The sequence below is a fragment of the Crotalus tigris genome, unplaced genomic scaffold (assembly GCF_016545835.1).
Source record: "Crotalus tigris isolate CLP2741 ecotype Arizona unplaced genomic scaffold, ASM1654583v1 scf7180000019068.10715455, whole genome shotgun sequence".
NCBI classification, from domain to species: Eukaryota; Metazoa; Chordata; class Lepidosauria; order Squamata; family Viperidae; genus Crotalus; species Crotalus tigris.
Window position 1 is genome coordinate 218,833 of NW_024097358.1, and position 118,879 is coordinate 337,711.

At 41.8% G+C, this 118,879-nt stretch overlaps 3 protein-coding genes and 1 long non-coding RNA gene across 11 annotated transcripts; 3 read left to right on the forward strand and 1 right to left on the reverse strand.

Moving 5' to 3' along the window:
- The first annotated feature begins 373 nt into the window (after positions 1-373).
- On the forward strand, positions 374-21,272 carry SPG21 (SPG21 abhydrolase domain containing, maspardin). Of its 2 annotated transcripts, none has more exons than XM_039358833.1 (10): positions 374-530; positions 6,198-6,297; positions 8,379-8,471; positions 14,340-14,501; positions 15,751-15,831; positions 17,639-17,784; positions 18,265-18,373; positions 18,709-18,816; positions 19,055-19,195; positions 20,561-21,272. In XM_039358833.1, exons 3-10 carry the CDS (start codon positions 8,409-8,411, stop codon positions 20,684-20,686), a joined length of 936 nt encoding a protein of 311 aa, XP_039214767.1. In that variant the 5' UTR covers positions 374-530; positions 6,198-6,297; positions 8,379-8,408; the 3' UTR covers positions 20,687-21,272. The 2 variants fall into 2 exon arrangements, with proteins under 2 accessions (XP_039214767.1, XP_039214768.1); XM_039358834.1 differs by having other exon boundaries at positions 487-633.
- Positions 21,273-21,543: 271 nt separating this feature from the next.
- Positions 21,544-41,302, reverse strand: ANKDD1A (ankyrin repeat and death domain containing 1A). Of its 6 annotated transcripts, none has more exons than XM_039358828.1 (15): positions 38,510-41,302; positions 36,069-36,172; positions 35,552-35,650; positions 35,156-35,254; positions 33,485-33,589; positions 32,798-32,896; positions 32,386-32,484; positions 31,507-31,605; positions 31,138-31,236; positions 29,951-30,049; positions 28,607-28,705; positions 27,638-27,733; positions 27,317-27,518; positions 23,703-23,834; positions 21,544-23,155 (listed from the first exon to the last, which is right to left on the reverse strand). In XM_039358828.1, exons 2-15 carry the CDS (start codon positions 36,114-36,116, stop codon positions 23,091-23,093), a joined length of 1,440 nt encoding a protein of 479 aa, XP_039214762.1. In that variant the 5' UTR covers positions 36,117-36,172; positions 38,510-41,302; the 3' UTR covers positions 21,544-23,090. The 6 variants fall into 6 exon arrangements, with proteins under 6 accessions (XP_039214762.1, XP_039214761.1, XP_039214766.1 ...); XM_039358827.1 differs by lacking the exon at positions 38,510-41,302 and adding an exon at positions 37,574-37,970; XM_039358832.1 differs by lacking the exon at positions 38,510-41,302 and adding an exon at positions 37,574-37,610 and having other exon boundaries at positions 35,552-35,646.
- On the forward strand, positions 32,399-38,517 carry LOC120315095. Its single transcript, XR_005558599.1, has 3 exons — positions 32,399-32,514; positions 33,503-33,666; positions 38,400-38,517. It is a non-coding gene; the product is annotated as an uncharacterized LOC120315095 (long non-coding RNA).
- A 5,933-nt stretch (positions 41,303-47,235) lies between the features above and the next one.
- On the forward strand, positions 47,236-87,282 carry SV2B (synaptic vesicle glycoprotein 2B). Of its 2 annotated transcripts, none has more exons than XM_039359174.1 (13): positions 47,236-47,710; positions 63,208-64,057; positions 70,602-70,782; positions 71,459-71,610; positions 72,925-73,058; positions 73,574-73,663; positions 74,973-75,083; positions 75,787-75,875; positions 76,925-77,089; positions 79,844-79,977; positions 82,010-82,210; positions 83,633-83,792; positions 84,291-87,282. In XM_039359174.1, the coding sequence occupies exons 2-13, from the start codon at positions 63,574-63,576 to the stop codon at positions 84,472-84,474; spliced, it is 2,085 nt and encodes a 694-aa protein (XP_039215108.1). In that variant the 5' UTR covers positions 47,236-47,710; positions 63,208-63,573; the 3' UTR covers positions 84,475-87,282. The 2 variants fall into 2 exon arrangements, with proteins under 2 accessions (XP_039215108.1, XP_039215107.1); XM_039359173.1 differs by lacking the exon at positions 47,236-47,710 and adding an exon at positions 47,946-48,325 and having other exon boundaries at positions 84,291-84,474.
- Positions 87,283-118,879: the final 31,597 nt, after the last annotated feature.

Consider the following 118,879-nt stretch of genomic DNA (forward strand, 5'->3'; position numbering starts at 1 on the left):
ATGCTTCCTGGGGATTCTGGGAGTTGTAGTTCAACATCGATTGAGGGGCCTATTTCAATGTTTGAGAGCTATAAACCTCTGGATGGGATACCGAACTTAACAGACAATAGATAATACAAGCAGGATTGTGCAAAACGAATAAGAAATGTAAGACCTCCTCGTAGGAAGGAGGCAACAGACAAATCTATCCCTAGGCGGTGGGAAATATCGTACTTCCGCGTTAAAGGGACAGATACGCGCCTGCGCACATCTCCGCTCCGTCACGTGCTCTCGCGTACCTTTCCCTTCTTCCGCCTCGATGGTCCCCGAGCTCGCTCAGCTCATCCGCTTCCACTTGGAAGGCCGTCCCCTTTTCGGCGTGACGTCAGAGATCGGCGTGGCGCCGGGCTCCCCGCCCACTGGGGAGGCGGGGCTGTTTAGCGTCGGGCTGCTTTAGGGCTCGCCGAGCGGAGGGAGGAAGGTACCATTTTGATGGCTGGAGGGGGGCTACCGTAGTCCTCCCTGGCGTCCGCAGGGCTGACGCACGCCCGGTGAGCACGGGGCTTTGCATGTTCCTTTCCCGCATTGAGGAAAGGCTTCGGCGCTGCTCGTAGCGGACCGTGGCCGGACCCTAAAAGATACATGGGGCTCGGGGTAAAAGAAAGGGCTGAGGGTGGGGTGGGATGTCCTATTGTCCCCCCAGGCTTCCTGTGTGAAGTGGGGCAGTTAAACGAGTGGGCGCGGGGTGGGGTGGGGGGCACCTGACCCGGGGAAGAAGGAATGTTGGGAATGGGGTTGAGAACTTCCCGCAGCCTCGTTAGGAAGACATGCTGAGCCACCTGCTCCCAGCCTGGTCTACCTTGCAGGACTGTTGTAAAGATCACAGGAATTGCTCTAACAAGGGGAAAGTGGACGTCTCCTCGGTCAGCTAAAATCTCTGCCAGGGCTGCTGGCGTGAAAGTTGGGCAATTGTGTAATTGGAGGGGAGACCCTGGATGGGAGGAGAGGGGAGTGGAAGGGGGTCTGCCCTCAAAGGAGGAAAGGGCTGGAAGGCGAGGAGGGAGCAGGAAGATGAGTGTCTAACTTTGTTTACTTACGTCCCCTTTTTCAGCATTTTATTTCTGCTTTTGTTTCCTTCCCACATCAACCCAACACAATCCACTTTAACAGAAAAGCTAATTTGCCAAGCAAAATGGGGCTTCAGTCTCAATTAAGGCTGTATTGATCTGGTGAATATTTCATGTAGGCCATGATTACTGAGCAGGCCTGCTGCAAAGAGCACCCCGGATTCAGGATAAAGGAATGCCATTTCCGTTGGATGTTGCGAAAGCCTTCCTCACACCAGAGCTGTTGGGAGGGTGGAAACTCAAGAGAAGGGCTGTTGTTGTTTTGTATTTTATGGTTCTCGTGTTGTTGTTTTACTGGGAGTTGGGTGGTGTTACAAATTGAATAACCTCCATAAACAAATAATAAAGAGTATCCCTTTTCTGCAGGTGTTCAGGCAGAGATTGCAAAGAGCTCAGTTAAAGAATTTTTTGCTTGGAGTCCTGCATAGAGCAGAGTTTGGGTTTAGGGGCCATAAAGGTTTATTTCCAAGTCCATCATTCCAAGTGATAAATACAGTTTACTGTTTTTTAAGAGCTGTTAGTTTCATTACGGTTTGTTTAAAGTCTTCTCTTATATATATATACTACTAGGATTTCTTTTGGGGAGGGTGTGTAAAATAGAATGATAGAGAAGAATAATAGCACATCTTCAACAATCACAATTGAGCCCAAAATTTCCATTGCTTAGTGAAACTTTTGTTAAGTGTGTTTTGCTGCATTTTATGACTTTTCTTGCCACCGTTGTTAAGTGAATCACTGCAGTTGTTAATTTAGTAACACGGTTGTTAAGCGAATCTGGCTTCCCCATGGACTTTGCTTGTCTGGAGGTCGCAAAAGGGGGTCACAGGACCCCTAAGGATATTGCAGCCGTCATAAATATGAGTCAGTTGCCAAGTGCCTGAATTTTGATCGCGTGATCATGGGAATGTTGCAGTGGTCATAAGTGTCAAAAACAGTCATAAATCACTAATTTTCAGTGCCATTGTAACTTTAAATGGTTACTTTGACTTACAAACTGTTGTAAGTCAAAGACCAACTGTACAATATCACAGGACCACATCTGTTTCTTCACCACGCCTGGGACTTAATCTCAACTCTTTTTTTCGTCGCTTCTTCTGTCATTAATCCTAGTTCTAAGACTTTAGATATGTCAGTTGTTTTGGAGCAGAGGACTGTGTCCACAAGACCTTATGGTGTAATAACTGGGTTTTGGGTTTCAGCCTGCTGGATATGTAGTACAAGATAGTTTGAATGGTATAATGCATGTTTTGGTACAATGCATGTTTAAACTCATTTCTGGTTATCCTGAAAATGTCTGTAGGAATCGGGTTGTGTTGACCAATTAAATAAATCTTGGGCAGTTGTGAATAAAAGATCAAATCTTGCTTTAAAATGGAGATTGAATCAGGAAAATGATTCCTGCGAAGTCTCTTTGTTTCCATGTGCTTGTATTTCAGAAAAGGGAAAGTTGTAAGAGAATCTTCCAGTTATCACTGGAGGCCTAAGGCACTTTCTAGCCAGAGGTCCTAATTTTCCCTTTCAAATGGTATGCCAACAATTATACTTCTTGGATAGGGTAAATACATTGTAGTAGCCTCACACTGAGATTATTCTCATGTGCTTCATGTGGGTCTCAAATTTTGTCTGGCGTGGAATAAGACTGTTAAGGTATTGTGTATCTGCTGCACTTTCGCTCAGGTAACTACTGGGCCATATTCAAAGTTTTGCTTATGATGGACCTTTGGCTACACAATTAAAACTTTGCTTCTTTTTTATGTGGGATGCATTCATAGAGCTGAAGAAGCTTCTTGGATGAGAAGCGAAATGTCTTCAAAGAAAAGCAAAAAAGCATTGTGGAAAAGGATCTTTGGGATGCATTCATAGCTTCCATCTTGACTTTTCTGATCTTTGATGGGGTCAGGATAAATTAAGATCAACCATCTTCATGCAGGCTATTGGTGAGGGGCTTCTTGGGTGTGTCAAGAGCCACATAGGGATAACTGTGGTTGCTGCCTAGATAACTTTCTCTATGCTGTATTGAATACCACTAATCCTCTTTTTGCAAATATTCATATAACATCCTAATACACCTGCTGAATTTTTCTCTTCTATCCAGGCCTTCCCTGTCTACGCAAACAAATAGTTCTGCTTTGCTTTCTTTGTTCTATCCCTGTCATCTATTGAATGAGTTATTTTACAACACTGTTTGTTGATGGTTGCATTTTAATTTTTATTGTAAACTGCTTTAAGGGACAGTCTTGTGGAAAGGAGTTTATGAAATAAGCAATGTGGCGTGCTTCTAAGTAGAGATTTTCTAAGTAAACACATGAATTGCTGTACATCATTTTGTGTATTTCATTCCTCTCTGCTTTTGCTGTTTACTATCTCTCTGCTTTGTGTGTGCGTGTGTACCTTCACTCAGCATAGCACATTGTGCATCTTTTAAGGAGTTTAGTCCATCAGTGCAAAAGCTACAATGCCTATGTTAGTGGTCTACGACATTCTTTGTGGATTGAAAATATTTGAAATGTGTCTCGACTACCGAATACTTTTTAATATAGAATATGTAGGTAAATGAATTCAAACTGTCTTTTAAATTTGTAGCAGTTTTAGGGTTTTAAGCAAACTGTAGCAAGAGAGGGAATGGAGGGAACTCATTGCTGCAAACTGGAGATAGTCCTTTAATTCATAAATGTTATGCTTATCTAATTTACTGCCAGATGGGACAGCTGACTACACTTTTCCATGCTTGGATAATCATGGAAGTTTTATGGCCAAAGCTTGAAGATCAAAGGAAAAGCCCAATCATTAACTGTACTGAATATTTCAAGTAGATTTCCTTACGGTATTCTCAGTTCTAATTTAATACACTGCTTTTCAGTGCTATCTGAAGATTCTTTAATGGTTCAATAAGATTACAAGCTTGTTTTCCCAAATGGTCTAGCATGTACATCTTGTACTAACTCATGAATTATTGAAAAAGCCACCATGTTTGGATTCACACAATACTAGTAAACAATAAAAATAATTTGCAAATCCCAGTGGTTAGGTTTGCCTATCAGTTGTTAAGGAAACTAGCAGCAGTTGCAGTCAGGACAAAAGGCAATGATGCCTTATTTTAAATTCTGGAATTGTTAGAAGGCTAACATTGGCAGGCTTTTTCTAGTTCTTGGTGCACCTTTCTGCACCCAGCATTGTGATACAAGCTTTTAATACTTTTTTGAACATAAGTAAGCTCAAAGTCAGTAAGACAGTTCAAAGGGAGAAGATCATAGAAATGATAGAGGAACCTTTGATAAATCATTGATCTCTTTCAAAGTGTATAGAATTAGCTTTGTGTGTTGCTACAACAATACGGTACTGTATTATCTGCTTTTTTACTGACAAGGTTGCTTGATCTCTAGCAGAAGCATGGCTAAATGTGGGAATGGCTTCAATGTGTGGAGTGACTTCATATCTTGAAAACAAATCTAGCTAAGAATTCAGTTCAAACTAGAATCAATTTCTATAGTACAAGATTTGTTACTCCATCCAAAATGTGCATTTCTTATGCACTCTTATGAGTGTATATTTTAATTTTTCAGTCTGTCAGAAATTTTCACTAATATGGATTAGTTTTATTAACGACTATAATTTTACCCGTGATTTGTACTATGTTAGTCATAGTTCTCAATATTCATTCTTATGTTACAGCAGTGATTTTCAAACTTGACCACTTTAAGGTGTGTGGATTTCAACTTCCAGAAGTCTGGGTGGCGAATTCTGGGAGTTGAAGTCCACACATCTTAAAGGGGCCAAGTTTGAAAAACACTGATTTAGAGATTAATAATGACTTTTTGGACTGTTAACCAATAGGATACATTCATTTACTTAAAGCTATATTATACTAGAAAATGATAATCCCCAGATCTAAATCCCCTTGTTCATTCATCTGCATTTTACTTTTTTTAAAAACTTTTTCTTTACCCTTCTTGTCTTCTTTTTATAAATTTTCTTTTCATGGTCAGTAAAAATACAAAAGGAAACAGGAAACAGGAAGAACAAAGGGAACCGTCTTCAGTGCTCAGAAGGTTGAGCTATAAGCAGCAGTCCAGAACAAGGTCACATGCCTTCTGTTTGATATAAAAATACTTTTGTTGTAGATAGGAAGAATTGTAAACAGATATATTTCTGATCAGGTAACCGTCAATTTTAGTTGAGTTCCATCTGGGAAATTTAATTTCTGCAGTGGTAGGAAAAAGATTCACCTGGGCAGACATTGGGGTAACGGTGGAAGAACAGGAACGGAAATTCAACACTTGAGGAACGAGAAGGAAGAAAATATAGATAGCCCTTGACTTACAACAGTTTTATTTAGAGATCATATGAAGCTGCAATGGCACTGAAAAAGCAATTTATGACCATTTTCCCCACTTACAACCGTTGTAGCATCCCCACGTGGACACGTGATCAACATTCAGACGCTTGGTAACTGATTCATAGTTATGACGGTTTCAGCATCCCGGAGTCACGTGATCTCCTTTCGCGATCTTCCGACAAGAAAAGTCCATGGGGAAGCCAGTTCCACTTAAACAACCGTGTTACTAACTTAAGAACTGCAGCGATCCATTTAACAACTGTAGCAGTTGCGGCAGAAATGTTGGGCTCAGTTGTGGTCTGTAAATAGGTTCTTTCCTCAAACTTGGGATGGGTGCAAATAAAATGAGGGGAAATGAAAGGAAGCCTTTTTCCTTAAAAGCTACAGTAGCGAGAATATTATAGAAGGGGACAAAATGTAACAGGGAAAACATAGAGGAATATATATATATATATATATATATATATATATATATATATATATATATATACACACCCACAACTCGGTGAAAATGCCCACAACTCAAGTGAAAATTGCAGGAAAACTACATCGTGGTTTAGGGTGTGATGCAAACATGGTCACTGCCGTTTCTCGTATCCACCAATGTCTCAGCATGCAAGATACGCCTCCGGATTCATAAATCTGTGAATTCATGACATACTGCTGGAGAAAACAAATAGTTAAGCTTGTTCTTGACCACAATTATGCTGCAGATAACCGTGGTTTGTTGGAATTTGTTTTACTGTCTTTTGCAGATTGGTGACTGTTTCCGCTGTCTAAGGCATTTCCTTCCATCTCTGACTTTCAGATTTTACCCTGCACGTCTGTCTCAGTTATAATTCAGAGACATTCAAGGTTGGTTGATTTCGTCCTGGCAGAATTAAGGTCCCCCTTAAGCTCTTGTGTTTAAATAGCTTGTGCAAATCCTTTATGCGAATGAGCAGAATGTACAAAAATGTGTTTTAATTCACATTCTCTAGCTGATTAACGGAACTTGGGAGTGAGTCGCAATGAAATACACCTTCCTTTCAAGCTACTTAAGGAGTGGGGGAAGGGCAAGGAAGAATTGGGGGGGGGAGTCTAAAAGCCATGAAAAATACCCAAGCTGTAAAAATGTTTAAAAAGAAAATAAAAATAAATCTGCGTTGGATCAGATGGATTTGTTCAAGCTATTCTTTCCCTCTGTGGAGGTTGAGAGCCAGCTAACATTTGCAGGGCCTAGAGAGCAAGCCCCGGAGACATCTAAGGTGTAAGTCAGCTTGACTGAATTTTTTTTCATTGCAGGCTCCTAAGCTTCAGCAGTGCAGCGTTTGATCTCTAAATCAAACATAGAACTACGGAGCAATTTCCTGACAAGGAGAACAATTAATCAATGGAACAGTTTCCCCCCGCAGAGTTGTGGGTACTCTTATCATTGGAAGTTTTTCAGAAGTAGACTAGATAACCACTTGACCAGGATGGAACCCCCTTGAGCATTCAAAAAGCAAATCAATCCATCAGTATTGAGATGGAAGGGATCTTGGAGGTTTTCTAGTCCAACCCATTGTTCAAATACGAAACCTTATACAATTGCATGGTTGTCCAGTCTCTTCTTAAAAGCCTCCAGTGATGGAGCACCCATAACTTCTGCAAGGAAGCCATTCCACTGGTTAATTGTTCTCACTCTCAGGAAGTTTCTCCTTAATTCCAGGTTGCTTCTCTCCTTGATTAGTTTCCATCTATTGTTTCTTGTCTTCTGGTGCTTTGGAAAATAAGTTGACCCCCTCTTCTTTGTGGCAGCCCCTCCAAATACTGGAATAAGACCTCTGGGGTCCTTTCCAGTCTATGATTCTATATTCTATGATCATTTCTGAATATATAATCATAGACTAATAGGGCTGGAAGGTACCTTGGAGTCTTCTAGTCCAACCCCTTGCTCAAGGCAGGAGACCTTATGTCATCCTGGGCAAAAGGTTATCCAGTCCATTCTTGAAAGTCTCCTGAAAGTGGGTGCTGCATACTCCATGCCTCACGCAGCTGTAACCTTGGGGAAATCCATAAGAGGTGCAACTCCTGTTAACGCTGTAGCTCATCTGAAATGTTGATTGTTTTTCTTAAAGTTTGCATCCTGCCATCCTGCTTGCAGCTGTGTGAGTCAGAGTTGGCATGTAATCATGGGCTTCAGCATTTCAGTTTCTGTTAGGCATGCCTGCCTCATTTTTATTTTACAACTAGAAGGAAAAAAAAATAGGTGGTCTTTTAACTTCCGCTATGGAAGGAGAGTTGTGTTAGTCTATGGAACCGTTTCCCAGACTTGATCACTTTGAACTCCCAGGATTCAATTCCCAGAATTCCGTAGCCAGAAGGGTTGGGGAAAAAAAATCAGGAACGTGGTCACACCTTTCTCGACTAACAAATTTGGTCAAAAGACAAGAGTTTTCGTCGTGAAAGTTTACGCCCTTTAATAAAATTTGTTAGCCGGTAAAAGTTGCTCCCAAACTCTTTTGATTTTTAATTCTATGTTCTTGGGTTAAAGCAGCAGCTCCCAAACTTTTCTATATCCCGCACCCCCAGAATGCTTCCGATATATTCTCGCACCCCTTGCAAAAGTTCAAAATAACGGCAACAAATTATGCATATGCGCTATAATTTTGAAAACCCAAGTTTTTGCACCCCTCTGGAATATCGTCTTGTACCCCCAGGGGGTATGAGCACCCCTGATTGGGAACCCCTGGGTTAAAGAATAGATCAGAATGCTTTCCACTTTAAACTTCCCTATTTAGTCTCTGCCTGTATCTCTTCTAAACTTTTCTCACTGCTTTTAAAGGAAAACATTTTGGGAAGCAAGGATAATAGAATTAGGATTAAAAAGATTTATCCTGGAGGAGTCTTTTGCTTCTCTCTATCTTCTCCAATGCTGACTTTTTCATCTGAAATGTTTTCTCTGTGTATTTCAGGTTTCCCTTACCTTGGAATTTGTCACCGTCATGGGAGAGATTAAAATCTCTCCAGACTATAGCTGGTTCAGAAGTACTGTTCCCCTCAAAAAGGTGGGTGCAGATTATTTTCCCTCTCTGCTGCAATTTAGTTCAGGAGCATTGTTTTATACATTGCAAGCACTGTAAACGTAGATGAGATACGCTTACAGTGTCAGAATTATGATTATATTTCAGACAGACAAGAATGGTTATTTGTGTTGATCTTCTGCAATCTGCTGTGAGGCTTGAGGGATGCATTTCTCTTCCAGCCTTATTTTTTGTTGAGTGCCTTCTAGAAATTCACAACCGCTAACCATCTCTTAATGGCTGGCTTTGGAGAGAAACGTGCCACTTAGAGGTTTTGTGTAACATTTTAAGTATTTTTTTTTCCTAGGTAAAACTAAAAAGTAATGATAGAAACTTCAGAGCCTTCTGCAATCTACTATCAGCACATGGATAAATATTTGTCGTGTTTTAGAGCTCACACTTCAGAGAAGCGTGCTTGAACATGTCCCATGTAAAGGACCACACAGGAAAGAGGAACAAACTGCATAGCAGTTGTTGCTATTCAGGGTTTCACAAAAAGCCTTTGTTCCCTTATAATATCCCTAACTTCCTCCTGATTCAGTTGTTCTTCAACCTGAATCGCAACAGTGCAATTAACTGAAAGATCAGAGCCATTTAAAAGCATGTAGCCAACTGCTTCATAGTTTTTTATTTAAAAAAAAGCGGGTCAAATAGTTCATTCTAGTGAATAGGATGTCTCTCTCTCTAGCCAGATTACTGCCCTACAGTGACTCAGCTGGGGTTTCATTGTGTTGACTTTGAAATTGTGCTTGGCTGGAACAGAAGGGGACTGGAGGCTTTTGATGGAAAAGAAAGAAAAAGGATGTTTCTTATTTTAGTGTTGTCTATGAGGGATGATATGCCAAAGGGTGGGTAGATGCCATGGCAGAAAAAGCCATCTTCTTATGACCTGCCAGATGGCACTTTCTCATGGATGGGGCCCAGAGCATACCTCCTGCTGATGTATTGTACAGTGGTACCTTGGTATTCAGCTGCTTTGAAACTTATCAGATTCGATCCTCAACGCATTGCGGTCATTTGTTTGGTACTCAACACGCAAACTAGAACATGTTGCTGTTGACTGCCATTGTTGTTGTTAGTTGCGAAGTCGTGTCCGACCCATCCCTACCCCATGGACAAGGTTCCTCCAGGCCTTCCTGTCCTCTACCATCTTCTGGAGTCCATTTAAGCTCACGCCTACTGCTTCAGTGACTCCATCCAGCCACCTCATTCTCTGTTGTCCCCTTCTATTGCCCTCAATCTTTCCCAGCATCAGGCTCTTCTCCAGTGAGTCCTTCCTTCTCATTAGGTGGCCAAAGTCCTTGAGTTTCAACTTCAGGATCTGGCCTTCTAAAGAGCAGTCGGGGTTGATCTCCTCTAGGACTGACTGGTTGGATCGCCTTGCAGTCCAGGGGACTCGCAGGAGTCTTCTCCAGCACCATAGTTCAAAGGCCTCAACTGGGAAAACCATGGCCTTGACTATACGTACTTTTGTTGGCAGGGTGATGTCTCTGCTTTTTTAGTATGCTGTCTAGATTTGCCATAGCTTTCCTCCCCAGGAGCAATATGACTCACTAAATTATCTTTATGAGAAAAATTGGGTACCCATCATATTTGGTACTTGTCGCACTTCTTGGAACCTATTAAGTATGAGTACCGAGGTACCACTGCATTTCAAAATGAGATCCGCTCTTTTGTTGAGAGTGGTGCTTTCTAGGCCCACCGATAAGCACAAATTCTTTTCCAGCTTGAAACCACAGGCACTTGCCACGTGGGCCTGATCAGCTTTTCCTGGGAGAGAAAGTTTAAGTCTGAACTGGGCAGCCGTTTCTCCCACCATGTGATTTTTCACATGCTCTATCCAGTGCTGTTCTCCATCCCCAAGGATCTGTGAAGCAGTCTGTTTTCTGAATGTCACCCAAGGCATCCGAAGACGAAGGAAAAGCAGGAAGAGAATCTTCTCATTGTTTCTGGGCCACCTTTTTGTCGGGATTTATAACAGATATTTAGTCTGTTGTTATGTTGTGTAAGTGGCAAGGATTATCTTTACAACTCTCAGAAGATTGTAATAACCGTCCTGAGCTTGATATCCTTGAGATATGTGCAGCTCTCAAAATGCTCAGCAAAGGCACAGGTTGGCTGGGAATTCCAGGAACGGGAATTCTAGCATATCTACACATGCTAAACTCCTGGATACTAGGAGTATTAAGGATGCTAGTTGCCATTGGGTTTTGGGGGTTTTTTTTGGTTTTTTTTTTTAAACTCCCGTGAAGATATTTGGGGTCAGGGTGTCTGTAAAAACTGCTTAATTTTTCCAGCAACTGTTGCAGCATCTCATTGATGTATATTTATGGAAATGTCTCCACACAACCAAAACATGTTTATTATTATTATTAAGAGTTGTTTTATTTGTTCAAAAGAAAGGTGTCCCTGATTTTAAGATAATCCCCATGTAAAAGGAAGATTACAGAGGAAAATCTCATTAGTCTGTATGGCCAGGTTCAAAGAAAATATGAAGGAATCTTTTTCATTAAAAAAAAAAAAAGTACTTTCAGGTAAAAAATAGCCCCTTGTACCTTGGCGTAATCTTGTTTGCGTTTTTTGGGGAAGAAATCGTTATCTTCAATAAATATAAATACATTTTTAAAAGAAACAACAGCTAACAGCTAATACTTTGATGTAATAATAAAAACATTGATGACAATGAGACTTCAGCATATTGCACCAAAGAGATCTTAAGTTTTCTGTGCTCATTCAGCCTGAAGTCTGAACATCTGCAATTTTTTGTTCGCTTGTTTCCAGAATCTTTGACACTTATTTGTATATCCTGTCTGAGAAATAGTCGCAGTTCTCTTTATATTTCTCAGCTGATGGTATTTCGGAAAACAGATCTAAAGTAAAGGGCAAATGTGGGCCACATGATTTTCATATGATCTGTCTCTAGTTGGACCCTCCTTTGTTTGTTCTCAGCTAACACCTGTAATTTTAGAGATGAGCAAACTGGGATCTGGAATTTAGCAGTAAGCTAACTATGGAGCAAGGTCTGATTTAGTTCAGCCGGTTCAACAAATACTTGTCTTTGCATGACAAAAACACGTTTGGTTTGTTATTTGCTACCACATCTTTCTTGGTAGCTGCTGCTATATTATTTTATCCTTGCCTCACTTTTGTAAAGAACTTCACTTTGTTCCAGAGAAAAGCAACAAAGATGATTAAGGGCCTGGAGGCTAAAACATATGAAGAACGGTTGAAGGAATTGGGCATTCGTGTCTAGTTTAATGAAAAGAAGGGCCAGGGAAGACATGATAGCAGTATCCCAAGGTTTGAGGAGCTGCCACAAAGAAGGGGGGGGGTCAACCTATTTTCCTGAAGGCAGGACAAGAAGCAGTGGATGGTAACTGAACAAAGAGAGAAGCAACCTAGAACTTAGGAGAAATTTCCTGACAGTGAGAATTAACCAGTGGAACGGCTTGCCTTCAGAAGTTGTGGGTTCTCCATCACTGGAGGCTTTTAAGAAGAGACTGGGCAGCCACTTATCTTAAATGGGTATAGGTTCTCCTGCTTGAACAGGGGGTTGGACTAGAAGACCTCCAAGGTTCCTTCCAACTCTGTTATTCTGCTATTCTGTATGGTTTGAAGTTAGCCCGAATAAATTATATCGATCATTTTGAAAGTCCTCTTGAAGCTTTTCATTTCCCCTTTTTGTTTAAATAGCCCTAGCTAAATTTTATACACCCCCTTTTTTATTTACTTACAGGTAGTCCTCGATTTGCAACAGTTCGCTTAGTGACCATACAAAGTTACAACAGCACTGAAAAAATCATTTATGACCGTTTTTCACACTTAACGACAGCATCCCCATGGTCACATGTTCAAAACTCGGATGCTTGGCATCTGACTCATATTTATGACCCGGATTCCTTGATTACCTTAATTGATTTTTTGTTTTGTTTTAATCTTCAGAAACATCACCGGACTAAAAATACCAAAATATGAAAAATGTAAAATGGGCTGCAATATTGCTCCAGCTCAGTTGCCAATAGGTGTTTTTGAATTTTTATGAGTGAGACGTGTTTGTAGAATTGCTCTCGTGTGGCTACTGAGGACCGAAAATTTAACTTTCTGCTTGTTTTTCTTCTGAAATGGTTTGAGGTTGAGAATAAGCGTGCACTGGGCTTGTGACTTCCTCGTTGGATGAAAGGGAAGTCAGCCGTTTTTAATCCGCCCTGAAGAGAAACCTGCTTGGGCCTTTAGACTTATGATTTTCCAGTGACAACAGCAATTGGGCAGCTGAAAAAAAAAAAGTGGATTACTATTTGAAGCCTGCTTGTTTCTTAATATCTTCTCTTTCAAAGTGGAACGCTTTTGATATTCATGTGATGATCACCCATCTCAAACAGTAGGCGGAAACGTAGCTCCAATTGGTCACGTAAGGGTTTTTTTGTTGTTGTTGTTGTCGAATTGTACAGCCGTTTTAGAAAAACAGAATACTTGGGTTTGAAAAACCGATGCAGGATAAAGGAAACTTGATAAGTCACTGTGGCCGGATGCCATGAGGTAAACAGATCCTTAAAACACTATTGCAAACCCATGTGAAAAGCACACCGCAAGTCATAATAATTCAGTTTTTTTCCTGCCTTGCATGACAAAAGGTTATGAGGTAATGAGATTATGGTCTAGAATGGATTGCTCTTAGGATTGGCAAGTGTGTGCAACCTGAGTGGGGTGTCAGACACAAAAGCAGTTGATTTGTATTTCACCACTTCGCTGTTTTCCTCCAGGTTAGGCAGAAGTAACAAGTGTTTTTTTTTTGTCTCTATCCGGCCCCTTCCCCAAATAATTTAACTTTAAAACAGGAGGGTTTTAGATTCATCCAGAGGGTGATAACAGAAGCAAACAGGATTCTGTTTTGCCTAATTTCCTCTGGGAGCAAGTGAGAGGAATTCAATTAAGGTTCTTTTACCCCTTGCAAAATATAACATTGCCGATGGGAATTGAATGGAGCCTCTTTCGTTCCTGTCATATAGGAGTGCAGGTAGTCCCTAACTAACGACCATAATTGAGCTCAAAATTTCTGTTGTTAAGTGAGACAGTTGTTAAGTGAGTCTCCCCCCCACTTTACAGCCTTTCTTGCCACAGTTGTGAAATGAATCAGTGCAGTTGTTTAGTTACTAATATGGTTGTTAAGTGAATCTGGCTTCCCCATTGACTTTGCTTGTCAGACGGTCGCGAAAAGGGATCACATGACCCCGGGACACTGCAACCGTCGTAAGTCCATGCCAGTTGCCAAGCGTCTGAATTTTGATCCCATGACCATGGGGATGCTGCAACAGTCGTTAGTGTGGAAAATGGCCATAAGCCACATTTTCCAGTGCTGTTGTAACTTTGAGCGGTCGGTAAAAGAACTGTTGTAAGACGAGAAACACCTGATACTATTTTTCTCAGCCTTGGGCCTCCAGGTTTTATTCGACTGCCACTCCATATGCTTGGCCGTAGCAGCTGGGAAGGACAGCCCAGCCTCTTCCCAAGGCACTCAGCAAATGTTAGTGATCTTAGTTGCTCTTCTTTGCACCCTTTCCAAAGCCTCAACCTCTTTTTCGTAAGGTGGCGACCAAAACTGGATGCAGTCTTCCAGGTGTGGTCTTAAAAGTTCTCACGACAGACCTGAGTCTAGCCTCCCGTGAATTCCGCTAGCCCTTATCTAGTGCCAATTTGACTTGAGTATTTATTATAGATCAGATTCTTGTACACAGGCAGCACGAAACGAACTTTTTAGTGCTTCGAACGCTGCGCTGACAGCCTTCAGTTGTACCTGTCAAGAGTTGTGACCGCTGAGGAATCACCACTTTGTCTTCTCTGATGCCTCTTTTTCAGATCATCGTAGATGATGACGACAGTAAGATTTGGTCGCTGTACGACGCAGGACCCAGGAATATCCGGTGCCCCCTCATATTTCTCCCACCTGTCAGCGGGACCGCCGACGTCTTCTTTCAGCAGATTCTAGCCCTGTCTGGATGGGGTTACAGAGTCATTGCCGTGAGTGTCTTCATGCCATCCTGCTTTTGTTTCTTGAACTTGACTTCAAGACAGGGGTACAGTCAGTCCTCGACTTACAACAGTTCATTTAGTGACCTTCCAAGTTACAACGGTGCTGAAAAAAGGGACTGATGACCGTTTCCCACACTTAGAACCGTTGCAGCATCCCCGTAATCACGTGATCGAAATCCAGATGCTTGGCAATTGGTTCCTATTTATGACAGTTGCCATGTCCCTGGGGTCAAGTGACCCCTTTTTGCGACCTAAACTGACAAGCAAAATCCACGGGGGAAGCCAGATTTGTTTAAAAAAACATGCTACCAAATTAACAACGGTAGCAAATTCACTAAATTAACAGTTGTGGCAAGAAAGGGCGTGAAATGGGTTGAAACTCCCTTAACAAACGTTTCACTTAGCAACATAAATTTTGAGCTCAGCTGTGTTCATATAAGTCAAGGACTACCTATACACCAAATCAGCCAGACCGTAACTCCTCATTCTTGTAATCCAGCAGCCTCTGGTAACTGAATCAGTGGCTGCCATTTTGAATTTTTGTTGGCTTGCTCCAGTCAGAGTTGGTATCCTATGAGCCCATGTTCCAAGAGAGTACCAGTAAGGTTTTATTACGTTCCTGGTGCCTTCCTTATTGGCCAGGCCTGGGCATAGCCTGAACCCTGGAGCTGATCTGAGTTTGAAATGTTGATTCTGGGGCTGCCCCCTAGCCTCAATGAGTGACACCCCCTGTATATCTGTATCAATGAGTGAGGGCTTGCATTTTAAGTTACTCTCCTCGGTAGGACAGTTCTGCCACCTCAATAAATTTTATAATAGACATTGTCTAGACTCAGACTACAAAGCTTGAATTTATATTTAGACTTTGGAGGGCACCCAAACAATATCCAGTGTCTTTGTGAAATTGAAGTTTACAGCATTTCCTCACTTTTTTTAAATTTTATTTTGCAATTATCGGGAATTACCCATTTTAAGAATCTGAGATGGTTTAGGATAAGATAGATCAATAAAAAAAACTAAAACCAGAACCAGAACTGTCAACAGTCGGCTAACTTCTGTAAGTTGGCCAGCCGTGAATCACAGGCTCCAGCTGAGTGCTGTGGTTTTGTTCAAAATGGGATTTCCCCAGTTAAGATGCACATGTGCCTCTGCTCCCAAGTTTGTCAGCTGAAAATTGCAATTAAATCTCCTTTGCAATTAAATCTTTTCCTCTGTTTTTCTTTTTTTAACGTTTTAGTTACAGTATCCAGTTTATTGGGAGATCTTTGAATTCTGCGATGGATTCCGGAAGCTATTAGATCATCTACAACTGGATAAAGTTAGTGATTACAATAAAATGTTAGGTAAAAAGCCTAGAGTTTATTCATGTTCATTGGATCAACCGAGAGAGAATCTCCTTCATCCGTATCGAGGCATTGGTTTCCTTATTGGATTTCTAAGCTGCCCCTTTGCTAGGTGATATACAAAATCAAGCAGAGTATTAAGAACAATAGGATCCAAAGCCATAAAAATATTAGCAGTCGTGAAGAAAAGTCATTTGAAAAAAAGATGGAACTTCTTTGGAATACTTGTTCTGACTTTCTTGGAACAGACCTGAAACCAGAGTATTAACAGTATTAACCTTGTGAACTCTCAAGGTTCCTCCTTCCGTTATGTATTCAAGATGAACAGTGATTAATATTTATATGTTACTTATATGTAAGGGTGTAGGTCTATAGATAGGTTGTATATAGTATGTTTTAAATGTGTGTTATGTATGTGTACACTTTGAGAGCAAGCAACTAAACTTCATTTTTAATATGTGCCATTGTGCCCACAGTAAAAAATGACAATAAAGGTTATCTATCTGTCTGTCTGTCTGTCTATGTGTATATATGTATATACACACAGTATATATGTGTATCAAAAACAATACTAAAAATAAAAGAATGATTCCTGGGAATATTCAAGTCGAACAACAAACAGGCGTGAACGCCAGGAAATGTTAAAAACTGTAAAAGTTTTAATTGAGTAAAATACCAAGCTTTCATTGGCTACTGCCAACATCGTCAGGGTTCGTTTAGGTCAATGGGAGAACTTATTTATAGATGACAAAGCCATTTGCGCCCGACTCATGGATCTCGTCAAGTTGGATAGTGTAAGCCAGGGCAGGGCATTCAGTACGGAGCCCCATGGTAAGAGGGATAATAATGAGAATGACGGACATGAAAGAGGCGGAAGTGGTAAAAGGCCCGCTGTGATGGAGCACCCCAGGAAAGGGTGTGGGAGGATGAAACAACCCAGGGATTTGGAATGTGTGTCTGTTCGGAGCAAGATGGAGTATACTCCTAGTTTACGGACACAGGAGGAGGAGAGGGAAGTGAGTAGCAATATATGCGCAAGTAAGGAAAGCAAGGGCAAATTAGTTAATAACACGGGGATCATGACCAGAGCAGGACCCATGATGAGATCCATGAGTCGGGCACAAATGGCTTTGTCATCTATAAATAAGTTCTCCCATTGACCTAAACGAACCCTGACGATGTTGGCAGTAGCCAACGAAAGCTTGGTATTTTACTCAATTATAACTTTTATAGTTTTTAACTTTTCCTGGTGTTCACGCCTGTTTGTTGTTCGATATGTATATATGTGGGTTCTGTATCTGTATGGGTAGATACATACTTTCTTTTGAGAGCAGGTAACAGAATTTCATTTTTGATGTGTGCCATTGTGCCCACAATAAAAAATGACATTTTTACGGATGGAGGGAAACCAACATGAGATGGCAGAGATTATAGCATGAAAGTGAGAGATAAAATTGGAAAGTTCATTGTCTGAACCTTTAATCTGATTAATGAAGTTGCTGTAAATCAGGAATCTCCCATCTCGGCAACTTTCAAGACTTGTGGACGTCAACTCCCAGAATTCCCCAACAAGCCTGGCTGGCTGGGGAATTCTGGGAGTTGACGTTCACAAGTCTTTAAAGTTGCCACGGTGGGAGGCCCCTGCTCTAAATATTGTTTGCTTGCCTCTTGGTCCGCCAGGAGGTGGCAACTGATCCAATTTCCAAATGCTTGGAACGGTAAAACGCATTTGATAAAAAGAGAAATATCAAGGGTATTCTTCTTTTATCGTTTTAATATTAGGTTCACCTTTTTGGTGCTTCATTGGGAGGGTTCCTTGCTCAGAAATTTGCCGAGTACACCCACAAGTCTCCCCGGGTCCAGTCTTTGATTCTGTGCAACTCTTTCAGCGATACCTCAATTTTCAATCAGACATGGACAGCAAATAGGTGAGACGGCAGTAAATAAATCAGTGTTTGCTTCTTCTTTTTTTAACGAAACCCAGAGTTAGAGGATTGTCAAAACATCATGGCTGTGAGGTTTGGAACTAGGCCAAAGGAGGGCAAGGAGGCCTCTTGGCAGAAGTATGGACGATGGGTGGAAGCTCAAATCTGATGTTGCTGGAACAGTTCAGATGCGGTTCCTCTCCTTCCAAGGGGTTTTGAGTCCAATGGTGACGTTCAAATGTATTGAAATGGACAATTCTAGCCCAAACTCTACAAACCTTCTTTGTAGGATGCCTTTGTCTACAATTAATGAATAGGATAATTTAATAGGAACTGTTAGAAGATGGACAGGTCCGCCTTACTAACTTTGGGGAATCAGGCGAGGCTGAACGCAGAGCGATCTTTTTATGGTTAACGTGGCAGTGCAGGGCTCCTCCTGAGTTTGAAGTCCTAACCTACCTTTATATTCCTCTCTCTTTTCAGTTTTTGGTTGTTGCCTGCTTTCATGTTGAAGAAAATCGTCCTTGGGAATTTTGCTTCCGGTCCAGTAGATCCTGAAATGGCTGACGGAATTGATTTCATGGTGGACAGGGTAACGATCCACAAAGCTCAAAATAGCTGCTTGATGGTGTTCTGAAGTTGGTCCAGGAAATAACAAATACTGGGTGTTCTCAAGCTTCCTTCCTTTTTTTCTTTTTCTGTTCGGTTGTGTGTGTGTGGGGGGGTATATAGATGGTCCTCGACTTTCAACAGTTCATTTAGTGACTGTTTGAAGTTACAACGGGACTGACCTACAGACGTTTTTCATACTTGGACTAGAAGACCTCCAAGATCCCTTCCAAGTGTGGTATTCTGTATTCTATTTCTCGGTTGCCAGATTTCACATCCATATTGATGGCTTTTGTTTTTTTTCTTAATGTCTGACAGTTGGAAACTTTGGGCCAGAGTGAGCTGGCTTCAAGACTCACTCTCAATTGCCAGAATTCCTACGTTGAACCTCATAAGATCCGGGATGTTCCTGTCACCATCATGGACGTGAGCAATCTAGGGCATATTCCTAGCTGATAAGCATGAGATGAAACTGGTTTGACTGGGTATTGATTTGTGGGAAATCACCAATCCAGGAGGACCTGTCTATGGTGGTCGCACCAGCACCCTTTCCTCCAAGCATGGGACCTTCTGGAAGAAAGAGAGAACTTCTGGTTCAGTGAAAGATCCTGGGCTCAGTTATAGAGATGGCAAGACTCATGCTGATGCTGGTTTTGATTTTTAGGTCTTTGATCAGAGTGCCCTGTCTACAGAAGCCAAGGAGGAGATGTATAAGCTGTATCCCAATGCCAGGAGAGCTCATCTTAAAACAGGAGGCAATTTCCCCTATCTCTGCAGAAGTGCCGAAGTAAACCTTTATATCCAAGTAAGTCCTGCTCATTCATTCATCCATCCATCCACACATCCATCCATCCAGCAATCTCAGGATTCTTTTAGTGGAGTTTGTAAAAAAAAAGATTAGCGTACTTTCCCGCACATACGTAGAGAATGAAATGAAGGCTGCCAAAAATGGCTAGGAATGGTGAGACGGTTTTCCTTTATCATCCCATCTTTTTCCAACTGATAGTTCTTTTTTTACATTACTAAACTGTGTCCTTCAACTAAAGGAGATTCGTTTGGTTCATGGTCCTTTTTAAATTACTAAACTGGTTAGAAGTGGATTGTTAAACTGAGGCACAGCAATGAAAACTCAAACGTTAGCAAAATTAAATTCTCTCCCTCTCCCTGGCCCTAATCGGAGTTAACAGGACATCCTTCTTCTTCTGCAGTGGAGAATTCAGTTGGTCACCGAATGAGTATATTTAGAAGACGGTCAGATACGTGTGTTGTGGTGGGTTGGGTTATTTTTGTTTCGTTTTGTTTCGTTTTTTTATTCAGAGATCCTGTTCCGTCCTGTTTTGTCAGTCAGTTTGCAAATGTTACACGAAGACATCTGTATGAAAGTCGGCCTGCGTTTTGCATACCGCTTCTTCTAGTCTTTGTGCTTTGTTTGCACAAAATGTTGCCCTAACTTTTTTCAGAAAAGGGCCAAAATCAGTGAACCAAGTGGAGTTTCTGAATTATATGGCTTGGGTTAATTCCTACTCATTCCTACTTGTGTTTTAATTCCTACTCATCTCCTATGTATACAATTCTTCCCACTTTCTCATGTTAATTATGCTTTGGAATTCATACTAGAGTGTATTTCTGGATGCACATGAGAATCCATCACCAAACAAGTGTGATTCATTTTTGTCCATGTTTTATGGTTTAGAGGGGGGGGGGGAAAGGAATGAATAATAATTATAATAATAGTAAAGTTGGAAGGGACCTTGGAGGTCATCTAGTCCAACCCCCTGCTTAGGCAGGAAATCCTATACCATTTCAGACAAATGGCTGTCCAGTCTCTTCTTGAAAACTTCCAGTATTGGAGCATTCACTGCTTCTGGAGGCAGATTGTTCCACTGGTTAATTGTTCTAACTGTCAAGAAGTTTCTCCTTAGTTCTAAGTTGCTTCTCTCCTTGATCAGTTTCCATCCGTTGCTTCTTGTCCTGCCTTCAGGTGCTTTGGAGAATAGCTTGACTCCCTCTTCTTTGTGGCAACCCCTGAGATACTGGAAGACTGCTATCATGTCCCCCCTCGTTCTTCTCTTCGTTAAACTAGCCAGACCCAGTTCCAGCAGCTGTTCCTTATATGTTTTAGCCTCCAGTCCCCTAATCATCATTCTACTTCTCTCCATCTGCCCTATAGATACACTTGCTTCAATTCCATGGGACCAGATATGCTGCTATTGACCCCTCCATGATCAGTGCAGAAGAACTAGAAGTCCAGAAAGCCAATCTCCAATCTAGCAACGAACAAGAACAACCATCGTAATTGGCTGATTGGCCGTTCTTTCATCTGGAGGGTCAGGCCTCTTTCCTTGTTGGCAGATGTCCTGCCCAATCACATCTGGCCTTCTGTTGTCCTTCTCTTCTTCCCACTGAACTGGTTAGAACTGTGTCCTTAAAACTCAGCTGGGCAGATTTCATTCTATGAAACTAGGCTATGGACGCTCGCTCCCGTTTCTCTTTCACAAGCTAAGTTTGGATAATAAAAGTTAAGGACGCAACTTTGGAAGACTCATTAAAAAAACAAAACAAAAAAACAAATGCAACTGTCAGAGACAAACTTTTGGTACCAAAGCCTTCATTACTGTGCTCTTACCGAGAATAAATCTTTTTAATATATATATATAAACAAATCTATATCTCCATGCAGAGAGGGGTTACTATGAACAAATCACAGATGTCTGTAAGCTCATTTATAATTTGAATATTTAGTTTTAAACTCTGTTGGAAGTGTCAGTGTTGCTGTTACGTTTCTTTATATACTGTTACTGCTTAATGACTTGAAATCAGGGGTTTTTTTTTGTAAAATTAATTTGCTATCTTACTTTGTTTTGAATAAAATTTTAACTGGGTGCGGGAAGGACCCCGGTTATTCTGCTTTTGGGAATTTGCAAGGTAATAGCTTTGCTTCATCTTTAACGTTTGGAGTCTGGTACTGGAGCCCTCCAGTTAGATTAGAATTTTACAAATCCTCAGAATTTCCAGTTGTGCTGTTCATAATTCTGGGAGATTAAATTCACTGAAAGTTGGAGACGGTACTGACATCTGAAATGGTTCAAGTTTTCTACAAAGAGGTTGTTCCACATTTTCAGGAGCTACAAACAAATGAACTGCATAAGAGGGGAAGGGGAAACCATTTATTTGAAAACCAGATGTGTCGACGTTGCTTTAAAAATACAAAACTTCATGACAAATTTAAGAAAAGTATACCGTCGGTAGATAAAACACTGTTGTATCAGCACTGGTGAAGAACAAAAATATGTTTTGAACTTATAATTGTACAGCCAGAAGCGGGGGTGAATGCTGGTCCTGGAGTCCTCCCCAGGATTTTGGGATCAGGAAAGTCCCAAGCTTCTCCCTTGCAACTGGTATCATGCATCTCCTGGGCAGAAGCTACTTCAAAGTGTAGGGAATGACTTAAAACAACATCTTCTTGCCTTCCCTTTCGCCAAAGATGAGCAATCAATGCCCAAAGGGACTACGTGTGCAGCGCACCTTCAGGCACCAATCTCTGAGCTGTATCCTTACTGCCTTTTCTGGCAATCACAGCGTAGGCCAGCCGGTGTGTAAATCTCTTCTTCGAAGGGAATGACCCAGGGCTGAAACAGTCCAGGCTGAAGAGGCCCAGCCTGAGGCATAGAAGCCAGCCAGCCACTCTGGCTAGCTCCATGTGCATAGTTGAGATATATAAAATAAAAATAAAAAAATAACATGGATCAAAATAACAGTTTTGGCTGAAACAGTAGAATGGTTCCCCTTTGCATTCCCAAGCCAAGTCCCGGACACCTAGTATTAAATGTCGCATGGATTGAGCCAGCTGTTCCCCCCCCCCAGATGTGGACATCCAGATTTGGAGTAATGTTCAACACAAGGATGCAATGAACTAAAGCAGAAGTTGCCAGGTCTCCATAGCCTTGTGCTGTTGTAGTAGTATTAGTGCAACTGTAATTTTTGCCCTGTTTCCAGAAGACGTATCCCTTGATTGTTCACACAGCACCCTGAACCAGGTTAGAGAAAGCTAGCAGCTTTTAAGTGCGTTCCATTCTAATTGCGGCAAGTTTTAACCGCGGTTTAAGTTTTGCTTGATCGCTCATCTTGGGCAAGCTTATGGCTCAGTTAATACAGCAAAGGAGATAATAATACATTCTACTGTAGGTGGAATGTACTGTGTGAACTCAAGAGTTTTCAAGACAGATCCGTTAAGTCTAAGAGGATCATTCTGCTATAATCTGGGGCAAGAGCTGAATGTTGTAATACCTACAGTCACCAGAAATTTAGCCAAAGAAGAGCTTTCCAAGGCTGCTGGGGGAAGTGAAAAAAATTAAGGTAATTTAGGAGGAAAAGATGTGGGTTTCTAGAAAATTTTGGAAATCTTCCCATGCACATGAATGTAATCCCAATTAGCATATTCATCTTGGCATCCTAAGTCTGCACAAATCTTTGGGCTACGTCCATTTGTTGGGAGGGAGAGGCATAACATCCCCGCCTCTCAGTATTTTAGAACAAACCCCTGGAAAGCAAGACGGTTTACGTGGATCTGACCTGGATTGGAAAGGTTGCCATTCAGGATGGCGAGAAGAAGCCCTTGGAAATGGTGGCCCTTTGATGCAAACTCTGAAAGAAGTCTCTGGAGGAGTTACACGGAGCCAAGTTCTGCAGCACCTTGGTCTTCACATGGCTGAACACCTCCTTGGAGATGCAGGGGAATCTGCATTTGCTTGTTTCCTGATACTTTCTGTTGGAAAAGAAAGACACGTATGTGTCTAAGCTGGACTTTGGCCTGATCCAGCTGATCTTGGACTGAACAGCTCATTGGACTAAAGAGAATATAGGGTTTCCTGTCTAAGCTGGGGGTTGGACTAGAAGACCTCCAAGGTCCCTTTCAATTCTGTTATTCTATTCCATTCCATTCCATTCTACTGTATTCTACTCTATATACTTTACTTTACTCTACTCTGCTCTGCTCTACTCTACTCCTATTCTGTTCTGTTCTATTCTATAATTCTATTCTATTCTACTCTACTCCTATTCTATTCTATTCTATTCTATTCTATTCTATTCTATTCTATTCCATTCCATTCCACTCCACTCCACTCCATTCTACTCTATATACTTTACTCTTCTCTACTCTACTCCTATTCTGTTCTATAATTCTATTCTATTCTATTCTATTCTATTCTATTCTATTCTACTCTACTCCTATTCTATTCTATTCTATTCTATTCTATTCTATTCTATTCTATTCTATTCTATTCTATTCGAAGGCCAAGGAGTCACCATACCTGCTAGGTCGCTCCTCCCGATGCTAACCAGCCCTTCATACAATCCTTTAACTGGGTTTTCTCCTGCCATGATGGTCCCATGAAGCCAGACCAGCAACATCCGATGGCCGTGTTCTCGGTAGCTTTTGGTGCCTGGCCAAAAGGGAAGACACGGGTGAAGTGAGATATTCCAAGATTATGGATTACGGGTACCATAATGATATCACCATGTCATGACATCATCAACAAATAACAACCAATGTAATTTCCTGATGTGCAGTAGGCAGTTTACTTGGTGAACATGGTGCATGAAACATCACTTGCTTATGTATTGATACACATGGAGATGTGTAATTTCCTGTTGTGACAGATGTATTGTGACTGTGTTTTGGAATCACAGAATAGTTGTATGTCTTGCCAACTGTTTGAGAAAGATTCCCTAGCAGTTGAAAGTCCCATGACCTTTTTCTATTTCCCTGACCTAATATTATGTGACAATCCTATATTATTGTGATCTGTTGCACAGTTAGCCAGATATGCAGGCTGGATTTGACATTTTTATCCACCTATCAAGTCCTTCGTAAGGACTTAAGATAGGCAGATGTCACTGTTTGCAGGATGAAAGCTGTTCTGAGTAAAGCTGCCTTTTGCAATTGACTGACGATGATTTTGTCAATGCTGAGGGTGTTCAAGTTGGGTTGTTTTGGGGTTAAATCCAAGATGCCTATTACTATTGGCACTACCTTTATTTTTTATTATTATTATTTATTTCTATTATATTGCCACCATTATAACTGAAAAGGCAGCATAGCAGCCAGATAATGGGTAGTTATATTCCTAGAATAAGCTTAAGCAAGTTAGATAAAGTTCTGTTAAGATTCACATAGCCTGCAACGTTTGGTAATCTTGGCAAATCATCTGTGAGGATTTGTGTGGCCAAGAAGTTAAGTTGGCAGATACAAGTATGAAATCAAAGTACTTTTTTACACGCATGCCACACCATTTTGACTTTTTTGACCCTTCCCTGTTGATACCTCTGGCTTTCCCCCCCTCCCCGGTTTAAAATAAATCCAGTTCAGTCAGTAAATATAGCAATAGCACTTAGACTTACATACTGCTTCATAGTGCTTTACAGCCCTCTCTAAGCAGTTTATAGAGTCAGCCTCTTGCCCCCAACAATCTGGGTCCTCATTTTACCAACCTCAGAAGGATGGAAGGCTCAACCTTGAGCTGGTCAGGATTGAACTCCTGGCAGTGGGCAGAGTCAGTCTGCAATACTGCATTCTAACCATTGCGCCACCATGGCTCTTTGGTGTATATGGTGTGATATATCGTGTAAGTCTTGAATATGATAACCAAGTTAATAATGGTGCATAAATACAACTATGATATGTGTGGGTATGTTTATATATCTTACCCATACAACGTTTTTTTTCTATCTCAAGCTTCTTCCAGTTTAGAAAGTTGAGTCATAGACAACTAGGCTATGCATGGGACTCACTGATTCAGAATATTGTTTGCAGCTCCCAATAGTCAAGCCAAGTTCATTTATAAGTTCTTGTACTGCTGTAGAAAGCCAAGTTGGTATAGTAATTAAGCATCAGGCTAGAAACCAGGAAACCGTGAGTTTTGGTCCTGTCTCGGGCACCAAGTCAGCTGAATAACCTTGAGTAAGTTCTCCTCCTCAGAGCTAGGAATTACTTGAGAGGAAGTGGCAAACCACTTCTGAAAAAACTTGCCAAGAAAACTGCAGGGACTTGTCCGGACAATCTCTGAGAATTGGACATGATTGAACAGAAGAATAAAACTGTTGTAAGAATACATCTGATTTCAGAAGAATTTATTTTTCTGAATATGCCTCATTGTAAATGCGTTGAAAATGTCAACCAAAGGAGAGGGAAAGACAGATAGTTTGCATTTTGATTACGAGAAGTGGGTAAATAGGCACTTGGAGCATTTGTTAGCCCCTTTTAATAAAATGTAATAGTTTGAAAAGGCGCCACTAGAGACTAACATAGCTGTCCTCCTATAGTGTCTTTTAGTATGTCGCTGTTCAAGGCTTTTGCTGAATTTGAAACCTTTTTAATGTATTGTAACTGTTCTCAATTGCTGTCCATTTGGCGTTATTGTGTTTTTTTTTTTTTAACACTGAAAAGCAGTTGTTGGCTTTCATTGGAGATGATGAAGGGAAGACAGTAGTAATTCAGCTTCCCCAGAGAGTTGGGCTCACTCACTGATGCAGCTCTATTTCTCTCTAAAAGCTGCCTGGGGTTGCAAATAACCTGGGGGTGGAAGAACACAAATCCAATTCAAACATGCTTCATCCAGCGTTTTCAGCATGAATAGCTGGTCACAGCTGAGCCAGCTATCTCTAATATGGGCTGGATGGCTGCCAGGTTAGAGGACTACCGGCTAGCAAAGTCTTTGCTTCTTCTTTTTCTTGCAAACCGCTTCTTGTTTTGGTCTCCTCTCTGAAACAGACGTATCGTTCATATTTCATGAGACGTTTTCCTTCAGTGCTGGTCTCATCATCGAAACGCTGGTGTTGCATTTTTAAAACCAAGGGCTACAGCTATTTTAGCCTCTCTGAAAGACCTTAGAAAGAGTACAGAGAAGAGCAACAAAGATGATGGAGGCTAAACTACATGATGAACGATTGAAGGAACTGGGTATGTCTAGTCTAATGAAGAGAAGGACGAGGAGGGATATGATAGTTGCCTTCCAATATTTAAGGGGCTGTCACAAAGAAAAGGGAGTCAACTAATTCTCCAAAGCACCTGAAAGCAGAAGAAGAAGTAATGGGTGGAAGATCATTAAGAGAGAGAAGCAACCTAGAACTAAGGAGAAATCTCCTGACAGTGAGAACAATTAATCAGTGGAACGACTTGCCTTTAGAAGTTGTGGGTGCTCCAACATCAGAAATTTTCAAGAAGAAACTGGACAGCCATTTGTCTGGAATAGCATAGTATCTTCTGCTTCTGCAAGAGATTGGACTAGAAGACCTCCAAGGTCCCTCCCAACCCGATTATTCTATGTTCTAGGAAAGTTAGACCCTCTTCATAGTACAGAGAGTTCTCACAACCGTTTATTTGGTAACGGTTCAAAGTTATAACAGCACCGAAGAAAGTCATTCATGGCCAGTCCTTGCTCTTGTGATTGTTGCAGCGTCCCCATGGCTATGAGGTCAAAATTCGGGGCCATGGCAACCAACAAGGGTTGCAGCATCCAGGATCACGTGATCGCCATTTGTTCCCTTTCCAGATGGCTTCCAACAATTGAAATCAATGGGAGATGCTGGATTCGCTTAATAGCATGATTCACGTGACTGCAGTGATCCACTTAGCAAACAACATTTGTAATCAGGTATGACTCACTTAGTGAGTCATACCTGATCTTACAAATGTTGTTTGTAAGATCATACCTTGTCATACCTTGGTTAGCAGTGGAAATTCTGGTCCCAGATGTGATTGTAAGTTGAGGACTTCCTGTAGACTTGATCTTGGGCTAAGCACATGGCACCCTTCTCATATGTGCACCCTTCTCATATGTTCAGGAACCACCTAAATGGGGCTCTTGAATCACCTCGGGTCTCCCGTTCAGCAGCAGCTGGGAAGCGTCTCACCTGTGTCACCTACCTGTCCACTGGTGTTCAATTGCTCTGATGTGCGCCTCTGTGAATTTCCAATAATGTGCAAGTTTCTTCCACTCATTGGGCTTGAGGTATTTGGTTGCGAGCCGCCAGATCACCGAACGGATATGTTGTGTTTCCAGCCGGTGGTCTTGCTTGAAAGTTAAACGCTCCGTTATCCAGGAGTCCGAATCACTGTTGAGATTATCCTGGAAAAAGGTCACAGTCTGCCCAGTTAACTTCTTTCCCTTTGAGATCCTGTATTTCCTGAGCCCCCAACTTCCTTCACCTCGTTAGGTCACCTCAGAAGCTCACGAAGCTCACTTACTTTTTCCCATTTGTAAAACCTATCCGCTTTGATGATCATATCAGCCAAATTGACGTGGTTCCCACGGGCGGCAACATCCAGAGATGTTTTTCCTTGCTGCAGAAAAAAATAATAAATCCGCTGAGTTCAACAGGACAAAACTTTGTGCCTTTTTATAATTAATGGGCAGCAAATATTTAACTCCTGCCATATCCTGATTGCATTTACTCCACTGATCAATAGATACTCCTAGACAACGTCACCACCGGATGGATCTGTAGCTGACGAACAAACCGTACTCAACGAGTAGTCCTCAGTGGCACTACATCCACATGGAGAGAAGTAAGCAGTGGGGTACCACAAGGTCCATCTTAGGCCCAATACTCTTCAATGTCTTCATTAATGACTTGGATGAGGGAATAGAAGGGGAACTCATCAAATTTGCAGATGACACCAAACTGGCAGGAGTAGCCAGCACCCCAGAAGACAAACTCAGAATGCAAAAGGATCTTGACAAACTTGAACAATGGGCCCTATCCAACAAAATACTGACTAAAATATCTATAGGGGCAATATAGACTATATAGGCAATCCAACTTGTATTGATAAACCCATATAATTCCCTGCTGGAGAAGCAAATAACATCTGATGTATGGGCTCGGTCCCCCAATATCTCTCTATATTAAGCTTAGACAAAATCTAGAATGGTATCTAATGCCCTCCAGAACGGTGCTATTTTGACTGTCTTAAGTAAGAGCAGCAGGGAATGGGCCATCTGAACTTCCAGGAATATAATAAGGACAGGAAGTGCACTGAAAAACATGGTTTTATAGATCAAATGCAGAATGCATAAGGCAAAGTAGTTAACTTTGAAAATGTCCTCTGTGCATTCTCATGCTAAAAATCCTGTTGCCACAGCTGGCGCAGGTTTGCAAAGAGGAAACATTTCTGTGCATATGTTTACAGACAGCGGCAAGATGTCAGCGTTACCTTGTCGGTTAATTTTAAATTCACCCCAGCCATGAGGATCAACTCGGCAATATCTTGCCTTCCGTATTCTGCAGCAATATGAAGAGGACTCTGTTGCCTCTGGAAGCAAAACAGGAAAATCAGGAATCGGCACTGCAAAGAATTTGGGAGAAGCAGCCGTTCCTTAGCAATGAGATAAATAGTTTTTGGAAACTAGTAAAAAAAACTTCCTGGGGCCTCAAGGAGGCGTTCTTTTCCATCCTTGGCACCTCATGGGGACAAAAAGCTCCAGCAGGAGGGAGCTAACTGAATCAAAGGGATAGGATAAGAGATAATTATGATAAGATAATCATTATTGTTATTTTTCTGGTTACACAATAGCATATGTTAAAGTGAAATTCCGATGTCCACTTTCGAAAGAAAAGGGGGGGAAAAAAGCCACCCACCAAAGAATACCACCACCATCCAAATATAATAACAGCAGTAGCAGCCAAAAGTGTCAAGTTATACAAAATGACAGCAAAGCTTACACACGCATATATGCGCGCACACACACACACACACACACACACACACACACATATCAGTTTTAATTACAATCCATTTTGGATACATAGTGGAAAAAGCTTGTTACATGGCCCCCAATGCCACTTCCCAACCCTTGCTGAATCTCACCCCAGAAATAGTAATAAGCTCCTTTATAATTCCTTGGATTTGGGAGCAGCTGCCTGAACTCAAAGGGAATTTTTCCCTAGTAGACAAAAAGAGCTATAGGTATAAGTATCTGTCTATCTGCCTGCCTGCCTGCCTGCCTGCCTGCCTGCCTGCCTGCCTGCCTACCTACCTACCTATCTACCTACCTATCTACCTATTCATTCATGTATCCATTTGTATTTTGCATTTATGAACTGCCCATCTCCCTCAAAGAAAGGTATCTTATTTAGGGATTTAATTAATTAATTAATACCCCATCTTTATTATTTTTATAAATAACTCAAAGTACACAACCACCACAACTTTGTGAGATGAATTGGGCAAAGAAAGAGTGACTGGCTCAAAGTCACCCAGCCAGCTTTTATGCCCAAGGCGAGACTAGAACTCACCGCCTGCTGGTGATTGGCCCAAAGTCACCCAACGGGCTTTCATGGCTGAGGCAGGACTAGAACTCACCATCTCCTGGTTTCTACCTGATGCCTTAACTGCTAAACAAAGAATTCCAACACGTTAACTTAATTTTCAGTTTACAACCAATATATATAGCTCCAGGAATTTTGACCCAAACAATGCCATCTACCAAGACCCCAGAAGTGCCCGTTCTCTGTCATGGCACCTGTCTTCGGGAATTTGAAAAAAAAAATGTCTTACATTATCAAGGACATCAAGGTCACATTCGGCATCAATGAGAAGTTTGACAATGGCTGGGTGGTTCCTTAGCACCGCAATGTGCATAGCTGATGCATTTTGCTGTAGGGAAAAAAGCAATGTTCATACTTTGCTAGCGGCGCATTAAGGCACCAAGGAGGTTTTTGGCCATGTCTACATAGATGACTAATTCAGAGGGCTCAGCTTTAATCCCAAAGTGCCCCACGGATTAAAACAATGGTCTCTAGGTAGTTGTGTATCTGGTAGGATTAACGGTTTTCTCCTTAAAGTCTAAGAGAAGCCTTGGGAGGAAAACAAAACTCAAAGTTTCTCTAGAAACGCCATCTTGACTGCCGTTTGCAAGGGCTGGTTCTGGTTAGATCAAAAGCAAACAGTCTCTTCCCAAATTAGTTTATTAAACAACAACCCTTCCCTCTACACAAAAGGTGGGAGATCTTTTGTCAGTTGTGCCCTGCAGGTGGGGAAAACAGAAACAGGCACCAAACTTTGCTTTGACTATAAATAGAGCCTGCCGTTCATACTTGGCAGTTGAGGAGTTTCTTTCTTCATGAATAACCTTATTTATTTCAGAGCTGCATCCCGGAATCATTGCACACACAGCTTCTGATTCTAGTATCAGCTGCGAGAAGCTTGACACTACTTAGCTGTCAATGCTCTGGCTGCACCAGCGGATATTCCAGATAGAGGCAGAGTGGAATAGCAACAGCACTTAGACTTATATACTGCTTTATATAGTGCCCTCTCTCAGCGGTTTACAGAGTCAGCATATTGCTCCCAACAAGCTGGGTCCTCATTTTACCAACTTCAGAAGGATGGAAGGCTGAGTCGATCTTGAACCTTCAGAATCAAACTGCTGGCAGTTGGCAGAGTCAGCCTGCAGTACTGCATTCTAACCATTGCGCCACCATGGCTCCTATGTGACACTTGGAGGGAAACCCAACTGAACACAGGGGATGTACTTGATTCCTCTGTTTGGAGCAGGGGTGGGATTCAAATATGTGAACAACTGGTTCTCTGTGTGGATGCCGCTTCCAGAAATCCATTCTGGGCCTGGGCAACAAAATAATTAGCTATCTGTTCTACCAAACTGGTGCAAACCGGCTGAATCCCACCGCTGGTTTGGAGATAAGAAGATGTTCTGGTTGCAGTTGATGAAATCAGCCACTTACGTAGTTCAGAGCATCTGTCTGGATTCCTGCACCAAGGAGGTCTTTGGCCATGTCCACATAGCCGTTCAGTGCAGCATAATGAAGGCAGGTCATTTTTTTCTGGAAAAAAAAATTGGGGGACCCTTTCAGGCAATGCAAGCTCACAAAAACCTACTACAGGTAGTTCTTTACATACAACCATTTGTTTAGGGACCGTTCAAAGTTACAACGGCACTGAAAAAAGTGACTTATGATCGTTTCTCACACGGCCGTTGTAGCATCCCCGTGGTCCTAAGGGTCTAGAAATGATGCAAATAGATAGACAAGTGAACAAATAAATGTCCCTCTCATATATATCTGGAGCAAATCCTTCCATTCAACTAACCATACCTGCGTTTGGGCATTGACTTCACCGCCAGCTTCCAGAAGTAGATGGATGCAATCATTGTGTCCTCCCTCAGCAGCTAAATGTAAGGAAGTCATCCCTTCCTGAAAAAAGAGAGGAAAAGTAAGCCCTGGTTGTCCTTTTAATGCGTTGGAATTAGTTATCACAGAGTCGGGGAAAAACAACATGGTGGCATAACTGTGGCCATTGCACACAGAAAGGAGAACTGCACAGCAGCCCTCTGGGGAAGAAGATGGAGGAGGTGGATTGGTTTAAGAGAGAAGGAGCACGGGGCCAGTTCAGGATGATGCAATCTGGGAGGACAGTAGAAGAGAATCTCTACAGCTCAGGGTTGAGCTGAGGAGTCCTTGGTGCTCTCTGAGCATGGCTGTTTTCTTGTCGACATTTCATTATCCAACTAGGTAACATCATCAGTACAGGTTTGCGGAATGAAGGGGGAGGAGGAGGAGCAGCAGCAGCAGCTGTGGGTCCTTGGTGCTCTCTGAGCTTGGTTGTTTTCTTGCTGACATTTCATTACCCAACTAGGTAACATCATCAGTATTAGGAGGAATGAGGTTTGCGGAGCGAAGGGGGATGAGGAGGAGGAGCAGCTGTGGGAACCTTGGTGCTCTCTGAGCTTGGTTGTTTTCTTGCAGATGTTTCATTACCCAGCCACGTAACATCTTCAGTGCTTCAGAGACCACCAAGAATTCCACAAACAACTAAATCATGGCAAGGGATCAAAATAAGGATGACTGTGTCATGCACCCACATTACGTTATATAGCCTGTTTTGGCTACAACCAAAAAGAAAAAGATTAAACTTCCATGTTTCCTATGAAGGTTAAAAAAAACAACAACCATATTTTTCAGTTTTATACTCACTGCATTCTTGTCTTCCAGGTCCGCGCCAGCTTCTAGAAGTTTCTGCAATATGTCTGCATGTCCATTCATGGCCGCCAAATGAAAGGCTGTGTTCTTCTCCTGCAAACCAGTGTGACATTCCACATTAAGGTGAGAAGAGCTCTCCTGGGGATCCAGTGGGAGAACAGGTATAAATGTTCCACTTAGGTGGTGTTTCTCAACCTCTCCCACTTTACGTTGTGTGGACTTCAACTCCCAGAATCCCCCAGCAGTCTTGGGAGCTGAAGTCCACAAAGCTTAAAATGGGAGAGGTTGAGAAAATGCTCCATGGATTTTCTAGCCCCATGAATTCTGGCAGGCACCATACCACAAAATCATCTGCTCCAAGGTCCCTTCCAACTTTATTATTATTATTATTAATTCTTTTTCAAACCTGGTCTTGGATGCTGTGAGAAGAGCCGAGGCTCAGAAGGAATGCCACCACCTCCAGCTGACCCTTCTCTGCGGCCAAATGAAGGGCTGTCCTGCCCATCTTCCAGGAGAGAAAGAGAGAGAGAGAAAAAAGAGGGGAGGAGGAGGAAGAGAAAACCAGACTGTGACCATTGCTTCTACAGGGGGTCCTCGACCTTCAACCACAACAAAGCCCAACGTTTTTTGTGGCTAAGCCAGACATCTGTTAAAATGAGCTTTGCCCCCATTTTACAACTTTTCCTGCCGCCGTTGTTAAGTGAATCACTGCAGCTGTTAAATTAGTAACCCGATTGTGAAGTGAATCTGGCTTCCCCATTGACTTGGCTGGTCAGAAAATCGCAAGAGCTGATCACGGGACCCCGGGACACTGCACGACCGTCATAAATACGAGTCAGTTTTTCAAGCGTCTAAATTTTGACTCCCGGGGATGAGGTCTATACAACCGCTATTTTTATAACTAAAATCCTGGCTTGACAAAGAAAATGTCCGATTGGGCAAGAAATCTAGCAGGTGTCAAGGGAAGAATGTATGGGCACCTTAGAATTGACAGGCACCATGTTGGGCATCCAAGGACAATACGATGTCCTAATGGCATGCCTTCCCAGTTCACCTAACTGGGGGAAAGGGAGATTACAGACAGCCTGTTTACCTTATCTTTCTTATCCAGCTGCACGTCTTCCAGATCTTCCATGATGAACTTCATCACCCTGAGATGACCCCTTTGGGCAGCACAGTGTAGGAGATTGTGGCCATTCTGAAAAAAAATAAGGATGGTGGATTCAAGGTGTGGAGGAATAAGCCATCTGCGCCATCTTGCTCCTCAGATACCAGGTAATCCAGCTGTTCAAACATGGGACCTCTAAGCAGGAATGTCCTGGTCCAGGGGTTGGCAACCTTGGCTCTTTTATGACTCGTGGACTTCAACTCCCAGAATTCCTGAGCCAGCATGGAGGAAACTTTGGCCACTTCATGACTCGTGGACTTCGACTCCCAGAATTCCTGAGCCAGCCTGGCTCAGCTTTGAAACCTCTCCCTTTCCCCTCAGCATGGCTAGCACAGGAATTCTGGGAGTTGAAGTCCACCAGTCATCAAAGAGCCCAGGTGGCCTACCCCTGTCCTAGGAGAAGGTCATAAAAGTCAAAATGGAGGATATGATTGTAAGGATGAGGTCTCGCCCATTTGGCATTCTGGCAAAAAGGGGGCGGGGCTTCCATCATGCAATTGCAGCAGACATGTTAACTTCTTTTAAAAATCTCTCTCTCTCCCACCCCCACCTTGCCAATGCCGCTGCCTTTAGGATCAGTTGCATCCCTAACTTTATGGTCTTAAAATAAGGGGAAGGTCAGGAAACACTGGTGGAGATTGAGTTTTCAGAAATGGAGATCATGTATGAAGAAAGCAGCTGTCCATTGGTTGGACATTTAGCTTTTTCTCCCTTGTGTGAAGTTTCACTGCCTGTTGCCAAGCAAATGAAAACCTGAACATGAAAGAAGCGCCTTCTTTCTATGCTTCGCAACTGTCAGGTCTTATTTCATTCCTCCTCAGTTAGTAATTATTAGAACATGCGCAGGGTTGCCGATTCTGGTTTCATACAGTATTTGGGATGAAAACTATTCTAGACTTTCCTCTTAAACAAACACTGTCGACATGTCTGTCTTGAATGCCCCAGCCCCCAAATTTTCTTCCCTGAAATTACCTTTAGAGTAATTTCCTCATATTTCATCTGGGTGTTGTCTCAAAGCTACTTGAATCCATCTATTGTTTCTTTCATTCAAAATGCAGATCCGTCTAGACCCCACCCTAGTTGTGTTCAACTGAAAACTTGGCTCTTTTCCCAGATCTTGGGCTGAGTTTGTGTTTCATTGTCTTTAATGGCTGTTTTCCTTCTGGCATATTTTTTTGGGTATGATTGTTTTCATTTTATGCTACCCAAAGAGGTATGGAGGAGATGGGTGGTTTTTTTCTACACTTCTCAATAAATATACTGTGTGAGCAGCCAGTATTGCTTTAATAGACCTGGCTGAATATGTTGCATGGACAAAGCATGTTGTTTTCACATGCAGAAGACCCCATTATTTTTTAGCAGATCTGGATGGCATAGGAGCCTGTTCCCGATTTTATTGATGCCACTGTGACAGAAAGTGCATTATGACAACACTATACAAGCTTCATCCTCTCATAATTTCACTGCCATGTTGCATGGAAGTATGCAAAGAAGGGAATTTGCATCCCGATGTTGTGATTGCATCCTTCAGACATCCATGTTCTTGCATTCTCCTCTTCCTATGGAGCCCAGCTTTGCCAGAAAAATCTACCCTACCTTATTTACACAGTTGATTTTAGCACCAGCATTGACCAGGATCTGAAGGACACGTAAATGACCGAACCAAGCAGATAGAAGAAGTGCACTCATCCCAAACTGGAAAACAGGAAGATGAGAAAAGGAAAGTTAGAACTTAGAGTCATTGGATTGGAAGGGACCTCAAAGGTCTTTTAATCCAATCCTTTGCTCAAGGCAGGAGACCTTATATCAGGGGTCTTCAAACTTGGCAACTTTAAGACTTGTGGACTTCAACTCTTAGAATTCCTCAGCCAGGATATGAAGCGGACCTAGGCTAGTGTGTTATATAAATAACGTTTGGGAAGATGGCATGAGAACAAAGGCATGTTAGTCGTCACATCCAACGAAGTCAACAAAGCATGGAGAAAAGCTCACACTGTCTTCATCATTCACGGAGGCCTCGTGTTCCAGGAGAAGGCGGACGGCCTGTTCATGCCCTGCTCCTGCAGCCCAGTGGAGAGCAGTCCTGTCTATCTGGAAAGAAAGAGAAATTAAGCAGGGGAGAAAAAGAATTATGTTCCCTTTGTTTGTCTCTGCCAATGTTGTGCAGGTCTAAGGTCAACTGCACTCTTTTCTTCATTAGCTTAGTCTTTCTATCAGCAAGACACACTCCTAAGGAACAAGCAAAAAGAGACTGCCTGAGCCTGGATCACCACATGGTGTCTTTGCCAATGCCAAATGTGTATGGAGATTCTCAGTCTCTCAGTAGAGTTTGCTTCCTCCATTTATTCTTCCCATCTCTTTGTAATGCCAATTTGCCAAAGTGCATTCCACAAGTGACACAAAGCATCATGCTTCAGGGTTTAGATTTTGAGAAGCAGGGATATGGAGAGGTGCAAATCTTTGACAGATGGCCCCATTCTATACCTCCCACACCCAGTTCAATACCCACATTATTCTTAGCTTTGACATCAACCCCTCTCTTGATCAGCTTGACCATGTACGCCGTGTCGTTTCGTTTGGCTGCATCATGGAACGTCTTTTCTGAAATAAGCACTTGAGAGAAGAAAAGGGCACGTTAAAGATTGTAAAAATTATAAAACAAAAATTCTGGGCTGGTGTGTGTGTGTGTGTGTGTGTTGCATTCAGAACAGATGTCTAGTCTCTTCTTAAAAACCTCCAGTGATGGAGCACCCACAATTTCTGGGGGCAAGCTGTTCCACTGGTTAATTGTCCTCACTGTCAGGAAGTTTCTCCTTAATTCCAGGTTGTTTCACTCCTTGATCAGTTTCCATCTGTTGTTTCTTGTCCTGCCATCTGGTGCTTTGGAGAATAGTTTGACTCCTTCTTTGTGGCAGCCCCCAAGATATTGGAACGCTGCCGTCATGTCTCCTCTATTTCTTCTTTTCTTCAGACTAGCCAAACCCAAATCCCGCAGCCGTTCTTCATATATTTTGGTCTCCAGGCCTTGGATCATCTTAGTTGCTCTTCTCTGAACTTTTTCCAAAGTCTGAACATCTTTTTTGTAGCATGGTAACCAAAACGCAATAATGTAATTTCATAAATAAATAAAATCTGAAATATTCTTATAGCCAGCCATCCCAGTACAATCAGGATATAAACCTACTACAGCTCAACAGCAACCACACAACCTAGAATCACTCTTCTGGTGAGATTGACAGTCCTATCAATTGCTTATAACAATCAAATAACAAGTGAGAAACTATAAAAAAAAAAGGTGGAACTATATTTTAACTGATTAGATACTGTGTTAACTTGTCAGTTCAGCCCCTGTGATTTGAAAAAGGAAGATTTGGCTGGAAGTGTGCAAACCAAGAGAGGTGTGCCTTACAGAACAAAGGGACAAAGAATTCATTTCTGGCCCTAAACATTGCCAATGTGGTTCCACACACACCCTCACTCCCCGTTCATGATTTGCTATCGGTTGAAGTCAATGGCTTGATAAACGGAACCCAAATACTACAATTACTCACAATCCTAAAATCTTGGAGGATTTTGACCCTTCATTGAAGCTGGTTAGAACATTGCCCCTTCCCCAGTCTTCCCATTTCACCCCCCCTCCCCATCCAAAAGGCTATGATTGTTGCCTCCAGGAATTGCGGGGTTTCCTTGGACGGATCCCCAACCCTTTCCTGGAAGGGCAGCAGGCGGTGGTGGTGGAATCCAGCGGAAACCTGTCGCTGCTTCGGACCACCTGCCTTCCTCCGGCTCCACCAGACACCCCTTGGAAGGGACCCTTTTACCACCCTCCCACCCACCCACCCACTCCTTGCCCAGCCCTAAACGGCGCCCCGCCAGGCTCTCTCCTGGCTCCTGGCTCTCGGCCTTCCGACCTGCAAGCGCCGCGGGGCAGGGACCGTCTGCGGGGAAGGCACCGGAGCCGCGCGGCCCTCCTGCCCCTTCCCCACGCGCGCCCCTGCCTCGCCCGGTCCTTACGCGTGTCCTCCTCCGAAGCCAAGTCGTCCTCCATGCCGCCGGCAAGCTCACCGCCCGAGCATCCCCGTCGCTCCGGGGGACGCCCCTTCGAGGCGGACGCGGCCAGAGGCTTGGTCCGCCCGGGGGCTGCGGCTCCGGCCTCCTCCGTCCCTGCCGCCCCCGCCGGAGCCGGGCTAAAAATAGCCTGGTTAGCGTCGCCCAGAAAAGGGAGAGCGGGGGGGGGAGGGAGGCAGAACCCGCCTTGCTCCGAGGAAGAGGCTGCAGCCGCGCGCGCCCCGCGCGCTCCCGCGCCCGGGCGGCACCCGCGTAGCTCGAGTGGGCGTCTTGTGGCTGCGCCCGAGAGACCCGACGGGCTAGCAGAGAAGGGTCGGGAGGTGGAAAGGGAGGAGTCGGGGGTTGCTGGCTGGTTTTTTTCGCTGCAGCAATTTATTTCTCCGCCGATTCTTCCCACAAATTATATGTAGTGCGTGATATAATATTATTTTCTCCCTTCCTCTTCCGTTCCCTTTTCCTTCCCTTCCCTCTTCCCCTTCCTCTTCCCTTCCCTCTTTCCCCTTCCCCCTTCCCCCTCCCCCTTTCCATTTCCCCTTCCCTTCCCCTCCCTTCCCCTCTCTTCCCTTTCCCTTTCTCCTTTCCCCTTCCCTTTCTCTTTCCCCTTCCCTTTCCCTTTCCCCTTCCCTTTCCTCTTTCCTTTTGCCTTTCCTCTTTCCCCTTTCCCCTTCCCCTTCCCCCTTTCCATTTCCCCTTCCCCTCCCTTCCCTCTTCCCTTTCCCCTTCCCTTTCCCTTTCCTCTTTCCTTTTGCCTTTCCTCTTTCCCTTTCCCAAGAACCAGGTTAGGGACAGATCACCCAGGAGAAAATGTATCTATGCGGTCGCCAAGAGCAAGCGACAGATTAATGACATGGAATCATTCATCATCAGTGTAATTGAGCTTACACTGTTCTTGACTCTCTGACTGCTCCTGCTTGAGGACCCTCAACGGACAGCCCTTTCCAACTCAAGGAAAACTTCGCCGTTGCCCAAAGGTGCTTTTTTCAAGAGGCAACTGGACTTCACTTCGGCGTTGCCATTTCCCTCGCTTCCCGGATTCCCACCGAGCCCCCGTCCCAGCCGTGCGCTCTCCCGGGTCCTGAATCTCTCAGAGCCCAGATTTTTTTATTATTATTCCTCTCCGGTTTGAGTAACTCTTCCCTGGATAAGTTCCCAAGTTCTTCATTTGGCAGTTCGGCGTGTCTCCTTCCCGCCAGGGGGCGGGAAAGTCTGCAAAGAGGACGATTCGCACCTGGAAGGCTGGTGAGATGGGAGTGGACTCTTGCAAAGGCTTGGAAATGCTGGAGATGGCCAAACTTCCAAAAGTACTAAAATGCCCTAGTATTTCTTTGCAGCCTGCCGTTGTCTCATTTTTGAGTGGAGATGGATCATGCATTGTCTGTGTATCTGTAATACACAGACACACACACACACACACACACACACACACAGAGAGAGAGAGAGAGAGAGAGAGAGAGAGAGAGAGAGAGAGAGAGAGAGAACCTTAGAAGCAGTGGTGGGATTCAGCCAGTTTGCAGCAGTTCGGCAGAACCGGTAGCTCAGAACGGACTTCTGGAAGCGGCATCCACACAGAGAACCGGTTATTTGAATCCCATCACTGCTTAGAAAGTATGGCTAGGAGTAATTTAAAATGAGCATAGTAGAAAAAAGGAAAGGAGGAGAATATAAATACCTAATTTTATATTTTTGGTGAGTATTACATATGGTTAAATAATGACTAAGGCACCCTGTGTCAAACTTCGAAGCACGGTTTTGCTGGTGCGACAAATATTGCTTCTCAGCTTGCCAATGAACCTGGGAGGAGAGAGGTTTGGAATGCAGACTTCAAAGATTAAGAAGCCAGACTGTGAGACTCAAGGACATTACACCAGGTGTCTGGCCAGACCTAGAGATGCTTTCTCATAACAATATTTTTCTACTTGGTTGGGACAACGTCACCTGACCCAGAGGGAGGAGGGAAAATTCAATGCTTTTACTATATGGGTTTTGGGGTATCTGTTGAAGCTCTTCCTCTTGACCTCTTCTGAATAAATGCTGGATTAACACCCTTTCATTCAGCTTCCCCCCCTTCACATTTATTGCACATAGCTTTTGGTGTTATATCTCGTTATTAAATTTGATGGTGGGTTTTATGTGTTGTAAATGGCTTTGAGATGCCTTTGTATAGGAATAATATGATCATGGAAGGAAATATGTAACAACAGCAGCAACAGCTAGGAATGTGATCAGGAGGCTTTTGAGAGACAAACTGCTATGATTCCCTACCTCAACAGATGGTTGAAAATTGTGTCATTTGAGAATTGTACTTGCTGTGAGCTAGAATCAGAAACTTGTTCTCCAGCCCAGCCAGAATTCTTGAGTAGAAAAGGCTATCTCTAACCTTCCTATCTTCCTGTTTATTATCGACATCTTAAAAGCTACCCCTTAAAGAAACACATTCTCCGTTATGTCTCTCCTGTGATATTTTAATCTTTTGGAGTGTGTTTATAGTGCTATGAAAACATTTGCAAGTGCAGCGAAAAATGAATGTGCGTTTAAAGCCAGAAAGGTTGAAAACCACACCTAGTCAAGATATTTAAAGTTTTTAACTGGAACAGTGGGGGTCGTGTAAAGATTCACAACCCACAGTTGATGGGTTAAAGAGAGCTGGCCACCGCATGAGGGAATCTGAGCTGAGTGGAATTTCCTTGTTTCCCCCCTTTTTTCCCTCTGTGCTGTGTGTGCTTTTCTGTGATTTACCTGATGGTGTTCCTGCTGTATTGATTTACCTGACCATGTTCCTGTTTGTCTCTCTTATTTACTGTAAATACATTTATTTATATAAAACCACAAGTTCTTGTCAGCGTCCCTGCATAACTCCCTGCTAAAAGTCAAAAGGGAAGCCAGATTCACTTATAAACTGTGGCAAGAAAAGTCATAAAATGGGGCACTTAACAGAAATGTTCTGCTCAATTGTGGTCATAAGTCGAGAACTACCTATCCTTTCAGACTCGCAGGATTCTGTTAATGTAACCTTACGATAAAGACAGAGCAAGTGCCTCTTGTCAGGACTACCTCACAAGGCTGACATCCATCTTGCAAGTCTGAAAAGCACGATGGAAGATCTGTTATTTCGGATTTATCAGCAAAGATGAGAAATTTCTAGCTTGTTCTTATTGTTTGCCTCAGGATGTCCTTCCTGAAAAATCCTTTGGGTCTCCAGAAGGGAGAAGATGGGGCGATATGCACCCAGCATGAAAACTCAGCACTTGTTTTTAATATTTGGTGCACATTTGAGGGTTGCAAGGTGGATGGAGAGCAGATTCCAGGGGTGGGTTGAGCCAATTCTGCAGGATAGGCTTGGAATTTCACTTAAAAAAACAACAACAACAGTAGTCTGCATTACAGTATCCCATTTTGAAATGGGTAAAAAATTATGTCTTCAATTTTCAGCAGTCATTGCCAGCAGGGACTCTTAGAACCGTAGGGTGCCCACTAATAATAACTGATGTTTTATTTAATGCATGATTTACCGAATAAATCCCACTGGTGGTGTGTAGATATATTCTGTTCAAAAAGCTCTCTCAAAGAAGAGAGACAACAATGAAGAAACAGGGACTACACACACTGGTGAGGGGGCACCAGGGCCCAATTCTATCTTTGTGACTCAAATCTTGAACTGGAGGCTGATCCCCCAGCCCACCAGGGGGCCATCAATTTTGTGTGAAGAGTCAGAAAGCAGACAAGTGGAGAAAAACTGAAGGGACACCAGATCCAGGAAGGTCTACACAAGTGGGCTTTGATGCTGGAAATCAAGGTCAATCAGTGCCTGCAGCTGGAGATTTTTCTGAGCTGAAGTTTTTCTCCTGAATGCAGTCTGGAATTGGATGGATTCTGTGGGAAGCAAGCCCAGCCTGTGTGGTATGTGTTTCACTTTGCACTATAACCTAGCTGGGGTCTTCAAACTTGGCCCTTTTATGACTTGTGGACTTCCAGAACTCCTCAGCCAGGCAGTTGAAGTCCACAAGTCATAAAAGGGCCAGGTTTGAAGACCCCTGCTCTACAAATAAGCAGCATACAAATAATCTATAAATAAGGTCAGCTGACAATCCAATGATGGCATTTTGCATAGTGCAAAATCTAGAACAGTGGTTCTCAACCTTTCAAATGCCGTGACCCCAGAATACAGTTCCTCATGTTGTGATGACCCCCAAGTGGGTGTGGCCACCAATAAGAGGGAGTAGGACAGCTAGGGAAAAGGGAAAAAATGGTGGACAGTGTGGTTTGGTGACCCCCGTGAAATGGTCGTTTGACCCCAAATGGGGTCCCGACCCACAGGTTGAGAACCACTGATCTAGAACATTTAAAGAAATCTCTTGATCTCTCTCTCTCTCTCTCTCTCTCTCTCTCCCTCCCTCTCTCTCTCTCTCTCTCTCTCTCTCTCTCTCTCTCTCTCTCTCTCTCTCTCTCTCTTTCTTTCTTTCACAACAGGTGGGCTTTCTTAACAAAGCCAAAAACCAGTTGCTATTGGCAATGATCTTGCCTGGCAGGAATGGAGCGTCAATGCAGCAGGATCTTTCCTTCCTTGTTCCTTGCTTCTCTTCAGCCTTCTGCTTGCTAACTCACTCTGCCCTCTTTAGTATATCATCCACGTCTCTGCTGATGCAGCAGCAATCCATCCCGGAGGAGATTTCTGCAAGGAGTAAGTCTCTGAACTTGCCAGCAAGGCTGGGAAAGACTGTTGTAGGCTGGGCTGAAGCAATGGTTCCGATTTCCAAGAGAAACGCAATCTTTATGAACAGCAGTTTCTACTATAATCTCTTTAAGGATGACCTGAGAAGCAAGATGAGAAAGCAAGAGCTGTGTTTACGTAGCACGCCAAGCCATGGGTTTCTTTTGATGGTTTTTTTTTTTTTTTGAATAAATTGCAGTTGGTTGGGTTCACACAATACAAAGCTACCAACAAGGGAACTGGACTGCGCAGGTAGTCCTTGACTTAATGACCACAATTGGCCCCAAAATTTATGTTGCTCAGACATTTGTTAAGTGAGTTTTGCCCTATTGTAAAAACTTTCTGGCTGCAGTTGCTAAGCGAATCACTGCAGTTGTTAAGTTAGTAACATGGTTGTTAAGTGAATCTGGCTTTCCCATTGATGTTGTTGCCAAAAGGTCACAAAAGGGGATCACGTGACCCCAAGGACACTGCAACTGTCATAAATATGAGTCAGTTTCCAAGATGCTGAATTTTGATCACGTGACCATGGGGATGCGGCAATGGTTGTAAGTGTGACAAATGGTCAAAAGTCATTTTTTCCAGTGCCATTCTAACTTTGAACTGTTACTAAACAAACTGTTGTATGTCAAAGACTACTTGTAGCTTGGCATGTGATATGAACTCAGCCAATGGTGTCCACTGATGAGGAAAATGCACATATTTATGTGTGGTCAGCACCCAAATAGTATATATAATGAAAGCTGGCTGGGTGAGATCACTCAAAGTATTAGTACCACTTTATAAAACCCTAGTAAGACTGCACCTGGAATACTGCAGCCAATTTTGGTCACCATATCACAAAAAAGATGTTGACAGTTTGGAAAAAATTCAGAGAAGAGCAACTAAGATGATCAAAGGCCTGGAGACTAAAACATACGAAGAAGGGCTGCAGAACTTGGGTTTGGCTAGTCTAAAGAAAAGAAGAAATGGGGGAGACATGATAGCAGTGTTCCAGAATCTGAGGGGCTGTCATGAGACAGAGGGGGCCAGGTTGTTCACCAAAGCACCAAAGGGAAGGACGAGAAACAATGGTTGTAAACTGATCGAAGAGAGAAGCAACCTGGAATTAAGAAGAAACTTCCTGGCAATGAGGACAATCAACCAGTGGAACAGCTTGCCTCCAGAAATCATGGGCACTCCATCACTGGAGATTTTTAAGAAGAGACTGGAAATTCACCTGTCTGAGATGGTATAGGTTCTCCTGCTTGAGCAGGGGGCTGGACTAGAAGATCTCCAGGGTCCCTTCCAGCTCTAGTCTATTCTAAAGTCCCTCCCTCCAGCCCAACCCACCTTGTTATGGGGAAAATAGGAGAGGAAGAAGTATTAGATGGGTTCACTGCCTTGAGTTTTGTAAGAAAAAAGGCAGGATACAAATAAATGAATACAGTCTATTATACATAAAGCAGTGCAATTGAGAACTGCATATATGGATCTGATTAAGGTAAATTCTATTCTATTCTATTATTCTCTACTCTACTGTATTATCTAGAACCCAGAGGGCAAGTTAGTGCCTACTTTGCATAAAAGGTCTAAATATTTGGTGAAATATTAAGGGACCTAAAAGCAGAATAGACTGCATTAAATTTATATACACAGAAAATGATTTGTAGCTCTCCCAGATTTGTGGAAATACATGCAGCAATTTAGTTTACTAAGATATGCACAAGTGACTCCAGTATTGATGCGATATGTATGGGTGTTATATTCTTGGAATATGACAACTGCCTTACTCATGAAGCACATAACACCTCCTCTTAACCATCCTGCTGGTGCTATTTTCTCTTTTAAAAAAAACACATTTCCCTCCCAGCAGCTTTTATGCCTCGAGGTGGAGTGGGGATGCCATCACAGGTTGCATTTGTTACCATAAATATTTGAGTACAGACCCTTTGATTCCATTTGCAAGATATTGGTTTTATTTATACAAGCAGGGGAAACGAAGCTGCTGCGTTTGTGTTGTTAGTGTCATCGTGGTGGAATGTGGTCTGGATTCCCAGGAGGGAGGAGCTGAATTCTAGAGGGCTGAGAGACAGCAAAGTTTGGTTGGGAGGAAGAGAGTTAAGATGGTTCCTCCCTAGCAATTCTCAGAGAACATATTTAATGATGCAAGTTGCTTTAGTTTGGCGAGATTCGGTCTTTTGGTGGGGAACAATAAAGGAAACTGATCAGAAGTGTCTTTCTTGTTTCTTAGGGCCTGACAATCATGAATCTCTTTTGGTGGGATTAATACAGGATTCTTTGACAGGATGGTCTTGTCAAATTAATACCAAAATGCCAACAGGAAAGGTGGGAGAAAGGGGCTCCTACAGTCTCTGTTTCCTTAAGGATTAGCAATCAAAAGAATATTGATGCCTTCCCAATATTAACATACAGTAAATGGGCAGGAAACATCACTTGGAGTTGTCCATAATTTTCTTAGAAAGAAAATTGGAGTTAAAAAATGGAAAACACGAGGCAGTAACTTGAGGTGACCATTAGAAAACCGGAAGGACCAGATTGGGAACAGAAAACCTAACTCTGGAGTAGCTAAAAGTCAACCGCAACTCAATAGCAGTTAATCAAATAAAAAACAGGAACCATCAATTTATTCTTTATTTATTTTAACAAATGTCTGTAGCCGCCCATCTACCTAGGGAACTCTACAAAATTTATGGTGATCTTATTTCTGCATTTATTCTAGCACCAGCTGCTTTTCTTACAGTTGTATGTGTGTGTGTGTGTGTAAAATATACTGTTCTAGAAAATATCCAGATGGGGAGAGATACAAACTTAGTGTTTCAGGTCCAGGAATGAGAGGGGGGCTCTCTCTGTGCATGCGTGTGTCTTTGTGTGTACATAGACACACCCAGTCGTGAGAACATCTATGCCTAGAAGAGGCAAAAAGCAAATCTAATTTTAGCTGAGGTTAGGACAGGTAATCCTTTTTATTTGACATATTTCATTGGAGGGATTAAAGACTCTTAACCTGTTGCCAAGATTTGTCGGATAAGTTCATTAGAAAAGGCGGTAGCATTTAGACATTTATGTGAAGCAGCCACAGAGGGTTTGGATATAACAATGAAGGCTGTAACTTGATGCTGCTTACTATCTTAGACGTGGCTGATGTGGGTGTGAGGTTTAGGCAAAAGGACAATCTGGTCCACAATGTCAGGTAAAAAGAGTGGTAATTATCATCCAAACCCACCCACTGACTCTCCAAGTTTCTTTATTACAACTTATCAAGAAATGCATTAGCCTCTCTGCTCTCTTTTCATGATTGACTGAACTGAAAAGCAAAACATTTACTCCTGTAGTTCAGAGAATAGCATTTTCTCTAAATAATCCTATAGATTTCTGCATTCATTTTCATCATCAACATGATTTATGCACTGCTCATTTTTTTAAAAAAAAATCTGGATGCTGCTTACCATTGTTACAAAAACGACAATTAAAAAAGAGATGATTGTGGGATACAAGTAAAATAAAAACAAGTAAAGGGTGAGTGGGCTGTTAATGGCTAGAGAAGGCCAACAGAAAAAGGAGATTTTTAGAAGATACAACAGACTAGAAATGGAAGTCAAAGGAAGGAATATATTTATTTGATCAAGGTTAAAACAAGATACGCCGTTACTTCTGGCTACCCTTTATGGACTGTCTGTTGACAGCAGGACTGAAAAAATAATGTTTATGGATTTTTTTTAGATGAAGGAAGGGATATGGAATGAAGAGATAAGTGATTATAACTTTAGAGATCATGAATAGTTAACAAATTTGTTTGTATTTGTAATGAAGGTTGGAAGTCATATCTTCCTTTATTTCTTTTCTCTTTCCTTGTTGTATTTTTTCTTTTCTTCTTTCTTTTTCCTTGCACATTTTACTTCTTTCTATTATCTTTTCTTTACTTTGCATTAGATTTTACTATTGCAATCAAAAATCTATCTATCTATCTATCTATCTATCTATCTATCTATCTATCTATCTATCTCCAGGTAGAGAGACATCTGAGAAAACTATTTCAAGTCATTCAAAGACTTTATAAATAATAATGAACTCTCCATAAATGAGGCTGGAAAATTCCTGTTGCAGTTTCCAAAATTTCCTGTTTATCACACAACTAGCATTAAACACACCTTTTTGAATTCTGCATAGCTCATGCTTTCTTGGTCTCGAGTAGATGTGTAGGGCTTGACACCATTACAGGTACCCCTTGACATATGACCCCAATTGAGCCCAAAATTTTTGTTGCTAAATGAGACCGTTGTTAAATGAAATTTGTCCCATTTTACGACTTTTCTTGCCACAGTGGTGAAGTGAATCACTGCAGTTGTTTAGTTGGTGACATGGCTGTAAAGTGAACTGAGCTTCCCCACTGACTTTGCTTGCCAGAAGGTGATCACGCGAGCACTGCAACCGTCATAAGTACATGCCAGACTCCTTGTATTCTAAGAGTTGGCTGTAATATGTCTTTAGAAATTAACCCCCGGATAGATGGGGTGGGCGATTTCTCTATATTCCTTCAGGAATAGGGGAAATTTGCTAACCTTCTCTAAAGTCAAGAATTCTCCCTTGGAAATGACTGTGATTAGATCGTCTGTCCCATGGAAGAGTTCTCCAGGTATCCCTCCCCTCTCGCCTCCCACCCACCCACCCACCCACCCATCCCCTTGGGATTGAGCTGAAACTGGGGAAAGCTGCATGCTGCAGACCCTTGGAGAGAATAATGGAATAATGAAAGAGAAAAGAGAACAGTCGCGCCCCTTCTATTCCATCCCTCAGCTTTGCCTGCATAAGCTTGGCTAGTTGACACTATTTCGGTCAGCAAGAAATTCTGCAGGAGTATTTCCTTGCTTGGCGCTAGTTCCTCCCTCTTTGAAGACCAGCCCGGGCTAAAGAGAGACCCAGAATGGCTGATGCATTAAAAGCACCTTCCTTTTCTAATGCAGTCTATTGTCTCTCTCCGCCATGCCTCCCACGCTGAGCACCAACAATTTCTTGCTGAAATTCAAGGCTGCCCGTCTGTTCTCGTTCCCTCTCCTCTGATCCGCCAGCAGCCTCTTTGTCCCCCCCTCTCCCCAATCAGCTGAGTGGGTGGCGTGGGAGTGGATCTGACAAGGGGGGAATCTCCCTTTTGCTCTCCAGCGAGTGGATGGACTTCCTCCTCGCTCTTCCATCTCGCCTTACCTGGTCGCGCATCCTCAGTGGGTTGATCCTCTCCGGGAGATTTGCCCCTCCTAATCTCTTCCCCCTGGTTGCTCCATCGGAACAGCCGACGGCTGAAAAACAGGAGGAGAAACAACCGAGGAACAACTGAACGGACAGTTGGCTGTTGGGTAGGAGACGTTGGCTACTGTTGGGTGAGAAATATTTCTTCTTTTGTCAGCTGTATTTTTTAAAAAAAAAATTATTATTATTCTCTTTCTGGATGGACAGGAGCGCATCAGGGGTGGCGGGGACTGGAGAAAAATTGCTGAGGCAGCAGGGTGGAGTGGCTACAGAAAGGAAGGGAAAGATCGCCAAGTCCCTAAAGCTCATCCAGGATAACGGTCTGGAGAGCAAAGATACACCGGGGGGCTGGGCTTTAAGCAGGCAGGTTGGAGCACAGTTTTAAAAAAGGACAGAAGTGTATCTGGATTTTTAGAAAGAAGATGATGGGTGTGTTATTGGCTGCTTCTCTGCTACTTGCTAAGCTCTACTGCACAATGCGTTGAGATGCCAGCGCCAGGCTCTTAAACTACGATGCTGCAATTTGGTGCATTTTCCCAGCAGCTCAGTGGTGGAGTTTAGTGAGAGGGCCACAGTGCCTTGGAGAAAGGTCACCTGTTAATCTCGGCGACAAATGCCACAACATCTTTTTCTTTTAAAGAAAAATAAACTTTTGGCTGCAGCAGCTTCATTCGTGTTTGGTAAAGGTTATATGGAAAACAAAAGCCGTAGGGAAGCAGGAAGTCAACAATGGCCATCCATTTAAGGTAACTTCTAACAAACTGAATGCCGTTAGGCTTTAGATTAAATTTGCTATGAATGTTCAAATGAGAAGATTTATTTTGGGGGTGGGCGGTGGTAGGAAAATACCATATCCAGAAATGTAAAATGAATGTTTTAAAAATTGCACTATGCGTGAATTTGATAGGTGTGATTTTAAAAGCAGAAATGACATGAAAGTGAATGTTAAATCTGTCTTGAGATGGCAAAGATCTGCCTGGGTGAAGGCAGAACAGACTTAAACTCAATAAAGAAGCTGTAATCCCTCATTCTGACTCTAGAAACCACAGTTGGCAGATAGTAGATCACTGTAAGACTGAGACAATCCTTCCAGAATGACTTTTGTTCTAGGCCTGATCTAATGAAGGCAAGTTGTGTACTGACTCAAGAACCCATTTTTTATTTGAGGAGGGGGGTTGATAGAGGGCCAGCTTTTAAAATTCTGTTATGGAGAAGCTACAAAGGAAAAAATAGCCAGAAAGGAACTGGATCCCATGATCATCTTAAACCAAGTTCACTGTTCCTCTCCTCTCCTGCTTCTATAGAAAAGCCATCAGTAAGCATGTATGGATTATTTGAATTATTAATTCAAAACTATAGTTAGAATCTCTATTTACAGGCGCATTTTTTTTTTCTGGTGGGGCCTCTCAAATGAATGGAAGATACAATATGCACGCTGGAGAAAGAACGTCTCATGGAAGTATTTCAGATAGCATTAGAGGGAATCCCCACCCCTTGCATTTTTATGTTGACCTGGTCTCATGAGGATGGATGAAAGAGGTTGTCCTTTTTACATGTCTTTCAAAGGAGATGAACATTTTGGAGACATTCTCTGGGGTGGCATGGTGTTCTTCCATGTGAGAAAGTGGTTGAAGGCTATCTATGAATCTCCTGTCTTTTTAAAAATTACCCTCTCTTTGGGGTTGAATGGAAAACTTCTGGAAGGACCATCTGCTATGGGGCACCTTAAGCTTCTTTGCTATTAAGGTCCATAGCTTCTATTGTCATCCTAACCTCCATTCCTGTCCCTCTCCCTCCTCCCTTCTGTCCTCCTCCATTTCTTGTTCCTTTCTTCCCTCTCTCCTTTTCTCTTTCTCCCTCTCTGATCTACTGCCTCTTATCTGACTACTTACCTTATATACCTGGAACCATCTGAAACCACCTGGATTTTAAGTGACTGCCTCTAAATCAGGTGGAGAAGAGGAAAAGTGGGTGGACTCCTTGCTGCTCAGAACTTGATTGTTTGCTTGCAGATATTTGATTACGTGACTAGGTAACATCATCAGTGCAACGTTTGAGACTCTGAAAAAAATCAACTGGAAAATAATTTTGATATTATACAAAATTCTTCTGGTGAGTAGGGAGTGGAATAAATAGGAAAGCCAGATGTCAGGGAAAAGTTGTCTGTTTTTAATAGCTGTGTAGGAGCCTGGATTCCATTTGTGTAGTTTTAATTACTCATACTGAAATTCTCTTTTTGACCCAATTAACAAAGAACGCTGTAAGAGTTGTTCCTTTTTCCATGCTTACTAACATTTAGGATACAAACCAACTTCACAATGAAATATATAAGCTTTGTTGAGCCCCACAGAGCATCTTTTTTACATAGTTCTGTGAAGAAGACTTCAGTGTCAAATCACACATTTGTGTCTTCAGATAATTATAATCTTAAAAATAAGATTGAGGAAATCATTACAAACTATCGGGCTGATCTTTTGAATATTTAGTAGGAAGACAAACCCTTGAATCAATGTAATAATTTAACTCTAACAATTTGATATTTGCATTTCAACTCGGGAGCTTCAGAAACTGGGTAGAGTTTCATACTGGGTGATTCAGAATACATCTATGCTGTACCAATATTTCATTTCACGAGGCAGGGCAACATGTCAGGAGCTAAAAGGATTAATTTGGATCTCTGGAGCGCATTCAAAAAAGTCTGGATGGTTGCAGGGCTAGAGACAACCATATTCCAAAGATGATTGTACAGTTATGGTTCTCTTGAGGTTCCAGAGGAGAGGCAGAAGAGAAATCCAACAAAAAAAAAAGGAACCCCCAAAAGCTATTGTCTTTGCAGGAGTGCCTCTGAGCATATGTAGAACTCTAGGATTTAGTCTCCAGAACTCTAGAACTTGGCCAAAGGGTTCTTGGGTGAGAGGACTTGACCTCTCTCCTTTTCCTTCTGCTGAATTGAATTTTAGGACTGGGTGCCTTCTGGGCTCCAGTGTATCCTCACTGGGGTGATGTTTCTTTGCAGTCAAGCGCCTTTTATCAGCCTGTTATTTTCCTTTCTTCTCAAGGTGAGACTGGAAAGACAAATTAAGAATTCCCGTTCTCTTTAGATGGGCAGAGAGCAGCTGGTCAGGAAAGCTGCCTCATTAAAGCTTGATCAGCCTGGCGGGAACATTGCCCGCCCGCATCACAGAGAGGTTGGGGGAGAGTGAAGAATGACTAGATCCTTTTGCTTTCCCGCTGCCTGCTTTATATTCTGGCTTACTCCCTGGTCCCTTTTGCCTTCTTGAAAGGAAGGTCCTTTTTTGGAGGTCTCCAGATGCTCCTGGTCTCTCCTTTCCTCCCATGTTTTCCTTGCCTGCCTCAGCTAGTTGTCTTTGCTCTCCTGGCCTGCTTTGTGTGTGATTTGCCTTTGACGATCCCTTTTGAATAAACTACATTTGAGAAGGCTCTCAACCTTTGCACTAAGGCCTAATCTTTACAAGCCAGTGCCTGGGGCCTTGTTGGGAAACTGGAAGGAGGGGGTCAAGCGAGGGCCTAGCTTGGAGTCCTTGCACAGCTGCAAGCAGCATAAGCTTGACCTCCCTCAATATCCACTAAGCCTTGTCTCAGCATTCCTAGGGGAAGGCAAGCAGTCTGGGGATGTTCTTGAAACATAGGTGTTGGGCAATAAAGTTACTGACTTTTGCTATTCACAAGAGGCTCTGGTTGCCTGCATCTTTCAAACCCTAAACCCCAAACTCACCTGGCTTTGCCAAGGCAGCACGCAACATCCTCTGTATCCTTTTTTGTGAAGAATGACATCACAGTCATCAGTGGCCTTCGGAGATGATCTTGTCTGGGGATGAAAAACATGGCACATAGAGATGAGTCTCGACTTTCGCTCCTCCTTAGCCATGAATCATGTTTATGGCTGTATGATTGTTTTATGAGAAAAGGAGCAATGCTCTTTGGGTGTGCAGAGTCTAGACTCAGTCCTTGGAGAAGAGAGGGACAATGACGAGTCAGTTTTTACCTGGCTCTCTTTCCAGATAAGATTCCAGATAAGATTTACCTTAGCGGAGTCAGTGTTCAGAGGCCAAGAGACAAGATAATGTACTTTCCTCCGTTAGCCATTCTTGCTTTAAGTCTCTTTGGTCTTTGGATTCCAGCTTCCAAGATCTATTTGCCTTTCCAGAAAGAGTAAGTGGTGGAATCCATCACTGGGGGATTAACCAATTTGTTAAGTGTGCCAAATAACAGGGTCCCAACTGCAAGAATTGCAGAATGGAAGGGAATTTAAGTCGCCTCTGGGAATGGCTGCCTGCCTGCCTTGGCTCACCTTTCCAAAATCGCTTTTAAAATAATGAGAAAAAAAAAGAAAAAAAAAGAGAAAAACACAAGATTATTTCTGATCATTGCAGAAATAATAATAATAACAGGAATTTCTGTTCCAGAATCCCACTTAAAATAGTACTATTGATTGGCTTTTTGTATTGCAGTGAGTTAAGTTTTGGTGTGCTCTGTAGGCATCCAGCTTAGATTATTGTCAAAACAAGAAATTGCTGTAACTCTACCGTATATTAAAAATATTCTATGCTACTATTCATCAGACAGCAAGTCAACGTCTTGCTGTACTAAGAAATCAGGCTGCCAGTCTCTTTTTTCTCATTAATCATTGAAATTATATGATGCTTGGCTTCCGTCAGCATTTCTAGCTGTTGATACCATGAAATGTATAAACCCCCTTAGTTTTATTTTCAGTACCTGCTGGCTGATAAGTGGCTTAGTTGGTTTAAATGCCTGCTGCAGAACCCAAACAGAATGGACCAGTGATGATTAATGTTAATTCTGCTAATTGATGTAACTGGGTTTTTTTTTTGGTATTTTCTACTTTAATTCTGTGGTTTGCTGAATTTGTTTAAGCTAGCCCAGTTATCTTTTTGTACTATGTGCTTCTTTATCACATTAGTTATTGTAGCTTTTTAGATTTCTTTTATTTTATTGTATTTACATAGTGTTCTATATTACTGTTTTACTGTTTCCTGGTTTGATTATGTTTGGTCTAGTCAGGTTTTACAGCTAAGATTGTCTATTGAATGGGCTGCAAATTAAGTTACATACTGTTTTTGTGCTGATCTATGACTCTTAAGAAAAGTATCTACCTATATATTCTTCCATCTGTCCATCTGTTCTCTCCCACATTCACACACTCATCCACTATCCACCCACAAGCCACCCTTTCTGCCTAATTATTGTGCGGTGGTTAAAGCATCAGGCTAGGTGGTTAAAGCATCAGGAGACCACAAATTCTAGTTCCATCTTGAGTACAAAGCCAGCTGGGTGTTCTTGGTCCAGTCCCTCCCTCTCAGCCCTAGGAAAGAGGCTAAGGCAAGCCACTTCTGGAAGTGCTGCCTAGAAAAAACGGTAGGGACTTAACCATGCAGTCTCTGAGAATTGGAAACAATTGACAGGAAGAAAACAAAACCTACCTATCTACCCATGGATTGATCAATTGATTAATTTCTATCTATTATAGAATCATAGGGCTGAAAGGGACCTCTGAGATCTTCTAGTCCAACCCTCTACTCAATGCAGAAGACTTATACCATTTCAATCAAATGGTTATCCAGTTTACTTTTGAAAACCTCTGGGCGGCAAATTATTCCATTGACTAATTGTTCTTGCTGCCAGAGCAATCTACAATATCCATCCATCCATCCATCCATCCATATCTATCTATCTATCTATCTATCTATCTATCTATCTATCTATCTATCCTTCTCTCCCTCCTTTGACCACTTGCAGAATCTCTTGGTGAGAATTTTATCAACTGTTGCTCCAGGGTACCATCATTCATAGCCTTTTGAAGTGTTCTTCACCCATCCTTGATTTAGCAGAAAAATGACACCGGCATGAAATTGGCTGCCCCCAATTATCAATCTCTCTCCTGTCTCTATTGCTTCTGTTCCTGGTCACTGCCAGTTATCTGACTTCACTCTAAGCTGAAGGAGATGCAAAACCAAATAGATTTATACACTTTAAGGCTGTCCTTGGAGGCACTGAAATCAGGAGGAGAATGCTACTTTCACCCTGGTACAGCTAAGGATGGAAGAAGCCTCTCTTACTCAGAGGTGCAACCTGAAAGACAGGCTCCTTCGGGAAAAAGGTTGCCAAGGTATGACTCTGCTGTGGTTAGGTGCAAATGAGGACACAGTCCACGTCTCTCGGTCTCACTACAGTAGAGACAAAAAGCACACCCCAGAAGTAGTAAAGTCAGAGCTTTCTGAAATTGCTTCATAAAACAATTCTCCCTCTTTGGCAATTTGGAAGCGGAGACAGGCTTGAGCTGAGCATTGGATCTGAAGCAACAGATGGAGTCAGTTCCCGGTGGTGAAAAAAGGATTGGTGCCAAAGAAAATCAGCAAATAGGGTGGAGGGAGCAGAAGCAAAACAGAAAAAGTGGAAAAGGAACACTTTGTCTTAGGCCTCCAAACACCTGTTGACCCTTGGCTAAAATTATTACCTTCAAGGAAATAAGCTTTTTTCCATCCTCACGATTTTTTAAAAAACAAAATCCCCTCTCCTTGGGGGGTTCTTTCCTCTACCTTTTTCCACTGAACTCTCCCACATGTGCTGTGTGCTAAGAGAGCTTGTGGGGACTGGAAACAAGGTCCTATGAGGAACTACTCGGAGAACTAAATATATTCACTCTTGAGAAATGAAGATGAAGAGTGAATATACTTTGCAAGTCCCATCTTCACCCCAAAGAACATTAATCTGCCCTCTGCTGTCACAGTGTGCCTGCAGGTGAAGAAGGACCGTGATTTATAGGAAGAGCAGTAATGATAAAAAATAAAAAAATCTTGACTGGAGCCGATTGTGAGGGAGATGGGGACGCCTGCTTTCGCTGCCAAGTGCTATCCAGACAGTATGAACCTGGCTTGAGTCTTTAGACCAGGGATGTCAATCTTGGAACTTAAAGACCTGTAGACTTCAATTTCCAGAATTCTGTCAATGGAATTCTGGGACTTGAAGTCCATAGGTCTTAAAGTTGCCAAGGTTAGATGCCCCTGCTTTAGATCTTTCCTTTAAAGTTGCAGTTTTAGAGTGAGAAAAAGATCTCACCATTCTTGCTTTTACTGGAAATGAGGTAGGACAACATTCCGGTGGTTGGGGTAAGTTCAGGGTGTCTGCAAGAAGGGCTTGAAAAAGTCAAGATAGTGTCACATCCATGTGACTGAATCCTTGCAATGGCTATAAAAAAGGGGTTGTAGCGATAACCTTGAAGGAAGGAAGGAAGGAAGGAAGGAAGGAAGGAAGGAAGGAAGGGAGGGAGGGAGGGAGGGAGGGAGGGAGGGAGGGAGGGCTGCAATTTGAGTCCAGGATATAAATATAATTGGAGAAAGTGTCTCACCACTGATCCTTTCTAGTCCTTATAAAGATAAAGGGAGGAAGGTGGAAAGGGGTATTCAGATTTCCAACATTACTGTTAGTGTAAATCTATAAAGGTAGTCCTCAATTTATGACACAATTGAACCCAACATTTCTGTTGCTAAGTGCGACAGTTGTTAAGTGAGTTTTGCCTCAGCTGTGACATCAGAGCTGAAGAAGCTTTTTGGATGAGAAGCAAAACGTCTTAAAGGAAAAACAAGAAAGTCCAATTGCCTCTTGAAAAACGCACCTTTGAGACTGCAAGGAAAATTTGAGCTTGAAAGAAGTCTAAGCACTCATCTCCAAAAGTCTGTGAATCCATATCTTTCATTTTTTGCTTGGGGTGACTCCCTTTGGTTTTCACAGAGTCATAGGGCTGCATGGGACTCTGGAGGTCTTCTAGTCCAACCCCCTGCTCACGGCAGGAATCTTATACCATACCAGTCAAATGGTTGTCCAGTCAATAGTTTTGCAGTGATTTGCCGTGGTACCAAAATTTCCAGACAATGTTTGGTGTGAAACAACCCGAAAACAAAGAACAACTCTTATGTTTAAGATCACATGAGCTGAACACCCCCTGAACGATTTTTAAAGTCTTCAGGCTGTGATTAAGTTCATGGAAATCAGCTTAAATTCTTTAGATTCCTCTGGCAGTCTGTTCTATGTAATATTGGTTACCAATTAATATTTTAGAGAAAAAAAACAAAGTCACTTGCCTGGATTGAGATACCTGAGGCTTTGATGTTTTAGAGCTTTGGAATCCTGTGCTCAGCACTTTGGGCTTGGCTCAGAAACAAAAGTTGTGCTAATGCAGATTGTGTAATCTTTGAAGAAAGCCTAAAATGAGTTGTGCTGCAATGGCCTCTGTCAGTTGCAATAACAACTTCCAACTTTTAATCTTCTATATGCAAAAAACATCAAATATCAGTAGCCAAGGACAGAGAAAGAGTCTGCAAAGGGACTTGGCAAAATTCATTTGGATGTTTTCTTGAGAATAGTGGTGAGCTAGCCAGATTGATGATGCCGTGTCAAGAGTAATACAATTTTTGTTTTTAATTGGAAATATCTAGACAGCATGTTAACTGGTTAATGAAAGTGCTTCCTGTCAAAAGAAAAATGCAGATTACTGAATTATTCATAGGTGAGGCAGCCAGAGCACAGCGTCACATCCCCATGTCTTGAGAAGCATCTCTATTTTTCATATAAATTTTATATCAAAAGAACATAAAAACCAACAGAAAGTTAACACAGAATAAAGAGAACAGAGAAAGAGAGAGGAAGAAAAAAGGAAACTGCTATAAAGAAAGGATAAGAAGAAATAGAAACAAGAAGCTTCCAATTTTCTTTGGAATACTAGTAGGATAGAGAATAGAATAGAATAGAATAGGATAGGATAGGATAGGATAGGATAGGATAGGATAGGATAGAATAGAATAGAATAGGAGTTGGAAGGAATAGAATAGAAAATAGAGAATAGAATAGAATAGAATAGAATAGACCTGGAAGGGACCTTGGAGGTCTTCTAGTCCAGCCCCCTGCTCAAGCAGGAGGACTTATATACCATCTCAGACAAGTGACTGTCCAGTCTCTTCTTAAAACTCTCCGGTGATGAAACACCCACAACTTCTGGAGGCAAGCTGTTCCACTGGTTAATTGTTCTCACTGTCAGGAAGTTTCTCCTTAATTCCAGGTTGCTTCTCTCCTTGATGAGTTTCCATCCATTGCTTCTTGTCTTGCCTTCAGGTGTTTTGGAAAATAAGTTGACCCACTCTTCTTTATGGCAGCACCTCAAATACCGGAATACTGCTGTCCTGTCACTCCTAGTCCTTCTTTTCTCTAGAGACTAGCCATAGCCAAGTTCCTATGCTTCATTTTCCTTCTCTTCTATACATCCTCCAAACCTTCTGCCATGAACATGCAGTTCTTCATGTTTATGTTCTCTCTCCTCCCCCATCTGCAGACTCTCCAGGCAGCCTTTCCTCTTCACTGTGTCTTCCTCTTAATAATTTATTTGGCACGGAAGATTTTCATCTAGAAATGAAAAAAAAAACTAGCTTATTCGAGGCCCGAATTCCCTAATGTCAATTCGTCTTCCATTCCTTCTGAATTCTCATTTCATTGGGAGAATTTTGGAACATTTAAATTGAACATCGGACCTATATCCAACTTAAAGCTTTTTGTGTTCTGTTGGCAATAAACTGGATTTGATTAAACACGGCAAACAATTTAAGTGATATCACTGTGAACCATAGCAGAGAAAGTGCTCTTAAGATTGCTTATTTGCTGTGGTTTTTCAGGAGGCTAGGAACGACCTAGAAAGTGGAGGACCTGTAACACAATAACAGAGTTGGAAGGGACCTTGGAGGTCTTCTAGTCCAGCCCCCTTGCTCAGGCAGCAAACCCTATACCATTTCAGACAATAAAAGTCCAATCTCTTAAAAACCTCCATGTTGGAGCATTCACAACTTCTGGAGGTGAGTTGTTCCACTGATCAATTGTTCTCCCTATCAGGAAATTTCTCCTTAATTCTAGGTTGCTTCTCTCCTTGATTAGTTTCCATCCATTGCTTCTTGTCCTGCCTTCTGGTGCTTTGGAGAATAGGTTGATCCCCCTCTTTTTTGTGGCAGCTCCTCAAATATTGGAACACTGCTATCATATCACCCCTAGTCCTTCTTTTCATTAAACTATCAAACCTGTGAATCATGGTGAATGTGGAAAAGAGATAAAAGATAGAAACCTAGAGAATTCCTGATGCATTTGCTGTGCTCTAAAAGCAATTCAGTGCTATTCCTGGAGAGATAGCACTTAGTGCTGCCCATCAGAGGGCATTATATGATGCTTCTTTTTTTTCTGTCCTGGATTAATTTTCTGATCCAATAAGAAAGGGGAAAAAGCTAAACACAACACAACCTTCTTGTATAATCCAGAAATTTAACGCACCCACACAATTTCAAAAGAAGTCCTCCATTAGTCTTAAATCCATAAGTGTCTTTCCTTGTCACACAAATACAACAGGATGCTAACTGCTCCTGAGCTATTAGACCATTTTTGAACATTCTTCAGTCTCAGAACAACTCTGGGTTAGGTCAATGTTTTGGGTGTTTGATTTTCCCAAGAAAATTACCAGCCTTTCTCTTTTTCAAGTAGGCTCCTGACTCCTACTCCCCATTTAACTACACTTTAAAACTGTGTGCAGTTTTAGCAATGGTGCTAGGAGCTGGTAAGAGTTAAATCTCAGCTGAGATCATATACCTTATCATTCAACCGTGCTAATAGTAAAGTCAGTTTTCCAAATATTGGCCATTATGTAACCTTAATAATGGAAGTGTGTGTGTGGGGGGGGGTTCACAGAGAAGAGGTATCAAAAAGGCACGACGACAATTATAGCCATACAGTCAAAGCCCTGATCCCCCCTTTTTTAAATCCCTTCCCTGCACAGATACATGAAATCCAGGCAGACCTTTTATTGCACAGTTGCAGTCTGCCACATCCTGCAGACACCCCTATTCACAAGCCAACTTTCCACTAAAACCTGTTCACTGGAAAATGTAATGCGAAACTCAGATAAGATGAATTTTGAACAATAATCCTTGAAAATGTGTTTGAACATGGCCAGTGTAGATAGATTTCTCTTGCAGGATTGAGCACCTCAAATTTCTTGCCCATTCCCTTCGTCTGAAATGATATAGGGTCTCCTGCTTGAGCAGGGGGTTGGACTAGAAGACCTCCAAGGTCCCTTCCAATTCTAATATTCTGTGTTAGAATATTCTAATGTTTATAGATTATTCTATAAACATTCAACTACAGTTAGTAGGAATTTCAGAAAGGAAAACAGGATTATTCAGAAATCACAGGGGCAGACTTACCAATTTGAGAAATTTTTATTTTCTTCTCTAAAAAAAAAAACCTATCTCAAAATTAGCTATTTTCAATAGACTTTAGTAGAAACATAGAAGCATGTATAACTTCCTCAGCAATTACAGTGCTGTTTTCTCTTTTTAAAATAGCAAACCTTGTTGAGATTGGAAGTAACTCCTCCCCCCAGTTATTCATAGGAATAAATTGCTCACTCTCAGGTCTGCTCACTTTTCCTTGGAGAAAACAGATGCCTGTTAATGAGGCAATAGCATCATTTGCCCTTTTACCCGTGCAGGCGAAGGAAAGCTTTGCAACAATAAAATTGGCAGGAAAACGGTTTCTTTAAATAATTCATGGGGTCAGTGGCTGCATGGATTTCTGCAGAAATGGAGCTGCATTTTTTTTCCCTCTTTCTGGTCTGGATTTTCTGTTTTGCAAAAAAACCCACGCGTTTTCCTTGGCCTTTGTGAATAGGTGAATGCAGATAGTCCTCAACTTACAACAGTTCACTTAGTGACAATCCAAAGTTACAACGGCGCTAAAAAAGGGGGACTTATGACTATTTTTCACACTTGAAACCGTTGCAGCAACCTCATGGTCATGTGATCAAAAATCAGGCGCTTGGCAACTGACTCATACTCATGACAGTTATGCAGTGTCCTGGGAACATGTGATCCCCTTTGGCGACCGTCTGACAAGCAAAGTCAATGGAGAAGCCAGATTCACTTAACCATCTGGTTACTGACTTAAGAACTGCAGCGATCCACTTAAGAACTCTGGCAAGAAAAGTCGTAAAATAGGGCAACACTAACTTAACAAAGGTCTCATTTAGCAACAGAAATGTTGGGCTTACTTGTAGTCTTAAATCAAGGATTACCTGTCCTATCTTGGTACTAGTCTGTCTGGGTCTCTCAATCTGAGTGCGTGCTGGCCTTGGTGCTGAAATCAGCCTGGCAGCATCTGTTCCTGTCATTACAATGACTTTCAGTTGCCTTTTAGCTCCTAGCATAGGATCTACAGGTAGATCACCTAATAAGCCCCACTGGGATTTCCTGCAGCTTGGAACACCACGTTTGTCATTTTATTTCTTTTCTTTTCAAGCCCTCTTGGAATATTAGGAGTTGATTTTTTTTTTTAAAAAAAGAATCACTCTGACTGAAATAATGAAAATATTCAGTGCCTTAGCCTGCAAATATTAAATCTATATTCCCTGTGTCTAGGTTTGAGTGAACAACTGTGTGAATGCCTTCAATATTAGCCTTGATAGTGAATCCTCTCTCTGCAGAGGATTCAAAGAAGCTTTTTATAATTTAGTTGAAAGATTACAAGTTAGGAGTAGTGAAGCTGATACCAAGGAATGTTTGTGCATGCATTTGTGCATGCATTAGCATTCCATCTGCAATCAGAAAAGCAACAAAAAACAAAAAACCTCCAGCCATCTGCTGATTGACAGTGAGATGGCAAGGAAGATATTTATTTATGTATTCATCTAATTTGTAGAGTTGTCCGTCTCACAAATAAGTGATTCTGGGTGATGTACAATGTTCAAAGGCCCTCTATGAATGTTGTGGCATCTCGGTCAGGCAATCACTTAGTCTTGGAGTTACAAACGGCCTTAACCATGCTTATTTTTGGAAACATACCAGATCTATTCGGTATGAATTTTTTTAGCCCTGGTTTGTTTTTAAGCATTTTGTTCATGTGTGTATATTTTATGTGTATTTTTCTTTGGTACCAAATGTTTTATATTGAAATCTATTTATTCATTTATATCCTGCCTTTATTATTTTTATAAATGACTCAAAGTGGGGAACATACTTAATACTCCTTCCTCCTCCTATTTTCCCCACAACGACAACCCTATGGGCTGGGCTGGGCTGAGAGAACGTGACTGGCCCAAAGTCACCTAACCGGCTTTCATGACTAATGTGGGACTGGAACTCACCATCTCATGGTGATCGGTTCAAAGTCACCCAGTCAGCCTTCATGGCCAAAGTGAGACTAGAACTCAGAGTCTCTTGATGATTGGCCCAAAGTCACCTATTTGGCTTTTACGGCTAAGACTAGAACTCACTGTCTCCCAGTTTATAGCCTGGTGCCTTCACCAGTAGACCAAACTGTTATTAGATTTATAATCGAAATATTAGATTTCTTGTGCTGCTTCGTAGAGATTTTGAGTAAAGATTCTCACTCAAAGCAGGGACTGAGACTCCTTTTTTTCTCACTCTAGATGTTAATGAGCATTATTACTTTGCATATCTTCCTGGAGAGAGAAGCAAAGATGAAAAGTAGAAAAAGTCTCTCCCTTGCAATGGGGGTGTGTCTCTAAAAAAACCCCCAAACAATCTGATCCAGCTTTCCAATGACACAATTGGCTTTTTTTTTTTTTTTGCAGTTTTTGTTCCAAAAAAATCACATGGATTTTGAGACATTGCCTCACTTTTAAAATCACAAGCATCCCCACCGCCACCGAACCATCTGTTTAAAGTACAGATTTGATTTTTGCAAAGGCCACCGGAATGTCACCTTGCAACTGATTCCTTTCAGTGTAGCTTTATCTCTTTAAATGCATCACAGTAATGAACTGCTAGATTTTTTTTAATTTTTATTTTTTAGCAATCAGATGTATCCACAGAAGTATGCAAAAATACTTCTGGTGAGGAGTCAGTGCTAGGAACAGGAAAGGCAAGAGATTGGGAGGAGTCTGACAGTAACTTTTAAAACTGACACATTTTATAAAAAGGCACCGGTTTCAGTGGTGGGATTCAGCCAGTTTGCACCAGTTCGGGAGAACTGGTAGCTAATTTTTTGTTGCCCAGGCCCAGAATGGACTTCAGAACCGGTTGTTCACATATTTGAATTCCACTACTGACCAGTTTCCATGGGCTGTAGCTCCCTTCATCAGATGCTTAAATAAAGTGAGCTGCAGCTCACACTGTTTTCTGCAAGACTCATAATGGACGTGAGTGCATTTCAGTGCAATGCTGCAAATGCTGAGTCAAAATAGACTGTTTGTGCCTTTTCCTCCATGTCATTGAAATGGAGAGGATGGCCTGAAGCTCTGTAACAGGATCCAGAAGATGACTATTCTTTCAAGTGGAATTGAAAATCACGGCTCATTAGCTAATGCTCCCTTCCCCACAGAGAAAGAGAAAGGAAATCTTGAAAGTCAGAGCTATAAATTTTTTTGTGTCTCTGTCTTTCCAAAACTCTGTTGGTTTTCATTGGTTTTCTGAGCAATTCACTTCCAAGGTTTGTTTGCCATCCTGATTGAAATTCATGATTTTGGGGACTCCGGGATCCTGGGAATGCAATAGGAATGCACAATTATGTGTGGCAGAGAATGCAAGAGAATAGGAATGCACAATTACATGTGTGAAAGAATGTCAAAAAAGCAATTAAAATGCAGACCTATAAGAAAACTGATTCTGTTTTATTGTATGGGTTGCTTATGGCAATGCCAGAGATCGGTATAAGTGGAGAATTGGTAAAGCTCATACTTCTGGAAAATCCCAACCACTTCCCCATTTTCTTTCCCTTTGCAAAGCTTATGTGTCTCTAATGTTTCAAAGGTGCTTCCTCCATTGTGGGACTTGTAATAGACCTTCAAATTAGGATAATATGTAAATTTAAATGTTGCTCCATTGAAAGGCAGAAACAGTGATGTCTCCCTTGAATGATTCCTCAGATACCTCCTCAGATGTCAGCTCGGGGGAGGATGAGCCAATTCCTGGCACTCAGAAACTGAGTTGATTGATAGCTCTGGCCAGAAGAGATTTGGCTGAGGCTCCAGTTAGGGAAAGCTTACAGTGGCAGATGGCCAGTGAAGAGGAGGAAGAACTGCCTGATCCAAGAACACATAGGGCAGAGATTACTTGAGAGGAGAGGGCTCTGCCTGTCTTGATGGGTTGCACCAGAAGCTGGCTATTTATCATAGTAGACAAATGGAGGCATTGCTGGGAACAACATGTTAGTTTTCTAACTATGTTTTTAGTCATCTTGATTCCTGCTTCACTCCGGATTGATACTGTGTTTCAAACTGAATTGTGCCTTAGAGGAAGAGGATGGAGGACTAGCCAAGCCTGAGCATCTGAACAAAATATGGAATATAAATGGAATACACAAAGACATTTTAGGGACCACATATATATATTTATATGTGGTCCCTATATTTAGCTGCCCTTTTCTCCCCTTCCATAAAATGTTTCCAGATGAATTGAAAGTCTTTTCTTGAAATTCCTTTGGTATTATTCTGCCAGGAAGGTTTTGTGAAAGAAATATGTCAGAAAATTATACCACGACATGACCTTTCTCTGCCTTTCAAAGCATTTAATTGTGTATTTTTTTTCTCCTTTTTCTTCTCTAGGATCTGACTTTCCACAGGAAGATGGACTGTGAAAGCAAACAATCTACCAAGACTCACTAGTGCCTGATGAGAAAAGTGGCTGATCCCTTGATTTTCTTCCCCCAACATCGCTTGACAGCTGAAGCCTTCAGAAGACATGAAAAGGCAGAGCTAAAATATCATGGCATGCTTTTTTAGGAAGGATACAATTCCTTAATTGAAGTTTCATCTAAATTGTGGTGCTTTGATCACACATAAAGCACATCTTCAAAGAAAGGGGCAGTTATGCCCATGTAGTTAACTGAACAGATTAAAATATATCCACTTACACGGACACTGTACAAACACTGATAAATATAACTGTCCAGCCAGACCTATTTGCTCAAAATGGATGATGGCCATAGAAATCAGGGGAGACATGGCTTTGATGACTATCGCTACCAGGATGGTGGCTACACAGGTTATGCTCCCAACGACCCAGCCTATCAAACTGGGGGGGAGCCCAATCAGGAAGAAGATGCTCAGAGCGATGCTACCGAAGGCCATGATGAAGACGATGAAGTCTACGAAGGAGAGTACCAGGGCATTCCTCACCCAGATGACAAACCTAAGCAGAAGAAAGCCGGTCTGTCCAATGAGTTCAGAGATCATGACGAGCTAATAGCAGAAAAAATGGAAGATGAAGAGCAATTGGCCCATCAGTATGAGAATATCATTGTGGAGTGCGGCCATGGACGATTCCAATGGATGCTTTTCATTGTGCTGGGCTTGGCCCTGATGGCGGATGGAGCGGAAGTCTTCGTGGTTGGTTTTGTCTTGCCCAGCGCTGAAAAGGATATGTGTTTATCAAGTTCCAACAAAGGAATGCTGGGTGAGTCTTCTGTCTCTTAAGGCAGGGGTCCCCAACCCCTGGTCCATGGACCGGTACTGGGTCGCAGCATGCCAGCAACCGGTCTGCACAAACAAGCAAAGCCCCTTCCATGGGATGCAGGCAGCACACAAAATCACACATCCTCTGGTCCACGGAAAAACCTCTCTCCACAAAACCGGTCCTTATGCCCAAAAGGTTGGAGACCTCTGTCTTAAGGAACTGGGAAGGTGGTGACGTGGCTTTCCCGATTATCTACTTAGTTTTTAATTTCATTACCTGCTTTCATTCCTGGGTGGAAGTATGGAGAGGTAAAACTGAACAAGCAGAAGACGGCTAGCTGAATTGGTTCTCTATATTTCTCATTCTAGATCAAGCTTACCTAAGTCTTCCCCCAATCTATTTAAGAAGTGCTGAGATGGGAGGATTCTCGCTACACACATGTGACGGAACCACAATTTGAATGGTTTTTTTAATTGACAGATGGCTGGGGGTAGGATTAATACAGTACAATGGTTGGGCAGATGAACCAGAAAAATTAAATCTTACCAAATGGAAGCTATAGAATCCATAGGCTTTCAGGCATGGTTTCCACATGTTATATTATCTATCAATTATTTTTACACATTTGTTTGAAAGGATTATTTTTGTTATGATCACCCCACACTTGATTTGGTTATTGTTTAGTCTATTTTCTGGGGGTTTGCTCAATGTGGAATCATGAAATAAGCACCACGTTAGCACACATGCAGGCATATGCAATTTCATCAAAGTTAAAACGAACTAAATTTAGCTTGTGGCATGCATTCAGCAAGTTGGCCTGACACAGACCTGGTTAAGAATCTTGCGTAAACATAGCCACTGTATATGTCAGGGAGTTCAGGCAGGACCACAGAACCAAATTCATTCACCTGCATCTAGACATACAACCAAGTTTGGGAAATTTAATGCAAATTTCAAACTGCATCATTTCAGCAACCAGCAGCCACTGGATTTCATAGTGATATCCCGAGCAATTTTGCATTTTGGGCTATCAATTCTCACTTAGCTGAATGAAAGAGAATTTGCTTTTGAATTTTCTTAAAAGGGAGAAAAGGATTTGGACCCAGTGATGAAATTTTCTGGATAAGTCTCTCTGCAATAGTCTGTAGCTTCCCAGGCAGAATGAGTGGATTTAGCTGGGAGTCAAATTGTCCTTTATACAAGCAAAAACAAACAAAACAACCGCACAATGAAATCAGAAAAAAACCCCAAAACCTACTAAGGCCACTCCCTTAATATTTGAAACAGATGAGTGTAGATATTCTTTCTTTATGCTTCACAATAGATTGGAGAAATTTCTTGTCCTTGGTTTGTGTCCCATGTGGTTAAATGTTGAACATTTTTCCCTACGTGAAAATAGATTTGCTGCTATTCTTACCCCCTGCCCCTCTGAAAGCCAACTCGGCAAGTGTGTTGAGTTCAAATGACTTCTCCTTTCCTGAAGAAAACAGTTTGCCAAACTAATCGACGCAGTAATTACATTAGTAAAACTCTGCTGGGCCAAGTAGAAAACCATTTGACTCAGTTTTCTCCCCCCAAGTGACTTTATATAATTTTATTTCACTTGAATTGCATTAATTTTGTTTTTCAGTTTGGTTTGTGCTAATAGATACAGGAAAAGCATCATTTCCCCCCCCTTTTAAAAATCTCTTCTGTTGTTTCGTAAATCAGAACCAATGCAATACTGAAGGATTTGAAAGTGGTTCAATGTGGTGTTTGTGTCCCAGCTGGGATAATTTTTATTCCTCTCATCCAGATGCTGCAGGGTCTATTTCAAGAGTAAGCCAGGATTAATTGCCCAACCTTGTGCTAGACCAGGGGTATCTTCAAACCTGGCCTTTTTATGACTTGTGGACTTCAATTCCCAGAATTCCTCAGCCAGTGTGCCTGGCTGAGGAATTCTGGGAGTTGAAGTCCACAAGTCATAAAAGGGCCAGGTTTGAAGACCCCCCTGAATTGTGAGACTGCTATGAAGCAAAGCTTTCAGCATCCCCTTGAACCTGAGGGTGTGGAACCCAACTGGATCCAGAGACTTGGATTTCCATTTCAAGAGCATTAAGATTTTTTTTTTAGGATGGGGGCCGTTCTCTTTATGTTCCATAACTGGGGCAATATATTTGCCAAGATTACAAAATTGTGGAGGAAGCCCCACATCCCTTGTTATGCTGATCAAACATGTTTGCAGCGAGCAATAGAACGATGGTGTCCACATGAAAAGTGGATGGAAGGCTTGGATCACAGGAATTGATGTATGTGCTGGGCAAAGGAGGAGAATGTCCTCTCTTTTTAAGAAGCTTTGGAGAACAGCTGGCATGAAGGATTTTCTCTGCAGAAAAGGCTGTTTACCCCCCCCCCTTCTCTTTTTTAATCTGTGAGCAAAGGTTTGCGTCAAAGCAGGGCCTGTGTACTTTCCTGATGGCATTACTCATTCCCGTCGGTGACCTGGAGACTGTATTGATCTTACAAGAGCATTTGACTCACTTGATGCCTTGATCTATATGGGGTCATGCTGGTTGCAAATGGTGAGACACGTGGCCTGATGTATCCGTTTTCTTCTCTGTAACACATCTTCCGTCTTGTCTGTAATAATTACCAGAACTAGTAATTCTTAAATAAATATCAAATACATTATTAAATAGTAAATCTGCTAGAACTTCTGGTTTGGTACCGCAACCAAACAAAACAGGTACGGACTCGAACGGATAGTTAAGACGGCAGAAAGAACAGTTGCAACCAGCCTGCCTTCCGTAAAAGGCCTGTACATTGCATGGGTCAGAAGGTGGGCTGAGAAGATAGTTACAGACTCCTCACATCCTGGACATAAACTGTTTCAACTCCACCCCTCGGGACACCACTATAGGGCATTGCATGCCCAAACAATTAGACACAGGGGCAGTTTTTTCCCCACGCCATCACTCTGCTGAACACCTAATTCCCACAGTCTTATGTCTTATGTCTAAGTATATTTATCCAAGTGGTATGGCTGTATCATTACTATCCTTCTCTTCTCTACCACATCCTTTTATCAGTATCCTTATAATTATTATTACTCTGTTGGTTTGCATGTACACTGAGTGCTTCTGTAGTGAGGACAAATGGCTTGTGTGTCGAATCACACTTGGCCAAATAAAGTTCAATTCAATTCAATACGATCCTTTCCAATATACTGGTATAGGTTTTCACAGTTGGCATCTGGTGGGCATTGTTGGACTTCAAGGTTTAGAGATTGTGGACTAGGCAACAAATTTCTGAGGTTTTACTGGCAACTGTGGCTGGCATCTTCAGTGGCAAGATGGTCTACAATCTGAAACCCACTACTGTTAATTTTTGCAAGTATCAGTTCGCTGAATCTGAAAATGTAGTTTCTTCTTTGAGGAAGAGACTTGTCTGCCCTTTGGAACATCTTAACCCCCCACCCTGAGTGAGGGGAGTAAGAGTGAGGTCAACCGCCCCAAGTGAGGTCATCTCCAACCCTCTTTACCTTCCCTAAGAGCTCTGCTAGTTAGTTTGAGGCTCCAACAGAGGGCTTTCACATTGGAGGTTGTTGATAGATTAACTACAGAATCCCACCCCCTCTCCATCCTACTCCCTCCCTTCCTCTCCATTTTTTAGCTAGGTTGACTTTTTTATATAATGTATTTATATCATTTATTAGCTTTTATACTGTTTTATCATTGAATATTGCAATTTAATACTGTAAGCTGCCCAGAGTTACCATGTGGTAAGATGAATAGCTAACAAATTTTACAAACCAATCATTCAATCAATCAATCAATCAATCAATCCCACCTTACAGATTGTCTTAAACTGCTATTTGGTTTCATGAAGTTTACTTCTGTGTTGTCTGATCTTAATAAATTGTCACTTATTTCCACCCAAAAGCTGATGGGGACAATAACTCCAGTGGATCGAAGCCTATCAACAATCAGGCCAGATTCCATTTTTTTTTTTTTTTTTTTTTGAGGATAAGACACAGAGACAAGTACTGCTGCTCTGTAAGCTTCCTAGTAGATGTTCCTCCTGATGGCTTCTTCTGGCATGGGATGGAAACATTGGGATACAGAGAGGAGGCTTATGGCTGGAGGGACGATGGTATAATGGATGAGCTGACCTTAATGGTCACTCTTCAAATATCTCATCCTTATTTAAGTGGAAGGATGTTGAAATCCACTCAGGAAAACTCCTCTACCTCCACATCTTTGGAAGAACTTTCGAAAGCAAATCCTCCTTCATCCCATTGAATAGGAACGGGTGAGGGAAAGGAGGACAAATTTCAGCCCAAGGCTCTCTTGAAATAGCCAGGAGCTGTAAATATCCAACATTCTGGAGAGGATGCAGGAGGACCACCATCAGGCCAGATGGCAATGCTTCGCTCCCTGGAATCCAATCATCCATACGGTCATCAAGAAGAGAGCTCTATCCTATGAACATCCTGTATGTTTTATGAGTTTATAGTTTGATCCAGTCATTCATGTGTGTGTGTGTGTGCCTTTGTATGTGTTTGTGTGTTATCCACATGCTTAGTAGGGAAAAAAAAGAAATGGGGGGGGGAGAGAAAAGGCATCTCCTCCAGAAGAGAAAAACAAAATTAAGCTAAAGAAGGAATAATGAATACATGAAAGGGAACCACAGCTGGCTTGCAGCCTTGAAGGCAATGCATCTAAAACATTGTGTTGTTCATTACACAGCCTTTGCTTTTGTCTCGATTAGGAGAAATAACAGTATTTATGGACTCTTCCAATGTCTGATTTCCATAGATATAAAGCTTTTGGCTGCCGCAGTTGTTAATGCTGCGGTGCCTTTTAATGTCACAAGGGCCTTTGGTCTATAATGGGAGGAAATTAATCAACTCCCCACTTTCCTTTGATAAAATAAGGGAGTCCGCAATGATTTGTGACTTTCTTCTTTCGTTTTTTTTATAAAGATTTTATTGTTTTCCCCCCCCCATAAACATATGTTAATTTTTCCAATCAATGAGTTGTCTGGAATTCATGTTCAATTCCTAATTCTTCATTCTTTAGCCAACAATAAAATAAGTCCCAAATTTGATAATAGTCTGTATCTTCTTTATCTTTCAACCTCATAGTTAATCTGTCCATCTCTGCACATTCCAATATTTCCCTGATTATTTCTTCTTCTGATGGCAATCCTTCATTCTTTCAGTATTGTGCAAAAATTATTCTCGCTGCTGTGGTGATGTGTAAGATTAAATATAATTTCTGCTTATTAGTCTTTTCAGACATAATACCTAGTAAAAAAAGTTCAGGTTTAAAATGAACTTGTTCACCCAATATTTTTTCTAACCACATATGTATCTTTCTCCAATAGGCCTTAGCTTTACCACATGTTCACCAAATGTGATAGTACGTGACACAATGATTTGTGACTTTCTAGTAGCTGGTTTAGCAAACTGGGGATCTTGCAGTGAGCCGGGCTCCTCTTTGTGGCAGTTTATTTGTTCTGCTTTGGGGATGTTCATTGGAACATTGGTTCAATCAGTACATTTTGTCTTGGCCAAATTGTGAATATTTTGCTTCCTATGAGAACTGAGATTAGAGCCAGAGAAAGGATAACAGTATATTATTCCATCCTGTTCCCAGCTATTAATTCCAAAGTCAATTAAAAATGGCCCTGGATGAGCAAATGGTTTGACAGTAGGACTTGGAAATAGACCATATTGTGCATGATTGGTTATGTTTCCCATATACTGTTGTGTACATACACACATAGGGATACTCTACGTGCAAACACGCACAGGCTGGGCTTACATGTCATCTTAAACTGCTATTGTGTTTCATGGGGTTTATTTCCACAATGTTGATGATGCTAATCAATTGTCACTTATTTAGCAAGCCATAGTTAAATAAATCAGAGCCTAATAGGACATGTGGAAACCTGGTCACTTATATTTGCACCCAAGCCTGTATAAATAATCTTCCTTCCTTCCTTCCTTCCTTCCTTCCTTCCTTCCTTCCTTCCTTCCTTCCTTCCTTCCTTCCTTCCTTCCTTCCTTCCTTCCTTCCTTCCTTTTAGAGCAGAGGATAGCACCTAGATTGACTCTGGCTGATTCTCTTCCTCAAGTTAAGCAGGTATCACCAGGACATCCTAACTTCCATGTTAGAGTAGGAAATCTGGGGGAAAATATTCCAGAAAAAGGCAATGACAAACATCTTCTATTTCATAGCCAAGAAAACGTATGGATGTGTCACCATCACCAAGAGCTGCATTGGACTTGAGGATGACTGTTTCCCTTTCTTTTTTTCCAAATGTCTCATGAGTGAAGAGTCTTGATGCCTTTTGCATGAGCTACTTGGTGGCATTGTACACATGTTGTACTTTGACAATAAAGGTTGATTTGATTTGATTTGTTGGGGGGAAGGTGGTGCCTGCATCATCCTTTCTGCAAAGTTGGCAAGTGGGCGTTTTTGGAAATCTGGAAAGATGCCACTGCTAACATGAATAATAAGTACAGGATTAATATGTCTTGTGTCCCTCTGTTGTACAGGAATAATTGTTTATTTTGGAATGATGGTCGGGGCCCTTTTCTGGAGTGGCCTAGCAGACAAGCTGGGCCGGAAGCAGTGCCTGATCATATCACTCTCCATCAATGCCAGCTTTGCGTTCCTCTCCTCTTTCGTGCAGCAATACGGTTTTTTTCTCTTCTGCCGCCTGATCTCCGGTTTCGGGTACGTACTGAACGCTCTGGAGAAGAACAAGCTTATTCCAGGCCAAGGGAGACATTTGATAGTAATGCTTAGCCTATTGGCTTCCTACACGTCTCATTCCCAGGCAAGCTCCTTTGAACAACAACTGACCATGTTGCAGTTTTACAATGCAATGTAAAATTTTGCAATGTTACAATGGCAGCAAACCAAAAAAGCCAAATTTCCTGACAGTGAGAACAATTAGTCAGTGGAACAACATGTCTCCAGAAGTTGTGGCTGCTCCAACTTCTGGAGACATGTTGTTCCACTGACAGGAGGTTTTTAAGAAGAGACTGGACAATCATTTGTCTGGAATGGTATAGGGTCTCCTGCCTGAGCAGGGGGTTGGACTAGAAGACTTCCAAGGACCCTTCCAACTCTGTCATTCTGTTAAGTCCAACATAGATTTGCAAAAAGACAAAAAATAAAGAACACACAGGTAGCCTAGTTAAGGGGTAGGCAACCTTGGCTCTTTTATGACTCGTGGACTTCAACTCCCAGAATTCCTGAGCCAGGAATTGAAGTTGAAGTCCACGAGTCATAAAAGAGCCAAGGTTGCCTACCCCTGGCCTAGTTGATATTACTATGTTACAATGAAATCCTTTCTACGGTTTCTAAGTTATTTTATCCATCCAGTTTCCTCCTTTTCTTTCTTCAGTATCGGAGGTTCCCTGCCCATCGTCTTTGCTTATTTCTCTGAATTCCTAGCCCGTGAGAAGCGAGGGGAACACCTGAGCTGGCTCTGCATGTTCTGGATGATTGGTGGTTTGTACGCCTCGGTCATGGCCTGGAGTATCATCCCACATTATGGTAACTGTTTCCAGATCTAGAGGGAATTTTCCTGCTTCTGTGTCTTGTCTCCAGCTTTTATTTCACTGAGATGACCTTCTTCCAGTCACCTAGTGGAAACCAGAACAGTCTGCAATGTATATTTATTTAACTTGGTGCCCTCCATGCATATTAGGCAGTATGTTCTGTGTAATAGAATTTGGCAGAAGTTGAAACTCAAGTACTTTGGCCACCTAATGAGAAGGAAGGACTCACTGGAGAAGAGCCTGATGCTGGGAAAGATGGAGGGCAATAGAAGAAGGGGATGACAGAGAAGGAGGTGGCTGGATGGAGTCACTGAAGCAGTAGGTGTGAACTTAAATGGACTCCAGAAAATGGTAGAGGACAGGAAGATCTGGAGGAACATTGTCCATGGGGTTGCGATGGGTCGGACATGACTTCGCAATTAACAACAACAACAAGAGACCATTTCCATACTGTAGTTAACACAAATCCATCAAATCATCAGTTATGCTTGACTCAAAGGATGATTGATGATGATGATGATGATGATATTTTCCACCTTCTTTAACCAGGTATCATAGTCCAACCATTTGTGGAAGGAATCTAGATGGAGAAGGCCAATTGAGTAGACCAGACTGGGGAAATGCTACAGGTTTAATCCCAAATTATATCTGCCAATGGGGGGGGTGTTTGTTTCTGAGGTTCTGGGTGGATTCTGGAGTATTTTATTTATTCGTGCATTTTATTGCATATACATGTACCTAGTATCCACAGGTCATCTTACCTCTAGACAATCCAAACCTGCTTTGTTTCACAAAGGGGGATGTAACAGATCTCTGACGATGCTGTAATGCTGAATAATGATGGTCTGTGGCTTTCTTGATTAGTCCACCAAAATAATGAGCTGGGTCAGCAGCTCCTAAATTTAAGGCTCTCTGGACAATGCACACAATGTGAGCAAAGCTGAAGAAAAAAAATCTGATGCTGATCGGACATCTTTTTGCTTGAATCACATATAGCTAGAGATTTGTTAGATTCTTTTTTCTTTGTTCTGTTTAGTTTATATATGTTCTGTTTTATCTGGTCACTGCTACAATAAATATCACCCATCCATCCATTTCCCCTCTCTGTGTGTCTTTCTGTCTCTTCTGTCTACATCCATCCATCCATCCATTCATCCATCCATCATCCCTCCATCCTTCCATCCCTCCATCTCCATCTCTCTCTCTCTCTCTCTATCATCTCCCAGAACCTTCAACCTGGAATGTCTGACATCTGTACCAGCCCTGATCCATTGTATTCTATTCTTCCTGTCCTCTTTCTCCCTTACAGGATGGGGGTTCAGTATGGGGACCCATTACCACTTCCACAGCTGGAGGGTTTTTGTGGTGGTCTGTTCCCTCCCTTGCATAGCGTCACTTGTGGCTCTGAAATTCATGCCAGAAAGCCCACGTTTTTTGTTAGAGGTAAGCAATCTGATCTGGAAAAGGAGACAAACGTATTTTATGTTGCACAGAGGGGGCAACCATGGGATCACTCTGAATCCTCTCTCCTGTCTTTTTTGGGACAGATTTGAAAAAAGAGGGTGCAAAGCAGAAATGTGCTTCCTTGCTATTTTGAGACTGAAAGTTAGACAGAAGTTCAGAAATGGGCTTAACCTAGACTAAAAATAATAGGATGACAAACTCTACTCCAGCTACGAAAATATAGAAAATTCTGTATACTGAATTCTCCTTTTCTCCATGTCAGAAAGAGAGATTGTTATGCAGGATTTTCTCTTGCTGCTAAAGATACAGATGCATGGCAGGGTAAAAAGGGAATAACTCTGTGCTAAGGCTCATAATGTATGATGAGTCAACAACAGCGTGCCTGGCTGAGGAATTCTGGGCGTTGAAGTCCACAAGTCATAAAAGGGCCAAGTTTGAAGACCCCTGGTGTACAATATGGAACTTCTGACTTCCTCTCCTGTGGTTTTTTCCAGATTGGTAAGCATGACGAAGCGTGGATGATCCTTAAGCAAGTCCATGATGTCAACATGAGGGCCAAGGGAGAACCAGAAAGGGTATTCACGGTGAGCTGGATCTAAGTGATTTCTTCTTTCTCCCAGACAGACTTGGGCCAAAGGGTAATCCATTTTTTGATAAATGCCCCGAATCAGATCTCCTCCTTAAAAAAAAATCAGCATCACTGTGGACATTGTTTTCCTTCAAGTCTCTTCTTGCACTTTATGCCAAAGTGTAATCCCCATGTAATCTAAAGCAGACTTCTCCAGATGTGTTATACTATGCTTCCTATCATTCTCATAATGACTCCTTGGGCTGAGGATGATGGGTGTTCTAGTTATAACATTTCTAGAAAGAACCAGGTTAATGGAAGGCCAAATTAGATGGTCATCTCTTTTCCCAGAGATGTCAATGTAGACCTCAAGCCAAATGTATGTATAGTTGCTTTTCCCAGTCTGGTAACTGTTGAGAAGATCTCACATCCACACTGAGGAGGGATCACATAACTAATAAATGGTAATAGTAATGAATAAAAAAGGCTTTCTGGGAAAATTGGGATGTCACCCCATAAATAAAAATAGATTAAAAAGAAAAAACAAAACAAAAAAGAAGAAACAAAACAAAAATGACTCAAATCTTAGAAAATTTTGGTATTTTTGCCTGAAATCCTATAAATACTTTTTGTTCTGGTACGACAACAGATCTTAACAGGTATTCAATGAGAATGTCAAAATCTCGTTCAATTTTAGCCATTTTTAAAATGCCTATATTTTTAAATTTATTATGGTTTGTCTCACAGTTAGCCAGATGTTCAGACCAGATTTGGCATTTTTATTACCAATATTGTTATTATTTTGAGCATCCAATCCAACATGGGAAATTACATGATGGCAGCCAAAACCTGAATAAGTGGCCGTATCAGGTATTATCATTTCCTGTTCAATGTTCTTTGTGTACATATATGAGCTCTGCAAACTCTCTCTTGGAGTGGTTTCTTCCATTTTTTTTTTAATTATCATTTGTAAATCCCAATCAAACCTGATGGTAGGAGATGCTGTAAGGGAATAGAAGATAAGTAAGTAAACGTGCCTCTTTCCTTCAGACCAAGGATCTTGGCCACATATTCATCCTTTCTAAAAGATGGAGTAGATCCAGAGAAGATGTTAGGTGTATACACTTACCTTGAAGAAACCCCCATTGAATGTGGCAACATTTTGTTTTGTGTAGTCCCAAACAATTTTGGCTTCCAGGGGATTAGCAGACATGAGAATGGGCTGTATGCCTTCCTGAAGTTGCTAACACAAACCAGGCCGCGTTTGAAGAGGCAGCTAGTGATGATGAGTTTTGTAAATTCTACTTCATTTTTTTCTTCTTCAGGTAGCTCAGATAAAAACTCCCAAGCAGGTTGATGAATTTATTGAAATACAGAGTTCAACAGGAACATGGTACCAACGTTGGTTTGTTAGAGCCATGACTATCATCAGACAGGTATGGAATAAGGGTAACTAAGCAAAACACATCCAGAGTTTGGATCCATACAACTCAACAAACTGAATTAGTAAAACACATACCGGTAACATGCAATGTTCAAACAAACAAGTCATTTTATGGCTTAAGAAACAAACAAGCCACTTTCTCCCCCCATTTAGTACATGAAGACAATGGCTAAGGTTCCTATCACACTTTCAGTCACAATCTAGTATATTATAGGAAACAAACCAACCAGTGACCTGTGATGTCCTAATTCAACAATTTATTCTGCTTTCCTTCCAATGAATAATCCTTGGGATGAAACTATTCTGGGATGCATTTTGAAGATCTATGACCACGTAGTTGCATATTTTCCTTGGTCATAATTGTTTAACCATGATTTGTTGAATATGTCACTGTGGTCCATATATTGCCTTAAACTAAGATCAACCAAATCAAATCATATCCTAATACAAGGTGTGATCCAACAAACATTAGTTCACAGAAAACTGTCAGCCTATGAGTAATGTGATTAAACGTAAGAATTTTTTCCTAGCTGAATGAATAGCTTAATTGAAGATGCCTTTTGTTATATGAAAGAAATCACAACAAATTATAGAATAAATTAAGGTCATCAATCTCACTGAATTAATTTGAGATTGCCACTGCTTTTACCAAGAGTTACTTATTTTTTGTGATTACTTATTTTTGGATTTTATAGGTAATGGACAATGTGGTTTATTGTCTGACAGCACAGTACAGAATGAACACACTATTACTGTCGGTTGTCTGGTTTTCAATGGCCTTGAGGTGGGTGTCTTAGCATTGTTTTTTAGATTTGTAGAACATTATCCTTCCTCTTTGATCTGCAGTGAGAATGTCCAACATATCAGCTATGAAATCAGCTCTAGCTGATGCCTCCCTGCATATTTTTTAAAACTGAAATCTCTCAAAATTCTGCTCTGCATCAGCTGGACAAGAAAATTGACTAGATGATTTTTCTACATGTATCCAGAGAAAGGAGAAGTTCTCCAACCATCTCTAAAGGGCACAACTCCTACTTAGTGTTTCTGTAGCACCACTAGCACTGTAATAAGTACAACGAATAAGCCCTTTTGCAAGGAGTTCCTTCTTGAGGTCTCGCTTTGGGATTGAAGGGAAGGAAGGAAAGCCAAACTTTTGTAGAGGGATAGGATCAGTGGTGGGATTCAAATATGTGAACTACCGGTTCTCTGTGTGGATGCCACTTCTAGAAGTCCATTCTGGGCCTGGGCAACAAAAAATTAGTTACTGGTTCTGCCCAAGTGGTGCGAAGTGGCTGAATCCCACCACAGGAAGGAAGGAAGGAAGGAAGGAAGGAAGGAAGGAAGGAAGGAAGGAAGGAAGGAAGGAAGGAAGGAAGGAAGGTAGGAAGGAAGGAAGGAAGGAAGGAGTGGTGGGATTTAAATATGTGAACTACCGGTTCTCTGTGTGGATGCCGCTTCCGGAAGTCCATTCTGGGCCTGGGCAACAAAAAATTAGCTACCGGTTCTGCCGAAGTGGTGCGAACTGGCTGAATCCCATCACTGGGTGGGACCATAAAAAACAGAAGATTCAGATATACAATATATTTTGGAGGATTTTTTTGGGGGGGGGATAGCTTCTTTATGTAGTTGTACTTTAGAACCATTAGCCATAATAACAAAATAAAATGCCTACGCAGATCAGGGCAGCAAGTTTTTATGTACATTTGGGGACTGGGAGTGAACTTACAGAATTTAGGCAAGTAGCCAGCTTCTGCTTCCAATTTTAAAACTGTGGGAGACCTCTTTGGGTCACCAAGAAAAGGAATGCAACTGATATTTTCAACTTCTCCGCAGTTATTATGGCCTGATTGTCTGGTTCCCTGATATGATACGGTATTACCAAGAGGAAGCATATAAGTCAGAGAGGAAGACTTTTGAGCCAGAAGTAGTGAAGGATTTCACCTTTGACTTTAATCTCAGAAACCAGCACTACTTGAATTGGACATTCAAGAATGACAGGTGAGTGTCCCAACCTGCAATGGTAGCAATAGCACTTAGACTTATATATACCACTTCACAGTGCTTTACAGCCCTCTCCAAGTGGTTTACAGGGTCAGCATCTTGCCACCCTCCCCTGCAACAATCCGGGTTCTCATTTTACCAACCTCGGAAGGATGGAAGGCTGAGTCAACCTTGAGTCGGTGAGAATTGAACTGCCGAACTGCAGGCAGCAGGCAGTCAATAGAAATCGCTCGCAGTACTGCATTCTAACCACTGCCCCCTAATGATCATCGCCCTAAACCTCTAGGGCTACACCATGTTATCTCAGTTATTCCAAGTGGTGGAACTCATACAACAGGGGTCTTCAAACATGGCCCTTTTATGACTTGTGGACTTCAACTCCCAGAATTCCTCAGCCAGCGTGCCTGGCTGAGGAATTCTGGGAGTTGAAGTCCACAAGTCACAAAAGGGCCAAGTTTGAAGACCCCTGTCATACAAGGTGGAGATCCACCTTTGTATCTGAATCCTCTTCCATCTCCAGTCATTGACTGAGGGTTCAATTAAAAGAAGTTCATTGATCCAATCAATTCCTTCTCAGTAGTTAGATTTCATCTGAAACACATCCCAGCTGGAACAGGGTTAAACCAACTTCTCCCAGCAGCCATATCTTACTAACCAAGGTGCTAAGTAATTCTTGACTCTCCTGATATAGACGTTGAAGACTTAGAAAGGACCCACAAAAAAGAGAGAGTTTCCTTAGGCATCCCATCTCTTTTACTACTCAATTACTTCCTCCCTGCAACCACAGGGAGGGCTTGAGTGTGAAAAATGAGCTGGATTGAGTTGGTGGGTTGTGCATAGAAAGTTCATGTTATCTCTAGATTGAGAAAATGGCTCCAGAAAGCCCATCTCTTAATTAAGGATCAACAGGGAGATCCTCACTTTTAAAATTGGGGGGAGAAGAAGACCCTGCAGAGGGTGTGTGTCTTCATACCATATTATGGTTTTATCCTACTCACTTCAGACACGATGTGCTATTTTAATAAATGGTATCTTCCAATAGAAGAGAGAGCAGTATATTAAATAATAATATAACTGATAACAAAAATTGATGGCCAGAAAAATCTTTATTGAAATACATTGCACATTTGGTTGATATGCAGCCAGCGATCGTGTAGGGGTTAAGGGCTGCTATTAGACCTTTAAATTATTTTAACTCCACTTAATATGATTATTCCGCATGGATGTAATACATTTCCCCTTTTATTTGATTAAGTGAAACAAAAATCTTTCTAGTTCAACTCAATTTTCGGGGCTACATGAACAGTTTCTTGTCAATACAGAAGTGGCTCGTTATTGCTTCCTTCATTGTCTGACCTTTTGCCCAGACTCTCCTGCCCAAATGCTAACTAAGTTTGAACTGGCTTAGCACTTCAGGCGACCACCCAAGGTTGCCACAAATTGGAGACTTGGTTCCATTAAGTCAGACATGTCAAACCCACGACGTCACGTGACGTCGCGCTACGTATCGGATCTTTTTTGCCATTGCTGGCAATGGAGTGGGTGCGGTTTTGCGATGACGCGTCTGACCTGCGGGCCAACAATTTGACACCCCTGCATTAAGTGATACCTTTTGAAGGTGGACATGACCTTGGGAGGAAGAGCTGCAGCCCAGACAACGATCTAACCCAGAGGTCTTCAAACTTGGCCCTTTTATGACTTGTGGACTTCAACTTCCAGAATTCCTCAGGCATATAATTATATAGTTATATAGTTACATCTTTAGTTTGGCTAGTTTTTATTAAGTGTAAGCCCATAAAGATCTGATCTCAAGAGGATCTCATTGTGTCATTTGTGGACTGACACCAGGAGGCACCAGGAGTCAAGCTCAACTTGAAGGAAATTTATCTTTATTTTGGATGTCAGATTTTTTTCTTTCTTTCCCTGTTTCTTTGAGCTGATGTCAACTTAAAGGAACTTTTTGGTTTTTATTTGGGGCATTCTGACCTCTCGTGGCAAAATGAGAGACAGCAGTTCCTGTAGCCTTTTCTGCTGAAATTCATGGTTAGACTGCATTTCATGAGTCTCTTCTTTCTATATAGTGTCCAATCATTAAAACCAGAAATCACGAGAATATTTTCCCCAGTTTTCGCTCACCAAGTCCAAAAGAGGCTTCCAGTCATCCATAAACACAGAATGTTTAATACATATAAACTATAAACAATAAACTCTAATCAACAAAATTATCCTTTTCACCAAAATCTGTCAACTTCACCATCCATTCCTCCATAGGTAGTATCGAATCTTTCCATCTTTATGCATATAATAATATTGCCACAGTCATCATAGACTGAAATAATTTCAAAACTGGGAACTTTTGAACATCACCTGGTTTCCCATTACAGCAGCTTCTTCTGGAATGATTTGAGTTATTTCCTCAACACCCCACCCCCAGCCTTTAAAGGAAGTCTTAGCAACCTTGATGGACTTTCCTTAACCTCCAAACCCGCCAACTTTTTCACTAACAACAATGCCCTTGATTACCAGGTTTCTATAACTTGAAGAAACAAAAGGTTGCATTCTAAGTTTTAAGATGCTGGTTTAACTTTTTGTGCCTTGGATGCATTCCGTAGTCTGTTCAATCAATTTATTAATTGATTGATTGATCCATAGCCTGTTGTATTTCTTATCTCCTATCCTTTGCTGATAAAAAAAAAAAGCTTTCTTCTGATGAGGTATGATGGCAAGGTCTTAGTTCTTATCCATCCTCAGGTTCATCCAAATGAAAATGCGCGATGTGACTTTTGAGAACTCCCTCTTCGAGGACTGCCATTTTGAAGATGTGACATCCAGCCAGACCTTCTTCAAAAAGTGCACTCTGATAAAAACCAACTTCTCTGACACAGGTAATGTATCGTAGAGGAGCACATGGGTACACACGCACATAATGCTTCTGCACATTGGGGAGGGGACCTCTTCATTTCTATAAAAGCAGAAGACAGAGAGCCAAAACTTTAGAGCAGAATTTGCAGGCAACAGAAGGAGAATAATCGCTGACAGAGACGAGGGTGGAAGGCCTGCACTGTATAGTCCAAAATAGTCAAGATGGCGGGCTGCCCTCAAACTGTTAGCATGAAGATCACAAATGATGACATGGCCTTTCCATCTTGGATTTGGGTTTGGCTAGTTGGACTTGGGTTTGGCTAGTCTAAAGAAAAGGAGGACTAGGGGGGACATGATAGCAATATTCCAGTATTTGAGGGGCTGCCACAAAGAAGAGGAGGGGGTCAAATTATTCTCCAAAGCACCAGAGGGCAGGACAAGAAACAGTGGTTGGAAACTAACCAAGGAGAGAAGCAACCTGGAATTCAGCAGAAACTTCCTAACTGTGAGGACAATTAACCAGTGAAACAGCTTGCCTTCAGAAATCCTGGGTACTTCATCACTGGGGGCTTTTAAGAAGAGGTTAGACAGTCACTTATCTGAAATATATAGGTTCTCCTGCTTGAGCAGAGGCTGGACTAGAAGATCTCCAAGATCCTTCCTTTCCTATCCTATCCTATCCCATCCCATCCCATCCCATCCCATCCCATCCCATCCCATCCCATCCCATCCCATCCCATCCCATTCCTTCAAAAGAAAGAAAAAGGAATGTTTGGAATTTAGTTCAGGGGTGACTGCAGAGTTTAGTCAAAATATTCAACACAGCAGTCATGATGCAGCACTTGGGTTGCACCACTGAGCTCAGTGGTGGAATCCAAGATCTACCTGCAACCATAATTTAACTGAATTTGGATCACACCATCATAGCTGCCAATGCTGGGAAAGATGGAGGGCAATAGAAGAATGGGACGACAGAGAATGAGGTGGCTGGATGGAGTCCCTGAAGCAGTAGGTGTGAACTTAAATGGACTCCAGAAGATGGTAGAGGACAGGAAGACCTGGAGGAACGTTGTCCATGGGGTCGCGATGGGTCGGACACGACTTCGCAATTAACAACAACAACATCATAGCTGCCATGCTGAATATTTTGACGAAACTCTGCAGACATGGCTGGACTAAGCTTCAAACATTCGCTTTTTTTTTTTTTTGGAGGATGGAAAGACTGCCATTATTTGTGATTTTTCATGCTAACGGTTTGATTTGGCAGTATTCAAAGGGCCATCAGACAGTTTCAACAACACAATCTAAGCCTTGTTCTTTTTGCAAAGCAGCATTAAAGCCACATGCGCATGGGTGAGGCTGGAACTGTGAACCCATGACCGCCAACTTGGCCTGGACTGAAACCTCCCTGCAGTCATCCCATGACGATTTCTGATATCCCTTCTCAGAATAATGTATAGATTTATTTATTTATGAGACTTATATACCACTTTAAGTGCAAGCACTCTCTAAGCGGTGTACACCAGTAAGCAATATATATATATATTTACATTGCCCCCAACAATCTGGGTCCTCATTTTACCTACCCCGGAAGGATGGAAGGCTAAGTCAACCTTGAGCCGGTGAGATTTGAACCACTGACCTGCTGAACAGAGTCAGCTAAAGTGGCCTGCAGTACTGCACTCTAACTGCTGCGCCACTTTAGGCTTCTAGATTGGGGATTTATGAAGCTCTGGGCCCAGTGATCTTTTTAAATACACTGCATTATGGGCCAGATAGTGAAACTGTGTAAAGATTACAAACTTCTGAAGAATTTTGGAGGCCTTGTTTACCAGACCCCATATGACCTCATGGAAGGTCACTTGCACGATTCCCTCATTCATTAAAATTCTCTCAGAAGCTTGTGTCCCTCATGGGAGACGTGCACTAAAAGTCACCCCAATAATTCTTACCCTCACAGTGAGAGGCTGTTGCCCAGCACTCTGAGCCACTGCAGATTTCTCACTTGCTTTGAAAGCTTTCCAGCGATGGTCATTCATGGTTTCCTTTTCACAGATCTCTACAAGCATAAATTCATAGACTGCGAATTTGTGAACATCTCTGACTTTGGGGAGAAGGGAGGTTGCCAGCTGGATTTTGAGGAGGACAATGACTTCCTTATTTACCTGGTCAGCTTCTTGGGAAATCTGTCTATCTTGCCTGGTAATATCATCTCAGCTCTGCTGATGGACAAATTGGGAAGGATCAAGATGATCGGTGAGTGGGGGATGCATGGTAACAAAGGGGAAGGGTGGACTTGGTCGTCCTTTTGTGTGATGACTGCCATGTCTTGGTTGGAGAGCCAGGCACGCAGAGGTGGCATGCAATAGAGAGCCTCCTGGGACTGTTCAGGTTCCAAATAAGGGGTGGGGGTTGTATATCTAAAGACTTCTCCCTGCTTTTCTGAAATAATCAACAAACAATGCAAAATCCTTTCCCTGTGGAGGAAAAAAAGGGCGCATTCCTAAGAAAGCGGAGCTGTATATTTGTCTTCCTGGCATGATCATCTTCCCCAAGACTATTTCCTGCTTGGTAGATATTAAGCAAGGGGGCAGAATGGTTCAATAGTTACACACGGAGGGAAGTAGGGAAGAGAAGAAAGGGAGAAAGAAGGTAGAGAAGAAGGAGTGTGGATACAGTGAAAGGGGAAATGGCCGAGCAACACCAAAAGTCACGTGTATGTATTTATTTCATTTTATTAAAAGTATCTTATATATGAATGTAAAAAGAATGTATGTTAACATCTGATAAATATCACAGTATATGTATGGGGGAGAGTTTGGAAAAATAAAAAATTATTAAATGGTTAGACACTGAGCTTGTCAGCCCGGGTTTGAGATCTGAGCTCTGCGCAATAGGCTGAGCTCCTGTCCTCACCGCAGCTCCTGTCCACCTAGCAGTTCAAAAGCATGAAAGCAGATAAAAACAGGTACCACTTTGGTGGGAAGGTAAGAGCATTCCATGCAATCTTTGACACATAGCCGTGCTGGCTGTAGGACCACAGAAAATGTCTTTGGACAATGCTGGTTCCGTTGGCCAAGAAACAGATGAACACCCTGCCCTGGAGGGTGCTGGACAGGGAAACCTTTACCTTTAGATATTAAGAAGAACACAGGGGCATAACTTCAAACCAACAGGAACTTCAAAAGCAATGTCAGAAAGTATTACTTTACAGAAAGAGTAGTAGACGCTTGGAACCAACCTCCAGAGAAGGTGGTGGGTCAATCATCAGTAACTGAGTTTAAACATGGCATAAACACATATCCATCATCCAACAACAACAAAAAAAATAAAATAAAAAATATATTAAAAAAATAATACATTAAAAAGAAACCAAAACCAAACTCTCAACGGAAAACTAAGTCTTTTTGTGCTGTCAGTTTTCTATGTTTCTAGATGAACTTTCATCCCAGTTTCTTTGCTTTGAAGTCGTCTGATCCAGAAAGGGCATCCAGGTTCTGTTCATTTAGGACAGACCCAACAGGAAGTGTCTGCAGTTGCATCAAAGAAGCCCTAATGCAATTAAACCCCTGCCCTTTGTACACTACATTTTAAAAGGATGAGCCTTTAATTGCCTACTTCCGGATGCCATCTTGACAAAGCTGATATTTCTCCCCTCCTTCTTGCCTTCTCTTGCAGGGGGGTCCATGCTGATCTCTGCAGTGTGTTGTTTCTTCTTGTTCTTTGGTCATAGCGAGTCAGCCATGATTGGATGGCAGTGTCTCTTTTGTGGCACGAGCATCGCAGCTTGGAATGCCTTGAACGTCATCACGGTAGAGCTGTATCCCACGCATAAAAGGTGATTCATTTTCGCTGACCTCTTTTCTGGAGAATCCTAGTTTCAGGGTCCCAGTAGCTTGTATATTATTATTCGAATTATGCAAAAAATGTATTGCTTGAAAGCTCCTCTGAGTAATCTAGCCAACTTCCCCTTTCTCACATCTACTTTATTGTCCAGAAAGGAATTTCTATTTCTCTTCTGCTGTTCCTGCCTCTGCACAAAATGTTTCAAAGAGTTTCAAAGATATCGCTCTACTATAATGAATTCCCCATAAACGAGGTTAGGAAATCCCTTTTGCAGATTTCAGAATTCCATGTTTGACACAAGATGCCTATTGAAATCTGGATAGTTAGTTCTGGCTTCCTTGACGTGCCCAGTTATATGCAGGTGAAGGTGAGATGATTATTATAAATATTTAAAGGAATTGAAATGTTCATATGTTAAAGGAATTGAGTCTTGGATCTCTGGCTTTTGAATTCTGAAACCTTTCTATGATTTTCTGTCCTTCTTATCTAGAGCCACAGCCTTTGGGATACTCACCGGTGTCTGTAAAGTTGGGGCCATCTTGGGAAACTCCATCTTTGCCTCTTTTGTTGGGATCACCAAAGTGATCCCCATTCTTCTGGCTTCTTCTGCTCTAGTTGGTGGAGGCCTCCTAGCCCTGCAGCTGCCAGACACACGGGACCAAGTCCTGATGTGAGCAGCTTGAGGATGAAACACAATACCAGTCAACGGTGAAGAGACCTGTTTAGAAGAAAATCAAAACGTCTACCAATATTTCTCTGCCAATACCTCATATTTTGTGGGAAAAGGGGGAGAAGAAGAGACCTTCTACTGAAGGAAGGTTGAATCCTTAATTCTAGGATTATTGTGTAGTGATGGTGGAGCCCACGCAGCCAGGCAAAATACATGATACACCCCTTATCTGACAAATATGTGCAAAGTTCTAATCAATAGCCATCACAGCCTACTTGGAGAAATTCATACATTAAAAGGAATGTATAAACATCAAGATAGACATCAATACAGATAGCTTGATATCTGTATTTCTACAGTTTTCCACAAAACTAGCTAGCTTATCTTATCCATCATTGCTCATCTCTCTCTCACTATCTATCTATCTATCTATCTATCTATCTATCTATCTATCTATCTATCTATCTTATCCATCTCTCTCTCTCTCTCTCTCTCTCTCTCTATCTATCTATCTATCTCTATCTCTCTATCTATCTCCATCCATCATCCATCATCCTCTCCTTTCTTCAAGAGCAAGGTAGAATACATAACACTCCTTCCAATTTTTCCCCACAAAAAAACCCCAACAATTCTTTTTTTAGGTTGGGCTTAGGTAGACTCACTGACCTCAGGTCTCCGCAAGCATTTCCATGGAGAAGAAATTTGAACCTGAATGCTCCAGATGCTAGACATGCAGTTGAACCACTAGTCCAGTGCTTCTCAGCTTTGGCACATCAAGATGTGTGGTCTTCAACTCTCCAAACTCAATTCTGGGAATGGAAGTCCACACAATCTTCAAGTTGCCAAAGCTGAGAAGCATTGCACTCCCCCATCAAAGGTTCAGATAATTCTTTTGGAGAAATGTCAGCCCTCAGCTCCACATTTGGTCGAAGGCAGAGCCTTATTGAAGGATCCTAAAGCCACCCTGCCCATATGCTCAGTCTCTTCTCCTGTCGCCTCAGAATAAACAAATCCCTTTCTTTTTTTATGGAATTGGAGGAATCAATGGCCATTTAGCCCAATGTTTTTCTCAGGTCATTTAGATTTTCTATTCAGTTTGAAAAAGTCTGGCCTATATTTGCATTATATATATTATATATATGCACATGCAAACAAATACACATATTGTTCTGAAGTATGCATGTAAACGCACACACACAAACACACTCACTCTGAATAAACAACCCATTTCATTCTCATTGATGGTCTAAAACAAAGCAGAATGCTTCCAGTTTTCCCCATGGATATTTTAATTTCTGTAATGGAGCCTAACGTAGTAAGAGAAAGTGCTGCTAATGTTAATTTAACCCATTGGACAGTATTGTAGTATTCTACTGGGCAATATTTCTACAAAATGAGGGATTATGCTGCTGTCTTTGATTGAACTGGCTTCCATCTGTATGTTGCTTTCCAGAACCAAATATGTCCTTCCTCTACCCCATGAAGAGGGGCAAGGATTTAACTCATCAATGTAGAAAATATAGAACTATTGGGATGCTGTGCACTATAGCCATATAAATGCATGGCAATAGTTGAATTATTGATAGATGTCTATTTAACTGAAGTTAGTGCAAAGTACAGATTGGGGAACGGTCATTCCCATCCTTTCAGAATTGCAGCCACTAAAAGCTTCTTTGTAGTACAGACTGAAAATGCATCATCAGCTAGAGGAAAAGAAGATTTTTCAGGAGGAAAAAGACTGTAATTCTGACATTGCTTAGGCTGTCTTGTTCTCAAGTGTTCCACGCCATGATCAATTTTAGGAGGCATGGAGGGAAATCAACATTGGCGTGTAGGGCAAAGACATATTGCAGGTGTCAAGACACACACACACACACACACACACACTGTCCCTGGATGGAGATGGCAAGAGACTGTGATTGCCCCTGAGGCCAAGAAAAGACACACGTGGTCATTATGGATGGCCTGAAGACATGTGATTCACAATTGGGAATGTGGAGTTTTGACTGATGCTTTGGGCTGTTGCCAAGGAGGCCAGGACAATTCTGAGAAGAGAGAGTGGACCTCTTGATGCTTTTCAGGAGTGTTCTTCCTCACCAGGATCCAAAGACCTCTCAAAATACTTACATCCTGTTTTGTAGGCAGTTTGCGGAAGACTTCCTGCTGATGTTCTCTTTGTTATCAGGTGGGGAAAAAAAGCCATCCTCAGAGAAATGCCATAAAAATGAAAACAAGCAAACCAAAACGCTGGGCCTCTTACTGTAATGACATCAATCAAATTTTTTATTATGGTCAAAGACCATCATAACCATAATAATACCTAGATAAGACTCCGTTACATACTGTCCAGCTGATGCATGTTCAGTATTCTCTGGCATCTGTTCAATGAGCTTGAGGTCCCGGCTGCTTTCTTCCTGTTGTCTTAAATATCAAAAAGCCATACTGTCTGGTCCACTTGTAGGAAAAATGGACATGGATGGGTCCAGAGCCAGACCTGAATCTTCTCATTTCCTCCTGTGATGTTCTCTTGCACTTCTACGGACTTGTTTTGTACCCAGCCTGCAACTTGTGTATGAATACATCTTCCTGATAATCGTGGGACCTGTAGCTGTAGCATTATGTGTACATTGAAAAAAAATGTATTATTGAGTAGATGCAATCACTATCCACACTTACATTTCCTTTAGACACTCATCATAAAAAAAGCTGCTTTACCTTCTGTATCAGCCTCCCTAGAATGCATACCCATCACCTTGAATTTCATGTGGGGCAATGAGATTGCAATAAATGCAGACCAAATGGGTCATCTGAGGCTCAGCGTTCATTGTAGATTTCCTAGCCTTTTTGCAGAAACTGTTTGGCTGGCCATCTTTTTGTACAGTCCAATCTTTCTTAGCTTGGCAGCCATTAAGGACTGGAGCTACAAGTAACAGAACAGATGTGGGGGAATTTTAATATGGGGAGGTAGCTATAATGAGAGAGGCAATGTTGCAAAGAGGTGGGAGGTGGGGTGGTCTTCACATGCATATGGACAGAACTAGGATTTTCCATTTTCCAGGTCTTGGGAAAGACCTTTGCAGGATAGTCCTCTGTGTTTATAATGTGCAATACTTACCTTATCTTTCTGTATTTTCTTTTCTACCTTTAAATGATAGGACCTCATGATGGCCATTTTCAGCAACAATGGTCAGAAGGTTTGATGGGCCAAAAACAGGCTTGGGAGATATTTGATATTTGCTGGTGTCCTATCCACCCCTGACTTGAGGCCAATGAGGTTCTTCTGGGTTGTGAAAGTTAAAATTCCCAGAAATCCTTCCTGTTAGGTCTCGGCGCTTGGTGTACATTCTAGATGAAGTACATCTTCCTTAGATCGAAATGCAAGGATGCTTCAACAAATGGGATGGGATGTGAGTGAGCCTTTGGAAGAATTCTCCAAGGGAAGCAGCTGCAAAGTTATTGCAGCGAATCACAGCTGATCCTTCTCAGAAAAGAAAAGTAAAAAATCACCATCTCACGATACAGGGATAATCATCCACTGTTGAGCCATCATATCCAGCTTAACCTTGCAAACCATTCCTGTCCTTGGAAAACCATGAGCGACTTCTAGCTAGAAAGCATTTAAAATCATTGGAAACTTGGATTCAAATTGAGAACACCGAGGAAGGGGCTTTGTGGTGGGTCTGGCCTTCCAGAATGGGATCTTATTTTTCTAGCCATCCATCATAGGATAGATCAATGGTGGTGAACCTATGGCATGGATGCCAGAGGTGGCACTCGAAGCCCTGTCTGTAGGCACATGTGCTGTTGCTCCAGCCTCGCCTCCCCCCGTGCCCCCCTCCTCTCCAGCAGACCCCCTGAAGGAGAGTCGCCCCTGAGCGTGGCCTACGCAGAGCAGTGCAGCCAAAGACATGGCAGCCGGACGGCGTAGACAAGACTCTGCCCTCACACCCCACCATGCACAGTTGATGCTGCAGGGCGTGGGCAGAAGGCATGACTGCCATAGCGCTGCTGGGCTGCCTGGGTGATCTGCGGTGGGCCCTGGAGGTGGTGAGTGGCCCTGTGGGCAGGCAGGGTGGGGGATGGGGGGGGCGGAGCAGAGGCGTGGCCAGTTTTGGGGCACTTGGTCTCTAAAAGGTTCGCCATCATTGGGATAGATCCTGATTGTGGTGCTAAGTATCTAATACTCTGGTACTATAACTCCATTTTCCCCTTGTCAAGCATTGTAGGGGTAGTTCTTGATTTGCAACCATTGGTTTAGTGATTGTTGGAGATTGCAATGGCACTGAAACAAGTGACTTATGAGTATTTCTCACACTTAATGACTGTTGCAGCATTCTTATGGTCAAAGTGATAAAATTTGGATGCGCGGCACCTATTCATGATAGTTACCAGCGTCCCAGGGTCATGTGATCATCTGATGAGCAAAGTCAAAGGGGAGGCCAGATTCACTTAACAACTGTGTTACTAACAGAAACTGCAGGGATTCTCTTAATGACCATGGCAAGGAAAGTAATAAAATGGGACAAAACTCACTTAACAGTTGCTTAGCCATGGAAATGCTGAGTTCAGTTGTGGTTGCAAGTCAAGGATTACCTGTAATTGGTACTTGTGCTCGAGGTATGGTAACAAAGTCCCCTGTTTGCTCACTCACTCTCTCCCCCTTAGAATTATATACCGCTTCATAGTGCTTTTAAAGCCCTCTCTAAGCGGTTTAGGGAGTCAACCTGTTGCCCCCAACAGCCGAGGTGGCGCAGCAGTTAGAGTGCAGTACTGCAGGCCACTTTAGCTGACTGTGTTCAGCAGGTCAGCGGTTCAAATCTCACCAGCTCAAGGTTGACTCAGCCTTCCATCCTTCCGGGGTAGGTAAAATGAGGACCCAGATTGCTGGGGGCAATGTAAATATATATATATACATTGCTTACTGGTGTACACTGCTTAGAGAGTGCTTGCACTTAAAGCGGTATATAAGTCTCATAAATAAATAAATAAATACAATCTAGCTCCTCATTTTACCGAACTCAGAAGGAAGGCTGAGTCAGTGTTGAGCTGATGAGACTCAAACTGCTGGCAGTCGGTAGAGTTAGCCTGCAATACTGCATTCTAACCATGCAGCATTATGTGCTCACTGTGATGGCACACTAAAGTTAAAGAAGTTAAAGAAGAGACAAGGTGGATTTTTTCCCCAGTTTTGTTCCTTTTGCCACCTGCTGGCAGGAAAATAATCGCCAATTGTTCTGCCCATCCCAAGCAGGGTTGGGTTGGGTGAAGGTAGGCGGGTGCTTACAATGACAGGTTAAGCAACAAGATTTATCCACCTGTGAATAAGTCACATGGATGATAACAAAGTCGTAAGGGGTCTCTCTGATGCTGCTGCTTGGACACTCTTCCTTCACACCTGTGATCAGTTGGGCTATTTTTAAACATGAGTCTAGCAGTCTTTTGAAAAAGTGCTAAACCCATGTTCCAAGCGAGCTCACAGGGAAACAGACCTGGAAATAAATCCCCTTTGTTTTCAATATACTTGAATTTTTGGACATACTTTCATTCTTTTCTTTTTGCCATTTTTTCCAGAAAAAGAATAAACATTTCTTTGGTATACCAAGTATGAGCAATGTTTAATCCTCCTTGGAGTCCCTCCTTCCCCTAATTAAGAAATCACTCAGAAATGGAGTGTTTGGGAAGATGGAATGATTTGGCAATAGCTACCAACAAAGGAGGAATCATTGGAGAAGATGATGGAACTTACTGAGATGGCCAAATTGACTTCTTTGATTAAAGAAAATCAAAGTTTCGATTTATTGCTGGAAACCTCTTATGGACTTTTTTTTTGTGTAAGCTAGAAAAAAAATGAGCTTACGATTTATGGTTTTGATGATTAGACAGGATACATTATAGAAAGAAGAGAGTCACAATGTGACTTTAGAGAAAGAGGTAAATTTATTATTGTACTTGGAACTGCTGGAAAGAAGATTAGAAGCCATCTCTCTGTATCTTTTTTTCTTTCTTTCTTTCCCTTTGATTTCTTTTTTCTTCCTTACTTTATATTAGTTCGCATTACTTTTTGTTTTAAAAACTTTTAATAAAATCAATCTTTTTTTTAAAAAAAAAAGGAAGAAAGAATGAAAGCTTTTGATAAGGCAGCGCTCCAAGCTAACAGAAAATAAATGAGCAATGAATGCTTATGTTAATAGCTCCTGAAAGCTTAATATATTTAAAGGGCTAATTTATTGCCTCTGCAAAGTTTGATTAGATCTAAAGCTTTATTGCCAGGGTGTTTTCTTGCTGAGTTTCCTGGTTCACCCTGGGTGTTCCAAGTCCAATCCATTAAAATCAGCAGGGTGCTTGCAGGCCAAATGAGAAGAACTGGCACGAGGGCTGTTGTACAGAAAATTGCAGTCTGCAGCCAGGGTTCTGGCAGATATAAAATAAGTTGAACAACTCCTTTTGTTTCATCATTAGCTGCCTTTGACTAAATTGGCTCTGCTTGTTCACACTGTAAACCCTCCTGGAGAGAAAAAAACAGAAAGCTCTGAGAGTGCTGTAGAACTCACCTTTTCCCCTTGCCATACTGCAACTGATGGAACCTGCTCGGGATGTAAACAGGTTCCATGAAGCAGCCTGTGTGGAGAGAACATGATATAGGCAGAAATAACAGAATAACAGAGTTGAAAGGGATCTTGAAGGTCATCCAAGCCAACCCTTGCCCAAGCAGGTGACCCTATACCATTTTGTCCAAACTCTTCCACTCTCTTCTTGAAAACCTCACTTAATGGAGCATCCACAACTTCTGGGGGAAAGCCATTCCATTGATTATTTGTTCTGTTAGGAAATTTCTCCTTATTTCCAGGTTAGTTCTCTCTATGGTTAGTTTTCATCCATTGCTTCCTGGCCTACATTGGGGTGCTTTGGAGAATAGGTTCACCCCCTCTTCTTTGTGGCAGCCCCTCAAATACTGGAACCAGGTTTTGCCTTTGTTTTCACAACGATATTGCCCCATCTGTTGATAGGAAGGTGGCACAAAATGATCCCTTCACTGTCACTAGACAGGTCATTTTCGCTATTAAAACAAAACTCATGGATATCCCAAGCCGGATCCATTATAATAAAGTATGTATTTTTAAAAGCAAGGAATCTATCCCTTCTCTCTGTCTCTAAACAGGTAAAAAAAGAATGTCTGAGTTTTGTTTCATTAAATCTGCTAAAGATTTAAAACCAGTGGAAACAGAGGCAGGAGAATAACAGAATAACAGTTGGAATCGTATCTTCTTCTTCTCCGGATGGAAAAAAAACCCTGCTGGATAAAGTTCATAGGACTCATTCTCTGTTGAGCTAATGTTCTATCCAGACTACCAGTCTGAATAAGATTAAAATGTTGATATTGTCAGTTGATTTAATTACCTGCCTATCTGCTTAGCCTCTGTGGGGTGAGTCACTGTAATTTCTATATTTTATGGAGCAAATATCTTGAAGAGAAACAGATGTTGACCTCGTGATAAAATTAGAAAGGATGGGATCAAACGATAGGGCAGTATTCCTCATTTTTTGTCTCAAAAGTGAGTCAAGGTGCACCTAATATATTAATGATAGTTATCCCAAAGCTGCTTTTTCAGGAGGCAACTGGACTCGTCTTGTTTTTCTTTGAAGACGTTTCGCTTCTCATTCGCTTCTTCAGCTCTGACGGGATGGTGGGGAATTAATGACCGTTGTTGGTATAATATTGAAGCAGCACAGAATTGGGCATGATGGTTTCCAAACTGAGGATTGCCAGAGGACCAGGAGCCAGGGCAGTTGAGAGGTCCCTGCGTGTCTTCTACAAAAACCCTACACATTAGGGGGGGAGAGAGAGCAAGTCAGCCCTTGACATTCGGAGCAGGGGAAATCTAGGAAGAAGAGCCTGGAGCCATATTTCTTTAAAGTTTCTATTGAATGATTCATTTAATAATAGTTTGCCTTTAATAACTTTCTTATTAATAACCCTGTTCTCTGCTCTGGGAAGCGAGGGGCGGAGGGTTGAGGGTGGGTGAGTGGGTGGGTAATGATAATAATAAATGGAAAATAAAAACTTTTTAATAAAAAAAATGAAACTTTCAAGAAAAGAAAAAAATAATGCAAACAATTATAGAAAATAAAAAAATATTGCAAATAATTATAGAAAAGGAAAAAGTGCAACAATTACATCTATAATGGGTATTCTCTCTCTCTCTCTCTCTCTTTGTGTGTGTGTGTGTGTGATGTGTACATGTACATATGTGTTTTTATTGAATTTGTTTTTAAGGAACTTCAACTTACCATAAACTGTTGTTTTTCTTAAAGTGATTTCTATTTGGGGATTGTTTTCAGTGGTAAAACTGCCAGATAACGTTATGAGTAAATGCAAATTTTATCATCACGTTGGGCAGGAAACCTGCTGGAAAGCTGAAGTGTTTATGGTTACTGATGGGCAAGTGAAGGAAGAATCCTGGGCTGTGGCCAATGACAATGGATCAGAGGAGATCAGGATTCCTACTCTAGAGTTATAGCTACTTTCTAACCTTCTGCATTCTTCTACCTGCCTATCATCCTGCCTTTACAGTAGCTATTTATTTTATTAGTTAGATGTTTTCCCCAGTCTTGCTTCCATGTTCTCAGGGCTGTATAAGCCCTTCTTATTTTTTGCCACAGTAACCAACCTGTGGGGTAGATTGAGCTGAAAGAGAGGGAGACAAGCCCCCAAATCACCCAGATGGTCTCCATGGTTGAAGAGGGATTAGAACTTGGCTCTATCTGGTTCCCAGTCCAAATACCTTAACTACCATATCAGCCAACTTTGACGTAGGTAAAAGATTTGGGGGGAGACTGGGAAAGGAATGGAAGGGAATAAATCCATGAGAGACCAAAGTGAAGCCTGTTGGCAGCTCCTGCAATAGCCTCAGCTCAAGCCAGGTGGGGAGAAATCTGGGAAGAAGCATTTGCAACTATTCAAGGAAGCTCCACTTGGAATAACTCGCTGTAAGAAGACTCTTGAGAGTCCCATGGACTGCATGGAGATCAAATCAGTCAAGCCTAAATGAAATCAACTGTGACTGTTCTTTAGAAGGACAGATACTGAAGTTGAAGCTCAGACAGTTTGGTCACCTAATGAGAAGAGAGATTCCTTGGAGAAAAGTCTGATGTTGGGAAAGATGGAAGGCGAAAGGAAAAGGTGATGACACAGGATGAGATGGTTAGATAGGGACACTGACTCAATGGACATGAATTTGGACATGAATCCAGGAGACAGTGGAGCACAGGGAGACCTGGCAGGCTATGGTTGACGAAGAGTTAGACATTATTTAGTTGCTGAACTACAAGTGAATGTGAGAAATTCCTCTTACAGTTTTCAAGATTCCAGAGTAACATTAAAGACATTTTCCTAAAATCTGCACAGTCCTTTCTTTCCTGATCTTGCCCAGTTGCATGAGATCTGACATCAGCCCTTCATGAAGATTGATATTTGAAGGCATTGCCAGTTGGCTGCCATCAATATTGACAAGGCAAACCAGTTGGCTGCTGTTCAGGCACAATTACTCTTCTTCCCTCCAAATCTCTGTTCCTGTTGATGCCTCTGATCAGATCACTGCATGGTGAGATTGTGCCATCATGCCACAGCTGCCGAGGCCTCTGTCACTAGAGTATGTGAAGCAAGGAGGGTCACACATCTCTGGGCGCCTACCAGAATACAAATGAACTAGAGAAAAACCTATCACTTAGATTTGGGGAAAGAAGCTGAACCTTAAATATCAAGTTTTGACAACTGGAAGCCTGGAACACATTGTAACCCAATTCTATTTAAACACACACATGAGCTGAACCAAAGCTGGGCTCTTAAAAAGAAACTGAATCTAAGATTCGGTTCATGGCTGGTTTACATGTTTTTCCATCTTAACATGGCATTGAAACAATACAAGCTAGATTTCTAGGCTAGAAAGGGTCCAGTCCCTGTCCACCAACCTCTGGCTATTCAATGATTGCTTGAATACATCCATGAATTTCATCACTTGCCTTGGTTCTCTGTTGAACTGCTTCCTTTGAAGTTTTTTCCCCTATCATTCAGCCAGCATCTACCTTCTGGTCATTCTAGATTATTTTTGCAAGACCTGAACTTCTTAACCTGCTTCTCTGCACCTCTACACTTCCAATTACTTCAAACATGCTCGGCTAATAATTGTAGTTGCCTTTGTAGCAGTTGCTCATTCCACTGACTCACCTTTGGCTTGTGATCATCTATTATTCCAAGGTTCTTTTCACTTGTACTACGATTTAGCCATGCAATGCTCATCCTATATAAATATTTAATATATTTCCTAAATGAAGTCGGCATCAGTCTCTGGAGGATTTCATTCAGAAATTTTCACGCCATTTCTCTAATGTATCAAGAGCATTAAGATGTCGTCTCCCAGAATATTGGCTGTCCCCACCCAGTTGGTTGTCCTTGCAAATCTTACATTCTCCCTTCCATTCCTCAGTCATTAATGAAAATGGATTTGCATCACAGGATATAGAAAGAGTCCAAAGTTGTCCACCCAGTGCTAAATCATGGTTCTTTCCTTTGTCCAGAAATAGTTGTTGGACTGAATAATGGTGGTGACAGGGAGCGTGTGAAAAGATACTGTTTCTGAACCCTTCCTAGAAACCTGAAGTTGTATGACAGAGATAAGAGATTGTGTTGAAAAGCTCACAGATGGCACTCGTTATAAAACAGCAGAAAGAATTTGTTAATTACGTTTTGCTCTCCCCACTGATTAAAATTCAGAAAAGATTAACTGTGGTATTTGTCCTACACCAGAAGAAAAAATCGTAGCAATTATACCAGACTGTCCAGTGCTGGCTTAAACATAGCTTATTCTTCTGGGAAGACTTGATATCTATGAGTATATTTAAGAAAAGGAGATGTATTATGTCAGGGGTCCCCAAATTCTGAGCTGTGGCCCACTACCAGTCCGTAGCGTATTTGCAACTGGACTGCTTGAGTGGCAGGGCAGTACACATGCGCGTTCACAGCTGGATTCACACGAGTGGGAGGCTGGCATGCACACCTGTGCTTGTAGCTTGCACACTGCAGCTTGTAGCTCGCACACTGCAGCTCACTGCCAGGGATGAGAGGGGAACCAGGCTACACAAGTGGCAGGCTGGTGTGCACATAGCTCAACTAGCCGCATGTGCATGCATGTAGATGCTGGCCTGCCACTCACGTAAGTCGAGCTGCATGAGCACACAGGCCCATCGCTCACGTTATAATGAACTATATAATTTATAACTTATAAATTAAGTCCCGGTATATTTCTCAATAGACCACTTCAGAGATAGTGCGAGTCACTCTTGTAAATACTGCATTGTAGCCCATCTTGCTGTAATTTTTTAACCATGTGAGGTTATGGATATCCTCTTGCTTTCTTTGACCTCTCTTATGGATACTCATGCCTTTGGCCAAGTTTCTACCAACAGCTCTTCACCATATGTTGGAGTACTGCACCATGCAAAATTTTTCCCCTGGGCAGCGACACTTTTCCAACCTTATAAGATGTTAAATTATTCAGAGGCTACATCAACAAGCTGTTCGTTGAGGGGAGACGCAAAGAAGTGGCTTGCTTGGAAGAGTATTTGATTTCCTCACTACTCTGAGTGTTTTTTCACTTCGGGGATAACAGACCAAGATGTTCTGGGTAATTCAATGTACTCTGATATTCAGCTTGTGATAGGTAAACATTTAACAGATGCCTTCCAGATGCCCCTTTCCGTGCAAAACCTAATAGTGAATGGAGGCGTTGTTTTATTTAAACATTATATCAAATGCACACACGTATACTGTTACTGGAAAGAAATAAAAGTTGATGTCTTTGTTTTTTGTTTTTTACTTTTGAATGTTAGTAAAGGTAAAGGCATGGCTGTGGACCATAAGAAAGGCTGAGTGCCAAAGAATTGAGGCCTTTGAACTCTGGTGCTGGAGAAGACTCCTGCGAGTCCCCTGGACTGCAAGGCAATCCAACCGGTCAGTCCTAGAGGAGATCAACCCTGACTGCTCTTTAGAAGGCCAGATCCTGAAGTTGAAACTCAAGTACTTTGGCCACCTAATGAGAAAGAAGGACTCACTGGAGAAGAGCCTAATGCTGGGAAAGATAGAGGGCAAGAGAAGAAGGGGACGACAGAGAATGAGATGGCTGGATGAAGTCACTGAAGCAGTAGGCGTGAGCTTAAATGGACTCCAGGAGATGGTAGAGGACAGGAAGGCCTGGAGGAACATTGTCCATGGGGTCGCGATGGGTCTTCTCCAGCACCATAGTTCAAAGGCCTGAATTCTTTGGCGCACAGTCTTTCTTATGGTCCAACTTTCACAGCCATACATTGCAACTGGGAAAACCAGAAGAATAAAATTTCCCCAAACCAAGAAGCATCATTAAGCACTAGCCTCAAGCGTCCAATATCAAAACAGATACATTCAATGGGAATTTTTTACCAGCATAGAATACCAAATGCTGGGCACTATCGATCTATTGAAAGACAAAGCAATTCTGTCTTTCTGTCCCTTGTGGCTTCTTAAGCAGTGATTGATATAATCAAAAGACTTTGCTTCAATTGTTTTCAAACCGAGAATAAGGTCACTGTTTTATTCTGTAGTAACAATAAGTTACTGAATTTGAAAATGGAAAGATTATGGCATAAACCAGCTGTGGTAGTGATCTCAGGGGTTATCACACTGGGAGCCATACTAAAAAAAACCCTTGGATGTCACTTAGATAATCCGCACATTCATAAAATTTCCATCTGTTAGTTACAAAAGGCCACACTGCTTGGATCTGCATATAAAACTATGTTAAGGAGAGATCTAACCTAGAGGTAGGGAGGAATTTCCTGACAGGGAGAGCAATTAATCAACAGAATAGCTTGACTCCCAGAGTTGTAGGTGCTCCATCACTGGAGGTTTTCAAAAATAGACTGGACAACCATTTGACTGAGATGGTACCATAGGGTCTCCTGCCTTGAGCAGGGGTTTAGACTAGAACAGGGGTAGGCAACCTTGGCTCTTTTATGACTCGTGGACTTCATGGCTGGCTCAGGAATTCTGGGAGTTGAAGTCCACGAGTCATAAAAGAGCCAAGGTTGCCTACCCCTGGACTAGAAGATCTCCAAGGTCCCTTCCAGCTGTATGATTCCAAATGTCAGGTGTCGCAATAATGCAAATCCATCCAACCGTGGTTTAGCTAACCAACATGATTAAGCAGTTGTCAAGTTTTGATTAAACGAAACTCAGCAGATGAATACCCAGACATTCAACAAGGCATGGAAAGATGACAGTTACTTTTTTTTTTTGCCTTCGTGTCGGTGTTCACTCCTCGTGATTGCTCAGACTATTCCTGCAGTTTTCTTGGCAAGATTTCAGAAGTCAGTTGCCACTGCCTCCTTCCTAGTGCTGAGAGAGAGAGAGTAATTGACTAGAATGAAGCAAATAAACACCAGCATCTGTTAAGAGTAAGTATCAATGAATTCAAATGGGGTGTATGGTGTCACAATCCTTTTGTATGCCAGTCAACATGACGAGGACATTCTGAAGGAGTAGAATGTCGGTTGCAATGCAGAATTTGGCATACACGCCCTATGGATCCCCGTGGATCTAAATCAGCCGATTGCCTACTTCCATCTGAAGTTGCAGTCCCTTCTTAAATCTGGTAAAATAATTTAAAACTGGCACTGTTCTTTGTCTTGCCTTTCTTGGACATTCTCTAAATGTTTCAGGCTTCATCCAAAGCAGCAGTTTGTCATTGACAGAACTGGCCCTTTTGCCTTAGTAAATGCTAGCTCCCAAATTAATTCTCCCACCAATGTTAGCGTGGGAGGTGAACCCAAGCCCAGATTATAATTGTTTGTTTTGAGGCCAATGGAGGAAACACAAAGCTGATTTGATGCTAGTGGAATTTGAGGTTGCTTGATCTACTTTTTCTTAATGATGAAATGATAATGACAAATAATTCACGCAATGGGGAAGACAGCAGATAAATAAATACCCAAGGTTGTCTGTATAGGGGATAGTGTCTGCCTTTCAATCAATCAGAATAGAGATGGAAGAGACTTTGGAGACAGAATAGAATAACAGAGTTGGAAGGGACCTTGGAGGTCTTCTAGTCCAACCCCCTGCTCATGTGACAATGTGCTTCACAACACCTACCAGAACTGCTGTGTTAAGTCAGTCTGGTCACATAATTTTTTTTTTGTTTTGCAACTGCGCCGCTTAGCAATGGTGTGCCTGATCCCAGTTACAGTTGTACATGATTATGGAAATGCTCTTATTCCATAAATCAATTGTCCAATAGTCTTCCCTCTCATCCCCTAATTGTATTTCTTGGTTGAATCATGTACACCTTATCCAGTACATTCAGAAGCACTTTATCTGTGGAAGGATGGAATCCCTGACATAAAGTTATGTAAGTAGCAGCCAGTAAATGCATATCATAACCAACCTGTCAAATAAAACTATATCTTACCACAATCATAACCATTTAACAATTGGATCCTAGGGGCAATTATTCCTGTGACATTTTATTTATCGTACAGTCAGGCCTTACTATAGCACATTTCCCAAATCAATTTGTCCAAGGTAAGCTGTAGGTCTAGCAGGTTTTAATTAATCCCTCTATAAATTCTACCGTGAATTAAACACCACCAAAACGGCAACACAGCCTTTAATAAGGTGCTCATGGGGTTTACTGGTTCCTTATGCCTCTTGCCCTATTTCTGTTAAATCTAGGTCCCATTGTTGTAGGGATGAAATGGTAGATTCATTTAGGTCTCTGATCAAGCCAAATATCAGAGGTGTTTCCTTCAAGTGGGAATCTTAGGCTAGTCCAGGGGTCTGCATCCTCGACAACTTTAAGATTTGTGGACGTCAGCTCCCAGAATTCCTCAGCCAGCTATGCTGGCTGAGGAATTCTGGGAGCTGACGTCCACAAATCTTAAAGTTGTCAAAGTTGCAGATCCCTGGGCTAGTTCCAATGGTGGCATTCAGCCAATTTGCACCACTTCGGTAGAACCGGTAGCTATTTTTTGTTACCCAGGCCCAGAATAGATTTCCAGAAGCGGCATCCGCACAAAGAACTGGTTGTTCACATATTTGAATCCCACCACTGCTTGGTTCTGTTGGGTTTTGCTGCTCTGAAAACTCTTTTTTTTTTTTTTTTTTTTTTTGCTCTTCTGGCCTCATGAGAATATAAATCTAACACCTAGAATCTCACTTTCTTTCATCATCATTCCATTATATTTTCTTAACATTCCAAAGTAAGTCAAGGATTGTCTTGATGCTCTGACATCAAGTTGTAGGCATGATGTAACTATTAAGCAGCAAATCTGGTTCAATTAGCCGTCAATGGTTGGTGTGATAGTGGTGGGTGAAGGCATCACATTTGTGACAAATCTCTCTGCTCTTGCTTTGCACATCTGCTTCTAAAATGAACCAGAAAGAGCCAATGCTAGAATGAGGTTAAAAAAAAAAAGCTTGTTAAATGAGTTTTGCATGAACCGTCAGCGTTATTAGACGGACGTGACTAAAATCTTCTCATCCAGGTGGAAAGGATGCTCAGCACGTCACAGAGTAAATCTGCTCCTAATCTTAGTGAAGTAACAATGGTTTGTTTGTCATCTGACACACTTGCAAAAGAAGTATTCTATTTTCCCCTAAAACAAGCATCTTTGGTCACGACAAAATGAATTCCGTTTGTCTTGGATCAAAGGACATAGGGGAGAAAGTAATTATTTTCACGTCTTCTTATTTAAGACCCTTGCTTAGCTTTGAAGTTCACTCTCTGCCTAATTGACTTGACAGATGGATTAATGTTTATTTAAAACTTGGATATCGCACACCGTTCTATTGTATTTTCAAAGCAGCTCGCATAATTTCGAGACACAAAGTTTAAAACAAACTAAAAACAACAAAAACAGAACCATAAAGCATCTGCCAATGTAATCAGTCCACAATAAATTACACTGTTCCATATTTGCTCATCTTAAGGCCATATGTTGTACTACGTTTTGGAGAGCAGGAGACTCTTATTTTGGCTGCGATGACTAACAAGGCTGAACCTCTGGAATGAAAATATTGCAGTAATTGAAAGCTACTGGGAACTTTGGAAGAAAAATGTAACTTCTTTACAGATGAGAAAATCAACATTGAGTCTTTCAAGGGAGAATTTTCCAAAGAAGAGATTGGACAACCATTTGTCTGGAATACTAAAGGTTTCTTGCCTGAGCAGGGAGTTGGACTAGAAGACCTCCAAAGTCCCTTCCAACTCTGTTATTTTATTCTAAGCAAGGATAGCAGGACTGAAAAGTTGTTATTTCCATCACTGGCTGCCTTGACCAAAATCAGTGAGCAATAGGGAAAGAAGTGACACCTTAGAAAGAAAACCTGAAATTAAATGTTAACTTAATTTAGCTGAAAGAGTACAGAGTACAGAGAAGAGCAACAAAGATGATTAGGGGACTGGAGGCTAAAGCATATAAGGAATGGCTGCTGGAACTGGGCATGTCTAGTTTAATGAAGAGAAGGACAAGGGGGGACATGATAGCAGTCTTCCAGTATCTCAGGGGCTGCCCCAAAGAAGAGGGAGTCAAGCTATTCTTCAAAGCACCAGAAGGCAGGACAAGAAGCAATGGATGGAAACTAACCAAGGAGAGAAGCAACCTAGAACTAAGGAGAAACTTCCTGACAGTGAGAACAATTAACCAGTGGAACAACCTGCCTCCAGAAGCGGTGAATGCTCCAACACTGGAAGTTTTTAAGACGAGACTGGACAGCCATTTGTCTGAAATGGTATAGGGTTTCCTGCCTCAGCAGGGGGTTGGACTAGGTGACCTCAAAGGCCTCTTCCAACTTTATTATTATTATGATTATTATTTGTCCTCCTGGATTTGTCTTCATTTTGCTTCTCCTTGATCTGGTAGAGAATGAGTGAGGCTGAAGGAGACCGGAGCAGTGACTCTATTGAAAATCTGTCCAGTTGGTTTCAGATTGTACACCATTTTTCAATTTCAGGGGAAAGATGAAGAATGGCATTAATTTTATCCATGTGTTGTTCGCCAGATGGGTGAGGCTTATAATATGAATTTGGGACGCAGGGACAAGGTGAGTTTCTGCTGGTGGGAGAAGGAGATTTGAATTGAGGACAGCAACATATGTTGCTTCCAGCTGTTTGTGTTAACATTTATTTTAGGGTTGTTTAAAGTTATTGTAAGCGGCTTAGGGCTGTGTGAGTAGGCGGCATACAAATAATTTTAATAAATGAATGATGCCTCTCCCAGGTAGAAAACCCATAAAGCATGAAAGCAAATCTCATTAAAGAATCCATTTCTCTCCTGCAAATTGAGGTTAATTTTGGTGATTAAAAGTGCACCTCAGCTGGAATACTGTCAGCTCATTTTAGATTCTTGCCTTGGAATAATTTTAGCCTCTGATTTACCAGGGAGAGGGGGGGGAATGGTTGCTATGGTAACTTCTGCCTGCCATATTGCTCTTGTAGAATCTGCCCCGTGGAATTTTGCAAGTTAATGGAATCTTGTCATTTGCAGAGAAAGGGAAAATGCTTCCTCTGCTACAACAACATAACATTTGATTAAACAGATTTGCCCATGGGTTTCTCTATAGTCTCTTGTTGATTCCCCTCCTCTTTTGATTACATTATAAAAAAGAAAGACAACGATCTAACGGAGTGTTTCTCGATTTGGGCAACTTTAAGATGGTTGGATTTCAAGTCCCAGAATTCTCCAGCCAGCATGATTTCAGATGTGTGCCCTTATCTTGGCAACCTTAAGAGGGGTGGGCTTCAACTCCCAGAATTCCTCAGCTAGCTAGGAGACTCACTTCAGTTGTAAGCAGATCCTTAAATAATCAGAGATGATCTGAGATGGCTCATCTCTTTTATTTCCCAAAATTTCAGAATAGTAAAAATTGAAATTCATAATAAGGAAGTGGAACTAAATGCTCCTTATCAAATGATGCAAAAACAAGCATTGCATCGTAATTTATTGTAGGAAGTTTTAGAATTTTATGTGCCATTTCTAAGAATATATCTAATGCTGGCACTGTGGAGTTTGATCAATGAGGGGACGACAACAACAACAACAACAACAACAACAATAATAATAAAGTTGGAAGGGACCTTGGAGGTCATCAAGTTACCTGCTCAGGCAGGTAACCCTATACCATTTTGGACAAATGGCTGTCCAGTCTCTTCTTAAAAACTCCCAATGTTGGAGCGTTCACCGCTTCTGGAGGCAAGTTGTTCCACTGGTTAATTGTTCTAAGGAAGTTTCTCTTTAGTTCTAAGTTGCTTCTCTCCTTGATCAGTTTCCATCCGTTGCTTCTTGTCCTGCCTTCAGGTGCCTTGGAGAATAGCTTGACTCCCTCTTCTTTGGGGCAGCCCCTGAGATATTGGAACACTGCTATCATGTCTCCCCCTCGTCCTTCTCTTCGTTAAACTAGACAGACACAATTCCATCAACCTTTCCTTATATGTTTTAACCTCCCATCCCCTAATCATCTTTGTTGCTCTTTGTTGAGGAAATCACTTTCCTCAAGTCCCATGTAATGGATGAGCTCCTGTCCTCCTGTCCTGCCAATCGAGCAGTTTGAAGGCATGCAAATGCGAGTAGATAAATAGGTACCACTTTGGTGGGAAGGTAACACTCTCTGTGATTTCATGCTGGCCACGTGGCCATGGAAACATCTTCAGACAGGGTTGGCTTAATGGTCTTGAAATAGGAGACGAGCATCACTCCCTATAGTCAGCAATGATTAGTGGAGTAAAATCTGCAAGTGTAATTCTAGGAAACTTTAGAATGAGGCTGTCCTGATATGGTTAATATTATTTGGAAGAACCAACTTGAAATGTTGATAACTTGATTTACGGTTAAGCTTTGAAAGGTGGGGAGGCAGGTACACCCCTGCACGCACACAGCCACGTGGACGTTAAATCTACCTTAAATTTATATTTAAATGCCAACTTCCATACGAATGAATTACTGTTCTCTGTAATTTACAGCCTTGGTATAATTGTCTTCTGTTCTGCTCTCCTTTATTGGTGTCTTCTGTTGCCTTGGGTGCACTTCCTTTCCAACGGTTGTTCTCGTTGCTTTCTCTCAGTAAATAAATCCAGATTTTATGCAAAGTACTTGGGGGGGGTGCGTTTAGTTCAGAGACTTTCCAAATGCTGGAGAATAGCAACTCCCAGTATCCTTCATCACCGGCCATGGAGGGACTGAAGAGCAGTCATGATGGGATTCAGAGAGAATCACTGAAACGTCAAGACCTTAATATGGACCAGGGGTCTGCAACCTTGACAACTTTAAGACTTGTGGATTTCAGCTCCCTGGAAACATAACTCCACAAGTCTTAAAGTTGTCAAGGTTGCAGACCCCTGCTATGGACTGAACTGAGATTGATTGATAAGATGGTAGCTCTTAATAATGACACAGATAGACCTTTGATAAATAAAATAAAAACCACAAAGATTTTTTTCTTGGAAGAAGTGGACATAGTTTTGTGTCATTTGTGGATATCATTATGGCATAATTAGTGAGACTTAAGATATTGAGAGTTTGGAGTTTAAAGGAGTTTAGAGCACTATAGACTATGTTTTCCTCTGGATTTCTAGTGCCTTCACACTCCATTTATTTCACTATGCCATGGAGACATTCATTGTGAGCCTTGAATTGAAAGATGGTTTATTCCTTCAGTTTCTTCAACGCTACTATGCCAGGGGTGTCAAACTGCCATCCCGCAGACCAGATGCATTTCATTACCTAATTAGGTAACATCATCAGTGGAAATATGGTCACATCGAAAATTCAATCTCACAAAATAGATGCGCTATAAAACAGCAACATATAAAACTTTTTTAAAAAACCAAGTCTAAGGAGTTAGCATCTGCCCAAATGTCACTCCACAGTTCTGGGAGAAAGAATTTTGCAAATCTTGATTGAGCAAAGAAACCATTTAAGAGCGGCTGAGTTCTAAATCAATCTTGAGTTGGAAACAGAGAGAGAGAGCAGATGCAGCTAATATAGTGTGGATATAATTCTCCATCTTCCAGACATATTTCAACTCTCATCACCTCCAGCTGGAAGTACCAAAGGTTTATAAATTGCAAATTGCTATAAACTGAAGCAGAATTGTGTACTCTGGTCTGCTATGGCTTTGATTGATGGAGGGTGAAATCACTCACCTCTTATTTTTGTTTGAACTTCCTGTACTTTTCAATGGCTATAGCACTTATGTATCATTTCATAGTGCTTTACAGCATTCTCTGGGTGGTTTACAGAGTCAGCATCTTGCCCCCAACAATCTGGGGTCCTCATTTTACTTATCTCGGAAGGATGGAAGGCTGAGTCAACCTTGAGCCGGTCAGGATCGAACTGCTAGCAGTCGGCAAAATTAGCCTGCAATACTGCAGCCAAACCACTGCGCCACCACAGCTTTGGCAATGCTTGTAATCCAGAGAGTATTATTACCTGTATTGCATAAACCAGCTTCTAAGAAATGAGATCGTTAGAAGGTACCTATTCAATTTCTTGGGAAGAAATCGCTGCAAACCTAACTGATAATAAATGTTAGTCTAAGGTGGGAAATAATTCTTTGGATAGCTTCCTTCATATGACATCATAAGCCATGTTTCCTTTAAGTATGGGTAATCTACTAAATGTATAAAAACCTTTAAAAGAACAGGCAGCATTTTGGGTGCACTATCACAGCTACCGTCCTTATGTTTGTTTTTTCATTATACCCTGCAGACACTTCTGATTTGCATTGGGTAATGTTTTTGCTGAAATAACCCTTCTTTCTCTCTCTCCCACTTGAATCTATGATACTGTCCGTTTTATTTATGTGCATATAGATGGAATGCTTAAAAGAGAGTTCATTGCACTGGATGGAATCATAAATTGCAGATTTGGAAGTGACCATTTAGATCACAGCATCCAAAGGGATTGGGGACCCCTGTTCTAGTTCAACCTCCTGCTCAAAGCAAGAGTCCTTATACCATCCAGTCAAATGGTTGATCGGTCTATTCTTCAACACCTCCAGTGATGGAACACCCACAACTTTGGGGGATGGGGGAGGTAGGTAAGCTTTTCAATTAATTAATTCTTCTCACTGTCACAAAATTTCTCCTTAGTTCTAGATTGGATCTCTCTTGAACCACTTCCACCTATTGTTTCTTGATTGTTCTTCTGTTCATGTAGTTTCCATCTCTACAACTGCATGGACTCTTGATGATTTTTGCATTCACACTCTTGGTTCTGCTGAAAGAAAATATTTATGCTCCTGCTGTGATTGTGATAGTCAGTCCCTCCCCTGTGTCTGATACATTTGAACTATTACAATTGCTGTCTGACAGTCTAGGAATTTTATGGTCCCCAAGCAAAATAAGCTGGAAGATTTGGTAAGATGTCACTAGGCTGGACAGGAAGACAACATTGGTAAATTCCCATGATTTCTTTTCTTCTACTCTGCAATGCCTTGAGAGTGTTTTTAAAAATATAGGCTGGAAAATATATGCAAATAAACATATTTACAAAAAAACTTTTCTGCTACACTTGCTTATTTTCAATGAGATTTTTCTTTTTCAGTGTCCTTTTAGAGATCAACAGCTAAATATTACGAAACAACCAAACATAACTATTTAAAATCATTATTTGGGTTGTTGTGATTGTTGTTGTTTGTAAAAAGATGAAGGTAAAGGTTTCTCCTGTTCAGGGGGGTGGGTGCTCATCTCTGTTTCTTACCTGAGGGAACTAGAATTGTCCAAAGTCATTTCCATAGTCATGTGGCCAGCATAACTATACACTGAGGTGCATTGAATGCTATTACCTTCCCATCTAAGTGGTACCTATTTATCTATTTGCATTCACATGCTTTCAAACTGCTTGGCTGTCAGGATCTGGAGCAAGAACAAGCGCTTTCCCCATCATGCAGACCTTGGGTCTCAAAAACTACCAACCTTCTGGCTGACAAGCCCAGTATCTTAATTGCTAGGCCACCACGCCCCATCCAATGATGGGCACTCCCCAGTTTGAAGCCTGAGAGAGAGCGGTTTTTGATTCAACATGGTGGGAGAATGACTTACCTCCAGAAGTTGTGGTGCTCCAACACTGGAGGTTTTAAAGAAGAAATTGGACAACCATGTAGGGATATATGGATATAGGGTCTCCTGCTTGAGCAGGGAGTTGGACTAGAAGACCTTCGGGTCCTTTTCAACTCTGTTATTCTGTTCTGTTATTCTGAAAATACTTCAAACTCCAGGACTAACATTTATAGGAACACTCGGATTTCTGCATGTGTCTGTCTTCTTTCTTATCTGCAATGAAGCAATTCGTCAATCAGCCCTGAGTCTCTGAAGCTTCTCCAGTTATCTAGTTCTTCAAAATGGATTCAGGTTTCCAGGGAGTGAAGATTTATAACTATGCCTGCCCTGAGGTCTGACAGATGGGAGGTAACATCTGTGTACACTGATCCCATGTCCATTTTAAAGACAAGACGGGAGATCAGCTTGAACATGGACAGGATATTAAATAGCAGGTCTGCCTGGCGACGTTGGATGGCATTTCTGTTTGCATTATAGTCATTATTTCCAAACTTGCCCTTCTACCTTTCAATTAGCTCTAAATCTATACCTTTATATCCGTGGCCTTGTTTGCCCTCTCTTGTAAGCATAGATCATTGGCTGCTCTGTACGGTCCCCTACTACTTCCTTGAAATAGCTCTCTCACACAACTACATATAGTCCTTGACTTACAACAATTCGTTTAATGACTGTTCGGAGTTACAACACCACTGAAAAAAGTGACTTATGACCATTTTTCACACTTGAGACCACTGCAGCATCCCTACAGTCACGTGATCAAAATTCAGATGCTTGGCAACTGACTCATATTTATGACGGTTGCATTGTCCTGGGGTTACGTGATCATGACCCCCAAGGTCCGTAGTGGCATAGTGGTTAGAATGCAGTATTGCAGGCTGACTCAGCCCACTGTCAGCAGTTCGATTCTCCCTGGCTCCAGGTTGACTCAGCCTTCCATTTTTCTGAGGTGGGTAAAATGAGGACCCAGATTGTTGGGGGCAAAATGCTGACAGTACTCTTTAAGAGGCTGCTTAAAAAGTACTGTAAAGCACTATGAAGTGGTACATAAGTGCTATTGCGATTGCTATCTCTATCTATCTATCTATCTATCTATCTGTCTGTCTGTCTGTCTGTCTGTCTGTCTGTCTATCTATCTCTCTCTCTCTCTCTCTCTCTATCTCTATCTCTATCTATCTATCTATCTATCTATCTATCTTGTCTCTATTATCTATCTCTTTTTCATCTCTTTCTCTCTCTCTCTCTCTCTCTCTCTCTCTCTTTCTCTCTCTCCCTCCCTCCCTACCTACCTACCTACCTACCTACCTATCTATCTATCTATCTATCTATCTATCTATCTATCTATCTTGTCTCTATTATCTATCTCTTTTTCATCTCTTTCTCTCTCTCTCTCTCTTTCTCTCTCTCTCTCTCTACCTACCTACCTACCTACCTACCTATCTATCTATCTCTCTATCTATCTATCTATCTATCTATCTATCTATCTATCTATCTATCTGCCATGGTGGCACATGGAATGTAGTATTGCAGGTTAATTCTGCCGACTGCTAGCAGTTCGATTCTCACCAGCTCAAGGTCGACTTGGCCTTCCATTTTTCTGAAGTGGGTAAAATGAGGACCCAGATTGTTGGGGGCAAGATGCTGACTCTGTAAAGTGCTCAGAAAGGGCTGTAAAACACTGTGACGTGTACATAAGTCTAAGTGCTATTGCTGTCACCTTTTGTGACCTTCTGACAAGCAAAGTCAATGGGGAAGCCAGATTCACTCAGTAACCTTGTTATTAACTTATTAACGATTGCAGTGATTCACTTAAGCACTGTGGCAAGAAAGGTAAAAAAAAAAAATGGGTCAAAACTCACTTAATATCTGTCTCACTTAACAATGGAAATTTTGGGCTGAACTGTGTGGTCGTAACTCGAGGGCTACCTGTATTGCTCGCTCGGGTTCCCCTGTGTCAAGAAGACGCTTGTTCCATGGAAATGCCCAAAAAACTGTTCCCCATCTTTTAACCAGCTGAGGCAAACACTAGTTGAAGCTCATTCCCTAACGTTTCCTGCTGGTTTCTGCTTCCGAGAACAATGGCTCACTATGGGGGGGATCATCAGTAACTGCTGAGATTAGCAAGATGAGAATTTAATTAAATGCATTCTGACGCAGTTGGAACAAGAACCCAAGAAGAGGGTTGTCTTCCTCGGAGAAGCTGCAAGGAGCTGCCTGCATTCTGCAGGGGGAAAAATGGCTGTCTTCCCACACTTCTTTTGTGCCTCTTTAATTCCACTTTAATTCCATCAGGCAGGATTTAAAGTATCCTAAAGGCAAAATAGCTCGTCAGTCAGCATGCCAATTGCATTTTTTAAAAGAATATGTTTAACTCAGGGCCTTTCAGATAAATAAGAGAATGATAAACTCCCCTTTTTCTTTTCCTTCTGTAGGCATCGCTTACATAATATTAAAAAAAAACCCGCTCCAAATCTACAACAGTAAATCTCATGCAATTATTCATATCCCATTGAAAATGGCAACCCCGTTCCTTTAAAAACGAGCTCTTTAAAACTGTTTGAGTTTTAACCAAATGCTGTCAGAAAGAAAATAAGGCTATTAGCCTCTCATTGCTGGTCCAGGGAAAGCTGGCTAAGCAAGGTCAGATTTGATTTATTTGTGGGTGGGAGACCTCCAAGGAAAACGAGGGTTTTAAGTTAGACTGGGAAATTAAAAAGAAAAAAAATATTCTACAAGAAAGCAGTGGCAAGGGGCTTGCTTCCATTTGATTGCCAATAAAACAATGAACCCATGATGGTCCAAGAATTGAGCCTCACCTCGAAAGATAACTGAGAACCTTTGAGGTCTATAAAACAGAAATCTCATGATCTCACTCTGAAGTTAGGAGCCAGCACTAATGAAGTAGAAGATAGATGATTTTTTTACAAACTTGGCAATTAAACTGCAGGCCTCACTTCTGGAAAATGCTGACTTGAGAAGATAAGTGATAACATTAGCAACCTGCCCATGATGTGGCACGTGAGTTATTTCCAGCATGATCAAATGAAATCCCTGGATGGGGGTCAGCAAAGTGAGTGCCCAAAAACAAAGAGAGAGGCAAGGTTATTGCAGCTTTCCAATCTTGACAGGGGACCATTAAGACTAGCACTTTTGCCAAAAACCAGATTGAGAAACTATAGCTGTCTGGGACTTATAATGCTAGGAGACCTGAAATGAAACAACCATCAACAAAGGGAATGGACTCCACTGAAGCAGCAATGGGTGCACCCTGAAGGACAGTGAAAAACTCACTATGCCAAGATGTTTTGACCCCTCAAAATTGCACCAACGGCTCTTCCCTCAGTCTCTGGTAGAGCTGAAAAGGTCTGCAGGAAGGGTTTAGCTAGTCTAAAGAAAAGAAGAAATAGGGGAGACATGATAGCAGTTTTCCAGTATCTGAGGGGCTGCCACAAGGCAGAGGGGGCCAGGTTGTTCACCAGAGCACCAGAGAGAAGGACAAGAAATAATGGTTGGAAACTGATCAAAGAGAGAAGCAACCTGGAATTAAGAAGAAACTTCCTGACAGTGAGGACAATCAACCAGTGGAACAGCTTGCCTCCAGAAATCGTGGGCGCTCCATCACTGGAGATTTTTAAGAAGAGACTGGACATTCACCTGTCGGAGATGGTGTAGGTTCTCCTGATTGAGCAGGGGGCTAGAAGACCTCCAAGGTCCCTTCCTGCTCTATTCACTCAGGTCATGTCTGCACATTCTGCTTTGCCTGTGTCCAGCGTGGGTCACCTCTTTGAAAGTGCAAGAAATGGATGGTGTTTGATCTCCCAGTCCTAGCTCATCACAAAAGCAGACTCTGTCTATGATTTACGCCCATGATTCAAAAGTAGTGATGGAGGTGAGGAGGTTTCTACCCTTCAGCCTTGTAATGCAGATTGTCTCAAGTGTTCTGTCTTGGTTTAATTATTAGTCACAGCTATGATTGTTTGAACGGCTTTCCATCTCCTCATTCCTGACTGGCAAAGTGGTGGACTGTTCCAATCTCCATTCTCATTTCTTTCTTTAAAAAATCGACAGTTTCAAAGTTATAAAATCAATACATTGTAAATTCAACAATTGACCCAAGGCAGGCTCAAAATAATGATTTTCTGGCCCCTGTAAAACCTCCTGCTCACTTAATTCTTGATATTCCTTGTAAGTCTCGTTCAGTTTCTCCCCAGACTGTGCAAAACCCATTACACTTCCTCTCCCACCCTTGTCCATTGTATGCAACATTTCTCCTTCTGCCAAAGAAAAACCTCTAGATAGATAGGTAGATAAAACCTTACTGTGGCCGGAAGCCAGCAAAACAAGCAAACATAGAAAAATATAGAGAAAGAAGGTTTCTATGAGTGAGACCTAATCTCCAGGAAGTGGCTTCTGTTGCATTTTTGAAGCCAAGTAGCAAAACATGATAGATGACCTGAAAGATTCTATCAGCTAACAGGAAAGTTACAGAGGGAACATCTCACTGCCCTGGAATCGAAAGGTAGACGTACCACAATTTGACGTGAACCCAAATAAAATGTGTGATGTATTGCAGTAGCACTCTGTGACAGTGCTAGATAAGAATGTTGCATCAAGCTCCTAAACAAACAGCTGACAGTTGTGACAGCACTGAAAAAAGTGGGACATCTTGAAGGTATATTATTGGAAGGGATGATGGAATGGCACACGGCCTAGATTCTTCAAGGCAGCATTGGTAAGAGGGAGGGGGGGAGAGAAGAGGAAGGAAGGAAGGAAGGAAGGGAGGAAGGGAGGAAGGGAGAAAGGAAGGAAGGAAGGAAGGAAGGATGAAGGAAGGGAATTATTTATTTATTTACTTATTTACTTATTTATTAAATTTGTTTGCCATCCATTTTGCTGCAAGGATACAGGAAGGCAGACCGGAGGACATCCATGAGAGACATGGACAAGGGCAGTCCCATAGACCTTCTGGGGTATAAACTGTAGGAATGAAAGAACAACCTATTCTATATTGTTCTTCTTTTGGCCTTGTTGCACTGATGCTATGATAATAAGAGGGGGGGGGGAAACGAAAGGGTCGGCTTTAGTTAAGGGGATAATGCAGATAGGGAGTGTGATGGTATCTCTGTGTGCAAAGGAATAGTACAGAGACTAATGAGGTGCAAACAATTCCTGAAAGGAAGGTGAGGCATGGATAAATCAGCCGAAGAGAAGCCAGCCAGCATGGAAAGGGTTAAGTATAAGATACGATGTCTTTTTTTCCAGGGTTGTGCAAAATTTGTCCTCGCAGCTGCAGGCATGTATCTTAATAAATTATGGGGGTTTTATGAGCGCTAATAATAATTTGATCTACTGCAGGAAGAGTCAACTGGACTCAGATGGACCTCAATAACCTTGGCCAGCAAACTTGAAAACTGATCTATGAATAATACAGAATAAACCTCGGGCAGTGCAGAAGATTTATATCTGTATCATTTGCACATAAATGTCTGGTTTTATCTTCAAAAAGCGTTTCCAAAAACAACTCTTCCGAAAAACATTCTGTGGACTGGAGGGGAGGTAGATGACAAACTCATCTTTTCTTTCTCCTTTTACCTGTGAGATAAATAGGATGATAGAGTCAGGTGGATTCATATTTATGAAAACTTGCTTCCTATTTCCCTTGTCTTTCCTGTGGGCAAAGCTTCAGCTGCCTACAGTGAGTGAAATAAGCTTTTGGTTTTTCTAGCACTTGGGAATGGAAAGGCGCCATGGAGCAGAGTTTATTCAATGTGATCCACCAGCTTGTGCTAGCTACAGATGGAACTGAAACCACGCCAAGGGAAAAGGATTGGCTGCAAATAATATATTATTTCCAGTTATTTAAAGCTCCCTCCAAAGAGCAGGATTCAGGATCAGCCAGGAGGAGGGGAGTGGGGTTTTAAAAATGCAAGTGAATGGATTTTAAAGTTTTCATGGTTTTCTTTAATTCTTTCATTTAATTAATTTTTTTAGTTTCATGTTTAATTTTCTTTAATGTAATTCTTTAATTGAAAGTTTTACAAAGAACATGAAAACTAACGCAAGCCAGTGAAGAGTAAAAGCAGTAAGGGAAGGAAGGAAGAAGAAAGAAAAAAAAATGAATTGTTGTAAGTCAAGGACTACCTATAGTAAGTAGTTATAAAATTATGCCTTTTCTATATTATCCTTCTTTTTTCTAATCACCAAAAGCACAAATCGTTAAGTGTAGTCTTTTCATTTAAAATTTTCCAGATGGAGGTTATATTATATGAAATATGGCCTGTTTTAACTGGGGAAGGCCATTTCTTTTAAAAAAAATGTACTTGTTACAGAAAAGATGGCAGGAAGAGAGATTATAAACATCTGCCCAAATTTATACAGAAGTGGAAAGCTGAAGTAAACCAACTTTTAAAGAGAGAGTGAGCAGGCAGCATTCATCCTTTACAAAAAGAGCAGGCTGGACTGTGTCTGTGGTTCAGTAAACTACATCTGGTGGTGACCAGGAGGAAATAGTCTAGAGGGAGAACTGGACTTTGAAAAAGCAATTATATATAAAAAAATCTTGCTGGATTAGGGTAAAGCCATTCCAAAGTTCCAACCGAAATCCAGTGGGCTATGGATATTCTCAGTCATCCAGATCCTAGTTGTCCCAAAGATGCTTTTTCAGGAGGCAACTGGACTTTCTTGTTTTTCTTTGAAGATGTTTCCCTTTTCATCCAAGAAGCTTCAAAATTGAGCAGCCGTCTGTCTCCATCTATCTCCAGTCTACAACACAGTCCTTTCAGCAGTTCTAAGAAGACTCCACACCATTTGCATCACTCGGGTGACCTTGAGGACACAGGCAAGCCTCCAAGTGGCCTCAATGACTCTCTAAAAGAAGGCAAATGACCAGCTGTCTGAAAGGAATATAAATCATTTCATTTCCCACCATTCAGTCAGAGTTGAAGAAACTTCTTGGATGAGAAGCGAAACATCTTCAAGGGAAACAAGAAAGTCCATTTGTCTCCTGAAAAAAAAAACATCTCCTGGACATCCAGTGGGTATAGGAGACCAGGCTCAACTGGAAGGCAGGGTGAAATGTGTTATCAATTTGGGGTCATTGCATTGCCAGAAGAGACACAAGCAGTGGTGGGATTCAAATATGTGAACAACCAGTTCTCTGTGTGGATACCGCTTCCGGAAGTCCATTCTGGGCCTGGGCAACAAAAAATTAGCTACCGGTTCTGCTGAAGTGGTGCGAACCGGCTGAATCCCACCACTGGACCCAAGTCCAGAACCCCATGAATTTCATTGACTCTTATCTAGTGCCAATTTAGCTTTGGCCATTACTTGACTAGATTCTTCTGCATAGATAGCAGTAAGAAATTCTTCTGTGCTTTGATCTCAAGGAATGTTCCTGGCTAGTTGCATCTGACATTGTAAGCCAGTTGCTGCTGCTGCTGCTGTTGTTGTGACTGTATTTCTCTCCCCCCTCTCCCCCCTGTGAGACATGGAGATGATTACTTTGCTGTGTGTGCAAACTTGCTTGGAGCAGTTCTTATTCACAGTTGTGAATTTGCATATACCAAATTCGGGAAACAGAGATGAACCAGTTTTCCTGTTTGGGATCGTTAAGAATTATATTCGCAATTAATCCCCACGGTGGTGGTTGCATTTAGCAAAATGCAAAGCCATCGCTTGACCTCTCTAAAGTAGAGTTTTATGTAGGCATTTCTTGGTCCCTTGCTAATGGCCTTGCAAGAGGGGGAAATGGAGCAGAGCCACTTCCTTCAATAAGCATCATTTTGACAGGTCATATAAACATAGCCACAAAAATGTCTGCCAAGTAATGTTAATGGATTTCAACTGCTCTTAAAATGCACGGAAGCAGAAGATAAGGATACAATCACTGCAAAGGCCAGTCTCATGTGTTTCAAGCAATTTTAGTTGTGTGAATGATTTGCTGGTATCAAGCAATCACTTGTTGGTTCTCCAAACACTTGATAGGTCCAAGAAGGCATAAAAAAAAGAAAGAACCAAAATGCACAACACGGGGTTCTTAACTCTGCAGCAGTTGTGGTCAATGTCTTTTCAATGTCATTACAGGCGAGGGGCTGAGGTTTTCAATCTATTTACAAGGCAATTGGAGATTAAGGGGATAAAGGAATGTGTTAAATCCATATCTTTATTTTAGATCAGAAAATATGGAATGGAATGGAACGGAATGGAACAGAACAGAATAGAGAAAGAATGGAATGGAATGGAATAGATTGTAGAATAGAATAGGATAGGATAGGATAGGATAGGATCCATTTGTACCAGGTAGATGGGAAGAAAGCGCCCTTGCATCTTTTTTTCACCCTTGCACCAAAGCAGTTGTTTCAGATGCAGAATGTACCGGAAACCAAACATTTGAGCGAAATCAAGATGGTTTATACATATAACAAAAGTGACAGATGTCCTGGAGGGTGGCAGGCGATAGGATTTTCAGCAATACCCTGATGACCCAAGATTTTCAATGGGATCCCTGATTTTTTATGAGTTAAGAAAAGCGAGACTTTCAGTAACTTGATAAAACTGGCCTGAGTGCCAGCTTTAAATCTCTTTAGCAAAGGCAGGGACCCATGTGTGTTTTTGGATGACTGTATTTCATATCTAAAGAACGGTTGATGGACGCTTATCTCGATGCTTTCTGAAGAATGCTGATAGCCGCCTGATAGCTGTGCAGTCTTTCTTCTTTTTTAATTTCAGAGAAGATAAAAATAATCTTACGTTTTAGCCATTGTTATTTTTATCTATCTATCTATAGTTAGTTCCTGCTATATGGAGAGAGAAAATATATATATATATTCATTTATAATAATGTATTGTAATTATAATTAAATTATAACACACACACACATATATATAATACACACACACACACACACAACAGCTGTTCTAGTGTCATCTCCAAGTATTATGCATTTTCTCTGGATCTTAAAAATAAACCATTGTGTTTTTCCTTTGGAGAATTGCCATAGCTTCCCAGAAGTCCTTGAAGGAAGTTTGGACAACACCAAATGTCTTCTTCTAAACTCTTAAAAAAAGTCCCTAGGATGCAGTCCTTGGTGGTCTCTGAGCTTGGTTACTTCCAGATGCTTCATTATCCAACCAGGTAACGTCAATTGTGCTCTGATGATGTTATCTAGTTGGGTACTGAATCATCTGCAAGAAAACAACCAAGCTCAGAGAGCACCAAGGACTCATTTCGGCCATGAGCTACAAATATTCTCCTCTAAAACCCCTAGTGTGGGAATACCAGAGGAATATCCTTCTGCAATTTGCTACTTTCTGGGAAGGCATTTTAGGATGACCTTCGGAAACAAGATTCCTGTTTTGCTGGGCTGGGCAGTCCTTGCAGTTCCCAACAACTCATCAATCAAGAGTGAGCATGACTGTCCAGTTATAATAACCTCCTGACAGTCTCTCCAAGATTTAAGTCAGCAGCACTTTCATTAACACCATCCTGCTGCATGACATTTAACTACATTTTATACCTGGAAGCTCCCAAAGACTAAACTATAAAGGGGGAACGTAAAGGACAGCTGCTAGAGGTTCTTGAGTTTACACTCGCTTTGAAGAAGTTATCACTGCAGAGTACAAAGTTGGCATATCTCTGATGGAGCCCTACAAACTTTGCTCAGGTCTCTGGGTGCCTTGTCTATGAAGACTCTGAGCTCAATTCAGATGCAATTGAGAAGCAGAGAGGCAGTGAGAGGCAGTCAAAAGGACATGCTCAGATCAATGACTCCGAAATAGTTTGGTTCCCTTCCAAATAGCCACAGGACTGCATTGACTTTCTGAATGGCTTTGGGATGTATTTAAACCCAGTGTGATTAGAGGCTTAAACAGTGGATTCAGGCATTGCCTGCAAATGGGCAAATAAAAGCGTGCTGTTTATTTATTTTAGAGCTTTAATTTGATGTATGGTACAGGAGCCAGGCCATTTCAGTGCATTCTGAAGAGGGAAGGGTGCTAATTTAGTTGCAGAAGTCCTCTAAATCTGGTTGGTAAGCAGATGATGGTTTTGTACATCATGTAAAACCCTGTTTTATAATACATTGGCTTGAGTTGGTTAAGTCTGCACAATATGCAAGTTGTAAATTGTGGTTTCTATGCACTCTGTTCCAGCATCCCAATCCTAGGCTGCATTAACAGAAGGATAGAATCACGATCATGTAAAGCAGTGGTTCTCAACCTTTTTAATGCCGCGACCCCCAACCGGTCGTAAGTCGAGGACTACTCAACCGGTCGTAAGTTGAGGACTACTCAACTGGTGCAGCACCGTTTGCAGAATGGGACTTTTGGCGGGCTCAGCAGGGCAGAGACAGCCTGGACAATTCCTATTGGCTTTTGAAAGCCAATAGAATTAGACTCTATTCAAGAGAGTCTATTCTATTGGCTTTCAAAAGCCAATAGAATAAAAGGGAGTAGCACAGCTAAGGAAAAGGGGAATGGTGGACTGCATTGTTTGGCGACCCCTGTGAAATGGTCGTTTGACCCCCAAATGGGGTCCCAACCCACAGGTTGAGAACCACTGACGTAAAGTGTTAGAACCACTTGATAATGCCTTGGTAAGACCACACTTGGAATCCTGCATCCAGTTTTAGTCGCCACAATATAAAAAAGATATAGTAAGTTGAGGACTACCAGTATTTGTTTTGGACATTTTGATTGTTTTAAATGTTTTTTTTAATTGTTCTTATAGTTTTGGAATTGTAAGTCACCAGAGTCATTAGTTGAGACGGACAGTTACAGAAACTGAATAAATAAATAAATATGGAATCTGATGCATGCTGAAGCCTCTGTTCCCAAATATATAGAGTCCCGAGTGTCATCATTCTTTTTTTTTTTTTTTTCTATTTTCAGAGCAAAAGGAAGGCAATAAGATTCTGGCAACCCCAATTTTTCTTCTGAAAGTTGAGTCTGACAAGGAAGAGAGCACTGCTCTCTGTTGCAAAGAAATCCTAGATCATCAAGCAGATGATCAACTGAAAAGATCGCCTCCCTTCTCATGAATCATACTCTGGAAGGCCAGAAAGTGAACAGTGTTATTTTTAGCAGCTGGACATGAGATAACTGACTTTGCTCAGGGTAGTAACTCTGAGGCTCAGAGGCCCAGCAGCGCGTTAGAGACGGTGTTCCAAAGAAAGTTACACAGGATCGGCCCTGCGTAAAAATCCCAATAATATAAATCATTAACATATTGAGACTGGATGGAGGAAATGAGAGTGGACATGTAAGGGTGGGGATTAGAAAAAAGTCCCAACAGATTGAGACAAATAAATAGGTTTCTATTCCTACTTGAACTTGGATAAGTCAGTTAGACTTCCTAAAGCCAGACCTCCAGGTTAGACATGTATCATCATCATCATAATTTTAGCTATTGTCTATTTACTTGCAGGGTGAAGGCCTCTTCCGGGTGTTTCCAGTCTATACAGTTCTGAGCTTTCTTTTGCCAACTGAGCCCTCAATACTTGCCAATATTGTTGCAGATACCTTGTTTTAGGTCTCTTTTGTGGACGCTTTTGATCAAGTGGGATCCATTCTATGACCGCCTTGGTCCACCTATCACCGGTTCTTCTTGCTATGAGACCACCCATTTCCATTTCCATTCTTTTACTCTCTTGATGTTCTCTAATCCATGTGCAGGTCTTTCTACTTTGGCTTATAGTGCCGAGCATTGCTCTTTCCATGGCTCTTTGTGCCACTCTTAGCTTTTTGTATCGATTGTAAGGTTAGTGTCCATGTTTCACCAGCATATGTTAGAGCAGGTAGCACACCCTGATCGAAAACTTTTCTCTTCAGGCATAGGGGAAGCTTGTTCTTGAAAATGATGCTTAGTTTGCCGAATACCTTATGGAATGAGGGAATCTTATCGCATATGGGAAAAGTTACATGAGAAGAACTCTGTAGGATTATGCTCAAGGCTTGTAATCCAGCATCCCGTTGGGCTTTTCCACCTTCTGCAGCTAATGCTATCATTCAGGCTTTTCTAAACTGACATAATTATGCAGTAACATTCCTGCTGAATGACAAAGTCTTCCTTGCTCTCTGAATACTTATTCACTAGATTCTGTCTGTGAAGGAGGAAGACCGAGATTTTTTTAATCTCTTCTCTCCTCTCCTCTCCTCTCTTCTCTCCCTCTTCTCTTCTCTTCTCTTCTCAACCAACACACATCCCTCCTCCTATTTTCCCCACAACAACCCCCTTGTGAGATGGGTCAGACTGAAAGAAGAGTGACTAGCCCA

What these genes read in the sequence shown, in the direction of transcription:
- SV2B (XM_039359174.1), top strand. Translation starts at nt 63,574, where the DNA reads ATGGATGATGGCCATAGAAATCAGGGGAGACATGGCTTTGATGACTAT. An exon ending in AACCAGAAAGGGTATTCACG is followed by an intron (nt 73,664 to 74,972) that starts GTGAGCTGGATC and finishes TTTCTTCTTCAG; the next exon opens with GTAGCTCAGATAAAAACTCC. An exon ending in AACCAACTTCTCTGACACAG is followed by an intron (nt 79,978 to 82,009) that starts GTAATGTATCGT and finishes TCCTTTTCACAG; the next exon opens with ATCTCTACAAGCATAAATTC.
- ANKDD1A (XM_039358827.1), bottom strand. Translation starts at nt 37,607, where the DNA reads ATGGAGGACGACTTGGCTTCGGAGGAGGACACGC. An exon ending in AAATCAACTGTGTAAATAAG is followed by an intron (nt 33,590 to 35,155) that starts GTAGGGTAGATT and finishes ATTTTTTTTCAG; the next exon opens with AATGGCCACAATCTCCTACA. An exon ending in ACCTGGAAGACAAGAATGCA is followed by an intron (nt 31,606 to 32,385) that starts GTGAGTATAAAA and finishes CTCTTTTTTCAG; the next exon opens with GAAGGGATGACTTCCTTACA.
- SPG21 (XM_039358833.1), top strand. Translation starts at nt 8,409, where the DNA reads ATGGGAGAGATTAAAATCTCTCCAGACTATAGCTGGTTCAGAAGTACT. An exon ending in CAGACATGGACAGCAAATAG is followed by an intron (nt 17,785 to 18,264) that starts GTGAGACGGCAG and finishes CTCTCTTTTCAG; the next exon opens with TTTTTGGTTGTTGCCTGCTT. An exon ending in AAGTAAACCTTTATATCCAA is followed by an intron (nt 19,196 to 20,560) that starts GTAAGTCCTGCT and finishes TCTGCCCTATAG; the next exon opens with ATACACTTGCTTCAATTCCA.